Below are 138,149 nucleotides of genomic sequence, written 5' to 3'. Positions count from 1 at the left end.
TAGATCAGTTTCTTGAGATCTTGAGAACATTACTGAAAACAATCAGTTATTTAAATGGAAAAACAACCCAAATAGGCATGAATATGCCAAGATTTCAACAAGAAAAAAAATATGTTCTTAATCAAGGGAAAATTGATTAAAATTCAAAGTCTGACTGCATGTCTTCTTGAACTTAGAATGGCATTATATATCTTTAAGAGTGTGCTTGAGTTGTACTTGCAGCAGATTTCTAAGTTTACATTCTGTCACATTAGCAGTGGAGCATTGTTTTATAAATAACATTCACAAAAAAACATGAGTCTAGTTTACATCACAGCAGTTTAATTAAAACTTCTTCACATTCACTTTTCATTTTTTACACTCCACCCAAATTCCCATTTAGTTCAAATCACAATCGCACATGATTTCCAATCATTTTCTGTCCATCATGCTCATCATGTCAACACATTCACTCTGAACATAAAAAGCTAGAAACAAATCTGATGTTTTTTTCAGAGGTTACGTTAATTTTGCAGAACAATGTGAAACAAATAGTGTTAATAGTTTAATTTTTGAGGAATCTTACATTTAGAACAACCTACACAAAGTTGCCATCTTGTCATATTTACAGAGAACGTTTTGTGTTTTCTTATTATGCTGCAGCGATGGAGGCATCATCCAGCTGACGACCCTGAGGCTGAGAAGATAAGAGAAAATAAGAACCAGTTAATGAGAAAACGTTGAAAGCTGACTGTAGAGATGTGTATTTATGTGAGTTGGTTACCTTGACAAAGATGCGTTGTGGCAGGAAGCGTCTCAGTGAGTGTGTGTTGGTGGTCGGGCAGCGCGGCAGACTGATATTGAGCTGTGGTAGTGTTTGGTAACCGGCCATCAGCGGGTAATAGTTATACAGCATCTGCTGCTCAGAGCCAGGAAGGATACGCAGGCGAACCTGTACAAAGAAGAGAAAATATCACAACAAATTCATACATTTCTAAAGTATATATTCTTCCATCCAACAGTTAAGCAGCAAAGGGTTTTAAAATTGAAATTCAAATCAGAAATAAAATTTTGACCCAGTGTTAGGCTAATGTCAAAGTTTAAAGGATAGATTTTTGTTTTTAAGGAACTGGGAAGGGACTTTCTGAAGATCATAAATCACAATGGCTGCAGGCATTGCCTTTTTGTTTGCTCCAGAAATAACTCCAACTGTTTTATGATTGAAAAATTATTACGATAACAACCATGAAGTAAAAGCATTTGAGAAAATTCTAGAAGGCTTTAGACTGTAGTTTGGATCAGAAGCAACAACACACAGGTATCTTATTTGAATTGTATCATTTGATTGTGCAGAATTTGTAAAGCAACCATACCATCTTTTACCACCCAGTCTTTATTTTAAGTTATACCTGTTTGAGTCCAGAGAACATGAAGGCATCTGAAGGTTCGACAGCCATTTCCACCTCTTGTACCAGCGCCGTTCTGTTCTCTATGTGGTAACGAACTGAAAGAGACTCTCTGACTCGCCCAAATGACGGCAAATCTACTCAGAGACAAAGGTAAGAAAAAAACAACTTGAACATATAAAACACAGCTGGCTGTTACAGGCCTATGCATTCAGGAAGTAAATAAATAAATCTAAATGCATGAAATGTTTGCATATTATGTGTATGGTTACAGCTGAAAGGCCGGGTGTAGACTGTTCAATTGTAAAATGGTAATGGTGGAATGTTAACACTACGTGACTTGAACTGTTGACGCCACACAACCAATGCTCATGATTTGTGAGCTAAACAGGAATGACAAATATCAATAAAGTTTCAGTCAAAGGTTGAAGTCACATCTTTCAGTAAATGTCCCTTATGTATGGCTCAAACACGGACACAAATACTAACCCACAATTTGCGGCAGCATAATCAGGAATAAAAAGCCCTGAAGTTAGAGAATTAGCTCATGGCTCTGCTCTCCCTGTGTGAGTGACCAAAATTTCAAACATGCCAGAAAGTCATCTGACCAGTTGGAAGCAGCTGATCAGGCCGTGATTGGCCATTGTGTCCTGCCAAATTTAGCCTAACTTCAAAACCAGTCATACCACTCAAATGGGGCCAGAATTAACCTCAAATTATAAAGTGTACTCCCAACCTACAAGAAGATACTTGCACAAAGCACTGTGGGTCATAATGTGAATTGTGCATGTGCCGTGTGTGTTCACTAACCAGCGTGGATATAAAGAGGGACAGACTCAAGGATGATGTGAGGTAGAGTGACTGTAGTTTGGATCAGAGGGCTGTCTGCACTTGAAGATTTCCTGTACGATAGAGTTTTAAAAAGTGAATTATAGAATTTACAGGCAGCTATAAAAAAAAAACAACTTAATGACAAATCTGTGTATGTACATACCTCCTCCATGATATCAAGTACTGCCCTGTGGCAATGGTGCTGTTGCTGTTGGTCTGTGGTGGACAGCGGAGACAGAAACATTCGCTGGCACACTCACCTGTCTGCAGAACAACTGAGCACAAACACACATAACTGGTATTTACATCTCCTATTGTATTCAAAGGATGAAAAATTAAATAAGTCTTTTTATTCGGACCGTTAGAACTTTTCCAGTACCTTCCTGTATCTGCGACTGAAGCCGAGGTGTGTTGCTGGTCAGTGTGAGCAGCTGCAGAGAGGAAGAGGTCAGCAGCAGAGGCCAGGGAGACGATGACGAGATGTCCGTCATCAAGAGGAAGGGGATGTCCAGCGTCACTCGGTCCAACGGCTCAAACTGCAAACACAAAGACACACAAATAATGAAAACAAGAAAAAAGTAATGTCTACTGCTGCGCCATGCAAGATTTGAAAAATTCTGATACATGTTTTACACTAGCAGACACACTGTAAAGAATTTTGTCAATGAATGAGCAGAGGATCAGTTTCAGACCTTGGTGGACACAAACTTGACAGACACATCGAATGGGATCACCGTCTCGATGGACACAGTCTCATCCTGAAAGACAGATGAAGAAAAGAGGATTAAACCGCATAAAAACCGGAAACATCACTACACAACACAACCAACAGAAATGTTAACATCTGAGATGAATGACAGCACTGTCTGGATGTCAGGTGATCCTCTTCACCTTGTGACACTTGCACACAATCTTCCGTCCTTCCACTGTGGTGTCGATGCTGTAGGCCACATGGAACAGGAAGATCCTTGGTCCGCATGACTCACACTTTACATATACACACTTCTCCAACTGCAGAAAACGAAAAACACGAGCCATAATGACTGGGATTGTTACTTTCAAAGCAGGTAGGTGCAAAAAATCTTATAATTCTTGAATAACATTGTCAATTTTTTTAATGGTTCGATACTTCTCAGTACCTTGTGTTTTAAAACAGTACTATCTCTGCTATTCTAACAATAGTCAGAATCGGGAGGAATGACTCAACATCAGAAATGTAATACTTTAATTGTTTTGCCATGATACTGAATAGGGTGCCAATAAGGGATGGACAATGTTGGACTTTGGCCGATGTCTGATATGCAGATATTTACAAATTAATTTTAGCCAATACCAATATCAATAATGACATTTAAATGTTGTTCAGACCTAAAACTTTAGTCCTTAAAACACACAATTTATTGATTGAGGATGAACAAATAGACACATTTCAGTCCTGATGTAGGTCTGTTGGTCCAACCAAAAACTCTACTAACTTATCTGTCTGTGCAGCTAAAACTTACAGCTGATATAGGCAGATGTTTTGGCCAAAATATAAGTCGTCAAATATTGGCAGAAATTTCTGCTGATGCAAGTGTTTCATTTTTTAAGCTAATATCTGCAGATACCAATATCATGCTGGTAATAACATGCATCCCTAGTATTCATATTCTTTGATTTTTTTTTGCAAGAATCATACCAAAGTTTTCAAAAAGTACATTATTTTCTGTAGGCGTTCATATATACCTTTTGTCCAGGTTTAAGATCTCCTAGAGGAATGTCAGTGACCAGAGCGGGAGCAGAGTCATCACAAACCTTGGAGCCATCCAGAGACACATGTGTAGTCTGGCCCAGATTGGCATCCTGACCTGGACAGAACAATCCAGACAAATGTCAAATAAAACTATGGATACAATGAAAAACATTTGAAATAAAGAAATGATTCTAGTTCAGAATTCTTTTTGAAGTTTACACCAGTTTACTGCTATTTGAATCATTTCATTTGTTTCTGTTTTTGATTTATGTTGATATAGTCTGTTTGGATCCATCCCAGTATTTTGACAACAGACAATAAAATCATTAAACCAACCGATTAAGTCTGTGATAGCAAAAGAAATCGCATGTCTAGGAGCCTTTGATCAATGTTTTTATGAACGGAGTGTTGTGGCTTTGACCAATTAAAAAAAATAAAATAAAGGCATCTTACTCCCTGAAGGCTGAATATGCAACATCCCAAATATTTATGCAATTAAATTCGATACACTCTATTGAAATATTAATTGAAGCAGTAATGTCCCAAAAAGAGAGTATTTGTTGTTCTCAGCTCTGTGTTCACACTGGTGGGGCAGTGTTTCCTTCAGGTTGTTTAGGTTTTACTCAGAACCTGAAACATGTTTTTCAGACATGACTTTTCCACATGATCCTGTCCTCTGTAACTGCTAGTCCTGCCACCAAGTGGGGAAAGAGAGACTGCCGCCCTCATGCAGGATAGGGGGCATAATGTGAATCCACATTAGTACAACTGAAGGAGAACTGACAGGCATACAAACAGAAGAAATAAAGATGTTCTAAGGCCTCATATAGCCATGGACTTAACTTTGAGCTGCAGAAATTAAGCAATGACATTAATCGCAGTATCTTCATTTCAGATGTTTTATCAGAGCTTGTCTGAGCTGAACTCCCTGAACATGACGTCAAAGGAACATGGTTGCAGTGGATATACTGTTGATTTAACTTCTAATCTAGTTTGTTTTCTTATTAAAGAATATGAATAAGCCCAGTATTGGTGGTTGTGAAGGGTGTTTTGGCTGTTTATTGGTACATTTCCAGCGTACCTGGTTTGAGGCCAGCTGTCAGTTTGACATCCTTTGCCATGCCCTCCTCCTGTGACTGGATAGTGAGACTGATGCAGTACATCTCGTTGTGGAGGGCAGGGGGCTGGTGACTCAGCTGAACAGAGATTTTTGGAACCCTGGAGATGATCCTAAACAACGAGCAGACACAAACAAACGTTGACATTTCTGAGAACAAGAGTCTGAAAAATAATCGGATCACTAACACTCCAATTGTGTTGTGAAAACTCACATAGTGCTGTGCTGCATAGTCACGCTGTCCCAGTCTGGCTCCTGACGTGCCTCGGCACTCCGCCCCCATCGACGTGACGACCTGCTCACCTGCAAGGCTTCATGGGAAGAGGCTGCATCTCCACCAGCCCCTCTCCAGCTCACAAAAACACAGCGGCCCCGGTCACTGCCCAGCATCACCTCAATACCTGTCATCTAAATGTGCACACACACACAAACACACAGTAAAGTAAGAGGCACACAGGAACACAGTCACACACCTACAGTCAGACACTTTTTTCTCACCTCAATCTTCTTCCCCACATCTTCCGTCTTTGCTACAAAGCTGAAACTGAAGCATTTGGTTTTTCCTGGAAGCAGGCTCATACTCTCCTGACCTGAAGACTCCACCACACACCACTGGTTATACTCCTACACACACAAACAGAGCAACAGACCAATTATGAGTTAAAGAAATGGCCGAATATGAAACTTCTATGGTCTGTTTATGGGCGAGAATCTGGTGATACCAAAGGTATCTCAAAAGCTATCATACATTTTTTTTTCATGAAATACAGCTATACTTTTAGCATCATGCTAAATTGCATTTAAAATGATAGGCTTGTATTTGTATTTAGAATAGAAAATACTTGTTGAATGCAAAAGGCAGAAATATCATTTTTCTATTACTTTGTGTTGACCAATCAGAAAACATACAAAACACAATTGGTGCTTTGGAGTGCTTCTATGACTGCACATAGCCCTGTTGCACAGAATTTGCATATACAACAATGCATAGTGAAACTTAAAACTGGCTTAAGTGAAGAGAGGAGACGTGTTACCTGTTGTTGTTTTTTGTATTTTCATTTAATTACAGAAAAAAATAAAATCTGGCTACAGTCCTCACATGTGGGGCTTGTTACAATTTTATAAGTTTGTATAATATTCTGCCAATTAATGTTCAGCCTGTACAACTTTCACTTACTGAAGGAATTTTTAATGTCTTCTTCTAAACCATGTCTGGATTGTGTGGTGTGTACCTGGTTACTGAGGCTGACGGCCAGTTTGTTGAAAGAAACTGGATGAGGACAGTCGGCTCGGAGGAAAACTTGGAGCTGGATGGGCTGGTCTACATGGAAGCTGGGAGACTGAAACTTAGCCTTACACTGGACTGGAGTCAGAAAGAAGAAGACGGAGTTTAAATATGTTCATACAAAGAACAACCAACACTTTCAAACAAACTCATTTAGTATTTTATTTAGGAAATGTGTGGTGCAAAAAAAAATGCCTTGAAACTTTGAACGCCTTATAAGCCTTTAATTTTAATGGTAAAAGAGAAGAAATTAAATCAGAATACATTTACAATACAACACATTTTACTCTACTTGTATCTTCTTCATATCAGTACAACATAAGCCTGACCTTTGTTTTAATTTCCCTCTCATGATGAACAAAGACAAGGGTTAAAATGATATTATAAGGGGAAAACTGTCAAAGTTTAGTTGATTGTTGGATAACTTACTGAATGGAATGTAATCCTGCACTTCTACAGTCAGCTCATTTGATCCAGCCAAAGCCATGCGGTCGCTCCACAGGGACCTGGCTGCACTGACAGAGGACGGATCACAGTCTGGCTCAGGGTCAGGGACCTCGTTCTGAAGACAGAGAGATGATTAAAGACTGACACAGTTTAAGGTTTGCTCATAAAGGACAGCTATGTTTTTTCTTAAAGAAAGAGCTGATATTCCCAAATTAAATTATTTAGAGATATGGTCCAAGTCTCAGGTGATATGTGAAGAGTTACTTGGATGATTTAGACTATGCATGAACACAAATATTTATTTATATATGGGTATTTCGATACCCAGTGGTAATCCTTAATGTACAGATCATACAGAGATGGTCTGGGATGCCTAATCCAGACTGGTTAGGTAATGTAGATGCTACAAGAACTGGTACGCATTAATGACCATGCCCTCAATTGACATGAGCTGCGGTGGTCTGCCAGTAAATGACAAACTTTGCCTTAATATTAAGACTTCCTGTAGTTTGACACATTTATAGTAACAACAAAAGAGCAAAGAGGGATAAACTGGCGATATAATGAAGTAGTTTCATTACGTGGAAGGAGACTGCACCAGTGGTTTGCTATACAGTCCTGTACTGTGTGCCTGTAACTGGATATAAACGTAACTATCAGCTCAAGTTCACTCACTGCAAATTTTCCAGACTATTTCCTGCTGAGTTCTCATATCAGCTCATAACAACTTCATATGGAAAATTTACAAGCAGCATGGAAGTAAACACTGAAGGTAAAGTTGGAGAGGACTTTTAGCCATTTGCTTATAAACATGCAGCTCACTACAAAAAAAATTTGGCAGTTTTCAGGGGCTTTGTGCATCTGTAAAAGCACCACAAATATTTAAATCTCAGATGTTCTATGAAATCTATGAATGGATGTTGATTTAGTCAACTTGTGTAGAGAAAGATAAAGTTTCACTCACCATGAGGACTCTGAGGAGATTTTTTTCAATCCTTGACTTCTGTTCCTCCTTCAAAGTTGAGGCTAGAAAAAAAGAAACAAAGTTAAACCCTTCCTGTTTTATAACTTCATGTTTTCCAGTAAGCCCTCTGGTCCATGTCTTGGAAAATCTATCTTTTTTATTTTTTAAATCCCTAGCACAAACATCCACACAGATCAGTATCATCTTTAAAACAATAAATAAAGAGAAATATTTAGGGGGTTTTCTCTCTACTTATCCTAAATACATATACATACATACAAATCCTTATAGAACAGAAATTACCGATAATGGGATGCAGCTGTGCTTTACAAAACATAACCTTTATATGGATTTTACTTTTTTTGCTAGTAGTTAAACAGTTTGGGTTATGAAAAGCTCTTTGCATCGGACAACGCAAGCCTGAATAGATCAAAGCTGGACTAATGTGTGACGGCATGTTTCACCTTTTTTTCCATGCATTGATTTCCTGCACAATACTGAAGCCTGTTAAAACACAGGTGAGTGATCCTATGAGTAACACTAACAAAAAAACAAAACCTTTAAGATACCAAAGTTCTCTTCTCCCCTTACAGATTCTTTTTTTCCTGGAGGAATCTAGAGAAATGATAATTAAATACATCTTAATATTGTTGAAGGCCACATGAGTGAAATGCTATCACAATGCTGCAGGAATCTCCTGAATCGGAGTCAAAGCAATAATAGTAAACTGCATCCTCTTCAACCTATTAGTAGTGGACAGCGCTAAAATGGTCTAAAGTGAATGAATCCATAAAAATCACAGGAAAACTCTGAAACAGTGTCTTGATTGCACAACAATTTGAAAGTATTGAAACATTTCAGTTAGTGCAGTTTAGACAGTGAGTAGGAGGTTGCTTGCAATTTTTTGATGAAAGTAAGATACTGGTTGATTTTTACTAGTAACATATTTAAGCGTAAAAAAAGTGTCATGCTTAATGTAAGCCCTCAGTATCTCTTGTTGCTCACCTCTGCCCAGCAGCTCCATGCAGTAGATGATGTAGTCTTTAACACTGGCCATCAGAAAAGCACAGCGCAGAGCCGTAGTCAGTATGGCTGTGAGAAGGCCCCACCATCTCTCTGTGCGATAGTCACACATCACGTAGTCCAGCAGCCTGACAAAAAAACCATACAAGTACATACATTGAGATATTCAAATGAAACACAAGCTTAAATGAAACAATCTTCCTGTAATTTTCCTTTAAAGCTCTGTTCAGACCAAAAATTTCCCTGTAATTCAGTCTGTCAAGTCACCTACAGCCGATCTTAGACAACAAGACATATCGTGTTTCAACAGCTAATCAGTTCCTTTGAGCTCAGAGACGAATTTGTTTAGTCACACCAGCTCCAATGCAATATTTGAATATGTTATAATGTGACAGTTTCAATTTCTGAATTTGCCCTCTTCTTCTTGCAAAGCAAGAGCCCTCAGGTATTCAGCTGAATTACTCAAGAATGGCTCCAAGGTCTCCAGGTCATCTTATGTTTATGCTTCTTTTTGACAAAAGCAGAATAGCAGCTATAGCGAGTAACTCACTATTACCATCCACATTCAAATAAACACAAAAGGCGGTTTAGGGGGTGTGCTGCTGATTGTTAATCACTAAAATTATGATATCTGTTTAATGTAGGAACAAAAATAAGTCAAATAACCTTATATGGAGTAAGACAAAAGGTCAAAAAATGAGGACAAACGCGAGGGTTAACAGAGTGTTAAACTTTCTTTACATGCCCATCATTTGTGTGCGTGTGTTAGGGTGAACTCACTTCAGAGCTTTGGTGTAGTCTTTAGCGTGGTAATACTCCTCTCCCATTTGCACCACTATAAAGGAGAAGTAGAATAAGATGAAGTTTAAAAACAAGGAGTAGATTAAAAAATATTTATCACAAAATGGTTATTGTTGAAATATATATATATGAAAAAGCATGTTTTGGTATAGTTTGCTCAATATGTGATCAGGTAACACCATCAGAGTTAATACTGTCCTTATTCTTTCTGTGATAAAGGAGGAGCAGGAATGACTGAAGTGAGAATGCATTTACTGTAGATTATTAGGAAAATACAAGGCCATGAAAAATTTTAAATGTGCTGGGAGATGATGAGCAATTAGATCAACTCACTGAGATGACTCTTCATTCGAGGACACTTGTACTTCTTAAACTGGGCGACAGCATTACTGAGAAGAGCTATTATCAGCTCCTGTAGCAGCAGAGACAGAGAAGAGTGGGGTTTTATAGAGAAGTAATAGCTGACAGAAGCTACAGGGTGAAGACATGGTTAGTTTTCACACTGGTTATTTTTTTATTTGTGGCTTTAATGAGAAATTATCCATTTCTAATGGCATGAAGTTAAACAGTTAAGTTCATAAAGCATTTTGTTCATAAATTGTTTAGAACAATCCAAAGCATCACTACTGTGGTGCTCTCATTGTCCTGAACAACAATACAGGTTTTAATATAATGTCTACAATTTAAAAGATCAACCTATGATATGTTCGACAAACCTACAAAGCCTCATGACTTTTTTGGTGTTTTCTGTGCTGAGTTGGTGGAAAAAAATGAATTAATAATAAATGATATAGCTACAAGTTGAGCATTCGTGGTGCTCTTTAAAATCAGCCTTAATAGATGGTTATGCAAAGAAACAGAATCTGCAGAATTTTGCAGAGATTTTCAAATATTCCAGAGAAAAAAGATAACTTGAAGTTTGCCTCAAAGCAAACACTAAGAGCATGTTCATGTGTATTTTACGAAATCTTACAGAATGTGGTACGTCTCTCTCTTTCATCTGTAGGGCCAGAATCCCGTTCTTCTCCTTTTCTGCGTCTGGAGGATCAATGCCTGGAAAATAGTTACAGAAATCATGTTTTACTAGTAAGGTAATATTATGATGGAGTCGCTTAATGCTCTTCTAAACAGCGTGTCTTTTCTCACACTTTCAGATTGGACAACAAACAAGATTGTGTGCGCATACTCTGGTGTCCTTGTCTCCAGAGTCTCTGACCATAGAAGTCCAGCACTCCACTCTGAGTTTCTAGAGGTTCAGAAGACGGATGATTTGCTCCAGCCTAGAACAACAAACAAATTCAATCAAACGGTTAATTGGTGTTTTGAGGATACGTTTACAAAATAAACCAGATTTTAAAAAAGTGCAATTTATTAAATTTATAATTTAATATTTTTTAAAAAGAATGGAAAATAAGGAGCTGGCAGCATTATGTCAACTACTTCAAAAGAAACCTGCAGCCAGATGCAATACCCCTCCAAATAGTCATGTCTGACCCCCACAACCCAGGTCTTACAGACTGGCAGAAGACTATCTGTGTCAGATCACCTGACACAGCTGTTGTGCCTGCTGTTTCCTGTCCTGACTGTAACAAGCAGCCTGCTGGTAGTAAAAACCAGGATTCTGCGTCTGGATGGCTGTGAGGCCCAACTTTATCGCTTCATCAAACAGCTCACCAAACGACTGGAACCTGACAGAGAGCAAAGATAAAGAGATAATTAGAGACATCATAGTGTTTGTCACAACAATACATGTACATACAAATCAGCCTCCATGGAGGATGAAGATGAATGCAAGAGCAAACTGTTCACTGATAAACTTTAAAAGAAGACCAGACTGGACTAGAAAATCTTTATAAAGCTCAACAGTGACCACCCACTTATTCAGCAGTTAAACTAGAGCTGCTCATGGATTCAATTTAACTTTAATAATGATAGAAGTAAGGATGATGTTGATAGATGAAGCAGCTGTACACCGACAGATCGACAGCAGCAAGCCTTAGATGCTCATAAAAACAGGAGCAAAGTGTTGGGAATTTGCAGTAACAGCTATGTAAATGGATTATTGTAATACTAGCATTAGCAAAAAATTATGTCAATAAAGAGAAAAATGTATTAAAAGTGATTATAGCAATCCAAGTTGAGCAGTTCTTGAACAAAGCATTTGATTTGATGCAAAATTGGGATTAGAAAGGCAAAGGTAGAAGACTTTGCACAAATTTTTTCTAGTAGTGAAGAAACTACACATCCAACAATCCTAGAAATCCTTTAGAAAATAATTTAAGAAACAACTGTGAAATTCAATGGTAGCTGCCAACAGCAGGCTCCAACATCTTTGACATTCAAGGACTGTGGAGAGTGTAGCCTTTTCCCCAGGAGAAGAATGAATAAACCACATGTGATGAATGAATGGGATTCTTCCTTTTGAAACCACACTGTTAAAGCTCTGTTGTCCCCAAGGGGCGATCCAGTTTGCAACACAAGTTCACACAGGCAATAAATACCATTAAAATGGCACAAAAACCTAAATATTATCCATATCATACATTTACTTCAGTGGATGTCAGAGTTTCTGTGCAATGGAAACAATGTCTGTGGCCTGTTTCAAAGCCCATATGCTGATGGAACAACTGACCTCAGATATCGGTTTGATTTGGCCCTCCTAGACTAAGTAAACCTCCTCCTTGTTAACATTCAGTCTAAAATTGCGCAAGACCACATTAAAGGCAATGCTCACTACTGCTACTTGTCACTGCAGTGCCATTACAGTCATTCCATTATATATATATCTACAGCAAGGGCTGTAATTATTTGGACACTGACACAATGTTTATCATTTTGCTTCTTTCGACCACCACAATGGATCTGAAACCAAAACAATCAAAGTGTGACTGATGTGTAGGTATTCAGCTTTAATTTACAGGGTTTCTCAAAAAAACATTTTTTTGAAACCATTTCATTCCATCGATGGGAAGAGAAATGTCTGGAGAAGGAAAGGAACTGCTCATGATCTAAAGCGTACAACATCATCTGTCAAACATAATGGAGGAGATGTTAAGGCATGGCCATGTATGGCTGCCAATACAACAGGCTTACTGCTTTTTATTGATAATGCAGCTGCTGATGTAAGTCATAAGATAAATTCTTAATTGTAAAGAGCTACACTCTGCTCACATTTAGCCAAATGCTGCAAAACTGACACGACAGTGCTTTACAGTGCAGATATATGACGGCCAAAAACATACCGTGAAAGCAGCCCAAGAGTCTCTGAAGGCAATTAAATGGAATATTCTTCATGGCCAAGACAGTCACCTGATCTCAACCCAATAGGGCATACTTCTCAGTTACTGATCACGAAAGAAAAGGCAGGAAGACCCACAAAAAAGCAGCAGCATGAGGCAGGCTGACAAAGCATCTCCAGGAAGGTCAGTCAGAATTTGGTGATGTCTATGGGCTTCAGACCTTAGGCAGTCATTGACCGTGAATGATTTTTATCCAAACATTAAAGACTGTGGTTATATTTTCAATTGAGCTCCTGATAATAGAAGTACTCTGAATAAAATTGCTGCAATTCCTAAATGGTAAATAACATATTTATGTGAAATCTCTTTAATATAAGTCTAGACAAAGCCAACACTTCAGTCAAACCTTGACTGTTTAATTTAAAATCCACTTTGTTGGTAAAAAAAAAAAAAGAAAAAAAAAAAAAGCAAAGTGCTAAAAATTCTTTCACTGTCCAAATGATTACAGAGATAAGCATATGAATTGATATACAGTGTATGTCCAGTATATCTTACTGTTTAGACATCCATGCAGCGTGCTCAAAGGCCAGTTCAGCACTGCCAATCTTCTTCTTACACAGGTCGATGTGTTTCCTAAACTGAGCTATAGCATCAAGAGGAGTGTTGTGTTGGAAACATAGACGGCAGATCTGAGGAGACAAAATAAAGGAGAGACATCAGGGAGTGAGGAATAAAAGGTGGTTCCAGGGCAGTAACTGCAAACTTCAGACATTTTTCTGGTGTATGAAAGTTAAATTTACTTAGTTAGGCACCTTTCACAGAACTCAGACAAAAACTGCTTCAAAAAATTGAAATAACAAGAATTATAATAACACAATATCATAAGAATGAGGAACACAGAGGAATTACAAGTGTTCAAATTTCATAAAACGCCCCAAAGCCAATTTGAAAAGATGAATCTTACACTCCATATTAGAAGCTTTAATAAACCCTCCTTATTGTCATTGCAACAGAAGAGTCCCAATGTGTCAGAGCCAAAAATTCAATGCAGCAATAAGACTGTTGACAATTCAAATATCACTATGAAAACCTATGCAAAAAAAGTCTTTTTAATATTAACTTACAACTGTAATGGAAATAGTAGTCTGATCAAAATGAGATTAGTATAAGGAAGACAAAAGACTGCAGCTCATCTCTCACCGCTACCGCTGTCCTCTCAGATCTTGTGCTACATTCAGAGAATTCAGAAATCTACAGCAAGGTGTCAGTCTTCTGTATCAATACATAAAATGATAGAAATGTACCTTGTAGTTGATGAATCCAGCCATAGTTTTGATCTCCAACATGTTGGTCTCGTGAGCTCTGAGCTCATGAACAAGACTGTATGCAGTTCTGTAGTACCTATGGACACAAAAAGCTTCCTCAATAAAGCAAAGTTTAAAGTGAAACACTACATGAATCTATCATAACAGCAACATTAAAATGTAGGCTAAAAGGCTAAGTAGTCATTGCTTGATTTTAACACTTAAATCTCTGCAATACAAATGATCCATCAGAGTATTCCCTTGTAGTTTCATTTTTCTGTCAAGCCATCTCTCTGAGTATTTCAAAGTGTTAAACATCCCCTTATCCAAAAATTTATCAGAAGTACAATTCCTATTTTAATCTATTTTAATATTTTTGCTTTTTGTTATGTCATTGCTTTGTTTATCTCTATATGGTTTATATTCCTAAAATCTGTAAAACTATAGGTTATCTAGGCAATTTTCTAGCAGTAATGGCTTAAATTTCAAACCAAAATACACTGAATAATGAGAAATACAAATCTCAAGATTCTGACTGTCTCTGCCATGTATCTAGCATGTATGTTTCTTGTTTGTTTTAAACAAAATCTGACATAATGGGAAGGAGGAAAAATAAAAGAAATTTAACAAAATATGACGAGGAAGTCTTAACTGTCTGGGCAAAATTAAGAAGGCTCTAGCTACTTAAAGGTTGTTTTTAGAAAAAAATTAAATGTAATATTTAAACACAAATTAAAGCAGCCTCCTTGAGGAGGTCCATGTGCCTCAGATAAAAACGTAACTCAGATGTCTTAAAATGTTCTGTATAGATTCACTTTATGCAGAGAAGTTGGGGTTCTTTGATATTTCAAAATTTTTGCACATTAGTTTTACTTGTTATAATGAAATATTCAGAGGGCAATATCAACAACACACAACAGGTATTTTGCAAGACCTTCCAAATTACCTATGATAACACTTACTTTGAGTTTATAATAGCATTCATGGTGAACCACTTAGCAATCCTTTTAAATTTTGATTAAAATTGCAACATAGGCTACAGCAACTCTTAAATCCCAAACAGTGCTATATCTCTTTAATCTGAAATGTGTCAAAATACCAGTTTAATTGAAACGTTTTTCAGCACAGAGGTTATGCTCTTCACATCATCCAAACATTTAAGTATCAGTTTTTAGAACAGTTTGCAAAAGGAAAAATCCTACTTTCCTGATATTTGCCTATGCTTTTCTTAAATTGAGGATGGCATAAAAAAGATCATTCAATTCAATGACGGTCAAAACAAAGATATTTCATTTAAATTATTCAGCCCTAACACTTAGTGTAAAAACACTACACATGATTCTATGTCACATAACCAGGGGCTGATCACAAAAAACAGCTTACTTGAGGGCATTCTGGGTGTCCTGTTTAAGCTCACTGAAGAAGGCGATTTTAAACTGGTGTCTGACAAAAAGCAGCTGGAAAAAAGCAAAAGATAAAGGAGAGATAAAGAAAGAGGTGAAAAAAATAAGGTGAGTTTACTGTTCTGTATGTTTACAAGCACAATTAAGTTCAGCTCTAGTTATAGCTCAATTGGGATATTTAGTTAGATTACAATCATTTTCCCAGTACACAAGCATCAAGGGAAGTATGTCTAACTTCATAAAAGTAGGAGGTAATGTTAGCCCTGTAGTTGTCCTTAGCAGTGGTTCACAAAATCACAAAATATTTATGCTTTCCAAAAAGACAAAGATAAATGCAAGATAACTGGTTTATTTATTTTTTATCCATCACTGTAAAAAAATACCCTCAAATTGAGTTCAATGTAAAATAAAACCACTGATAACGTGAGATATTTGCTTAAATGTAAGTGATGTGTACAAAAACTCCTAGAAATCTAAATGTGTACATGAAGTTTTGTGTAACAAAGTATGCCTTAACCATCCCCAGGGATGGTGTGGTTCCCCAGTACCTAGGGCTGTCATTTTTTGGGTCACAGCCTGAAAAGTCTGGGAACTCCTGGTCCTTGGCAAGCAGTGAATCAGCTATATGAAACAATGAAAACATGTACAACTTCATTGGTTCATGTTATGGGAGAGTTGTACCTAGTCCACACCTTAATTTTGGTACAAATGCCATACATGGTAGTCCTTGTGGTGATATTCAAAGGAGGATACTAACCCAATGTCTGCCATGCTTGGTATTCACGCCATTCGACTTCAAAATCCCAGCCTAGCACAGATACTTTGAAGCATGCACAGAACACCCAGTCCAGTTTGGTTCCAATTGAGGTGTATGCATGCAAATGTAAATCTATCTCCATTATTAGGTGTGTTACCCCGACTTCAAGAATTTCAGGGTGTTTCAACCCAATTAACATGTTTACATGCATGTAAGGTCCCATTTTAGTCAGAATACTACTAATTCTAATTTTTTAACTGAATATAACTAACTGTCAGATATCCAAAGGTCTTTCTTTGACACCTTTGATTTGCAGGTTTTATGATTTAGTGGATTACAGGATATGCTGGCGTTCTTGTGCATCCTCCTCCTACCTGATGTGTGGTCTTGTTGAGGAACTCTTTATGTGACTTGACTCGACGGATCTCAGTGTAGTAGTATGTCTGAGCATGTTCATAGAAAGCGTTCTCCAACCTAATGAAGCAAAGGGAAAAAATAAACCTTCTTATGATATTAAGAAGAGGATTAAAAGTATGCAACTGTTGTAACTGTTTTAAAAGTCTTTGATTTGTTAAAGTTTGTAAAGCCTATATCAAGGGCCATCATGTCAGAACATGAACGCAAATGTGGATTTTTTTTCCCCCAAAACAAACAAAACATGAGTTTAATGTTCAAGACAGTTAATATTACTGATATGCATTAATAATACATAGCTTTTAAAATGCAAAGCACAAATTGATGGCTGTCATGTTGACCATTAACAGTTCATGAATCAAAATAATGTTCAAAATTATCGATCTAAATGGCTTTGGTCAAGATGCAACTACCTTATAATGTAGCCCACTAAGTGGTCGGTGTGTGGGAGCACAAAGAGACTCTTTCCAGACAAATCGCAGGTGTTACAAAGAGCAGCAGCTCTCTCTGATGCCACCAAGTCCTCTCCTGTATATAAAGAAAATAAGTGTGTGGTGATGAAGCATGGATAAAAGAGAGCCAGCTTTATGAGCTTAATTGCAAGGAAAAATTCTGGTCTTGGCTGTCCACAGTGTTCCTGCCACATGACAGCATTTCTGATCATAAATACTGATGAACATATTAATAATTACAATGTCAAATCAGAGCTGCCCTGACCATCTTCAGAGCAGATTGGGTGGGGCAGGATCACTCTCAACAAACCTCACACTACTAGAAAATGTATATTTTGTACAGAGGTGTCTCTTGAAGATGACTTTGTGAAGATGTTTACCTGGAGGTAGAGGAGTTTTCTTCTGGATCAGAACCACAGCCACCTTGGTGTTTCGACCCTGAAGGCTGGTCCTAAAGAGAAGTGAACAGAAAAGCAGGCCAGATTCACTGCCACTGTGGGAATGATAAAGTAAAGCTGATCTCTAAGCAAGAGTCACCTGAATGAAGTCCTATTCATTTACAGTTCTTAATTTCAAAAAGGGCTGAACAACATGTTGTTTAACCACCATATGTGTAATGTGCAACTGTGCAATAGTCAAATTGCAACTATGTCTTCCATAAAAAAACGGTCTGTTATCACCTTCTGTAGTCCTATAACTGGCAACTGTGCATTTAGAACCCGTCTGTGTTCTCTGCATGTAAAAGTGTGCAGGCTCCAGGTGACAATCGATCTCACAATATACTTGCATGCACAAATAAATGAAGCTACAGTTATTTAGGATATTTAAATGGATATATAACTGGAATACTGCCCTCGTCCCAATATACACTGGGAAAATTGACATGTACCTGACTATTTCCACTTTAGTTGCACATTCAGACTGTTTCTCTTTCCACTGTGGGTCATCCCAGTCCAGCTCATAAAAGAGGACAACCAGAGCTGGAACCAGGTTCAGATGTTTGTTCATCCAGCCTGTTTTCAGGATGCCTTTAGGAATGTACCATTCATATGAGGTTCTCTATATAAACAGAAAGTTTAAGACAAATGTTTAGAGACAATAACAATGCAGCACACCTCACATTAAGACAACAGTTCTCCTACCTCTTTTCTTTTTTTTTCTTAGCCTGTATATGAATAATCTGCAACTGAGCAGCAAATGCAAACTCTTAAACTTGCCTCTGCTAATAAACTTTGAGGCCTTTCTATTCACTGCTCACCTTAGTGCGACATTTGGGGTACTCATGATCTCCTGGAAGGACTTTGAAAGAGATAGGAACTCTGTCAGCTCGCCGGTTGGCACAAAAGGCGTCCCATATGGCCCTGTGCACAGCATTATAGACCACATCCAGGCCAGTCAAAGCCACAAAGGCCATGGGCCGACAGCAGAGCTCAGGAGGAAGCTCCCACTGGGAACCTGCCATCGTCTTGTTCTAACAGTAGACTCACCTGTACAAGAAAGAGTACAGGAGAATATTCTCTTAGTTTCTCATACTGTACAGTATGTTCTAGTACAATAAGAGCACAGTGTATTGTAAATGATCAATAGTGCTAAGCAATTTAACTCATTAATCCGTAGTACTTCTACAGGGCAGATCGAATGGAGGTTTGTACATCATTTAACCTCAGGATGACTTTTGTTTTTTCTCTTTATTTTCTTATACATTGAATTGTGTTTTACAGACTTTTTTAAAATAAAAGATTAGTTCATGTGCGTCTGTGTTTTTTTACAGTGTTTTATGTGCTTTTGATGTATTTGAGGTAATTAACAAGCCTCCTAAGAGCATTAAAAAAGTGATTTCTACTTAGTATGGGTTGTTCACATTTTGTACAGTATTGTGTGCTTTTCTGGATTTCTGCATAGATTCAATAGTGTTCTTTTGTGCTTTTTATGTGTATTTGAGTTTTAAACTTTAATATGACGGTGTTAAAAATTAAACAGTGCTGATAATTGTTTCAGTACCACAGATGTAAAACTAGGCAGACATCAAATCTTGGGTAATTTTAGTTTTCAACAATTAAAAATCTTGTGAAAGTTGCATAGGCTATATTGTCTAAATTAAGGTATTGTTGGGTTCTTCTGGAGTATTTTCATGTATTTCAGAGTTCATTTGCATTTCTGTATTTTTTTTGTTTGTTTGTTTTGTTTTTTAGCAACAATTGTGCTCTGGTATGGTTCTATGTATTTAACAGTGTACTTTGCTGATTAATATATATGGATTTACATGATTAACAATGTTCTTATGTTTGTTTTTGTTGAGTACATTACGTACTTTCTTCTTATCTAACAGCAGTCTCTTCACCCATCCGCCATCAGTGGCTCTCATTGTCTAATACAGCCACAGGTAAGATTTAGACTTCAAGGAAAGATTTCTTTAACCTGTCGTTTCTTTTTCCATAACATCCCAGAGAGTAGCCATTCACTTATTGATCCTCAGTTCAACAGCAGAAAGTAGCAATAACTTTACTTTTGGTCATTTTAGAGCCGAAAAGGAAAAGATCAAGGAGTGATTCATGTATTTACAATGTTCAGGTGGACATCATATGTATTAAAGTGCTGTGTGCCTTAATTATTTACATAGTGATGTTTTGTGTTTGCAGTTTTTTCTATCATACACTGTTCCCATTTTTCAATAGCAATTTTTTTCTCTGTGTATTTATGTAGTTATTCTTTTACAGTGTTATATACAGTGTTTTTACTCTTTACTGTGTAGTCCCGTGCTTTTTTGTATTTCAAAATATCTATATGTGAGATTTTTTACACTATTGCTGTGTGGTCTTTATGTCTTTCAATGCATTTTATATATTTTTGTGTGTGACTTGTCTGGGTGTTCTGAATATTTCTCTGTATCTGCTTATTTCAGTAAGTGTGCAACACTTTGGTTGTGGTTTTTCAAAACGTGTTAAAAAGGAGACTGGATTTGATTGGTATGTATTTACAACACAAAATCCTTCCTGACCCACCAAGCTAACAGAAAATGCATTTATAGAAAACAACTTGCAGGTCACAAGACTTGAGGTTTAGCATTAGCTTCACTCAGTTATTTCAGTAGCTGCAACCAGTGACAGTCAACTGTTTACATCCAAGCCGAATCCTTAATATGGAGACTTATCTTACTCATATAAACCGTGTTTTTATAATAACAAAGGATGATAAAAATGTCTTTTCCACCCAAACAAACACATGAATAGAAACCGTTAAGGCAAAAGCGGAAGTTAAATAAACTGACACGGCTAATGCTACTAGCAGTGCTGTCATCCTCTTAGCACCGTCAGAACACGTAATTCAAAAACACAATTAAATAAAAAACATGAAATTATGATAACATACCTCAGTCGCATCACTCAAAACAGAAGTATAGCGGTGTAAGGTACAGCTAGTCTGCCTTGCGTTAACCGGCTAGCTGCAGATGTCTATCAAGGTTAACAGTGAGCTAGTTGGGCGAGGTTTACTAATTTAACATCAAATAAACGTTACAGCCCGTCTTATAATACTACCCGGCTTCGTTTAAGCCAAGACCCAGCTCTGGTCACCATCTGAGAGACAGTCATCCACGTGTCAAAGTCGACAGAAGCAAAAACTAAAGCATAATCTTGCAGCAGTGACTGAAGCAAAAACAAACTAGCCTGCTAGCTACCTGTAGACCTGGCCACATACTCGTACATCCGGGTGACATTTCAAATTAAAAGCGGTACAAAATAGCTTACATATTTGTTGGTAGAAAGAAAGGCAGAAAAGAAAAACTATCTTAAATCTAATCATAACAATAATTATAAAGAATATTGGAACCGCCTCCTTCTTTGACCTTTTTATAGCATACTTTATTTTAGACTTTTTACCTGCCTGTATGGAAAGCTAAATAATAGCCTACTTGTACTACTACTACTACTACTACTAATAATAATAATAACAATAATAATCATGTTTATTTGGGATGGATGGAGCATTTAAAACTTAGCTTCGACTTAGACTCGAGACTAAGTTAACATATTATGGAACTATGGAATGTGTATTAGGCCTATTATCAGGAACAACCATGACAGCCTAATGGATTGATAATTCTAATACCACCGCTAACAACTTTAATGATAATGAAATAAGGAGATGTTTTTTGTAGTTGAAGTTGAGCAGCTCTTGAATTCACTTTACCATTAATGATAATAATAGACAAAGGTCCACAGAAGCAGGCTGTCCACACCAACAATCCAGGAGAAAATAGGAGAAATGGGAACAAACTCTCAAGAAGATGGATGGTCAGTTTTCAAAGGTCAGTGGTGGTGTGGTTATGGTAAATTCTCTGGGTTGACTGAAGCTGTGGTGGAGTGGCCGAATGTGAAATATTTTTATGGGGGCCAGAGAGCCTGGAGATCACTTATTTACTCCTCTTCCATACCCTTTGGGACATAAGGCTCCTGTGTCACAATTGTACGGTAGGGGGTTTTGGGCCTCCCAGGTTTTCTTCTGCTTGGTGGTGTCCATCTTAAGGCAGCTTTTGTGACTGGTCCTGCTCCATTTTCAGCACATGTCCTTGCCATCTCAGCCATCTGTGTATAATGTCCTTAATGATGCTCCAGCTACCTGTTTTCTTGTAGTTGATGGTTGGAGTTTTGTTAGTCAAAATGATCTGGCATATACATCTTAGGCATCCATTATGAAAATAAACTTCTCCTGTCTGTTACTCTCCAGTTCTCAGAACCATACAGGAAGACAGACTTCACACTGTTGTAATATATGAGCATCTTTGTTTGAGGGTCATTGTTTGGATCTCCAGATGGAATGGAGTAAGGAGAAGGCACCCTGGGTCTTCCAGCCATTCAAATACATCCCTCACGTTTGAAGGTGTTGATGCTGAGTCAAGATGTTGATTCTCACAGTTCTACAGTGGTTAGCTGAAAGGACACAGGGATCATCAGCAAAGTCAAGATCCTCTAGCTTGAAGAACATGGTCCACAGGTCTGTCTGCTATCATGTTTTTTACAATCCAGTCTATGGCAACAAGGAAGAGGAAAAGAGAGACAGGTCAGGTCTTACACCAATGTGCACAGAAAACCATTCAGACAGAGTGTTGCACTCAAACATTTCATAGAAAGCTATGAAGATGTTAATGATTTTGGATGTTATTCCACAGGAGAGTAGAATCCTCCAGAGGATCTTTCGATGGACACTGAAAGGCTTTCCTGAAGTCTACAGAGTTGGTGAAGAGGGGTGTTCCATTCTTGGCACTGCTCTATGATGTTTGCAGAATGATCTGGTCCATGTATCCTCTTCCTTTCCTGAAGACTGCTTGCTCCTCTCTAATCTTATAATCAATGGCTGTCTCCATACTATTGAGAGGGACTCTGCAGGACACCTTGCTTTAACCAGTTATCATAATTCTTGTGTCACCTTTCTTGGGTGTTTTGACAACAAGACCCTTGGACCAGTCTACAGGAACGGTGATGCTGTTCCAGATGTTTTCGTATAAGTCTGTCAGAACTTTGATGTGCTAATGTCCGCTTTCAGCCTCTCAGTACGAACAGCATTTATGCAACCTGCCTTGCCACGCTTTAGGCCTCTGATAGCGTTTCTGACCTAGACAGAGTCAGGGGCTGGTGTTGATTTTTAGTATATTGTCTTTTGTTGTGATGTTGGCTGGTAGTTCTTGCTCAGTGTGATTGAGCACATCCAGGAAGTGTTGAACCCATCTAGTTTAGTTTATTCATCAGGGGTGTTATGGGATTGATCATTCATACATAGTCAATGAAAACATGGCTGCACCAGATTTAGAAAGTCGCTGGTTTCCATCTGTAATCCCACATAAAAAACTGACACAAAGCATACATAAAACTCCCTCCTGACAAGACTACAACTGACAAGACAAGGTGAAAAGGAGTCTGGCTGCAGACTTCTAGGGTGGGGCTTTTTGGCTCATCTGCTGCACACCTCTACAATGGGGCGACCTCTTAACCTTGCAAAGCAGATGGATATGCCTGTTTCCGTGTTTCTCGCTGATGAATCCACTTTGCAAAGCTCCTATCTGAACCGTTTGGGCCCGGTTAGAAAGAAAGTAACAGGGCCAATCAGCGACAAGGGGCAGTACTTTCGGGTGTGGCAGAGTCGTGACGTAAGCAAGGAGCAACAAGAGGCTGGTGCCATTATGGTGGAAGACATTAGTGTGGATGCCAGTTTTATCAGAACTTGACAACATTTCTTCGTTAAAAGAGGAACAAAGAACAGCACTGAGTTGTTTTCTTTTCAAAAATGACAAAAGTCGTGCACTGACGTGTCTGCGGTTGCCATGGTTCGCATTATGCAGTTCTCTATGGAGTTTACTCCTTGGTAGTGGCGCAGCTCGGTAGCGGCTACGACATCACGTGTTTTGTTGCTCTGATTGGCCTGAAAAGATGTGACATACAGAACATTTATCCAATCACCCTCCAAGTTTTTTTTTCAAAGGATCTGCCCTTTTCCAAACACTGTCCAATGAGTAGTTTACCAGATGACTGTGTGAAACACGTCCATGTGGCATGCCAGGTTGGCGACCTCGCCCATGGGGCAGGAAATTACGTACTAACCCATGTTGAGGCTTTCCTTAGTTTGTGATGTGTTATTTTCAATTTCATCCCCCTCCCCCTTACCCTAACCTAACCTTTAGGGGTTGGGTGCCAAACCCTAAGCCCCTTTGGGTTTTCCTTAGTTTGTGGCATGTTATTTTTAATTTCATCCCCCCAGTCAATTTTTTTTATTATTCATAGAATTCTGCTGTTGTGAAAAATAGCCACATACGTAACCTCTGACAGCGAGTGTACATCACTTCTTGCCCCATGGCCGAGGTTGCCCAATTGTAGAGGTCTGCAGCCAGATCCTCTCGGGACAAGGTACATAAATTACATCTGGCTGCTTGCTCATGCTCTAATGTACAGAAACTGCCATCCTTGAGGGATACGTCTGTTTTTTTTCTTGCTTTCGTGTTTCAGTCCTGGCTAAATCCGAGCATGTACAATTCACCGATCCTACTCTATTTTACAGTGCAGAGGTATGGGGAAACACAAAACCTCACTTCAAACACTTTTCATACTACAAAAGAGAAATGAAAATAGTTCATAATGTTGGTTATCAGGTACACGCTAATAATTCATTCTTTAAGCCTAAAACTCAAAAAATTGACTTGTGAGAAGTTTCTGTCTCACCACTTGAGAAGTTAAACTGTGAAGCAGATGAAGTGCTGACATGAAACAAATTTCAAGCATTATTCTGTTAAAAAAAGGAATTAAGAAATAATTCTCAAGAAGTACCATGATCAATAATTATCACAAGGTGTTAGTTGCTATTTGGATTAAATTGTTGCTGTAAATATGTATTTAGCTGTAGTAAGCATGTAGCCTAGTTTGAATGGAAAAACACTTGTTTGTATTTTCTGTATAAGTAATATACTCACAGTATAAGGTTCAAAATTGATGGTAGAATTGAGATCATCTTATGATTGCATTTAGGAAGTATTGATAAAATTAAAGTAGAAATTAAAGGGGTAGAATAAGTTAATATTTCTTATACTCCTTAATAACCATGCTGAGAATGTTCAAGTATTTCACGTGAAAGTAACTTTTTTGTTTGTTTTTGATTTTTCTTTTCTTGCTGTTCACTTATATTTGTTCCTTTAAACTGTTTAAGCTGCCAGTAAAGATGATCGAAATAAAAATATCAGTTAATCAAATATCCGCGTACACCACTGCTTTATGGAGATTTCATATGAAATTTCAAGTTTTTTGACTTTTCAGGATATAAAATTCGTGGGTGCTCTTTCTTTTTATAACTAAAAGTTATTTTTGTTTTTGATTATTTAGAGATTTTCTTTTTTTTGATAGCCCACTCTGTATTCAGTTTCTTTGTATGGGTAAAGGGTGAAACCTATAAATAAAACAGATGTGCGCAGCATGTTTCAGTGAATGTGAAGCACGGTGGAGCTCTGCTGCCTCCCTCTAAAATAAACGAAGGTTAAACTCAATCTCGCAGCAGAGGCAGCAGCAGCCTATGGCGCAGAAAGACGGATGCCTCCCAGCTTCCTGTCATTCTGCCCTCCTCAGCAGACCGACGCATCCTCCAGCAACTCCGACCAGAGGACACGGAGGCACGGTGAGGAGTACAGCCATGGGACCGCAGCCCACTTTGAGGACCACCGAGCAGGACCTGCCTGACTCTCTGCCTGACTGAAGGTGAATATCCTGCATGGTTGAGTCAGAATCGCGGAAATGTTTCTGAGCCTCCGTGCATTTTTAGACTCATTAGACATTTAACCTTGAGGATGCTTATAGAGTTTAGGTGTGTTTGTGGGCTCGGTGAATGGACCCCCTCACTTTGGGTGGTCCCACCCACATGACGACGACTCTGATGTTTAGGTGTGATGTATGGGTGGGGGAGATGATGCAGTGATTCAGCGTTACTTTAGTTAATAACAAGTATAGCCGCGCATAAAAATGGTCGCCAGACTTCGTTGGAGAATCTCCCACTTTGATGCTTTGTGGCTTATCGAAATGTAACCTTACAGACTACTGTGAGAATAATAATATTTAAGGAAAAATAGTGTGGGCTGGTAAATTCGGCTCTGTTTAATATGTCGATGTATGTTACTGGTAGTGTAGAAAACTTGGAAAATGTTTCCTGTGAGCGTGAAGTCCCCTACCAAGATCAACCGAAGCTCGCTTGGCCCGCTGCTTACAGCACGCTAAAGGTAAGACAAGTTAAATTAGGATTTAAGGACTGGTGTTTTTTGTTTTAGCCGAATTGAAGAACATGTGAATATGTTCTAAGAGAAACAGTTGCATATTTCTGTAATTGTTTTCTGGCCTTTATCGAAATGACCAGGATAGGATTTGAGTTTTTTCGAATTGAATTTCGTGTGAATGATTGGCCGGATCACAGAGCTGGAGGCTGATATTCCTACGCACAACTAGAAATCATTAGCTCTGTGGAGGTTCCCATTGTAAAACGCTAAAAATAGATCTCTGTCGTGGATTTTCTTTTGGACTCCCTGGGGAGTAGAGCGCAGACTTTTGACTTCTTAGTGCGAATATGGTCTGGTCCGGAATGTAAACGAAGATCAGCAGCAGAGGAAAAAAGTTCACAACATTTCCTACAAAGTTATCAAATATTAATCAGAAGGCACTCATTTCGTTGCTAATGCAGGCTAGTACATGCTAAAAGTCATGCACAGAGGTGTTCTTTTATTTATGTTACTATGAGTGATAGGAAGAGGCAGGGGCGATGTTTGAAACTTGGAGGCCGCAGGCAAAGGCCAGTATGGGGCCCTTTCCAATTTTGCTGAAAGCAAACATATCAAGTGAACACATTATTTGACAGCATCTCTTAGTTAACTAAGCCACAGGACTACAGGACATCGCCCACCCAAATCTCAACTATTTAGTCTTTTTGAATTTTGAATATATGTAGACATATTTTTCTCAGGGTTTTGCCAATGAAACTATTGAAATTGATGTTGGTTTATCACAGCAATCATCTATGTTTATTACTGGAGAAGCAGTATTTCTCCCAAGTCCCCCATTTTTATTGTTGGCATACCAGTGTACCACATAGTTATCCCCCAACTTATTGTTTAAATATGTCTTGAGGGATCTAACGAGCTGCAAGTGGATGTTAAAACATTTTAGGGCTTTTTTAAAGGTCTTCGTCTTTTCTGTTTAAGCTGGGAGTTCTCGCCAGAGACTTTAACTCAAACTTAACTTTGATGCTGTTTATTCACTCTCAGTGGTTGAATTTGATAGAATACACATGAATCAATGCAAATTATTTTACTTTTACATTGTATTTGATGCACACATATATTTACAATATTTAAGGGTCCTTGGAGCTTAAGGCCCTAGGCAATTGCCTACTTTTACATAATGTTAAAACCACACATGGGAAGTGTTTTGCCTCTTGGGAGAATTTATATACAAGTAAATTATTCACTAAATGCCCTCTGCAAATAAAGAAATCAATTCAACCCTGTATAGCCAAAAAAATATATATTTGATGACCACTTTTGAGAGTGTTTTATTCAGTACATGGTCATTTGTTTCCTTACAAAAAAGATTACATTTATGCATTGCACAAACAATCCACCAGGGGACAGAAAGTTGCTCTTCAGAAACTGAAAATTAGTCAGTGACACAACCCTGATTTGTCATGTTTTTTTTCCTTCACAGTTAAGAGAAAGGATAAAGCTTCAGTTTGTTATTTATACTTTAATAGTAATATATCCTGCATGAGAACACATATACCCTTATAAACTATGTTCTGTGGCTTATTCTGCAGAAAAATTTTGCTGAAAATATGTACTGTATATTGAATTCAAATCAGCAGATTCGGAAAGTACTGAAAGATATAATTTTGACATTTTAAACATGTTTCATTCTGTAGCAATACTTTTAATTTTGCATATTAAAGTGAACTGATTTAAGGCTTCAATTGCACAATATCATATATTTGGAGTGGAAACTAGAATGTTTATGGCCATTGTTGTGGAAACTGTTTTCCAAGTCTGAAGTCTGAAACTTTGAATTTTTGAGTCTTAAATAAGTCAGCAGCACTCTTTGCCAAATGAGCTAAGATTAACTTCATTGTCATAGTTTTCAGCACTCCATTGTCATAGTTTACAGCCTTTAAACCAGCCAGCGAATAAGTTTACTTAAGCTAGCTGTTAAGGTGATGTTATTCAAAGCTCAACTTTGCAACAAATATTCCCCCCAGTTTTCCATTGTTTGAGCAACCACAGGAGTCAAACTAATTGATTCATGACAAGTTTTAAATCACAAGCACATCTTTAAATCTCAAGTATTTCAAGCTGTAAGTCCATCATAATATAGTTAGGTTCAGTACAAAGTCATTCAGTTTGTGACTAGAGTCTGGCTCGAGTCAAAGCCATCTTATTTTTAGATAACTAAGAAGTAAATACAGAGGATGTCATCAACAGCACAAGAGTCAATGAAGGCCAAAATGACAAGGAGAGCATCTCAGAGAGTCCAATAAGGTACTGTACAAGTTTCACGTTTAATTCGGGCCATATTTTACTAGATTTTTAGAATTTGCTGCAGGCCAACTAAAAATGGACTTTAGGTCCCATTTAGCCCTCAAACCTGTTTGGACACCCCCTAGTTTCAGCCTTATAGGGTAAAACATTTCTTTTTTCACACCAGAGGTGTCCCACCCATCTGTCGGATTCGCAGATTCCTTAATTTCTATCTTTTATGTTCCAGATGTATTGTTTAAAACTGGATATTGGCTAAACAAATTTCAGGTCACAGTCAAACTGTAGACATGTGATAAGTGACTGGCAGGTTGTTTTACGTACAACCTGCATCTTCTGCATGGTGTGGGATTGCATGTATTCTCTGATTGCTGGAGAATGAATCTGAAGGAATGAGTTGTCAACCTATTCATAACCTCAAAGCTAATCATAGGTCAACCTTTGCCTGGCTTAAAAATGTGACAGACAGGCTGAAGGATCACCCTGTGATTTAAAGTAACAAAAGCACTAACAATGACTTCATTGTGTATGCATGTGATGTAAAACTTGACTCATAATGACAGGACTGGTGCAATGGATGAGCCTTCACTGCATCATAACAATGTTCATACATATAAAATACAGTAGCCCCACCTTCTTTCCTCCTTGTCATGACGCAGGTAAACTATAATAGATCCCAGTGATGTCAGAGCTCTCTGATGTTATGACTGGTTCATCCAAACACAACCATCCTCTCTCTCTCTCTCTCTCTCTCTCTCTCTCTCTCTCAAACACACATCCAGCCTTCACCTTTCTGTATTTATAACTGCATTGAAAGAAACACTCTGCGGTCTGGACACACACTCGGTGAGGTGATTCAGTCGAGGTCATAAAGATGCTGAGTCATCTCTGCTTCGTTCAGCAGTGTGTCTGTGACTGTCCATGAGTTTGAAAGCATCAGCTACCTTTCCACCTTCCCATCAGACAAAGTACACAGCTACTTGAGTCAACATATAGATACTCCTGGTCGAATACTACCTCAATACAAGTGAAAGTTGCTTTGGCAAATTAGTACTTGACATAAAGTACAAGGGCCTATTTTAAAACTTTCTAAATCCAACAGTGCTTCTAGTGGCAAAATTCTTATAAAATTCATTGAACCATTTCTTTTTCTATCAATACCTCTTTCAGGTAAGGCGAAAACCTTGTAAAGAAAAACTTATTCACAGTACATCTTGGCCCCTAAGAGAGCTCTAAAGGAAAAAGATGACTAGGAGTAGTGAGGAGGGCTTTTAAGGCACTGAGTTTCTGTAATAGAGGAGAAAATGGCAGAAAGGTTGGGAGTTAGGTGATAACACACTATTGTATCTGTGTGACAGCCTCGCAATAAAATAATTTACATTTTCTACTAAAATTAGCAGCTGCAAATAAGTATGACGGTACAGCAAGGAGAGCAATTTGGAGTTCTGATTAAAAATATTGTCTATGAATTATAGATTCAGTCAAATTTCAGTTAGTCTTTGACTTTGTGAGGCATGCATGGTGATTGCTCTAAATGTGTTTTACTCCACAGGTGTATCCCGTCACTGATAGTTTAATCAGCATATGAGGAGAGTACTGTGTAGGTGCATCTGTTTAAAACCTCTCACTTACACAAGTGGACAAAATTGTTGGTACCCCTCTGTTAATGAAAGAAAAACCCACAATGGTCACATAAATAACTTGAATCTGACAAAAGTGCTAATAAATAAAAAATCAATGAAAATTAACCAATGAAAATCAAACATTACTTTTGAACTGTGGTTCAACAGAATTATTTTAAAAAACAAACTGATGAAACAGGCCTGGACAAAAATGATGGTACCCTTAACTTAATATTTTTTTGCACAACCTTTTGAGGCAATCACTGCAATCAAACTATTTTGTAACTTTCAATGAGACTTCTGCACCTCTCAGCAGGTATTTTGGCCCACTCCTCATGAGCAAACTGCTCCAGTTGTTTCAGGTTTGAAGGGTGCCCTCTCCAGACGCCATGTTTCAGCTCCTTCCACAGATGTTCAATAGGATTTAGATCAGGGCTCATAGAAGGCCACTTCAAAATAGTCCAGCGTTTTGCTCTTAGCCATTCTTGGGTGTTTTTAGCTGTGTGTTCTGGGTAATTATCCTGTTGCAAGACCCATGACCTGCGACTGAGACCAAGCTTTCTGACACTTGGCTGCACATTTCTCTCAAGAATACCTTGATAGTCTTGAGATTTCATTGTACCCTGCACAGATTCAAGACACCCTGTGCCAGATGCAGCAAAGCAGCCCCAGAACATAACAGAGCCTCCTCCATGTTTCACAGTAGGGACAGTGTTCTTTTCTTGGTATACTTCATTTTTGCGTCTGTGAACACAGAGCTGATGTGCCTCGCCAAAAAGTTCCAGTTTTGTCTCATCTGTCCATAGGACATTCTCCCAGAAGCTTTGTGGCTTGTCAACATGCAGTTTGGCAAATTCCAGTCTCGCTTTTTTATGATTTGTTTTCAACAGCGGTGTCCTTCTTGGTCGTTTACAATGAAGTCCACTTTGGCTCAAACAACGACGGATGGTGTGATCTGACACTTATGTACCTTGACCTTGGAGTTAACCTTTAATGTCTTTGGAGGTTGTTCTGGGTTCTTTTGTTACCATTCCTATTATCCGTCTCTTCGATTTGTGATTAATTTTCCTCCTGCGGCCACGTCCAGGGAGGTTGGCTACAGTCCCGTGGATCTTAAATTTCTGAATAATATGTGCAACTGTAGTCACAGGAACATCAAGCTGCTTGGAGATGGTCTTATAGCCTTTACCTTTAACAGGCTTGTCTATAATTTTCTTTCTAATCTCCTGAGACAACTCTCTCCTTCACTTCCTCTGGTCCATGTTTAGTGTGGTACACACCATGTCACTAAACACCAGAGTGACTACTTGTCACCCTTTAAATAGGCCGACTGACTGATTACAAGTTTGTAGACACATGTGATTCTAATTAGAGGACACACCTTGGTTGAACATGTCCCTATGGTCACCTTATTTTCAATCTTTTCTAGGGGTACCATCATTTTTGTCCAGGCCTGTTTCATCAGTTTGTTTTTTAAAATAATTCTGTCGAACCACAGTTCAAAAGTAATGTCTGATTTTCATTGGTTAATTTTCATTGATTTTTTATTTATTAGCACTTTTGTCAGATTCAAGTTATTCATGTGACCATTGTGGGTTTTTCTTTCATTAACAGAGGGTACCAACAATTTTGTCCACATGTGTAAATAAAAGTGTTGTCTGTCTTTACTCAGAGTTGCTCTGAGTGTTATTTAGTCTTGTTCATCTGAGATGCTGTATATCTCAGAAAAGAAGTGCCATAATTTGCCCGCACAACGTATTTCTAGTTTTACATATATACTTTTTTAATTTAACTCTGTTCATAAATAAAGTCTGGCAGTTACATTTATGAAGTAACCACATTACAAACATTGACTAAGGAACATTTCAGAAATAAAACAGAAAAAGATCAGAGGTCTAATCTTGGAATAAATTCTGTTCATTTTACGGTAGCCACGAATGTGGGTGGAACTTACGGTGCAGTAACCATATAAAAAAGCGGATTTAGCACCAGCGGTTATTCTGAAAGAGAGAAATATTTGCTGTAGTAAATACTGCTTCAGTTTTATTAAATCAAACATTTTGCTACAGTTATACTATGAAAGTTATAAATTATATTTTCTGTAATGCTCTGCTCCTGTTGCACCATTTGTGGTACTAATAAATATATCATTAACAACAGTGTTTTGAACATGCTGTTCACTGTCTAAATTCATCGGGGATGATTCTTTCAATATTCATTTATCATTAATTCTTCATACATAATTTGAGATTTACCAAGCTGAAGAGTTGTCAACTTGAGTCATATCAATGTAATTCCCACATTTTAAGCGGGATTAGTAGGTGAAATTACTTAAGCATCCCCACAAACTAGAGAAATGTTAACTGAAGGTGGTGTCCAAAGTCCTTTAACAAAACTTGATTTTCTATTACTATACTGATACAAAGCTAATAGTAAGCTAAATATGCTTGTCTAGGTTATCTGAGGTAACTAAGGACTGGAAGTTATTTCACACAAAGTAATTGGGGGGGGGGGGGCTAGGAATAAAGTGGATAAACTTGTTTTAGAAGTAGTTACACAGTTAACTTTGTTAGCTTTAGCTAAAGCTAACATAGCTATGCTAGTTATGCCAAAATAGGTAGATTTAGATGAAAGTATTAGCAAAAATAGCGAAAGCAACGTAGCTATGTAGATACTGTAGATGAGTTGCTCACAAAGCTGCCTTGTAAGCTTGGTTTTGCCACAGTAGCTAGTTGGCTAAGTTATAAGTTAGCTTTGGCAACATGAATTTTAGCAAACACAGCTATTGCTAATTCAGCTATATAGATAACATAGATGCATAGCTTTTGTAGCTGTTTTGTGAGCTTAGTTTTAGCTATGTTAGCTACGTGGCTAACACAGCTAACAGAGCTACGTAAGATACACCTGTTGTGTTTAAATTTTTTTGAGCTATTTTCTTGTTAGCAGACTGTTTACTTGGCTTTATTAAGTTTTGTAATCAGGTTTAGTTGGATTTTTATCTTTTTACTTTTCCTAACCCTTACCATAACCCGTCATGAAAGTTTAATCTGATTTTATTTCAAATGTTTCAGCGTGTATTTCCGTTCTGTGTCAGATAAAGCGGCCATCAGAGATGAACTGTCTAGGGGATTTTTTAAGATAGGAGCTCTGTGAATGTTTGTGAATACAAACCCTAGAATATTTTTAAAAACACTGAAGTATTCAACTTCTTTTTAAAAAGGTGTGACCACGGTATTCCTTCTCTGTCGTTGTTGTCACCCCTAAATGAAATCTCTGCTCTGAGAGGTGTTTGCTCTACATTCAGTGGAGACACGCAAGGAGCAGATGACCTGGCTTGACCATGCCCCATTTACTGCAGCTGTTGACCTTGAAGCCTTAGTATGAATTTGACCTGTGGCTCCTTTTCTGCATATTATTTGAGTTGGCCTTTAAACTGCTTGCTTAAAGCCACAATGTCTATCAGCTGTTTTAACTGTACTGCTCCAATTAGTAGAGCATCATTTTCTTTGCTTTCATTCTTAACCCACCTACAGAGTTAATTTAGTTGTAAAGGAAGGGGACATGTATATTGTTGTATACTCACTTTTTGGAGTTACTCCTGGCTGTTTCTGGACATGTCCTTCAGTGTTTCAAGTGCTTAAAGTGAAACTAAATAACAAAATGTCTTTTTCTTGCACTTGTAATCACAGTAAACCTTGCTGTGAGTTTCATAGGGATTTTGTGTGTTTGTGTGCAACTCCTTGCTCTCACAAAGAAAACAGGAAGTGGTTTCATTGTATCTGACAGTGACGACAGGATCTCTGAACACTGACTGACCTGAACAGTGATGTGGTAGAAGGTTTACACAGAGAGGAAAATGATGTGACAGCAGGCTGAAGGTGAAGGAGAAACTTCAGTGAGTGTGGTTAAAAATAGAGTGAAGAGGAGCTGAAGGTTTTTGTCAAGGCTAGAAAGAAGATGCAAACTGTGAAAAGCGTATTTTCATGAGTGTTACTGGTCCGACGATTTAATACATTCATGGAAGTTTTTGCTTTACCAGTACAATATCACACCACCACTCTATGTTCTCATGTGATATTTTCTGTTTTGTATAATCCCTCCAATGTTTATCAGTTACATTGATTGTTTCATTGAAAAAACATGGTATCATAAAAACATAAAGTATTCAAATTTGACAACCTTGCACAAACACGTTTATCGCCATTCAAAATTGGAATCTTTTACTCAAAAACAGTATAAATGATAAATTGTTAAATGGACTTGTTGGGGTTTTGATGCCAGTTTTTAGTTATTGTTGAAATTAATATTTGTTATGATTATTAATATAATTAATCATAAATATTAATCAAGATTGATAAGTAACATGGTGGGACCCTGAAAACAGGGAACCACAACCAAAGAGAAGCAATAAATAAGTCTTTGGGTAAAGACTGACATAATGATATTTATAGAAGAGTAATATTATTTAACAAATATTTCTATTTGAATGAATCGAAATTCTGAGAATGACTACTGACCCTCTATACTAGCAGAAAAATATCACAATGTAAATGAAACATAACCACAGACAAATTCTCTTTAAATCTACAATAGAGGTTATTTGAAAAAGCAGCATCAATCAGAATCAATTATACTAAATTTAAAAAAAAACAACCAATAGTAAACTACAATAAAAACTATTTATAAAGCAAAGAATGTTTTTTTTCAGAGTTTTTTAGGAATCTTATATAAGAAGATGTCCCCTCAGTCCTCTCATCAAGATCCAAAGAATTATAAACATTCCAGTCCGTACGTTTCTCTCTTACTCTTACTATCAGACAGCGTCCTGCTGTAAGGGCCACTGGGTCGATGAGTCTTACTGAGAAGATGGCCCATTGTTTAAAAGTTTCAACTACCAAAACAGTGGGTGGTGGGTTAAAAGTTAAATTGGGGTTCAATGTCTCAACTAAGGACACATCGACCTGTAACTGCAGGAGTTGGGGATTGAACCCCCAACTTTTTCACTTGAGAGATGACCAAATCTACCTTCTCTGCTAAAGTTGCCCTTAACAGGGGCGCTATTGGAAAAGAAGTCTGTCACAAATGTTAAATCTGTATGAATTTTGTGCCACTCAACAAATATTGATTCATGTTTTCAGTCGGACAGACTGAAAAAAACGGTTTTAGAACTGAGTAGTGTTGAGCACCAGTGATATGTACTATCAGTTTTCTGCCACCCAAAATGTTTAAGAGGGAACATCCCCTGATAAGTGTGTGTTTGCGTTTGTACGTGTGTGTATGTGTGTGCACGTTTGTGTGTCAATAGTGTTTAAAGACGCTGATAAACAGCAGGAGGTTCTCTCTGATAAGAAACTGAACGTTCACTAATACTGTGTGTGCCTTCTTATACTTTTTTATTGCGCTTTCACATTACATCACTTATTTCATTATTAAATTCATATGTAATCTACAGTGCTGAGAATTGGACTGAGATTGTTTTGCATCTTAAACTAGAGTTTAATGGCATAAACTTGCTCTGCTTTCATTCCTCTGTAGATAGAGAGTAGAAGGGTCTGAGGGAAATCTAAACTGTGCAGGAGGGGCACCCACTGTCCACTGGTGCAGCTTGTTTTCCAACACACGCTTTTAAACTGTCTACAAACCATATTTTTTTCTGCCAGTATTTTTTTTTAATACATTTATTTTTCTGGGACTATAATTTTTTGGATATATCTACTATTGACACACAGAAGAATGGTAAGAACTATCTGTTTATATGTAATCTATCACAAAAACATTTGAACATTGCATTTTAAGGAAAAAATTATATAACAAAAAAATGTATAGGACACAGGCCTACATCAAAATAAGCTATAGTGTATATGCATATTTGAGAAGTAACAAGAATTGTGAAAAAGAATTTAGTTCAAACATTTTTGATAAAAATTAGAAAAAAAAATGTAACCCTTATTTTGTTGGGATTCATGCAAATGTTATTTTGCAGGACAGAACACAAAAAGTGCAGAAATTGAAAGGAAATTGTTGCAATAAAGGCATTTTTCAGTTGTTGTGCCTGCCATGGCCCCATACATCTTTGTAAATGACAAATAACTTTCACTGCAATATCTCGAAATAAGAAAAGGTACACAGAAATGATAAAAACAAATACAAGTAGCACCAATAAGGGAGTCATTTTGGATTCTTCGATTGAAAAATAAATTTATAATAATAAAGCAATAAGTAATTCATAGTCAGTAAGAAAGGCACTGCACTAACGTTAGCCTCAAAACTGTGGCTTGTTAGCATTAGTTGTCCAAAATTATTTAGCAAACATTTTTTTGTTTTACATTAACACTTTTTTAACCTTTTTACCTTGTTTTAGCAGATGTTTCTCCCAGTGCTCACTAGCTGTTGTCGATGATGTAATGACGTGATATTATTGGATTATGAAACCTGCCTGGTCTTTCTCTTTTGTTCTGTGGACAACCAGAGAGATTTTAAAATATCAGTGAATTTGAGAAAGGAAAAAAATCCTATATTTATATACGTATGTATCTGGGAACTTTCTTTTTATCATGGCTGCTTGGTTAGAAACTTGTTTTTTCTTATATGGAAAAAAAAAACACCATGAAAAGGAGCTGCTTGCATGCACCTCTCCTTTACATGTCTCTATCTCTTGTTTTCTTCCTCTTTTAAGTTAATTTAATTTGAGAAGAGTTAACTGTTAGGATTAATTTGCTTCAGTTGATTAGGATCAAGATTCTGATTACCTCATTTGGATTGCTTTCTTCCTGTGTTTCCTACAGACTGATTATCGATGTTGACCAGCCTGCAGCAGAAGACTTAAAGATGATTTGAACCGTCAAGAAGGCTGGTAGGTCTCTTTATTAAAGTGTTTTCTTGAATTAAGGTTTGGCCATAGCAGTGGTTCCTAGTCTTTTTTCCTTGGAGCCCCCCTCTACCTGTATCTAGACCTGAGCCCCACAGGGACTCACACAAATAAGAATGTGATATGTCTCTGTGAAAAATCTGCACTGAGTTCAATAGTTTAATTGAAAAACCCTAAGAAAATAGGTCTACACAGCCTTTTCCTACCAAAGACTTTTGTGGAAACTGTTTGTGAGTATTTTATCATGATTTTAGTTAATATATGCCCATTTTATTTTGACAACCTCAGAGCAGACAAAGACTCAGTCTGCCCCTGAGATCTCTGGCAGCCCCTTGGGGGTCCCAGACCCTAGATTGGGAACCAGTGGGCTGTGGGATACTATGTTATATTTAGCCCTTGGTGTCTCTTAATAATAAACTTTATGTTTATTTTTATTCTAATAGCCATAAAATCATCCAGGTATTTTTTTCTGAGTTTTTTTTTTTTGTTTTATTAGAATGTTTTTAAGTTTATTGTGAATTTAAATACTAACCCATTCACATGCCAGTTTGTATCATTTACCACTAATTTGCACTGTGAAAGATAAACATATCCAACATTTTTGAAATATTAAGTGATACCCACAGCATTGATTTTTTGTTTCATTGTTTGGTTTCAATGGAAGTCAACCTGCCATATTTGTTGAGAAGTAGGAATGCACAGATGTTGGTTTAACATTGGTATTGGCCAGCATCAGCACTGCTGATGAAATCAGCCATTGGTGAATTATGTAGGCATCAAGTGATGTTTTTCTATGCAAAGCTGAACAACAAACAATACTTTTAAGTAAGAAATAGGAGTTTCTTTCTGTTGGTTTAAAAAGACTACAGACTTTAAGTCAAGTTTATTGATTGAAAGCCAATTTAAGGGTTTGATGTCCAGTTAATAATTCCCATATTACTATAGACTCACTTTAGTGGTTCAAAATCTAAACACTGAGGTATTGTCTCTCTGTGTTTCTCTCTTTGTCTGTGACTTAAGTTGAACCCACAGTATGACTGAGCTTGAAGTCTCAGGGCCGGGGGAACATCCCCCTTCCTATATGATCTTTGTGGTGGTCTTCCTCTTCTTCCTCACTGGTCTGCTGGGCTTCCTTATCTGCCACCTGCTGAAGAAGAAGGGCTACCGCTGTCGCGCTGGGGATATGGAAGATGATGATGAGGAGGAGGAGAAGCTGGGAGGGAATGCAGACGGTGAGTTGAAGAAGAAGGTGAAGAGGTTTTTAGTGTAATCTGTGCCCAGGCAAGTTAACATCATATTTATGTTTATGGATCCTTACAAAGTCACACAATATTTATAGCAAGTTCTGCTATGTTTGGTCGGTTCACAGAAACTTCCAGAAAACCTGCACCAATAAGAATGAAAGGAATGTAGAGTATTGACAGAAGGTTCTGTCTGCAATAATCTATGTATTAGATGAAAAGTATAAATCAGCCATTAATCAGATTTCAGACCACCCCATGGATTTGCCCGTGCCACCCAGTCAAAATTTCCTAAGCCCATCCAGCTCACTGTGCACACCACTATGCCTACAACATAGTGATACAAATACTGGACCCCTCACGCAGCTGCGTTAGCATTTTGAACAATTTAAGACAGGTATTTCCAAACACCTTAAGTAAAATATAAATGTCAAAATACAAGAAATAACTGTGCTGCCATTGATTCAGCAACACAGATGGTTTATAGAACTTATGCTAAAAGTAAAAATACCGATCCATTCCAGCCTTTCCATCCATTATATCCCATCTCTTTTCCTCTCGCTCTTTTTCCCCCGAAACACTTCTGCAGAAACTTACAAACACTCACAAATCTTTGTGATCATCTTTCAAGTCTGTGTACCTAAAACTCACACAAACACAAAGTAATACAAACATTCACCCCTTTACTCAGCATTAACATTTACAGATGAATACAGAGACTTACACATTGATAACTTACATCTAAACAACTACAGACAGATGATCATTAACTTGTCTAAAAGTAGAATTGAGCTTTACAAAAAATTTTTTTTAAAAGCAACCAAACCCAGAAGTTCATTTGCAGGATAACGCTTGTGTCAGTCTCAATAATCCTCAGGGGTGTGATTGTTTGAAAGTAATTAAAGAGGATCAGAACTGTTATGTACATATTATGAAATGTTATGAGTGTAATATGTTTGTTTTTTGTGTTTTAGATGAGGATGAGAACCAGGATACAGTGGAGCAGATCCTAAAATGCATCATTGAAAATGAAGGTGACACATAAACATATCAAACATTGTTTGGAAAGTGTTTGAACTTTTAGTTTGATTTTGGTGTCTTTAAGGTGGTCTGTTTTATGATTTCTTATTTTGGAGGTTAAAATAGATAATGGATACTTTAAAATGGAAGCTGCTGACACTGGATTTAAAGGAAATTCTAAGTATTTTTGCTTTCAGGCGGTGCAATGTACAGATTAATATTAATTCTATTAGGTACTGGAGACGAAATCTAAGAACACCTGTAACCTAAAAATCAGAGGATAGCAATACAATGAGGCCGAAGAGCACATAGCCTGTTTGTTGCTGGATAGTGTGCATTTAAGCCAACATTGATTTTTAAACCATTTTGTAATTCACTTGATTAAATGGAGCAGTGCTACCTGTCTGTAGCACTGTATACAGCTCTGATTATTCCCTTATTTTTTGCATGTCCGTCACACTTAAATTTTTAAGATCAGCGACCAAATTTTAATATAAGACAAAGACAACCCAAGTAAATTCAAAATGGCATTTTTAAATGGCTATTTCATTTATTAAGGGAATAGAGCCATCCAAACCTACCTGGCCCTATATGAAAAAGTAATTGCCCTCCCTTGTTAAATCATGAATTGACTGTGATTAAACACATTTTTAAATCCAGTTTACTGGCCACACCCAGGCCTGAATCACCTAAAAAGAACCTGTCTGTCAAAGTGAAGTAGGCCAAACGATCTCAAAAAGCAATACATCATGTTGTGATCTATAGAAATTCAAGAACAGATAAGAAACGAAGTCATTGACATTGTTCAGTCTGGAAATGGTTACAAAGCTATTTCTAGGGTTTTGGGACCCAAGTAAACCATGGTGAGAGCCATTATCCACAAATGTTTCAGTGACTCAGGTACAGTCAGTGATCCTGATTCGACAATAAGAAAGAGACTTGGCAAAAGTGGCATTAATGGGAGAGTTCCAAGGCCAAAACTACTGCTGACCACAAAGAACACAAAGGCTTGTCTCAGTTTGTGTCAGAAAAAAAATCCAAGACTTTTGGGTTTATATTCTGTGGACTGACGAGACAAAAGTTGAACTTTTTGAGTCTGGTAACATCTGGCGTTACAAACTAACACAGCATTTCATAAAAAGAGCCAATTATGTTGGTGGAGCATGATGGCCTGGGGCTGCTTTCCAGGATCTGGACGACTTGCCATAATTGATAGAACTATGAATTCTGCTCTCTACCAGAATGAGAATGTCTGGCCAACCATTCGTGACCTCAAGCTCACTTGCGTTACGCAGCAGGACAATGATCTGAACAACCAAGTCCACCTCTGAATGACCTAAAAAAAATCAAAATTAAGCTTTGGAGTAGCCTGGATTTAAATTTAATTGAGTTGCTCTAGCATGACCTTAAACAGACTGTTCATGCTCAGAACCTCTAATATGGCTGAATTAAAACAGTTCTGCAAAGAAGAGTGGGTAAAAAATCAAAACAATGTGAAAGACTCATTGCCAGTTCTTGCAAATACAGTACTTGCTTGCTGTTGTTGCCACCGAGGGTGGCACAACTAATTATGATGTTGAGGGGTTAGTGACTTTTCCACATAGGGCCAGGTAGGTTTGGATGGCTTTTTTACATAAGTGAATTAAATCATCATTTACAAACTATATTTTGTATTTACTTGGTTGTCCAATTAAAATTTGTTTGATGACCTGAAACACGTCGCGTGACAAACACCTTAAAAACAAGAAATATTTTTACTTTTTGAATACTTTTCACAGCGCTGTAGCAGAGTAAAGACTGAAATCTCTTTTATCAAATATAAAAATTATTACCAAGTAGCATATGCAACCCACCTCAAAAAAATACTTAAATATCCCTTCAGTATACCTAAATTTGACCTTTTTCATGCCAAAAGGACAAACAAATCCAGCAAGATGGAATTTAATTGTCATCTTTTAGAGTAGTAATTATCAGAAAATTAATCTAAGTATTCAATTTTTGAACTTTAATTTAAGTTCTTCTTGTTGTAATTTACAGCCAATATGGAAGCTTTCAATGAAATGATTGGAAACCATAACGTCTGTGTTCGTCACGACCCGAGGTAAGCTGGTACAATGTAGTTTTTCATTGTTTGCATACAAAAAAAACCTGTTAATTGCATGTTAATTTCAACCTAATTTAATTTGAGTTGCACACTTTTCTGAAATATGTTTTAAATGATCATTGAAAATACAGTATATTCCTTATTCTATTGGCAATTGCACACATCACACTTGGTCTCCCTGAGTGATTTGTAGACAGGATTTTAAAATTTATCTCTAGTTGGTTCGTTAAAAAAAATCCTGTGTATTGCGTTTTACCACTGTAAGGTGTAATCAAGTTACAGTTGCATGTATTCATTATAGACCAGGTACTTAAGCAAAGAAAACACTATGAATAGCATGAGCAGTCATCTTTTTTTGTCTATTTCTCCAAATCAGGTTGTTGTAAAGAATGTCCAGTATTTAAAATGTAAGGTTTCTTTATCAGAAGTTTTCTAAACCATCTATTCACAAAAAGACCACCACAAGATGGCAGTACTTACAAATCAGGCGATGGGTTTGTCTGTAAACAGATAACCGAATAGAAGCAGATAACAATTTAACAACCTCTTCATTGCCATGGTAGACAATCCTTTTTCTTTTGACAGAAGTTGATTGTTAGACTACAAACAATGTCTACAGGATAAAAGAGGAAGTGTTGATCCAACCATGTAGCTATCTGTTAGCATGGAAAGAACCATGAACTGGTAGAGATTATCACCAGGATAATAACTGTGATAATGTTGATGTCCAGGTTGCGTAAGGAGTCCATCGGTGGCATTCCTCCCCATCTCCACACAGTCCACTCAGGAACTGACCACAACACATGCCACCTCTGTGCCCAAGTCAAATCTAAAAAGGGACGAAGACACAGCCGAACTCCTCGTTTCAAACAACGGCCCGGGGAGCAGACAGTCTTCTCTGTTGGCAGGTAACAACACATGATTCAATGGAAATGGAAGAAGCGTTGGTACCAGAAACATTTGACCCAGAGTGTATCTTAATCATTTCAGGTTCCGGGTTATTCACACTGATAAGAAGCTCCAGGGAGCTCCAAATCCACTGGTCGGTTCAGGAGACCAGCTGAACCAATCTCAGGATAGTGAGGAGCGTAAGGAGGGTGGATACAATTTGAGAAACATGTTCAAGGATGTCCGACCGCCTTCAGAGAACACCAATGGCGTTGCTCCGGCTGTGGGGAAACGCAGAAAGAGTTTAACCATATTTGGGTTAAGGCGGGGCAGTGACCCGGTTCCTGCTAAAGCAGGAGAGGGGACTGAAAGGGAGACTGGAGGTGTAAGATTTGCTATTCAGCAGCAACCAGTGGTGATGGAAGAGCGGTCACTGGGAGAGAACACTGAAGTTATCTCTAGCAAACCTGGAATCAAACCTAAAACAGAGCCATCAAAAAATCCAATCCCTGCTTTTCCAAAACCTGAGGCGAAAACTTCAGATCCAGAAGGTGCTCCCTTGACCTGTGACTTGAGAAGTGCTCCTCAGGATGGCTCTCAACAAGGACGCTCTCCTGAACTTGGTATAAACCTTGGGATCAAGCCTCCAGCTGGGTCTACCCCAAACTCACTTCCTGTTTTACCTCCTGCTCCATCTGGACAGATAGTAAAGACAGCTGAGAGACCAACAGACCTCAAGAATAAAGTCTTAGAATATGAAGATGGATATGATCCTGGGCCTGTACAGACCTCCACACCCATTGCCCCAATGTACGGATCCTTGATTCCCACTAATCAGCCTCAATCCTACCCTAGCAATGACTATCCAGTCACCCAAACTCCTCCTGATCAAAGCTCCAGTCCAGATAATGATCAAGGTTTTGGTGCTAACCTAGCTTTAATAAGCCTAGGGTCATCCCCTCCATCTTCATACCCAATACAGTCTCAATCTTCAGCTTCTTCTCTGAAAACTCCTACCTCACCCCTGGCGATTACACCAAGCCCCAAATTAAGTACAAGAAATACACCACTGGAGGCCACAAAGACTGGCTTTTCACCAATACTTACTCCAAGTCCTAAACTCCCATCAGGCCGGGCTCCATCTTCATCCTTTGGATTAAGTGCTAGTCCACTACAAGTCAGAACTCCTTCCCCTGGTTTTACATCTGGTCTCAACTTAGAAACCACACCTGTATCACCAAGAACCCCCTCTTCCCCTGCAGATCAAAAACAATCCTCTGAACGTTCACCTCATCTGACACTGAAGTCAGAAGGTGTCACATCTAAAGGGGGTACAGATTCAAGCCCCTTACCTGTGAGGGAAGAAGAGCAAGAAGGAGCCAGTATCCCAAGGAGAGAGGAAAAGACAGAAGTGAAGAGGGCTGGGATCCTCAAAAAAGCCAAACTTTCACCGGTAGAGGGATATCAGTTCTATGAAGACAGACCCACCAATTTGCTTCTGTCGCCTTCCAGTCCATTGTCCCTGTCCTCGCCTACAGAGGGCAGGATTAGCGGTGTGACAATCGTGAAGGCAAGCCCTGACAGCAAGAGAGAGTTTTCTGTTGTCACCATGGTGGAAAACGAGGACTCATCAACTCCAACCAAAGAGCAGGAAAGAGAGACTTCTGAGCTTGGTGACAAATCTGGAACTAGTTCAGCAGTTGATAAAGAAAGGGAGGTTTTTGCTCCAGGTGTTGGAGAACCTAAGAGACAAAGTGGAGAGTCTTCTGGAGCAAAGGTTAGGCCCACTGTGAGTCAAGACAGGGATGATATGATGGAGATGGAAGATATAAGAGACTGCAAAGTCACTCAGGAAGAAGAAGTAGAGAGTAGAGAGGAAAAGGCATCAAGTGTATCAAAACAAGACTAAGGTTTAGAGTCTCACATAAAAAATGGTGAATGTTTGATTCAAAATGAGGCACCACTCAGCGGACTAGATGAAAGGACACTTAGGAATAAAAAAAAATTAGGCAATTATAAACCTGCCTATATTCTTTTACCCTCGGCACTAGGTATGTCACAGCAGGACAGGACCGGCTGGTTGATTTATGTAAAATTGGACAATGCTCTTCTACTTCTAGATTTAAAAGAAGATCCGTTGCAAGTTCAGCCCTTTTCCAAAACTTTACTCATGCTTTATGTCATCAGCTATAAATTTACAAACGATGCTTGCAAATTTATAAAAATATATATTGTTGGCTCCAGTTTATTCTAAGTGTGAAAGGAATATGCAGCCATATTGCAAATCTGTGAGGTTGCACAGTGGAGATGAGGTTTCAACATAATGCTTTACCTATTGTCAGTACATAAAATGTTAACATACTTTAAACTAATATTGATCACTTTTATTATGCTTAACCATCCCAGTATTTGCACTGAAAAACTTTTTGAGAAAATATTTGATTCATGCTGATAAAAAATTGAAAAGCAGTTGGCTATGGTCACAAGCACGGTAACAAACTTGTGGTTGCACCAAGAGACCGCTAATTTGTTTCTGGATTCCATCCCATCTCTTTCAACATTGTATAAGAAATATCAAGTTTCTTGAGATATTTACAAGATCTGCCAAAAATAAACATGAACAGTGTCTGCAATGTTGAGCATGAGCACGGGATTAGGTAGCGTCTTCTTGGGACGCCCAGTTCGCGGCTTGCCTCTGACATCCCCCCCGTCAGGTGGAACTTTGCCATCTCAGTTTGGAGATGGTACTCTGGCTCACTGAAATAATGACACAACTTGGTTTTGCTGAACATCAGCTTGAAGTTTCTATGTTGCACAGGTCCTATCCAGATCAGTCAAACGTGATTATGGAACAGACACCTACGGACAACTGTAGCAGGGCCCATGCTCACAGGTGCTGACAATCAGCACCTTGGAGTGCCTGAAGCTCAAAACAAGAGTCAGTAGCAACAGCAGCGTAAGCTGTTTGGCATTGGCAGAGAAGATTTGGCAAATTTTTCAAGGCCACAACCCACATACAGTACTCATCTCTGCTGCTCGTCCCAAAAATGCATGTCCCTTACAAATGTGCCACCATCTAAATGGGAAATAAAGAGGCTTTCCAGCCAAAAGGATTCTCATGTGTTTGCAAAGCTAGCTTGCTTTTTTTTTTTTAACTTTACATACTATTTGCCCATGACCCAAAGATCAGGGTACAGATGAAGTGATTTCAGGCCATTATGCTACAGATCCATGAGGATGTCTGAGCCTCATAGTTAAGGTGTAGAACTATATTAGTTCTGTCTCCATCATAGACTCATGTAACTTGTAAAACTTGATTCTCCTTTTCTGCTTGCTTCTGGAAGCAGGGAAACAGGCATAATTGATCTGGTCACATTGTGTGAACATTTGATTTTGAACAGATCTTGGAGGCAACTTGCAAAACTACATTTCTTCTGGCAATCTAGATGTGGACAGGATGTAATCTGAGCACCTATTTGTCAGCTCTTGGTGCAACTGGAAGTTCATCCCCACACTTGTACATTTAGAATATTAAGTAAAATAAAAATACTATTTTTTATATTGTGCCAATTTGAAGTGCTATCACTATCGGTATATCTAAAAACATATTTCAAGTTCTTAAAGTATCTTATTTGGACAAACTTAACAATCCTTTATGATATAAATCAACTTTTATGTTTGAGTTGCATCTCTCAGTAACTGCTTTTTTCTTCAATTCAATTCCCACTCACTCTGGATTTACATGATAAAATGGCTCACCTTTCTGTGAATGCTTCAACTTTCAGCCAAGCCAATGATTTTGAAAAACCAACTGGGGCAAAAATAATTTGCATAAAGTATAACTTGTGCTCATAGCGCTGTTAGTTTGCATCAGTAGAGCAATTTGATTATCATGATTATGTCAAACAGTGGAGCTTTTAATTATTAACATTGTTTTAATACAAATTGAATAATTATCAGATCATTTACAAGTGGTAACACTACCCCAGTCGTACATGGTCAGTTCTCCATCAGTATGTTTGACTTGTTTATGACATTCTTGTATCACTATTTTTACATGTTTGCTGCAGGCCTAGCAAAACGTCAGTCTAGCTTTGGTTATTTTGTTTGATCGTCGGTCTGCTGAGCCAACATTAAGGACATCTCATGAAACCTCAGCCCATTACTAACAGTTAAGTAAACATTGTAAGACAACTCGTATTCTGCTGAAAAAAAAACAATCATAATCATAATAATGATAATGAAAATTGGAGAGGCATCCAAATGGTCAAGCCCTTGTTATTTTGGTGAATGCAAGCTATTGCTTAATAACTATCTGCCACTAGTTGGGCTGTGCCCACAAAACACACCATCACTGTGTACAAATACAAAAACTGGCCTATTTGGCATCATTTTATCTCCTACCCAGTTTGGGAATCTGGATTAACAGCAAAAACACAGTTTCTCTGCAGGCAGTTTAAACAGTGGGGTTTGTACGGTATCACAAAGTAAATTTGAGATAACATCATTCTTTGCACTAGGAATTGGTTGGTCTAAGAAAAGGTAGTTGTTTGCTGTGTAAAAAATCATCATCTTGATTAATGTTGAGTGAACAAATTATGAATTATTGGGTGCACTCTAAAATAGCTACTTGATACAACACATTATATAGAGTTTCTTAAACTATACATATCAAGTGAACATAAAGATTTATGTCGAGCCAGCATTTTCTGGGGCTCAACTTTAATAGTTGCCCCAACTACTTTAGTTGAGCCAACCGAAATGTGTACACTATTTTGCCAAAAGTATTCAGTCACCCATCCAAATAATTGAAATCAGGTGTTCCAATCACTTCCATGGCCACAGGTGTATAAAATCAAGCACCTAGGCATGCAGACTGTTTCTACAAACATTTGTGAAAGAATGGGTCGCTCTTAGGAGCCCCAGTGAATTCCAGTGTTGTACTGTGATAGGATGCCACCTGTGCAACAAGTCCAGTGGTGAAATATCCCCACTCCTAAATATTCCACAGTCAACTGTCAGTGGTGTTAGAACAAAGTGGAAGTGATCAGAAATGACAGCAACTCAGCCATGAAGTGGTAGGCCCCATAAAATGACGTAGCGGGGTCAGTGGATGCTGAGGCGCATAGTGCGCAGAGGTCACCAACTCTCTGCAGAGCCAAACGCTACAGACCTCCAAACTTCATGTGGTCTTCAGATTAGCTCAAGAACAGTGTGTAGAGAGCTTCATGGAATGGGTTTCCATGGCCGAGCAGCTGCATCCAAGCCATACATCACCAAATGCATTGCAAAGTGTCGGATGCAGTGGTGTAAAGCACGCTGCCACTTGACTCTAGAGCAGTGGAGACGCATTCTCTGGAGAGACGACTCGCGCTTCTCCATCTAGCAATCTGATGGATGAGTCTGGGTTTGGCGGTTGCCAGGAGAGCGGCACTTGTCTGACTGCATTGTGTCAAGTGTAACGTTTGGTGGAGGGGGGATTATGGTGTGGGGTTGTTTTTCAGGAGCTGGGCTTGGCCCCTTAGTTCCAGTGAAAGGAACTCTGAATGCTTCAGCATACCAAGAGATTTTGGACGATTCCATGCTCCCAACTTAGTGGGAACAATTTGTTGATGGCCCCTTCCTGTTCCAACATGACTGTGCACCAGTGCGCAAAGCAAGGTCCAAAAGACATGGATGAGAGAGTTTGGAGTGGATGAACTCAACTGGCCTGCATAGAGTCCTGACCTCAACCTGACAGAACACCTTTGGAATGAATTAGAGTGGAGACTGAGAGTCAGGCCTTCTCGTCCAACATCAGTGTGTGACCTCACAGATGTGCTTCTGGAAGAATGGTCAAAAATTCCCATAAACACACTCCTAAACCTTGTGGAAAGCCTTCCCAGGAGAGTTGAAGCTGCAAAGGGTGGACTGATGTCATGTTAAACCCTATGGATTAAGAATGGGATGTCACTTAAGCTCACATGTGAGTCAAGGCAGGTAAGCGAAAACTTTTGGCAATATAGTGATATAGCATTGTGCAATGCTGGGCTTTTAACATCAAAGTTATTACATTTATTTAATGCTAAACTTCTGCTCTGTGTTTGGTTGATCCATTTTTGATCCTGGCTACCACTCTAAAAACACTATTACTCTATACTCTATTCTGTCTAATTTCTCTTCTTTTCATACCTTCTATAGCTATATGTACTAAAATAATCACTTCATCTGCTAAATGTCATGATCTATCTGAAGAGTAACATATTTAAGGCAGTGCTAGTGTCATCTTGAGTTCAGAAAAGAGAAGAGTGTATTTCTGAAGGCTCTGAGGCCGTGCAGACTCCCTCATAGAGCTCTTCAGGGAGTTAACCAGACACAGATCAGAGGTCAGCAGTGTTTCCTGGTCTTTATGGGAAACAAACCAGGAGGCCTCTAGTATGATGACCCAGTTGCACTCTAAGTACATGTTTTCTTTGGCTCCAGAATTTCCATTTCATCCATCTTCTTAATTCTGTGACATTTAATGCCGTGACAGAATGTCATCTTTGTCTTAAACACTGTTTTGCTGTTTCTCATGCCAGACTTACCCAATGTGTTTAATTTGTTTGATTCAGTAGTGATGCTTATGTTCAAAGTTTAATGTCTCAAGATCTATATAGACCTTGTGCTGCTCTCTGCTGGTAAACAATTGTGTTACATTTACTCATGTTTAAGCTCCTATGCTGAAAAACAACAACAGTGGCAGTCATTCACAAAAGTTTAGCTCTGAAGTCAAGGGTTGAGTTACCAGATGAAGGGTGGGCATAATGACCACCACTGTGATGTCACAAAGAGACTAGATTTTGATTGGACCATTCGATGCTGTGTTTTCACACATAGACTGACAAAAGACTAGCTTGTCTTTCATGACAGTGTCTATTCAAAAGTGAGTTATCAAATTCAGCTTCATCACGTTAATTTGTGATTTGCAAAAAAAAAAAAAAAATGTGCATAAAGGATTTTTTTAAACTTGTTTTACATAATTAAATGTATCATTTTTAAAAATCATGTTATGATTTTGTAAATCATGTGAATATATTTAATCCATGGTGTGTGTTCGTTTCTTTTCAAGAACAGAAAGATTGGTGTTTTTAGAGTGAAATTAACAGAACCCACATTATTCAACACAGAATTTAGAACCTTGTTTGTTTATTACTTGATCCACTGTTTGATGTAAATATTATTTTCTTCTTCTTCTAAGAATTTTTAGCTGTTTAATGTCTGATTTGGAGTGAATTATCCATTTAAATCAGCAGTGATTTTAGCTTTTAAAGCTAACTTTGTTGCCTTTTTAGTTTTTAGCAACATATATTTAAGAATCAAGAATGATGGATAATGGCCTTTCACTCAAGGAAATATTTCACACTTCTCACTAGCATAGGATTTTTTTTGGAAAATAGCAACATGATTTTAAGACTGAATTCTAATCCTGTATGTTTGGAAGTCTACAACCATTCAACATTCTTACTATCCTGCTGTAAATGGAGCAACAAATGAAGTTTAAGAGAAAAAGTTAATGACTTGCATTTGAAGGCCTTCCTCTTAAGATGTGAAGTCTGTGATCTCTATAAATTATGAGGTGATGGAAATATAGAGGCATTTTTTGTACCAGCTATGTTTTTAAAATCTTTAATCATGTATGCTATCAGATTGACAATCTGAAAGCATAATACCTTCAGCCGTGGATCACTGACACAGGGGTGATAATAATAATTTTAATATTTAGGAAAATAATCCTTAAGATTCAAACTGTATCCACCTACCAGCATCAGTATAAATGTATGACAATCTATGAATACACCTCATTGTTTCTTATCATTCTAGTTGACTGCTTAATCACTTTAGTTTTTATTTCTGCTTTATTTTTTCATGTCACAGCGCTGACACAGCACATGAAAACATGATGATGTCTATTTTGTGATGATGGGACAAATGATAAATACATCTGGGTAAGCTTGCCATAACAGTGAAGAAGTAATGTTTCATTTAAAAAATCGAGTGCTTCCAAAATGGCAATATGTAAAACATAACACAGACCAACAGAATATACACAATAACAAATTCATAAAGAGCCATCATTAAAAAAATGCTAAAACACTTCAGAGGCTCTATATTTGAGTGTCTCAAAATAACTTTATATCTCCATTTTAGTCAGATGGGTTGATCAAATCATGTAAAATGTATTTAACCTGCTGGGTCCTGAACCTTCAGTGTTTCCAGTTGATGTGAGAAAATAAATGTAAACATATTGATGTATCAAACTTGACTTTAATGAAATAAATGATCAAATATATGATTTTTAAACCTGTGTGAGAGTGTTTGTCCACATATATGACATGAGTCAGTGATCCTGTTAGCACACGCATGCACACTTTTTAAAAATTCATAAATAAGCTCACCTAAAATAAATCATAAACTTCAGTAATACATCAGATTTAATCCATTATGATATGGAATATACATAAAAACACAAGATGCATGGCACAGACACATCAAGCACAGAAATCCAAAATTGGAAAGGTTTGTGCAAAATATGAATTTCAGTAAGGGTAACCCTGAATATTCAACACTTAATGGACAGACAATCTGCTAACAGCTGCTTATTAAAAGGGATTTGAGAGGATGTAATTTTTCACATGCATGCCTGTTTTCTCCACATAACTCATGACAAATTCTAAACAAGTTAAAGATAATGCCAAAAAAGTGAAAAGCAAGTTGTGTCAACAGATTTTGTGACTTTTGAGGCTTTTTTGACCAGGATTAGAACCAGGAACCTTCTTGTGGACAACAGCGCTAACCCCTACACATGCGATGCACATGAATAATTAGTGATCTGCTGAACATTTGAAAATTACAAATATAAGTCACAAAGCCAGTGTTTCTTTTGTCCAAACATAGAGTCCTTGTGTTAGGGCTGAAGAGGAGGCTCCTGTGTTGGAGGAGGAGGAGGAGGTCGACACTAAAACATTGCAAAGAGGAAAGAGACGTTACAATCACTGATCAGTGAGTTCAGTATTCATTTGTACTTTTTTTTCTCAATTAAGTATGCATCATTTCTTTTGTTTCCATTTACTTATACCACATCGGCCAGAATATGAAACTGTTTTTCTTTGAATTTTCCCTGAATCACCTGGAAATATGTGCTGTCTTACATCTGGGCTCTGAACTTTTGGATATGGTGAATATCACCAGTGAAACTTTACAACAGGAGTTGTGTTTTTGGGCAACTTGATGAAACAATGCTGATGAAAGTTGTCAAAGGACCAATGAAAAGAGAGAGGCAGGGCTATATGTTGTGTGTATTATGTAAGAGACAAAAGGGGTGTGTTTGTGTATGAATTGCAACTTAAAGTAATTGATGTTACTTTGTAGAAATCTGTTTTCACTTTCACATTTAGGTGATTTTTTTTTTTTTTTGTGGTGGAAAAAACCTGATTATATTGACCACGACTCTACATCTCTTTGTAGAATCTGTAGAGATGAACGTTTCAGCCAACATTTCATTGACGCATATGTTGGCTAGCCAGAAATACAACATTTACTTGACTCTGTAGAAGGCAGCAATCTTACCCCTCAATACTGAGATAAAGCCACAGTTCAGTTAATGCATTCTTTTATCCCTCTTAGGGTACTGGTAAATTCATCAAACCACCTCATGATGGGAAAAATGGGCCCTGAAGTGTTTTAATAACACAGTAACATAAAAATGACAGTGGAGCTCGATGTGGCTACCTTTGTATTGCAAAAAGAAATACATCCAGTGAGTTTTACCCATGTTTAAAGTGACTGTATGTATGTTTGATTGATAAACACCTTTATGATGATCAGACTTAATTGATCATTCAGAAGTGGCTGCTATCTGATTGCATCTAATGGGTTATGAAATACAGTTGTCACAATTTCAGTGTTTTTCTGACAAAAGACCTGATGTTACAGTCAACATTTTAGGTTCCTACTATAAGCGCAACAACACAGAACATAGCTGCCTTAGGAATATGATCTTTAGTCCAGTGGTTCTCAAGTGGTGGGTCTGGACTCAAAAGTGGGTTGCGACGCTCTTCCCGATGGATTGCGAATGTGTGCCAGGAAAAATGAGGCAGAAATTCTACATACAGAAGCCTCAAGTAGACATAGGGTAAATTTATACATGTACTCTTTAGGTTTTCCTTGGGTTTTATGTATGTTTTTCTTAATCAAAATGAGTGACATAAATGTAATAATGCCCTTAAAGTAAATGATATCATATTTGCAATATGAGCAAAAATATTTCGCTCATTCCATCTAAAACCGATGAAGCCGAGCGTTACTTCACAGAAGTCATACCCCAGCTGCAATCAGCTGGTAGCCAGCCTCACCTCCCCCACCCTAGCCACCTCCTTTATAACTTAAAGCTTGTTTCACCCCCATATTCAGATTAATGGATTAAATGCTTTGAAAATAGTTACATTGTTTTCAACACACATGGTCTTATTTATGGAATTACTTATTGCTTGAATTTGTTGAAAAAATACATAAGATTAACCCAAGAATAATTGCATATTAAATCACAAATCACAATATTTAGGGAAAAAAATTGCAATTAGATTACTTTTCGCAAATCGTTCAGCCCTAGTTTTGGGCGAATTTCAGTATTTCTTTCAAGCTTTCTACTCATTTATTGCCTTTTCTTAGGATAGCATTTCTGGTTTTCCCAAGATAATAAGGAACTTCCTCAGGAAGTTACAACATTTCTATGCTGTCTTGGAAAAATTTAGTAAAATAAGATGTATGCATGTGTTTTCTTCTGTAATGAAGTGCTTTTAAACACGTGTATTTTGTCTTGTCTCTTTTTTCAGAATGTGTTTATTTCTCATTTAGGGTCCAAAAATGTATTAAATAAATTTGAGTGGTTAAAAATTTTCAAAAACATGGGTCGTGATTTCTCTTAAGGTGGTTGAAGTGGGTCCTGATGCCCAACCACTTGAGAACCACTGCTTTAGACGACCCCCTAGTCTGCATAGCTTGACTGATTCTGTAAGGATTATTTTCTTTGTAAATGTTCTCATGTACTCAAACTTAATTAAAAATGGGGATTTTTTATAATCAGCATCATCCTACATTCAGAAATATGGTGAATGATGTCTGAGATGAGAGAAAACCTGACATACTGGTCTAAGCCGACCCCTGAAGAGATCTGGAGAGTTGCAGCCACTGCCCTCAGTCTCTGCTGGGTTAAAAACATCAATAAATATTTGAACAAATCCATGAAGCTATAAAAGTGAACAAAAAAATGCTCAGACTGAAAGTTTTACACCACTCACTCACCTACTGTGTCCTCTGTAGGTCTTGGAGGAAAGGCCTGCTGTTTGTCCTCTACACCGCTAGGGGGAGTGGTACTAACAGCTGAACTACAAGTGAGGTCAGACGTGATGGGGATGGGGGGAGAGAAGAGAGGCATGGTTGGGGTTGGGAGGGACTGGAAAAAAGAGGAATCTTTCAAACATTTTAACCTAACAAAAAAAGAAAATTAGTGTTTACAGAATAATTGAGAAAAAAACAGAATGAATACCTCCCCTTCGTCTTCCTCCTCCTCCCCTTCGTTATGGACCAGCTCTACCACTAGTGAGGGGAAGACACCAATCCGCCCATTTAGTTCTCCCTCCCAAAACCCATCATCCACCTGCAAAACAAAAAATGCATAAAATTTACCATGAAGATTATTTATTTATTGATGATTTTTTGATCAAATGGCTAGTTGTTTTGTTTTTTGGTGATGATATTCAGTGTTTAGTGGTTTGAAAATTTTAGATGTTTATCTCTAATTAATGTATATCTTTAGAATATTTAGTCATCACAATGGTAATTTTGACAGCTATTTTGTCTCAGTATCCAATTTTCATGAAAATTCTTATTTGTTTAAGTCTTAAAGGTGACATATTTTACCCTTTTAAGACAAGTTAATATTGTTCTCAGAGGTCCCCAAAACATGCCTGTGAAGTTTATTGCTGAAAAAATACTACAGTATTGGATTTTCGCATGTCTAAAAACCCCTCTGTTTCAGGCCTTCTCCGAACGAGCTGTTTCTGTGGCTTTAAATGGTAATTAGCTGTCTGACTCCGCCCCTGACCATACCCCTCTCAGGAAATGGACGCAGCACTCATGAAATTACAAACACTTCTTTTTTTGCAAAGTTTAGACTGGGAGTGGAACCATCAATCTCCCTACCCAGCATCTCAGCTGGGTAAGCCAGTGGGCAAGGGGCTAGAGCAGAAAATTCGGCTCGGGTAATATACGTCATTGCCCCAGCGTAGAGGTCCGCCCTAGCATACAGGTCTGCAGCTGAACGCCCCGGCGTAGAGGTTTGCTCGAGGTCTGCAGCCAGACACATCTCGAGAGGATCAGTAGAGGAGGGTGGAACTTTCTTCTAAGTGGGGGAGGGCCAACCTGGGGGTGGGTGCTTAGACCCCTGGTGAGGTCACTAGATGTAAAATCTGAGAATGGCTTGTTTCAGCACACATTTTCTGAAAGGTGGAGAAAGAGAGGGGGAGAGGGAATGGATTTTTCTGGTACTTGAGGGGATTGTGGACAGACCAGGGACACATATTTATGTTAGAAAAGCCTGAAAAAGTGATTTTTGCATAATATGTCCCCTTTAACATCTTAATAATTTTTACCCCTTATAGCTGGGGTGTCCAAACTATGGTCCGGGGGCCAAATGAGGCCCGCAGTCCAATTTTTGATTGGCCCGCAGCAAAGTCTAGAAATAAAATGAAATATGCCCACATCAGATGATGAAGCTTGTGCTCAACTGTATTGCACTTTTTAGTTCCAGCACTAGGCAGTGCTACCATGTTGATTTTGTAAACAAACATTTTGACAAGGAGATATCTTGATTAATAACATCCTGATGGATTATCCCACCAACTAGCAGCACTAATAGCATTTCAGGGGTGGAGCCAGTGGTAGCCAGGGCCAAACAGAGCCCCCTGAAATTTGATTGCCTCCCCCAAGCCCTGAAAATGATTGTCTATTTGCCTTGTCAGCCACTAACAAGCCATTTAGGTGTATTCAACTGCTAAGCATGTATTAACTTACATTGTATTAGTATTACTTATTTAAATATCCTCAAGGCGAGGAATTTGAAAGTGGTCCCACTACTATTATATATTTCTGTATGTGGCCCTCACTGGAAAAAGTTTGGACACCCCTGCCTTATAGTCTTAGTCTAGTCCTAGATAACACACACCTCTCCATGTCGACAGCGTCTCAGTCGGATGAGGGCCCCCTCCTGGAAGGAAAGCTCCTCTGCACTCTGAGCCTGGTAGGAGTACAGAGCTCTGGCTACACCTGATAGAGATTCAGTATTCACGGTTAAAAACTGTAGTTATGTGGGTAATCATCTGTGGAGAAGAACACACACACTGACCTCTACCCCTGTCTTTGTTCCCACTGGAGGACGTGGAACTAAAAGAGCTGTCCAGCTGAGTGATGTCCTCTGCTGGCAGACACAAGAACTGCACGTAACGCTCAGGAACATAACCCACCTGACCACACGAGTTACACACCTAGATAGAAACATGGAAAGGCAAAATAACTGTAGTAAGCGTCCTTAATTAAGGTAAGGCAGATGCTGTATCCCAGGGTATTCAAATATAGTCACAGTATTGTATCTAACTAGTATATTTTAAGGAATTTGTGTGTTTGTATGTCTGTGAGGATTTGCATATGACATCGTTGCTGTCCTTGATACCTCTCAGAAGACTTCTTTGGTGTTCTGGTTTGAAACTGGCCATAAAAAAATCATGAATATACAAATTTTCAATAAAAACTGAAAATGTTGCAACTTATTTTTCCAAGACCCCCTTCCTCTTTCCTGAGAAAATGATGGTTCACAGCCAAGTGATAGAAGTGAATATTGCCAGCTACTGTACAGGACTGTGCAACCTCAGGTGAGATAAACTCCTTTTTAAACTAATCTAGGTGTTGCAAATATTTTTACCGTCAAGAGATTAGGCCATCCTGCTTCTTGTATAATGTGATTTTTTTTTTTATCACCGTAAACATCAGTAAAATTTGGTGAATGTTCAGCAATATCAAAAATGGGAAACAGTCCAGTCCTATCTTACACTGAAGATCAAACAGCAATTACCTTCAGCCAGTCCTCCATGTCTCCATCCTCAACCACTTGAAGCTCCTCCCCTTCATTGATTGACAGCTCATCTGATTGGCTTGCCTTCAAGAGGTAGTTAAAATTAACATTATTGGACAGCAGTTAAAAATGGCTAAAATTAAAGAACAAAATAATAAATGGATATAGCCTCAGTTTCTGCTGCAGAAGTGCTTTGAATCTATTTCTTATGGCCAGGAGAAAGTCAGATTTTACAGTAAATGTTATTACTTTTTAGTTATATGGCTGCTGATGGGCATCTGGATTTTATTTACCCTTTCCGAAGGGTATGATCTTCAGTTCTGACGCCAGCCCTCAGTTTTCAGTGGGATCAGATGGACAACTGTCAGCAATCCCACAAAATGTCTGGCCTCCTGGAGAAGGCCATTGAAGAAGTAGATCTTCAGACACAGCAAGGTGGGTTCTACTCAGTTTGTTTTTCAATTATGTTAAAGGAGGGCATGTTTCGCCCCATATTGATCAAAGAGGGCTAAACAATTTTCCGAGAGCATAAACCTTTCCACATGCTGTGTACAGCAGATGTGCTTCATGACGTGACACAGCAGAGTTGGATCACGGCTACTGACTGAAAGGCTGTTTACTTTCTGGTTCCAGTGACACCAGTTGCAATTTTTCAGTTAAGGAAGCTCCATCCTGCCCTCATGGGTCTTCATATGGCACATGCAGGCAGCAGTGGCCCAAATGCAGGCTGCTGGTATAAAAATTCAACTGTAGGCTACTTGGATGAGTGACCAACCCAGGAGCAAGCAGTCAGAGACCCTGCAGCACTTCTTGGTCATGTGTCACAGCTGGGCCTCATAATCAGTTGTGCCAAGAGCTGCCATTCCCAGGCCGAGAGCAGTGTTTACAGGTTTTACCCTGGATTCATGCTGCATGCTGACACCATGGCAAGTGGAGGCAATACAGCCTTGAATGAATAGGGAGTTTCTGTCCAGAGACATCTTGTTGGGCTCACTACCCTCATGCTGCGAGATGCCCACCATCATAATGGAAAGCCTCCCCATTGGGATGGGGAGACAGCTCAATCATCCAATCCACCAAACAACACCAAAGAAGAGGCAATGACGATAGACTGTTTTGCATTGGCAGAGAAGATTTGGCAAATTTATGGGTGCAACCCACATACTCAGCTCTGCTGCTCATCCCACAAAGGCCTGATCCTAACAAATGTGGCCCCATTTAAAAGAGAAATAAAGAGATTTTCTAACAGTATAAGATTTATTGCCAAGAGGCATTATTAAAAAAAAGAAATAATCTACCAAACACAAATTTCCTTACTTGTTGTGCAGAGTGTATTATGTCTAATTTCCACTAAATGCTAGGCCAATATTATACACAACACCTTTAAAATCTAGGAGTGGTGGAAATTCTGACACTAACTTGTCAACAACAATGACAAAAGAGAAACCAATCTGGCTCTTCTTTTTGAAGGGAAAGCTGCTGCCAATGTCAGAATACAGTTCTTTTACATTGTTATCACTTTTTCTTAATGTTTTTTTCTCAAATAAAAATGAAAATATCAAGAACAGAGATATATCTAAAAATGTTCTTACAAATAATGTTGAAGTAGAAAGTCAGCTTTCATAACCTTTGGAGACAGGCTCAGAGTTTATCAGTAATGCAATTTGTCTTCAAATTTTGTTGAATTGTCATTTGGTCTTAAGCTTTCTTTGGATAGAAAAAAAAAGTTAAGATATTCAAAACTGCATTTCAAAGCTTATTTCAGTTTTTTCTTCTTCCCTCTTGTTATTTGTTGCTGTCAACACACAGTTGCTCAACTTTTCCGGCCACGTTATTTCATTTACTTCCTAAAACTGAAGAGCTATAACCTCATAACCACAGCACTCTGAGATGTGACATGTTGACATACATAACTGTGGAGAGCATGTCTGGGTTTTTAAATTTTACGGCATGCCAGAAATTCTTCATGAAACATATTATCATGAAATGGAAAGTAGCCATAAGGCTGTATTATCTGCTGTTGTTGCCCTATTATGTCTGTTATTCATCCCACACTAGAAAAAAAAAGCTGTGTTAATGTAATTATCCAAAGCTGTTTCAGCTCTATTTTTCCGAGCTAATTGAAAACATTTTTAGTTTTCAGTAAACAGTACTTAAAACTTCAGTAAACAGTTTCTAACACCTGTTGCAGTAAACCCAGTGATTACAGACTTTGCAGTGTTATTTTTATATTCATTATTTTTTATTCACCTATTTGACACTTTTTTATATACTGTTTGTAAAAATGTTTACACCTCCTATCTACTTAATTTGTAATTTAAGGTCAAGTCATTAATGTTTATTTATTTTATTATACTCGTTTAGAAGTGTTTTTTAAATTGTTCTCAGAATGCCTTTGGGCGTTAGGCACTTTTGCACCCTGAGTGAAGTTGTCGATTCAGTTGAAGAAGTCCTGCCTGTAGGTAGAAACTACAGTAGATGGTATACTGAACATGATGGGAGATAATTCTCTGATTCAGTGTACTGTTTTTATTTGTTGTCATTAATATCCTCTTAAATTGGACCACCTTGGGTGCCGTAAATATTCAAGATAAAATTCTGTAAGAAATAAGGCTAAACTGCAGTGGAGGAAACCACAAAAAGTATTTCAACACCTTGTTTTGTGTTGGTTTTAAATAGAATTTTTAAGTATTTGTTTAGTCAGCACAGTCTCCGCAGATAGCTGATCAGCATGAGTCTGGCTCTGCTTTAGGTCCATGCATTCTTGAATGAAAATTTTCTCGATAAGTTTTGGCATGATTCAATGGAAAGTGATGATTGATTAAGTGAATACTACCTCATAGCTGTAGATGACTTTGCAGGCTGCAGGGTAAACACAAACTCCAGATGCCGACACTGGATCTGCAAAGATATCTTCGTTCTCGTCATCATAGTCCTCAAAGTCTGTCAGCTCAAACTCATCCTCCTAAAAACACGCAGTAAATGCCAGATATTAAAAAAAAAAAAAGACTAAACAGAAGATATATTTTTTTAAAAATCTAATGTAGTTTACAGAGAGTTCAGTTTTACATACTACTGAAAGCAACAAATATGGATTAATTTAGTTAGTTAATTAATAATAGAATTACCAGCAGCTAACTTGAAAGTAGCTCTAGTCTAAAAAAAATCTTTCTTTTATAGCTAGATCCAAGAGTCTAAGAAAAAGCTCACAATGGAGCTAGTTATTGCTGTGTGATAGGAAGTCATGCTCAAGACTGCCGCACTGCAGTTCTTGATATATCCTAAAATATTTCTCAGACTTACTTTCAAAGGTCAGATTTTCTTCAAACTTGAAGTCAACTGTCTTTGGGGGTACAAATGGAGCAAAAATTGTGGGTATTTATTTGGGTTTAAATATCAGTAAAGGAAAGTGAAACCTGAACTGAAAGTCTCAGTTGAGGTTTTAACTGACAAAAGTTACTTGTCTGTACTTCCTGCAAAGTGAGGGATGTTGTGTCTGAGCTTCAAACACAATTTGACATTATGACATAACATTTATTATTAGAAATGTTATGGATATTCATTCTTTCCCCATTACGTTTTTTTGTCATTGTACTGAAATTATTTGACAATCACCCCTTTATATGCAAAGTTTTCCCAGAATGCATTTGGGCATTAGACACTTTTGCCACATGAATGAAGTTACTGACTCAGTTAGAGAAGTCCCACCTGTCGGGAGCAAACCACAGTACACTATAGAAGGGTTACTGAACATGATGGTAGAGAACTTCCTGGCGCAGTGTGCATTTTCAGTTATTGTCACTTGTAGTCCCTTAAGTTGGTGGTGGTGGTGGGGGTGGGGGTGTAATCTGCATACTGAAAAGTCCTCTGTAGACTTCCTCTGCTCACTGAGGCGTCTCTCTCTCTCCAGCTCCACCTCGGCCTGGTTCATGGCGTTGCAAAGCCACGTTTCAATTCCTGTGATGCTCTCTGACAACAGAGCGAGACGAGCCTCAGCCTTTACCCTGCTGAGCTGAGACGGGAAGGAAAAAAGTGAGACATCAAACATTTTGTAGTGTCAGGCTGACAACAAAAATGTCCATGCCTTGCATAAACTCTTTACTTTCCTCAAACTCTACCAAAACTTCTTAAAGGAATATTTCACCTATTATAGCAAGATGCTCTTTAAAGCGTCTGATTTCTGAATGAAGTTTGAGGTGTTAGAAGGGACTGAACTAAAATGTCACCAGCGGTTTAATAATGAAAAGAACATACAACTGTGCAATAATGTTATGAAAGTCTATGTGGTTAGTGGTCAACCTCATTCCTTCATGCTGGATTGAATTATATACATTTTTACCAAGTAGGATTCGTTCATGCAGGTTTTATTTTTCCTTTGCCGGTTGTTCATTTAAGATGATTTCTTCATAGAAACAGAAATTGGAGGCTTAGAGCATAATGACAATAGATAATTAAAAATATTTCCAAAAAGGGTAAATCCCTCTTGTTGAAGTGAAAAAGTGACAACTTGAAATCATTTAAAGAAGAAGCACCTTTGCTTTCCTGACGCTGTCCTGCACCTCTGCTATCTTCTGCTCCACGTTGAGCACCGTCTCCCCTGACAGGAGCTTAAGACGACTCTCTAACATCTGCAGAGCCTGACAGAAGGAACCACAAAGAGATGTGTTTTAAAGCAGATTTGAAGCACACAGCAAAGAAATCAAACACTTCAAACAATATCAACCTTTGCTGCATGGTTAAAGGAAACTCAAAACAAGCTATCCATTGCAACTCATCCTTTCAAAAGCTTTGGCACCCAAAAAATAGCAATGTCTTTGTAAAAATATATTGATGATCAACCTCTGCTCCCAAAATTGATGCTCATGTCTCACCCTCTCTCCATGTGTTATGATCTTGTAGTCTTTCGCCACCTTTGTAGCCCATTTCTTGGCCTCTTTAACCAGACAGCCCTCTGCCTCAGGAGCATGAACCTCCTGCAGAGCAGAAAACTGCAAAAAGATAACAGACCATAATCCCTCTACATGTTTCATCATTCATCTAAGTCAAATGAAAACAGTGAAGCAGATGTTTGGGGAGAATAATGTCAAATCAGAACTTTTATGTATATCTGTCTTGTCATCTCACAGATCTGTTTAGTCCTTAAAGTGAAGAATGGTCTATTTTTAGGTTACAGAATCCAGTCAAAATAAGGATTATTCTCAGCCAGCCAATGCAGTATTTCTTTAATAACATGCACTTAAATACTATTGTTTTTTCTCTTGGGAGCTTTCAGTGCAGCAGAATTTTTTGTAGCCTTCTCCAGATCTGTGCCTTGCAGCAATCCTGTCTCTGAGCTCTGCAGGCAGTTCCTTTGACCTCATGGCTTGGTTTTTCTCTGATATGCATTGTCAGCAGTGAGGCCTTCCAAAGAGAGGTGTGGCTTTCCAAATCATGTCAAATCAATTTATTTTACTGCAGGTGGACGTCAATCAAGGCGAAGAAACATCTCAGCAAAGACTGAGAGAAATGAGAAGCACCTGAGCTAAATTTGAGGTGTTGCTTCAAAGTTCTGAATACTTATGTCAATGTGATTTTTCTGATTTTTGTTTTTGATAATGTCTAAAATATTGTTTCACTTTGTCATGATGGGGTACTAAGAATAGATTAATGAAAATAAAATATTTTTAGACTGTAGCATCAGGCTGCAACATAACGCAAGGGGTCTGAATACTTTCTGAGTTCAATGTACATAAATCCTGTGTGTTTATTGGTTTAGGGGATATACTACATGGATACACTACAGCTTACACTATATCTTAAATATGTCATCTTTAAGGACAATTTTAAAAAACACACACCTTGTCACACGGAGCTGGCTGGAAGGTGAACTCAGGTACTTTACTGAAGGAGACGGACTCTTGAAGAAACTGCAGAATGTTTCTCTCTCTGGTCACCTGAAAATGTGACGACCAAGTGTTAGCTAGAGACAATACAGAAAAAAATTCAATGCTTCCATGTTCAGTTTCTCATAAAGGGTTGGAAACCTAAGCTCTCTTCATGTGAGAAAGGTCAGTGGGTGCAGGTTGGAGCACCAAAGGAGCTCAGAGAAACAGTTGAACAAATGCAGAGTGTTTTTACCTCCCGCCTACACAAATATGAAAACCAAGGTGTGATAACCATTTCTACCCACTCACAGTTTTTAATGGAACAACTTCTGTCATGTCCTCCCTCAGATTTCACTCCGTTGTGACATCAGTTCAAATATTTCATGTATCTGTTGAATTTTCTTCAGTAAACTTCTGTTCCTCCTTTCACCAGCACATCTCGAAACTACTGACACCATTATTTCCCCAGTAAAAAACATCTCTCATCTTTTATTACTTATTTGATTTCCATTTAAAGAGGCCAGTTTTCCTACAGCTCGGTCAGACCTTTGTGTGTGTTTTGTAAATTAGACAGTGTCTTCTTGACCTACTTACAGAGGTGAAGCAGGTGCAAGAGCTGCCTATACATTCTATTATAACATCCCAGTCAGCAGTATGAACAACAGAAGCAAAAACACTGGATCAAAGTACGTCTGAAAAACAGACATTTCCACAATTTATGGTTAATTAACCCTGTATGCAGCAGAGGGTTGGCAACACACATACTCTCACCTTAGTAATGCTTTCCCATATGTGGCTATACTGTTTGTGTGTGTTCAGACAGGAGTCCATCTCTATCCCACACAGCAGAGTAAAATGGCTCCTCAGGTCATCATAAACATCACCATCCATAAGCTGAAGAGGGATTAAGAGTAAAACAGAGTGAGAGTGCAGAGTTTATAATAAAAATACATCAGACTAGCAAGTCATTTTGTACATGCACTCCTGCATGAACGTTTTACCCTTTAATTGATTTCATAAATCAATCATGGACAATAAAATTTGAATTTCTGACAAAAAAAAAATACAAAAGTCAAAACAGAAAACTCAATTAAATATTTTTTTTTGTAAAGTAAAGTAAGTGATTGCATAAATATTCACCTCCTTTAAAGTGACTGATCTAATTCAACAGAGGCCAAGCCAACTGGTGTTAGAAGTCTCACAATCAGTGAAATGGGGATCACCTGAGAGCAGTGCATGTGTCTTGAGTCATTGTAGTATAAAGATGCATGTGTCTGGAAGGTCAGTCACTGGTTAACCTGTTTTCCTGGCAACCATTACACCATGAAGACAAAAGAACACTCCAATCAATTTGCAGAAAAGATTGCTGAAAAGTATAAGTCAGGTGATGGACACAAAAAAGTTTCCAAGCTACTGAACATCTCCCAGAGCTCAGTTAAATCCATCATCAAGAAATGGAAGGAATATGGCGCATCTGTAAATCTGCCTACATCAGGCCGTCCTCACAAACTGAGTGACCATGCAAGAAGGAGACTAGTGAGAGAGGCCACCAAGACACCTATGACTACTATGAAGGAGTTACAAACTTTAGCAGCTGAGACAGGAGAGACTCTGTTGCCTGGGTTCTTCACCAGTCAAAGCTTTATGGGAGAGGGGCAAAGAGAAAGCCATTATTGAATGAAAAAGGCACGTGGGAGCCTCCATGGTCAATTGGAAGAACATTCTTTGATCTGATGAGACCAAAATGGTGCTTTTTGGGTATCAAACAAGACGCTATGCTTGGAAGACATCAAATATGGCAAATCCACACAAACACACCATCCCCACAGTGAAGCACAGTGGTGGCAGCATCATGCTGTGGGGATGCTTCTCAGCAGGAATGAATTTAAATAGGAAAATCCTGGAGGACAATTTTATTCAGTTTGCAAGTCACTTATTTTACAGTATATATTTTTTAGTCATTTGTCAGTACTTTGTAGAAATCTGTTTTCACTTTGACATTAAAAACTTTTTTTTCAGTATTATTTGTCAAAAAGACAAATTTCATTGACCATGACTAATTCATAAAATCAATAAGAGGGTAAAACAACCAAGGGGGTGAGAACGTTTGATATGCACTGTACAATGTTACAGTAAATAAATGTTGAAAAAAGATGGTTATTCCTTGCATTTTCTGATAGAAGTCACTTTGAAGGGTTTAGAGTTAGAGTAGAGTAACATACTCCAGTGAGTGGCGATAGCATTTCATTTTGTTTTTGTTTTTGAATAATTGTAGAATCAAGTTGAATGTGATGACAATCAAACTTACAGAGAACAGGAAGGCAGAAATATTCAACACAACAAGTCAGGAAGCTTGTGGTTGCTTTCTTTATAACAGATACACAACTCAGCGCTGCTTCCTTTCCTCAGGTTTGTGTGAGTGTGTGTATGTGCCTGTTACCTCCATGATACGTGGCAGGTCGTTAGAATAGTAGTGTTGATGATGGGCGTTGACTGCTGCTAACGCCAGCAGATACTCATTGCGAACTTCAGTCAAACGGTTGTCACACTCTCTCAGTCTGGCGCTGAGCTGCATGGACACAGACGTACATGAACATGTCACACACAACCCCAGTACGTTCTAACTTTTACTTAAAATGAAACATGCAAAAACCATAACATTAATAAGATTAATAAAAGTTATACTTACAGTATGGGGCAGTTTTTTAAAACTCTTACTTGACATTTTACTTTGAAAGTTTGGATCAGATTACCAAACTAAACATTAAGCCCCCACTGCCAGTCCTGTGTGTCTGTCACTTTATGGACACTAGACTCTTAAAAAAAATTCTGTACCATTTTTTACATTACACCATTACAGCTACTGTTAATTAATGTTTGTGTGTGTGTGGGATGGATTCATACCTTTGCAGTCATCTTTTGGAGTCCTGCTTTGGAATGAAAAATCCCATGTTCACTCTTTCTGGCTCTGAAAGAACAAAGGTAAAAAGCTTTGATTGTATTTGTATTACTGATGAAAAAAAGCAGCACAGAGTGCTGAAAATAGAACCTCAATCATGACAAAAAGGAAATGAACCCTTTAGCATGTGATGCAAGCCACAGGTGTTATTAGTGTCTACAAGAAACTTGAAATTGATCTGACAGAAATATACTGGGCTTTTCAAAGTTTATTCCTAATTGGTGAAGAGATATTTAGCAAGATGAATCAAGAAGAAAGAGCAGAGAGAATTATGAAGTGCCACTAAGAGTTTCTCACACCTGTTCTTTGCATCTGCAGCTTTCTCCCTGGCGACATTGGCAATGTGACTGAGTTGAAAGTAGCTCTTCTTGATCCTGTGCAGCTCCCGTAGGGCATCCACCATCTCACCTTGTACCCTCTGAAGATGGTCCAGGCCCTAAAACACACATATATGCACAGAAATACATAAATCCAGGTCTCTTTTAATATTTAGTCCATTTGAAATGTGCTGCATTGATGAAAACAGCACAAAAAAGATTTCATTCAAGTTGTCAGCATCACTGCATGTTTATTTCTGTGTGCCCCAGGCTTATGTTTACGGTTATTATTTTACATTTAGTCTTAAACCTGGTTTATACTTTTGCGTCAAATCAAAGATGTAGCTACACAGTAGTAGCCTACACAGTTAGCACTACATACTAGATGTGCATTGGTGTGTGCATGTTTCTCATTAACACTCCATCAAAACAACAGTTGACAGTGCCAAGAGGTTCAGCCAATTGGTGCTAGAAGTCATAATTAGATAAATGGGGATTACCCGAGTGCAGTGAATGTGTCTCAAGTTATTGTAGTATCAAGAAATCTGTGTCTCTGGACAGTCCAGTCACTGGTTTATCAGTACTCCTGGCAACCATTACACCATGAAGACAAATGAACAATCCATGCAACTCAGAGAAAAGGTTACTGAAAAGTTTGAGTCAGGGGATTGATAAAACAAATTTCCAAGGTACTGAACTTCCTCTTGAGTTCAGTTAAATCATCATAAAGAAAAAGAAGGTTAGTGTGATTGCAGCCAAAGGTGCATCTACTAAATACTGACTTGAAGGAGGTGAATATTTATGCAATTACTTATTTTGCATTACATATTTTTGCTTGATTGACATTGATTTGTTAAAATCTGTTTTCATTTTGACCTTAAAGAGGGTTTTCTGTATTTTTTTTTGTCAAAAAATTCCAAGATGATTGATTTATAAAATCAATTAAGGGGTAAAAATCCAAGGGGGTAAATAATTTTTAAAGGCACTGTCATTTCATCTCAATCAATTAACAAATACTGACAGACCTAAGTCATACTCTTCTCTTTTTTGGCAGTAATATGAATAACATTGTTTTGAAAGACAGTGTATATGTGTTTTACATTGACAGGACAGTGGGAATATTTCTCCTCCGAACAAATTTTAAAACTATTTTTTTCCAAGTTTCTCACCAAAACTAATTTACCTTAAATTTATGTTCCATTTGAACACATTGTGAAGACTTTTATTTACCATCAGTCTCATCTTAAACAGTGAAAAGGGTTATTGATTTTTTTGTCATCATTTTCATTCACATTATGAATACTGCAGGGCTCTTACTCTCTTGGTTCGTATGTCCTTTGCATTGCGGAGACTTCTGGAAGCTTGTTCAATCAGTCGTCTGTATTCCTCTGCAGCAGCGAGTCGAGACGCAGCAGAAAAAGCTGTAGCATCAACCACTGATCGCCATACACCAAACACACTCCTGAAAATATACACCATTAATCATTAAGTAAACATGCACTTTATCTTAAAACCAGCACTGAATGTGCATCAAATTGACCTCAAATAATCTATTTCTTCAAATATAACCATCGTTCTTAGCAGACCTGTTAAATAAAGTGTTGGCTTTGGAAAATCTAAGTCATAAATTGAAACAGAAGTTGGCTTTTCTGTGTACTGTGCGTGTTTGTGTGTGTCAGTTACCCAGAAGTGACAGCATCTGCATTTCCTCTCTGCCAGTCTCTTTTCTGGTACTGGACAGCTAACCTCTGGAGAGCCTAAAAATAAAAATTTTCAACTTAGAAAATAAAATGATGTACAGCGTTCTCTTACTTACATCCAGCAGGTCTATTTATGTCCCATATTTCACAACTAACAGTTGCTTGTTATGATTCAGCACTGACAACAGCCAGGGCAGTGTGAACTTTATTTTCAAGGTGCCCATCCATCCATCTGCCCATCATTGTTGGGAATATAGTATCTCAAAAACTGAATTGTTTCAGTTTTTTCACAAATGTCCACTCTGACTCAAGAATGAAATGGTAAGATATTGGAGTTAAAGGTCAAGGTCACTTGGCCTCATGTTCATGACTCGCTTGTGAACATAATGGCTGTATTATATCTGTATTATAAATCCTTTTTTTGATTGGAGATTTGTGATATTCCAATTTGTTGAGAGCTTTTTCAAACTGGAGACTCCAAAAATGATCAAGGTTGGCAGACCTTTATCTTCACAGTATTGCTAATTGTTGCCTGGAAAAATCACGAAAAATATGAAAACCTAAAATTACAGCAAATACATTTGAAACTATACAACACCAGTCCATGGATCTTTATGGATGTTATCAGGTTTTTGGACTAAAGATTTTTCTGGATTTAGATTGTGGGGATTTTTTCTGGTGCAGAAAATGACGAGAGTACATGGAGAGCATCTAATGGTGAGCTATGCCACTTTTATCATTGTTTGGTTATAGCCTAGACAAATGCATTAATCGTGGCTGCTTAATTGGTTTAATCCTGGAATGCTTTACATAGTAAGACTCTTGAGAATCAGAGTGTTCTGGTGGTGTATAACATGTTAAATTTACATTTCGTAAATATCTAAATAGTTTTTAAAAATCTGGTATCTTGCCTGTGGGCCCTCAGATTTTTAAGGGGTTAAAAATTATTCAAGTTTGTCAGATCACAGTATTATTATTAGCCCAGTGACAACAGATTTTGTCTCATCTATTAACAGTAACCAAGGTGGATTGTGCTTCACAAAGAGTTTATTGTCAACTTTTGTATGCACACACACCTAGCCTATGTTTACTTGCACATACATGACAAATTCTCTACCACAGTGCAATAAAACATATAACTCCCTCTGCAGCTCTGAAAAGGTTCCAGCTTGAACAATGTTGTGAGAGCGTTAAACTATAAGAACACATAAAGCATGCAGACACACATGCTGTACACACACAGTCACAACAGAGAACAACACATCACTGATGCACCGATACGGGACCTGAAATCAATAAATTCTGAGCTTTTCCAGTAAAAATGTTACAGTAATTGAACTAACAGTGGACCAGAATAGCTGATGTGTTCCCACCTGACCATACTCCTTCTCGATGGCTGCTCGCTGCTTACTGAAGCACCTTTGGGAGCACACATTAAGCACACACATCAGCAGACATGTAGGTAACATGCTTTCCTTGCGTGTTTCTTTATTGATTTGATCATTGAATCTAAATGCGGGGTTTGGTGCAGATGTACCTGATTTCCTCAAGCAGTTCAGTGTCCTGATGTTGTTTTGCTTGCAGTCTGCTGAGCTGCTCGGAGAACACAAGTTTCACCTGTTGGCTCTCCTTTACCTGCAAACACACAAAAACACACAGATAATATATTTCACTAGCAGTGGCCATTTCTATTTGTCAGTGACTAGGAAGCTCAAATATTGCTTACATAAAATCAAGTATTTTGGCAATATTGGATTTAATTAAAGCCCTTTGATTGACTGGCGACCAGTCCAAGGTGTACCCTGCCTCTTGCCCAATGACAGCTGGGATAGGCCCCACGAAACGAAATGGGGTAATGGATGGATGGCTTGAATTTTAGTGCTATTGTTGGACACGTGAAAAAGAAAAATAATCATACACCCCAAACAAGATACAAAGAGGGGTGCCAGTTGCAGTTATGTCTGCATGCCCCACTAGCCTATCCCCTAACCCTAACCCAAGCCGACATCCTTCATAAAACTGCCCTCCCCTAATCTGATAGCATCAGACAGGGTGAAACACGGCATGGCCCTTCAGAAGTCACCATAACATGGTTAGGATTAGGGTTGAGAGAGCTTTGTGAATCAGTCCCTGCACTGGAGTTTAACAATCTGGGCTCTTTCTAACAAAATGCCTTCGAAAAAGCAGTATCCTGGGCTAAAACCAGGTACAAGAGAAAATTGACTCTTACCTCCATTGAAAGCTGCAAAGTCATGGTCCTAAGACAGTCTGCGGGTCACTTTGAAAATAATCCATCACAAGTTAATGAGAGGGACTTCCCACCCCTCAATTTTCAGTGCTCAACCAGAAAATTTACAGATTGCCTTTATAACTACTGCAAGGCTGCAATGGGAACCCTCACAGGGAGGCAACAAGGAGGAAGTCAAGACTCAAGTCCCTCTGGCCCCCTCTGCTGCGGTGTTTAACTCTGCTCTGGCTTCTGCTGCTGCCGCTCCACCTACCCAAGCCCAAGCTCCACCTCTTACTCAGGCTGCCCTCCATCCCCAGCTATGGCTGCCCCATCTTTGACCCAAGCTGCTCCCCTTGTGGCCCAGGTAGATGCTCCACCTCCAGTTCCTGTGATGACTTGTCATCCTGTTCAGGTGGATGTTCAGCCTGCATGAAGAGCTTCTCCATCCCTGGCCCAGGCTGCTACAACCACTGCTGGTGCCCTACCTCCTTGCCCTACCCTCCATGAGGACCCACAAGCAGTACCCGATGCCCATGATGGCCTTGTAGTGGTCCAGGTAGAAGTTCACACCACGGTCAGTGACACTATACAATTACTGGACTCACAAGTGAGCATAGTTGAGGACTATCCTCATACCGGGGCTCATAATGGATCAAATAGGACAACTCTTAACCCTTTGTCAATTTCAAACTCATGATGGATGATGAAGCTTCCCAGCTCAGGTTCATAACGATGTTTTCTATGTGGCATGATCGGGAAATGGTGGTCTTCTCTTCCACAGGAGTTCCCAGTGGGAACCGAGTTGAGGCACTGGACACAGATCCCAGGCAAAGTAAAACTGGCATAACCTCCCTGTAATTACAGCAAAGTGGAAAGCTTTTTGAGTTTGAAGAGTTTGTGGCTGTATTGAATGGCCATTATCAGCAACACTGAGTTGAAACAACACGCTAAACCTAACCCTTACCCTCAGGAACCTTTGGCTTAAAATGACCCCCTCTTGACAGACTTAATAGTAATCCTTTCAGACATTAATGTGGATGTCTGTGAATTTCTTCAAACATTTCATCTGTGTCAAAAGAAAAAACAACACTAGCATGTACCATCTATTATCCTGACAATCTCGCAGGTCACAAAGTTTTAAGGTAGTAAAAAATTTTTCTATGTTTACAATGTGTGATATCTACACACCTCGAAAGTTTTCAGGTACATGATGTCTTTGTTTTCATGATTTAGGAAAAAAATCGCACTAAAAATTATTCACTTTGATACATCCAGGACTGACCTCGGATTAAGACTGAGACTAACATCTGGAGTCTTTAGTACCATGTTTAAGCCCTTATTGCATGATTTCATTTTTTGAGTACACAACTTTAAGTTATTAACCATGCATGACTGAAGGTGAAAACCTGCATATTCTCAGGTTATAAGTTGATGTATTGCATGATTCAGATATAAAAACTATATTACTTTATGATTTAAAGCTAAAATAAATAAATAAATGCATGATTGAGGGTCAACCTGCTCACCTACCTTTAGAGCATGCCCTTCAGGAGCTGTCCTGTATCCAAACTGTCTTGCAGTAAACCTGTTTAATATAAGTCCAAATTGGTCATAGGAGAAGGACTATTGATTTACTGAGGAATTGTTGATTATTTTCATCAATTACGAATTTTAATAGGGTAGATAATGCAGAGTTGAGGTTGGTATAACTCTGGTGAAAGCCTGTAAAGGCGATCTTACCTCATGCCTCTGAAGGCCTTTGACACTGTTTATTGTTCAAGGCCTGCCGACTTGTGGGGATTTGTAAGAACTACAATCGCCATACATCATCCATTTGACAGTGTTCTTCCATACTAAATGAGTGTCTAAATCGTTTAATGTCTTGAGTGACTGACAGGCACTCATCTTCATTTTCATATCACATATAATTTCATTAATTTTAAGCTACTTGTAATTTAAGTTGCATTTGGCCCTTTTTTTTAGTGTGAAATCACCCCTTCTAGAGTAATGATGATTTCCCCTAGGCTAACCAAGCCTGACCCTACCCTAACCTATAATTTATAAAGGATTAAATCCCAGCCCCTGAACACCCACACCCCCAGTGTTCCAATTAGAGCACTGCACTTAACCCCCCATGTTTAAAATGATCTGCCACCCGACTGATATCCATATTTATTCCTTAACCTAACCTTAACCCAAGGTTGTAAGGGAGAATCTTTTAGTTATTTTTCAATACTTGCCCCCCAAGAGTCAACACCCTCTCTAACCTAACCTTACCCTCATGGTTAAAAGGATCTGCTCCTCGAATGAAATCCATTTTTATCCCTTAACCCTAAACCCTCCACCCACAGCCTTACCTTATCAGTCTACTAACCTGAACCCTGTTCCGCTTCTGCCTTCCAAGACCTGACCATCTCCCCCATCCCTCCTATTCCTCTCCTACTGTTTGCCCCCACCCATTTCCTACACCTAACCATCTCTTTCCTCCCCCCATCCACCCCATTTTACCATGGAAGTCAGACGTTGGAAATGGGAATGACGTCATATTATTATGTATCATTTGCACATTTTTGTGCATTTCTACAGTCTTACTCTTAAATGTTGATGTTTTTTTTTTTTTTTTCATTTTATCCATAGTGCCGTTAACAGAGTTTTAGCCCATTACCTCCATCAACAGTGGTAAAATGATACAAGTCTAGGTTCAGGCCTGACAGCGAAAGTCTGCAGTCAGACCCCCTCAACAAACTAAGATATGGTTCAAAGTTTGGAGAGGAGAAATAAAATGCTGGAAGAGAAAACTGACTCAAGATCTCAAATGAACAACATAAGTTACTGATTCTCCCTGAGGAGCCGAGGGCCAGGAGCTCTACTCAAATTAGGAAAAATGGGTACTGGGGACATTTGTCACGGCTCCTTTGCAGCATCCAAGAATGATAGAACGAGATGAGATGCCTGAACTGGCAAAGAACTTGAACAATAATGTTGTTGAGTTGTAAAAAAACAAACAAACAAACAAAAAAAAAAGGTTGCCAGGTCAAAAAATGGACATTATACAAGATCAACCATCCAGTTTTATGGCCATCTCTAAAGCTGCTTAAACATAAAAATCATCTATCAAGACTCTAAAGCTTATCTAAGGATTCACTGTTTTCTTGTTAACTTTACAGAAAAAATGTTTATGAAAACCTGATCATAAAACTCAAATAATCTGTTTGTATAAATGATACAAGAGACAAAAGAGAAGAATGAGAATCCAGACTATTGATCTCAGGAGGACTAAATTAAAATTTAGTTTATTATTTAGATTTTTCAGGATCAAACACCATCTGGAACAGGAAGTAAAACATCATTAGCTCTGACATCGTCACAGAAAGACCACAACCCCCCACCCCCCACACACCTTGACACCCTCACCACACCTTCAAAGAAGACAAACGCTGAGCTTGCTTTGATACTACCAGTGGTGGCTTTGTGCCCATCAGTTATTGTTTTGTTAGCATAGCGCTCAACGAGAACACAGAGAAGACATGCTAACATCAGTCTTTCAGTTTCAAATGAGCAGCTCCATGCTAAGCAAGCTGTGTTGCTAACATCAGTCCTTCACTTTCCACTGAGCAGCTCCATGCTAAGCTAGCTGTGATACTAACATCTGTCCTTCAGTTTGTTTGGCTTAGCAGCTCAATGCTAAGCTAGCTATGACACAGATATTGGTCCTTCAGTTTGTTCAGCTCAGCTGCCCAATACTGGGCTAGCTGTGTTGCCAACATCAGTCCTTCAGTCTGTTTAGCTTAGCAGCTTTATGCTAGGCTAGCTGTGATGCTAGCAGTTGAGATTCAGTTCTCTGAGTGTTCAGTCAAGCTGCTTGCGGCCACACCCTGCAGTCTCTTCTTGTAGCTCGGCCAGCGGCATACGGGGCAGCAGTGCCGCCCTGATGCTAACCAGACCATGATGCATTGCTGGTGGAAGGCGTGGCCACAGGGCAGTGCCATCAGCAGCTCATCACTCGAAAAGTTTTCCAGACAGACAACGCACTCTGAGCACCTCAGCACGCCACATGGCCACACTGACCAATCACAGGGCCTGTCAGCTAGTAAGTCTGTGTTACCATGACGACAGCAGGCTGCTGCAGGGTGGGGGCGCTGTCTGCTGTCACCGGCTGAGGATGGGTGTTGGTCATGTGACTCATCTGTCTGCAAGCTGTCGTTTTCTTTATCCGTCTCTTCATCGCTTTCCCCTGTCTCTGTCCCCTCTGCTGTATCCACCCCTTCCCCCGTCTCTGCTGTCCCTGACCCGTCCTCGGGCTCTGCCGCCTTTGCTCTGCTCTCCTCTCCTCTGAACCTCCAGGTGGGCAGGGCTTTAATGTAGTCCATGTTTACTAGTGGGCGAAGCCAGAGATCAGGGAAGGCTAGGCGCTCCAGTAAGAAGTTTGGGTCGTCATCCCATTCTGATTGGTCCGAAGGAACTTGCTGCAGCGATGCAATTGGATGGAGGAGGTAGGAGGTGTACCAGTCCCATAGACTGGCAAGCCACTCCAGGTTGGTGCTGCTGTCCTCTTGGTTTCTGATGCCACAACGCCGTTTCTTCTCAAAGTAATCAACCAGCAGGCCGTGAGCAAGGTATGTGGACAGGAAGAGGGCTGGGTGTGACGAATAAAATGTCCAGTCAGCTCGCACCAAACTGGCCAGTGAGGTGGTGTCAGCATACCGAAGCAGCTTCAGACTGTAGCCGTAAAGAGCGTCCAGGTATGGCAGCTGCAGGAGAGCCTGGAAGGTGACCAATCAGAATATTACAAGGGAACAAATCAGTGATCAGTATGTACTATTACTGTGTAATCAATCAGTGTTAATTTACTGTTAAACAGACATGTAAGCTGAAAATACATTTTTTTACTTAAAAATAAAAAACCTTTACAATAATCATTGATTATCTCCCAGTTACATCATTGTCACTTATTCTTTAATGTGGAGCCGGTTAGCTAACCTTAAATAGCAAACTTCATATTTTATTTCTTACACATTTTATTAGTATTACTTTTTCCTGTGAAGCTTGCAGAAACCTAACCTGCAAAGTTTAATCTTGTCACAGAAAAACAAGAGCTTCTCTTCACAGTGCATCAATGAAACACATCAAAATATTAATGGTTATTAACCATGATATCTTTGATATATCCTGACAATAACGCCAGGATTAATGTAGAGAAAAGAGTGTCATCATGACGAAGAAGTTTAATTACTTAAACATACTAAAAAGATAATCAGTGAAAAATAAAGTATTAATGATAGCTCACCAGAACAGGAAGCCAGGAAACAAGCAGGATGGAGTTGTATGTTCCCAAAGTCCGAATCAAGACCACAAAACGTTTCACTGTTGCTCCCTGTAGACCAAGTTAAGACAAGGTTTTAATAAAGAAACAGAACACAAAATAATACTTTGTCAGAATATAAGTACTAGGGATGTCCTGATCAACATTTTTGGCCACCAATCCCTTCCGTTGTTTTTATATTTACTACAACAACATCTACTGATCTGAACTAAAAAAATGAATTCAAAACATCCCAACTCCCCTTTAAAGTGGTGTAAACATTTTGACTTGAATAGGCTGCTTGTGTTACTATTGATGCTCTGTTGTCTTACTTGCCCATTTACGGCCTGCCGCAGACTGTGCTCTGTATACAACAGCTGATGTAAATGATTGGTTGGGTTGATCAGATCAAATCTCTTATCAGTTTAAAAAACGCTTATATCAGCTCCAATAAACACCATTAGGATCAGGACATCCCTGATAATTACTAAATAATCACCTGTGTAATGAACAGGTCCATCCAGGCCAGCAGGTTGATCAGAACCAAACTGAGAACAAAAAGATCGTTGACCTCAGGCTGCACAGACCGCAGGAACGTATCCATAGCAACCAAGGAAAGGAACTCCCCTGTGCTAGGGTGTGGGATTGATAGTTAAAACCTTTGCTTTATTTCATTAGATTTTTTTTTTTAAACTATTGATAACGATTTCCACTATCCTCACCTGTTACCATAGCGGTAAATGCCTTCAGGCATCTTGAGAATGTAGGCGGGGCTCTGTGTCACGCCAATCTCTGATAGGCTGCTATGGTTGTCCCAATGACGGATGTCGACAAAGATGAAGTCGATCCTGCCAGTGAACTTGACTGACAGCGAGGAGAAGAAGGCGGGGGGCTGTGACAGACGAGCAAACAGAAACATCTTCACAGGGTGGGCGGGGTCGAAGCGCCACTCTTCCTTCAGCTGCTCGGACCGACGTAAAGTTTTGATCCGCTGAGAAATATGCGATGTCATCCAGCGGAAGATGTGTTCGGTCTCAATGCGCCGACCATCGTATTCTCTGAGCATGACCTTTCCTTTTGAAGCTGATGTCTGAGGAACCGCCATGATGAGAGTGGAGCGTTGCCAGCCACGCCTGACACATGACCTGAGGGGTGAAGCAAAACCAACCATTAATCAGGCCAGGATCACACAGACATGCTCTGAAGAACCAATTATCTTAAAGAAACTAGTCTTTACCAGTGCCAAAGGAGCAGCAGCAAACTGTATATATAAAAATAACACTACACCACAGTACATCTACCTCTCTACATGTGGACACAGACATAAACTGTACATCTAATGTGAAGGTGATAGTGGTAAAGGTTTCCCACCTGTAGTCGTTGGAGCAGTTAAAGGTTCCAGTTCTGATCCCAAATTGGGAAACTTTCTGAACCATCTTCACCCAGTTAGAACGACTAAGCAGAGCATCACGATCACGGGCAATGACCTGCAAAGGCACACAGAAGTCACACAAGTCCAACAGGGGAATGAGTCAGAGCTTAAGACAAGTCCAAGTTAGATTCAAGTCAGAGTTAAGGTAAGTTCAAGTTACAGACAAGTCTGAGTCGGAGACAGCTGTTGCAAAGATGCTACACATCCCCCACAGGTCAAAGAGCATGAAACACAGCATGGATGTTATCATCCTTGCTTATATTAACAGAGTTAATCCAAATCATGGATCGACTCTAGACTGTAGATACAGTGAACTGTGTTTCAGTTTGTGTAGTGATCAACAGTGAAATGTCAAAAAAAGGGCAGGTCCTTTTCACAAACTAACCTTTGTTTAGATGTTCAGGAGCCTGTGCTCTTCATAGATTCGTTCCACTGAGACACCATATTACCCACAATATCACAAGTTATCCATAAAACCCACCGTGCACACACATACTTGTGCCCTCTTCCACCTGGAGGACCCAACATTAGTCATTAGCCAACACATGATTAGAGAATTAGGTAACAGCAAATACACATCCAGCAGACAAAGGGGGCTCAAATAATCATACAGGACAGACATAATTACACAGACAGCTAGATAACAGCACATATTACAAACCATTACCAAATTCATCACAGTACAGACAGTAGTTATGCAGATTACATGTACAAGATAAAACAGATTTCTACAGAGTAATATCAATCAAATAAAAATATGTAATGCAAAATGAGTGACTGCATAAATGTTCACCCCCTTCCAGTCAGTATTTAATAGATTCACCTTTGGCTACAATCACAGCACTGAGTCTGTGTAGACAGGCCTCAGTTAGGCTTGCACATCTGGGCACTACAATTTTACACCATTCTTCTTTGCAAAACTGCTCAACCTCTCTCAGATTGCATGGGGACTGAGCGTGAACAGCCATTTTCAAGTCAAGCCACTAATTCTCTCTTGGACTTAGGTCTGGGCATTGGTGCTGCCAGTTCAGCACCGACCTTGTCTTTAAACCATTTCTAAGTGGCTTTTGCTGTATGCTTCGTGTCATTGGCTTGCTGGACAATAAATCTTCTCCCAAGCTGTAGTTCTCTTGCAGACTCAATAAGATTGTCCCCCAAGGTTTAGGGTTAGGGGTTTCCTATATTTTGCTGCATTCATTGTACCCTCTACTTTTACAAGCCTTCTAGGGCTGGCTGCCGAGAATCAACCCCACAGCATGATGCTGCCACCACAGTGCTTCACAGTTTGGACGGTGTGTTTGTGGTGATGTGCAGTATTTGGTGTCTGCCAATCATGCTGTCTTGTCTGATGGCCAAAAAGTAATATTTTAATCCCATCAGACCAAAGAATTTTCTTCCACTTGGTCATGGAGTCTCCCAAAGGCCTTTTGGCGAACTCTAGTCCAAAGAGCCCAAGCCCCTTAAAGCGCTATTCTGTGAGCACTTTGCTTTTACTCTAACCTAACCTTGGTACAGGTTTTTTTCTACCTGAACGAGCCAGATCCCGTCCTTAGTGTCCTCCACTAACTCATAGAAGTGCATCTCTCCGCTAAAGTTGGTGCTGCTCGAGTCTCCACCCTCTGTCTGCTCTGTCTCCTTCTTCATTGCTGAGTACAACTCGCCATGAGTCAGCTCACCTGAGAGGGCGGAGCCAGAGAGTCAATGAGAACAGGTCAAGACAACCACATAAAGACTGAGAAAAACACATTTTATGAAAAATTTTTTCATAAATAGACTGATCAAAACGTTTTAGCTGTTTCAGGCCGTGTATACGTGACAACAATCCAACGCAAATAATGAGCATGTGTGTAAACAATTCAAATAGCTCATGGTTTTAATGAATTATTTTTCTGAATAATTGTTCCCTCTCTTTCATACCTGACTGCTGGACGAGGCGGCTGGCATCGGTCTTCTCTTTGAGGCCGGAGTCTCCGAGTCCTCGTGTCTCCAGAATGGTCTTAAGTTTGGTGTAGCTCAGCGTGACAGGGTCAACAAGCTGAGTGGAGAAGGAGCCCGTCTCGTACCAAACCACCGCCTCAAAGATCCTTGCCAACACGAACAGCAGCACCAGGTAAAGGAGGAGGAAGAGGAGGCGGAGCCACATCCTAATTCAATCACAGGACACCTCACACACACCTGAGACTGGGGTTGAGCAAGTAATTAAGTTTAAATAGGAATTTTAGTTTCTCTCTGTCACGAAAACTAGAGAGATGGACATTACACCATTAACAAAAAAATGTTAAATTACTAGTGTTTATTTAGTTATTATTGTATATTATAATTTATAAATGTGTATATTTTTCACTTTGTGTTTTTCATGTAGTGCTTGTTTTCTTAAATGTATGTGAGATCGATATGAACTGAGATGCTGATCTTGAACATCAGCGAGTGTTTAATGATCATTATCAATCAAAATAATCGTGAAATGAATTTTGATATGATCGAGCAGCCCCACCTCACTCACACCTGGAGCCCACACACCCTCTGAGAAATGAACTCTGACCTCTGACAGGAAACACCAGCTACCCGAACATAACACAACGAAGAGTGTGTGCGAGTGTGTTTTTGCGTGTTCGTGTAGCTCACACTCACAGTGGAGTCACAACTACACACAGCTACTCGGTTACGGTCTGTCTGCCTACATGCTAAAATGCTAACTTAAACAGCCCACACATACACACACGCACTCCTCCTCAGCTGTTAGCTTAGCTTAGCCTCCTGGAGCTTAGCCTCCTGGAGCTGTGTTTTCCGCCTCCCTCCATGGTCCCTGAATGTAGCACGTCATGCTAACGCTGACAGCTAGCTCGTTAGCTTAGCATCACAGCAGGCCATGATGATGTCACAGCCCAAACGGACAGGTAACGGCTCCCGTGACGTATCTCAGGTGTGAGCTGCACGCGCAACAGAACCCCGCCGAAAGTCCGCGGCGCGTCCTGTCGTTGGCTCCAGGTGTTCTCATCAAAAACAACAACAAAATGACGGAGACCCAACCGAACGATCAGCTGGACACGGCCGAGCTGACGTCACATCCGGCTCCACCTCACATATGTAAACAAGAAACAAAATAAAAGCCTTAGAAACCTAAGTTGAACAAAATAAAAGCCGTTTATTTGTACTTTATGCTTTATGATATACTTTAAATGCTCAGTGCATTTAGAAAGTATTTAGACCCCCCTCACATTTTCAGTTTTGTGATGATGAGGCCTGATGCTAAAATAGTAACATCAGGCAATTTATTTTTTTCTCAATCTAGAGAAAAACCGAATTTTAGATATTCCTGCAAAATCATGAAAGATAAAAAACGGAAATATCACATTGGCAAAGATATTGAGACCCTTTGCAAAAACACTTGAACTTATTTTTGGACAACTCTGTGTATGTTGCAGAGTGGCCCATCCAGAATACTGACTTGAACCCTATGGAACATCTCTGAAGAGACCCGAAGTTGGCTGTCCACCCATGGTCTCTATCCAACCTGACAGAGCTTGAGAGGATTTGCAAAGAATGGCAATTCCCCAGTCAAGATGTGCAAAGCTTGTTGCATTATATTCAAGAAGACTTGAGGCTGTAATTCCTGCCAGAGCTGCTTCAAATAAATACTGAGTAAAGGGCATGAATACTTAGGTCATTGTGATATTTCCGTTTTGTCTTTTAATACATTTTCAGAAAAAAAGGAAAAAGTTTTACATTGTAATTATGGGGTACTGAGTGCAGATCAATGAGAAATACTACAGAATTTAAACTATTGTAGGATCATGCTGCGACATAATAAAACTAAATAAGGGGGTCTGAATGCACTGTATCTAAGTACATTCATCAATGGTTTAGAATATAAACAATGTTTAAAAACAATTCAACAAGTGTTTTCCAAGATCAGTAATATCCATGATGTGTGTTCAGATCAATAACCCACAGAAATGTTTCCCATTGATCCTTTATTAGTTTTTATATGGCACACAGGAAAAGGATTTCACATTATTCTGTTCAGAACAAACCATACAAAAAACGATTTGATCGTTTTTCCTTCTCCATGTGTTGTCATGGTTAATAAACACTTAACAAGTGTGTTTCTATATAAAAATCAGAGTTCCTCGTTCATAAAAACACATTTAATTATTAAACCAACTGTTGACAGATTGGAATCAGGTTGATCAGGAAAAACTGAATCAGATGTTTATTTTAAAAATTGTACAAATGTAATTTTTCTTAAAAAGAAATCAAGTAGTTACGTGTGGACACAAACATTAGGAAATGGTGTTAGTGGAAATAACAAAAATCCCACATTGAAACACACAAAAAAGAAAAAAAATAATAGAATGGCACATTTATGATCACATCAGAGCACTTCTTAAACACAAAAACAAAAATCAAACAAGTAAATACTTCTAAATTTAAATTAATTTGTCATTAATCTTACGTGAATATCAATATTTGTGTATTGACTTGCAGCTGAGCTCAGTTTTACCTTGTCATGTGACACAAACATTTTGATATGAAGTTTTATTTTTTTAAAAATCTGTTTTTTTGACATGACATTTTAAGAAAGTCAGAAACACTGAGTTTTTCATAGTTTAAAGGCTTTTTACAGTGAGTCTTCAGAACGTTTACATGTTAAAGTCAGTTGGACAACTCGGCGACAGCTGATGTGTGAAGACACCTTTGAGACACTTCATAGATACTTTCCAGATTCTTTGTTAATCCAGAGAGAAATTCAGCAGGTGAAATCTCGAACATTCAGAGTGGATTGCAGATTATAGTGATAAAGATAAATAAGTATCTTTGGAAAAATTGAACCAGACACATTTATTATTTTTATCCACTACATTGAATAAAACTAAGATTTTGTATTTAAATGTGTCTCTGTCTTCTTTATACATTACTGTTACTGAGCAGACTCAGACCTAAGGTTGAAATCATTAATTATAACCCTGGTTGATTTCTCACTTAAAGACAAAAACTTATCTCAACCACAAACAAAGCACAATTTAGCAATGCCATCATGTGAAAGCAAAAGATAGAAACATCGTGTGACCTTTATGATGTCACATGATCTCAGTTTCATCACTGGTCATTGGTCGGCTGTTAACTGAAAGTTTATAGCTTGGACTGTCACCACCTCTGACTCTTTCTTCTCCTCCTCTCTTATTGGCTGTTTCTGCTCCAATCAGGATGTCCAGATTTAAATAAAATTGTTTGACTGAATCATACATATTGGGCCTTTATATCATGGAGGGAGTAACGCGCCAACATGAATGACTTATCAAATAAATCAAAGCTGTTTTAGTAACATAAAGGGTAATTACACAAAAAATGGATTTAAAAACAGGTGTTACATGTGGAAAACATTGGAATTATTAAATTTTTATATAAAATTATTATTTCATTTTTCAGAAGTTAAATCTCTTTCTTTATATTTATCAAACTGCAGAAACCACCCGAAGGTTGAACACAACAGCATCTGGATTTATTTCATAGCAAACTTTAAGTACTGATCACATGACCAGGCCAACAATGACGCTAACAAAAAACACACTCACACGCTGTCCCTTTATAGAAGTCATACTGATCATTTACAGACTTTAAGATCTCAACTGTCTACTTGTCATGACCACCATTCAGCTCAAGGTCCAGGATCAGAATCAGGCCCAGGTCCAGGTGGATGTTGAAATGTAGGTTCAGGATTAGGATCAGGATCAGGTCACTACTCAGGTCAAAGTTTAGTGCAGGTTTGGATATTTGACACAGAATCTGTTGAAAGCGTCGTATATGGCCTGTCTGAAAATACAACAACACCAGCAATAAACAACCAGAGGAACACGTAAAACAACATGCATGGCGTAGGCTGTGTTATTAACCTGAAGATATTATGCTTAACACACATGCAGGGCAGTAGGGGGACAACTTTAGTAGCAGTAGTGTGTAGTAGTGCATAGTGTAGTAGTAGACAAGTGAGTGTTGTTTACCTGAAGACGTTCTGCTTGAACAGGTAGGCGCTGATGTGCCCTCCGTTCAGGTATCTGACCTCGCACTGCGGCCAGATCTCCTGCAGGCTAAGGACGCCGGTCCGAGGGATGTAAGCATCTTCTTTGGCCTGAACCACGATGATCAGGGACGTGTCCACAGGTACTGAGAAGGTACAGCATGGGACGCACAATAAACATGACCATGATATAGACCACTGTGTGTGTGATCAGAAACCAGAGAAGAGGAAATTCTGATTGGGTATTCTTTTGTTCAAAGCCGGTAAGAAACCTGTATTGTTGTTTTTTTGTTAAATTTCAAAAAGTCAAAAATCAAAAGGTCCCAGTTTTATCAGTGTTCATTAAACACATCTCTGCTTTCATTATCCCAAAGTATAACTTTATTAATCTATCCCCTGGTAACAGGGATCAGATAATTTTTTTCATAAAATGGTAATTTATAACTGTGGTTAATAATTATTATTATTGCTTCTCTTCTGAGATCGAGATTATTATTCACTGATTATTATTATTTCTGTTATGAAATAATAGACAGGTTACCAGAGAAGTTGGCCATGTGGGTACACTCATCCATCACTCCTTTCATGAAGCTGATGGACTCTTTGTGCAAAGATGGCCGAGAGTCTGAAGCCGTCTTCCTCCCTTGCAGCATGCTGGAGTTCAAACTTCTTGAAGAAAAATAAAGATTTTACATTAAAACTTCATAAAGTCATTACAAGACATTGCATTTTTCATTGTTTGTTTGACGAGCCTTTTTGTCAGATAAACTTAACATGGCAGACATGAATGTGTTTATGCTTGTCCCTGGTAAATGTGTTATAACTAATCAGCAATCTGTGGTTGACAAATGAGAACAATGTTGAACTGCAAAAATCTGCAGTTCCTTGAGTATCTACTAGAGGTTGTCTGCGGAAGCAGAAGAAGTCGGATACAAACCCAATCTAAAAATACCAATATTTACAACAGAAATAAATATGTCTCCAATCTTTGTTTGCAATCTCAACGTTTCTTTGTAAAGCCTGGTTCAAAAAAGGTCTCTAGTTTAAATAAATAATGTCTTTATGGGGACAAACCATTTGGGGCTTGATTTTGTTTTATGAGGGACAGGAGTGGTTGATATTACTACAAGCTTGTGTGTTGAAGCTGTTTGTCTGGAGGCTGAAGAACGGCCTCAGCTCCACCTCTGTCAGTTTCTAGGTTGATTGAAAATTTGGGGAAGTGTTTTCAATATGGCAATTGCCATGGACTGGACTCAAAAGACAGCTTCAGTCATTAAATGGCTGAAGTCACTTAGATTTCGTCCAGTACTTACCAAAGGCAGTGGTAAAAACAAGGGCATTGGTGTACTGGTCATGTTGGAAAGGACAAAGTGTATCCTGGGACCCACGTGAGTTTTTCTAAGAGCAATCTTGCAAAGGGTTACCCTTGACTCTTGTTGTCTACCTGTGATTTGATCCTGAATATTATTACTACTATTATTATTCAAATATTATTTGAAGCTTCTTTTGAGCTGAGTTCACTATGTTTCTTTAAAAAAAAAAAAAAAAACAATAAATTGTATTGATTACCTCCGTACGGTGTCATGTGTGGTCCCGCTGCTGCTGACTGAAGATAACAAATGGTCCACATGGTCTCCACCAATCATAAACCCCCGTCCTGATTTCTGTCCTGATGAAGACCTGTCCTCAGACAGAGTGAGCAGATCATCCAGGGATCCGTGATTCTTTATCAAGTCTTGACATGTCTTAAAAGAGTCCGCCTAAATGACACAGATATACTCTTAGAGACAAAATTCATGTCATATTTGTCAGCAGAAAATATATGTAGTTTTTGATTGACAAATTCACATTTTAAATTAGGTATAAGATTTTTTTTGCAATACAGACTGTGTGTAGAAGTTTACCTGCAATTTCATAAAATGAGAAATTGCCCAATACTTGGTGTTAGGACTTGTATTTTTGTTGCAGAGGTATCTGCAACAAGTTGATATTTTCCAGAATCACAGTAAAGTATATCCTTCTGGTATTGGAATAACCATTACTTATTCATTTATCTTAAAAGAATACCAAGATATATATTTTTTTCATATACACCCACAGCTGGATCTGGATTATAAAATGTCTTGTTTCGAATATTTACCTGACACAGTCAGAGTGATGAAGATGATGAACAAAATAATGGACATGGTTAGTGATGCAGGACATTATCAGCATGATATCGGTATTGGCAGAAATTAGATTGAAAAGGTTTATAATCAGTATCAGCAGATATGAAAAATTCAGTCAATATTAACAACCAATATATCAACTCCAAATACTGGCCTTGTAAATAATAGCAGTATCTATGAACACGTAAGTTTTAGGCTGGGCCAACATACCTACATCAACTGATGCCATTCTCATTCTCTGAATTTTGAAGTATGTTCTCTTAGGAATCAAGTTTGTTACTTTAAATTGTTAAGTGTGTTTTATGACTGAAGTTTCAGGAACTACATTTATATATCTGTGTTCATACTGGTATTGGCTAAAATTGAATCAGCAAATATTGGCATATTGGATACTGGCAAAAATACAATATCATGCATTGCATCCCTAGAAATGGTAATAATGATCAGGGAAATAATGATGTTAAAGGTAAGAATGGTGTTTAAGCTCAAGACAATAAAAGTGATTATGATGAAGAAGAAGATGTACATGATGAAAATAATGATTACAATGTTAAAGATGACGATGAAGATGAGGATGATGATTAAGATGATAAGAATGATGAAGATTATGAAATTGATGGCAATGATTCAGATGAAGATGTAGATTATGGTGGTAATGATGATGAAGATGACTGAAATGATTATGAAGAATATAAAGATGAGGATGACGATGTGTTGATACAGATGATGAACGAGGTTGTGATGAAGATGATGAATATGATAATAAAGATGATGATGATGTTGAAGATAAAGTTGATGAAGAAGAAGATGATAATAATAATGATGAGACTGATAATGGTAGAGATGATCAAGTAGAGGCGATGATGACGAAGATGAAACTAATGATGGTGACTGTCATGAAGACGAAGAATATAACGATGATAAAGTTGATGATGATGATCACAATCACAACTAGAAAAGCACTCAGAGAGCGCTGACCTCCGTCATTAGCCCTATCCAAATAGTACAGAATCCTTTTAAAAAATTCCTGTATCCAGACAGTGATCTGAATCACTCCCAAAATCTAATCAATTCTTCCTTATGACATTCCTGACAGTCCTTGAAAATTCCATTGAAATCCGTTCATGACTTTATGAGTTATGTTGCTAACAAACAAACTAACAAACCCTGTCGATCGCATAGCGTCCTTGGCGGAGGTAATGATGTAGAGTATGAACTCACCCCGCAGTACTCGAGCAGGTTAATGATCTCCTCTTCATACACCGAGTTAACAGCATACTGTTTCTCCAGCTCGGACCAGTTCACTGCTCTGCTGAGCACGCCCTGTGCACATACACGCACACAGTAGCACAGAATAAAAAATGATTAGTACTGAACTTAATGAGTGTTTTCAATTCACCATATGGCAAATTTCTAATTTTTCCATGTTTTGATCAAATTCTGCTTTATAATCCAACCAATGAGGTTGAAATTACAGATCCATCAGCCAGTGAGAATAGACCAGAGATAAACAGCAGATGCAAGGTGAATAACTCAGCTGTTGCAATGCATTAATCACAGGAAGTGACCTCACTGATCATGTAACATGTTACCGTGGTGAAGACGCTAGAGGCTGTGGACCAGGACAGACAGGGAACCAGTGGGATTGGCTTTGGCCAGTTCGTCACCGCCAAGGACGCCATCTACACACACAGGGTCAATACATGATTGTTTACCATCATGACACCATCTACTAACAAGGGGTCAGTGTACAATGTCTTAATCATCATGACTGCATCTTTCTGATTGTGATCATTATGATTTAATATACTAAACATACATATACTCTCATGGAGATGCCAGACATCCCAATAAATGTTATTATAAGAAAAATATGATAAATATCATTTTTTAAAAAGTACAATTCTTCCGATGGAGATAATGGTCTTTATCATGAATCTGATTACTAAGAGAACAAGATAAAGTATTATCAATTAACATACGTAGCCTCCCATTGAGATGCCAGTCATGCCCAGGGGCCAGTAACCTTCTCTCTGCAGCCATCGCAGCAGCACAGTGGACTCCAGGATCAGAGCACCGCCCATCACAAACAGATCTGAGACATTCTTCAAACAGGACCTCCTGGATTCATACAGAAAGTTAGTTGTTAAAGTTATAACTATGTGAGATTTACAGTGTGAGGGGAAGAAAATAAACCCTTATTAATTTAAACATTTAATGAAGGGGAGTGGACTTACAGCTGGTCTTTGGGTTTACGGTATCCATGTGGTCAAAGGTTAAGAAACAAACAGACCGCAAAGGAATCAGAGAGTTTCATTTTAAAAAGGTTAAAATTTCTTTTTTTGTGATAGACTGTGAAAATCTCTTTGGTTCTGTTGTTATATTTTTTGTCTTAAGATTTATTTATTATTATATCATTACCAATGTTATCATAAATTTTTGTACTGTGTAAGACATGTATGAAAGTTTAATCAAAAAATGGTTTCAAGTGCAGGCTGATGGGTGATTGCTTTATTAATATGAAAATAAACACACTGCACACATAGTCCATATATAGATTAAAGGTAGTTCATTTTTAGTAATGTAATGAATAATCATCACCCAGCAGCAAATTAGAATCCAGTACAGAGCTTAAAAGGATATAGTAGGGATTCTCTAAGAGCAGAGACGCCATGGCTGCTTCTTTAACCATCGGACGAGCCATCAGAGTCCTCCGACGCCAGAAATACTAAACACACACAATGAGAGAGAACGAGGATCAGATCACATTAGGATGAGAGATCAGTGAACTCACATGTGTATCAAGCAGCAGGCGGGATGTCCCGTGCATGACAACACACACATATCTGATTTCACATACATGTATGTGCACACGTGTGTATGTAAGTTGTGTAGAGACGTACAAACGGGTTTGTAATTTTTCTTTAACCTTGTTATGTCGTTTTTTAAAAATTTTGTGAATTTTCTGTGTTTCAGTAATAGTTGCACCTTGAGACAAATGTTACAGAAGCCATAACAAAAACTTTGTTAAAGGTGTGCAAGAAGCAGGACTTTACTTTGGGAACAGACAGCAAAGTAAATTATATGACTGAGTCACAGAGCAAAAACTGAAGCTTCCAGAACTTGTCACATGAATAAAATCCCACGAGTATGATGGAAGTTGATTTAGAAAAGCCTTATGGATAAGGATATGGCAATGATTTAGCCTACTTGTGGTCAATAAAGGCCAATTAACTCAATCATACAGAATACAATGAGTTAAGGACTCAAGATTTGATATAAACCTCAGTGGTTTACAGTATCCAAGGATTTAAGGCATTGAGAAGATGCATGCATGTACAGAACGTCCTCATAATCAAGCAGAGGCATAAAAGTGGCAGAAACAAGTCTTTACTTTGCATCAAAATAAAAACAAGAAAAAAGACTTATTTCTGAAATAAAGACTTATTTCCTAAAAAAAACCAGTCACAGCTTTAACTTCTTTACAAGTTGTTTGATATGAAGCTTAAAAGACAGTGACTCATCAATCAAGAATCAAAGTTATTGATAAGATGATACAGACTTGATCACATCACCCCGTGATGTAATGATAGAGGGCAGGTTCACCTATTTTCTCTATGAGTTTGAAAACACTGAGTTTGGTTTCACCAGGATTTAGAAACAATTTTAACTCACAGAGAGTGTTCTGTACAATATCAAAGGCTTCTTAAGCAACAGAGAGCCTGATTTTTTGTAGGAGCAGAGCAGTAAATGACAGTGTTATCTGCATAGAAATTAGAATTTGCATTGGGAACATAATGACTGATACTGTTGATAAAAACTGTGTCAAAGGCCTTACACAAATCATAAAAACAGCAGCACAGTGTTCCTTACTGTTGACTTTAAAGCAGCTGTGCGTTTTTTCCTAAAACCTGACTGATACCAGATGAAATATTGTTCGATGACTCACTCACAAGGGATTTCAAACATCTTAGCCAAGACAGTTTTGAAACTGGCCTACAATTGCTTTAAAGTGTAGGGTCTCCTTCTTTTAACAGAGGGAGAATGAAGGCAGATTTCCAAACAAGTGGAATTTTGTTAGTGACCAAAAACAAATTAAAAAGACACGTTAATGTTCATGGGAACAACATTGTGGATGCCATGTGCTGTCTGCCTGTGTTTGTGTGTCTTACATGGTCGCCGGTCCCGGCCAGTTGTATACACACAGGTCTGTTGTTCTTCCATCTCTTTGGAACAATGAACTGGAACCTGAAAAACACACAGTATAATGTACAACTTATCTTAAGATAAGGGCTGGGAAATACAGACCAAAAATCTTATTTTTTTAAGCTGAATGACTGTTCATGATATCTATGTAAAGACACAAAAACAAAGTCAGTTCAAAAACAAGTCTAAATGGAACAAACGCCAAATGTCACTCAGACCTTTTTTTTTTAAACATCCATCTGCACAACGTAAACACATAACATGAAAGATGAAAGCACAACTGGACTAGCTCTAATTCCTGGTGGTAATACGCCTTGACAAGGATTACAATCATTAAAAGTACAGCAGTGGATCCAGAATATGAGCTGGGCTGGTTTCCATTATAATGTGACTGAATTATTATACAGCCCAATGACCTTTGACCTCCAAAATCCTATCAGTTCATCCTTAAGTTGGAGTGGACATCTGTGCAAAGTATGAAGAAAATCCCTCCTAGTGTTCCAGATATTGCATTCAAAAAATATCTCTGACAGAAGACATACAGTATGAAGGAATAGATAAACAACCCTAAAACATGATGCTACAACTGGCGTGAAGGCATGACTGCACACTTGTGAATATAATAATGATAATAGATATTACAAATTCTCCTCAAATAATTAAAATGCTAATTCCCATTCAGCATTATCATCACAAATGGATTATCTTGTGATCAATAAGAGGAATATTACTGTTAGAGGCTCTTACTGTGAAATCTTTTAACTGAACCTTAGATCTAACAGATATTTGAATCAACTACATAAATATGACCAATATTTTCTTGTCCTACACTGTTTAAATACAAATCCATGTACCTTTCTACATGTTTTCTGTGTGAATGTTTTTTTTCACCACCTCTGACGGTTTCATCACCATGACCTGTGAGCAGGTCATAAAACCATGAGCTGTCAGCAGGTCATGTGACCATGAGCAGGATGCTCACCTGGCTTTGACAGACTCAGGTGGGAGGATTCCAGGAACCAGGTGTTCAAGAGGGGAGATCAGGAAGCCATCGTGGATCAGACAGTCTGAGTGCTCCTCTGTCTGTACACACAACAGAAACAATATAAAACTTTGATTTAATCTACTTCATGATGTAACTGTGAAGATAAAAGAAATAGATTATAAAACGAAAAAGATTTAACACGGAAACTACGCTAACGTGGAAACAATCAGAATTAATCCAAATTAGAATAAGAATATTTCAAATGTAGGAGTAGTTTATATTTTTCCAATCAGAGGGGTGGTTTATGCTGATCATTATTTTAATTAGAATTATGCTGATAATTATTCTTACTAGCAGGGTGCTTTAAGTCAATCCCTATTTTAATCAGAGGTGTAGGTTATGCTAATTGTTTTTCCAATCAGAGGAATGATAGTGCTATTATATAAACAATTTAAAGCAGTCATAAAACATCAATATCTAAATGTATATAAAAAACATGTTTATATATAAATGAATATTAATTAATCTAACACAAGTGGGGTGAAACTTTTCTACTTTTTATTTCACTTTCATGATTAAAAACATCATAACTGCTGTTTGAAAACTTGATAGACATTGGTGAACTGCATTGTTTGTTTGAAAAGAAGAATAAAATCAAAAGAGGAAACAACTCATAACAATGAATTCATGTCAATAAAAACATATAATATTATGTTGTACAGTGAAACCTGACAGTAAACCTTGTTAATACCAGAAAAGCACTCGGAGGGTGCAGACCTCCACCATTAGCCCTATCTCCCAATAGTACAGAATCCTTAAAAGAATTCCTGGATCCAGATGGTGATCCAGATCAAAATCTAATCACTTCTTCCTTGTGCCATTTGTGACATTTTCTTAAAATTTCATCAAAATCCGTCCATAACTTTTTAAGTTATGCTGCTAACAAACGAACTAACTAACAAACTAACAAACCCTGCCGATAACATAACCTCCTTGGCGGAGGTAATAAATGAGATAATTAAAGTCAATAAATCAATGTATATTTGTAAAAACGATAGGAATTAGGAATTATGGTGAACCTTGTTGATATAAACGGGATAATCCTCAGGAACCAGAAACTGACACTTCTCTCTGTCTCCGATGATCTTACGAAACTCAAAGATTCTGAAAGACAAAAAAACACCAAGGTGACAGATTAAAATTGGATCAAATTCATATTAAAATGATTAAACATGTCATCGATATCAATTTAACATCAGATTGAAACCATAACAAAATGAGATAAACAGCCATTTAGTATCAATGGAATGTATACAGTGTATTAGGTGTGTGTGTGTAACATGTAGTAGTAACTGGCTCCAAATTGAGAGAGAGAGTTCCATTAATCCATTTTTGTATTTGTTTAAAAGAATTAAGAATTAAAAGAAAAAAGTAAAATGGTACCAGGTGAAGAGCTATTTGGGAGCCCAAAGATGGCTCTTATTACTGAGCTGAGACATATAATCCCGATCTCTGAAAATAGTCAAATAAAGAAAAGTCAAGCATTTTTCTTACTAAATTTAGCACAAAAAGTAAGAAAATTTATGTTTGTTAGATAATTTCTTTGTTGTATCAAGGCATCTTGGCAATAAATCTTATACCCTTGGAAAGCCTGTTTATTACCCTTTTAAATGGTGCCACATTTGAAAGGAAAATGCATTTATGGGCAGCAGAGCTGAGTATGTGGGTTGCACCTATGAAAAATTTGCCAAATCTTCTCTGCCAATGCCAAACAGCTTATTCTGCCATTGACTCTAGTTTGGTGGATTGGATGACTGAAGTTTGAAGAAACATGACCTAGTGGCATTTAATGTATTTAACAAACCGAAGCCTCAGTAGTGTGTGGATGAACCATACACAGCCACAACAGCCTGGCACCTCCTCCTCATGCTGTTTACCAGTCTGGTCACACACTGCTGTGGGATGGCATTCTTCATTCTTCATTCTTCATTCTTCAACCAGCATTTGTCACAAGTCAGACAACGTGGTTGGGTTGGTCACTCTGGCACAAACAGCACGCCCAAGCTTTTGTCTACCAGTGTTCAATGAGGTTGAGGTAAGGACTGCTGGCAGGCCATTCCATCCTCTCCACTCACAAATTCTGCAGGTAGTCTCTGATTTACCCCGCTCTGTGGGGGTGAGTGTTGTCATCTTGGAGGATAGAGTTTGGTCCTAGACTGTGGAGATATGGGACTGCCACTGGTTGCAGAATCTCATCTCGATATCTCTCTGCATTGAGATCGCCTCCAATGATGACAAGCCTTGTTTTTCCAGTGAGGGAGATGCCGCCCCACACCATCACACTGCCTCCACCAAAAGATGTTACTTTAACGGTGCAGTAATCAGCATAGCATTCTCCGCGTCTTCTCCACACTTTGACACTATGATTCAACTGAACATAATGTTCCTCCACATGTTCAGGCTCCAGTGCACATTTTGCTGACACCAGCGCAAACGGGCCTGATGTCAAAGGGCAGTCATGGCAGGCCTCCTGGCAGCCCTATAAGACCGTAGATTGGCTGCATGCAGTCTGTTCTGGATTGTCTGGGCAGAGAGCTGTCGGTCATATCATCCTGCAAACCTTGACTGTAAATCTGTAAAAGACGGCCTACGGTACCCAAGTCCTGACAGGGTGAGGAAATGGTCTTCTTGGGGTGTCATCTTCTTGGGACGCCCACTTCACAGCCTGTCTCTGACATCCCCTGTTACATGGAACTTGGCCTTCAGTTTGGAGATGGTACTAGGGTTCACTTCAAACAATGCTGCAACTTGGTTTTGCAGAACACCAGCTTGAAGTTGCCCTATCGCTCTATCTGGACCCTATCCAGATCAGCCAAACATGGCATGCCGATTCTTGAAGCAGACATTTACTGACCACTGTAGCACGACCCATGCTCACAGGTGCTGCCAATCAGGCACCTGATTGGCTGCACCTGGGGCTACCAGAAGCTCAACACAAGAATCAATAGCAACAGCAAAATAAGCTGTTTGGCATTGGCAGAGAAGATTTGGCAAATTTTTCATGGATGCAACCCACATACTCAGCTCTGCTGCCCACAAATGCATGTCCCTTACAAATGTGGCACCATTTAAAAGGGTAATAAACAGGCTTTCCAAGGGTATAATATTTATTGCCAAGAAGCATTGTTACAACAAAGAAATAATCTAACAAACATAAATTTCCTTACTTTTTGTGCTAAGTTTAGAAGAATACTAGCACAGATCACATCAGCTGTTGGGGTGGTCTTTAATACATGCCAGTATTTGTGTGGTGTCTACCAATCGAAACACAGCATCTCACCTCAATATGTAGTTTAAGCAATCTGAGCTCAAACTGTTTTCACTACGTATTGAGACATAACCATGAATGGTAAAAACAGTTATAAATCCCTGTTAATGCATTGTATAAACCGGGTATGAGTGTTGTATTTCTTAAACAGTAGTTGTTATTGTGTAGTAGCTGTGTAGTAGCTCATGTGTAGTTATTGTGTGTGTGTAATAATCAAAAAAGGTAAACACCTTTTTAAGTCCTCAGGCTTGCCCCATCCCCCAATGAAGAGTTTGGTGAGGAGCAGCCGTCTGTAGAATATATCCAATCTGCTCACACCCATGGACCAACACCATCTACGCAATACACACAAAATACACACGTCTCACACACACACATAATATTAACATAATTCAAACACAACACACACACCAATCAACCAACAGTTGCATCTACATACATACAGCAAAACACACACACAGAAATGCCAACTGACTTAGTAATCTTTACAGAAAAAAATCACATATAGATATATCATGCATCACCATTCAAAAACTGGCTAGATCGGATGTGGTTTTATTGTCTCTAACAAAGACACCATGTCAGACTATGCAACAAAGATAATGTCTCCTCTTGTCAGGCAGACTAGCAACACTATAAGTGTGATCAAGACCAGTCATTGTATGCTGACATCATGAAATGATCTGCTGACCTACATGTGACTTCATAGGCTCATTGGGGAGGCGGGCCAAAAAGTGTCAATCACAGATACAAGAGATGTGGTGTGTGTGATAGTAGCAGTCTTTTGCTTTGAAAAGAAGAAAACACAGAAGAAATGACTGTGACCCATCCCTGTGTATCAAGAAGAGGACAATATGGACTGGCTGTGCCTCAAACAGAACTTGAGCGATGAATGTAGTCAACATTAGTGTGGAAATGTGGAAAATTAGCCCGGTTAGCTAGCTAAATACCATCATGGGTTGCTATTAACTAGGGGTGCACCGATCGATCAGCACAGATTTCCTTAATTTTAGGAGATCAGCAATCAGCCGATCCTTATAAATAAGATCGGTTGATAAGATCAGTTTCATATGCCTCTACCTACTAAAATGTGAAAAATAAAAGACTAAAGGAACTGATATAATTTAGTAGTTTGGACAGCAATGGTCTAAACTTTTCATTTATATTTGAGAGAACTACCTCATGTGCAGTTAAAACAAGTTTGTATTGTTTCACGGGTATTGTTCAATGTTTTTCAGTAAAATAAGATTGGAACATTGAAGGTACAAGGTATATGCTGTCAGTTATAAAAAAAAAAAATTGGTATCGGCCAAAATCGGAATCAGCAGGTCAGACTTTTTAAAGATCGGTGTTCAGTGATCGGCCAGAAAATTGCAGTCAGTGCACCCCTACTATTAACCTAATTACTAGCCCCTGTGATAATTCACTTAAATTCTGGGTGGGACTTTGGGTGTGTTTTTTCAATGTGATACATGTGATAATTACTCTGTTTTTTTCTTCTTTGCTTGAATAGCGTCAATTCATAACTGATGTTATCTTAAGACACCTTAAAAAGAGGGCAGGTTTAGACCTTACTTGCTGTTGTGGCCTATAAAAATAGACCAGTGTTAATATTATAAATTTATAATAATAATAATAATATAATTAGAATACTATAATAATACTTTAAAAAAGACTCTCCCTCTGCCTCCTACTAACCCTCAAAAAGAGAACAATATGAATTTAAAAAAAAACACAGATAAAGTATACAAGTATTTAGCCATTTTTAATAGCTCCATACCTGTATTTGCATTGCAACTAGGACAGTCGGGTTATGGTAAGGGTACACAACCTTATATAAGGGATGCACGATATTGGAATTTTGCTGTTATCCAATATGCCGATATTTCCAAACTCATCTTAGCTGATACAGATACTGATACTGATATAATGCATACCTTTTTTTTAAGTAAACAGTCAGGTAGTTATTTTAAGTTTGGGCTTCATTCAAAATGTTCAAGGCTCATGATGGGCTTCCTTGAGTATGTGGTGCCCTAGCCAACCACCTACACCTGATGGTATAGTTTTACATTTTGAAGATATTTAAGGCCGATGTTTGATTTATACTGCTGATATTAAGGCTGGTGTATTGACTGAAAATGTTGGAAGAAAACATTAAATCTGCCAGTACCAATATCAAACTTTTTAAGATAATGCCTGCTGATACCGATGTACCAATGTCATGCCGTTGATATTGTGCGTCCTCTTCTTATATACTTGAAAAGCCCTAGCATTTCTCTTTTTAGTATATAGATGTTCTCAAAGTCTTATTATTTCACAAACTACTCCCTATTTTAATGTGCTTTTTATATCTATGGCTCTCATGGCCACCTCTTCAGGTCAGTAAATCTGAAATTCTGTATTTATGAATCATCTCATCCCTGATACATTCAGACAGTGAAAAGCATGTGTAAAATACAACAGCTGTTAAAGATATGAATTTAACTTTGTCTTAAATATTAGTACAACCTCAAAGATATCAAGAGGTGCCAGAACAAAGCCATTTACGAAAATATAACTGAGAACTTTTAACGAATTATTTTGAAATTTGATTTAAAAACATATAGCTTGTTTTGCTAAATTGAGGATGAATTCCTTTAAAACAACCGCCGTTTGTGGTTAGCAACTACAGGTGGCCACTGAGAGAAACTCAGCTTTTCAGTTTGCTGTATCACTGGAGGTTCCACCCAAAATAGACTCTACACTAGAGAGCCCTCATGAATAAGGTGGACTGATCAGATTCATGAAAATCATTGTTCATGTCAGGTCAAGGTGTCAAATTAAAAGAATAACTCTGCCATGCAAGTGGAGCATCCTTAATGCATTGTGGAACTTCAAGAGTGTTAGTTGTTCCCAGTGTTCATATACTGACCCAACATTTAATGGGTTATGATGACACAATCAAGTCAACATCTGGCTTCATTTGTGTGGTCTGATCTAGTCTGAAAAATATCCAGGCATTATTTTTGGTCCATATCGTTTGGCCCCAGACATGCACAATGAACAGCTTGGGATGTTTGCCCTAAGACAACATGCTTCTGTTTAGTCACACTGCACTATTCACATACCATTCAAAGACACACTGTCCACCTGCTGTCGTCATGTGTTTGTTCATACTGTCCTGCACACCCTAAAGCTTCTGATTAACATGACTACATACTTCAACAAACATTCTAATATTGATCATGACATCCTGTTCTTTAAAAATGGATTACAATAATGACAATAACCAGTTTAAAGGATAAACACATGTGCCATATTGACAGAGAAACAGTAAAGGTCCCTGCAGAGTTCAGTTCTCTGATCACAAATCAATCAATCAATCATCATTAGCACATCATCAACACGTCACACAGAGCTCATACTCTCACGGTCAGTGATGTACATGTGACGTCACAGATATCTAAACGACTGAGAGGAAATTAAAGAAATGTGTCCAAAGTTCAACTCTGCTAACTTAGCATGGTTAGCATGCTAGCATTTTTATTCCTTATCAAACCACACACATAGAAATATACACATGCACACACAAACGCGCGTGCACACACATGCAGACACACGCGCACACATGCACACGGTGTTACCTCAGTCTGGTCTCCTTGTGGACTTCTTCACCCTGCTGGCTAACAGCTAAATGCTAACAGCTAACTGTCCTCCTCAGAGGGCGAATGACTGAACTGTACATCACTGTGTTCTTCTTCGTTGGTGGAAGTTGATCTCTTCTTCGTTGGTGTTTAAATAGAGCGTTAGGTTCTGGCTCTACCTGGGTTCCACTTATTTACACGCAGGTCGTGCCTAGGCCGCCACAGAGGCCGATATTCTTATTTTATAATGATTGTAAATATAGATAGATACGTCGATGAATGTCAGTCTGCTTTTATAAAAGTGATAAATATACATAATCATACCAGTCTAATACTTGATGTGTTAGAAGCACAGTGACAGAATATCTGGATTCTTACATCAGACATCCCGTTTTCTTCACTGGGGTTTGGTGATAAGCTATTTTGTGACCAGCAGTGTCTTCCTGAACCCTACTTGGAATAACCCCGAGAGGTGTCATCTTTCAAAGCTCTTCTTTTGGCAACTCAATTAGTCAATATTCTCTTCAACTCTTCCACAGAAATACAATTTATTAGAATATTCTACAAATAATCCAAAATAAGTCAATTTGCGGACGTTACATATGTTTCTAAAAAGATAAATCCATGGCGATATCAAGGTTTGAATTATTATTTTTTATTTACCTACCACCGTGGCTGGCGGATTGATCTACCAACCACAAACAAGCAGAATTATTTAATGAGCTAACGTAAAAATCAAGGCTAATAGTATTCAGGTTATAGGCTTTTTAATAAGTGGAAGTTGCTGCACAAAAAATTCAAACTGTTCATTTTAAACCACGTTTTTGACCAATTTGTCTTGTACTCGATCATGCAAACTTTTGCTTTTGCTTCCTACAGGGACAATGTAAATCCATAGGCATTTTCCTGCATCGTATGCTTTAGACTCGCTACGTCATATTTTTGTGCATTTTTCTGCAATCACAAGCAAAAATTGAGGCTTTGCTTAACTTCCTTCGACTTGCGAAAAGCAAGACATTGGTTCGAACACAGATGTAGTCTTTGCATGAGAACTACTCGCAAATGGTACTTAAGAAAACATCCCAAGGACACAACATTACAGTAAACATTTACAACAACTCTGATAGAGAGGGGAGGAGGCCGTTTTTTGGCCTGAGGTGTGTAGGTCCGCTTGTCTTTGCTTCTTAAGTAAGTAGGAAAAAGCAAATAAAGGCATTTAATTTATGCAGTTAACTCCAAAAAAAAAACCACTCTTTTAGCTTAGGCTACTTTTATTTACCTGCTCCAGTGGCTGGTAAGTTGATCATTTTCACCTGATAAAGCTAAGAAAAACAACTGTATCTGGCTGGGGGGGTTGCTACTTTGCCATTCTAGAAGAAGATATGACTCTCAATACAATCTCATCCTTTTTAAGTACTTCAGGATTATCCCTTGATTACAATAATTCTCCCAATTCATACAATCGATGATCAAAATATTTAAGTTTTTATTAACAATATCCAAAAACCTTCTTAGAAGAGATGATGTTATCAGTTTCAGTTGTATAACTGATAAGGAGAAATCTCCTATTGGGTAACTATAGACCTTAATATATTTGGTAGAGTTATTTCAAAATGAATGTACCTATTTCAAACTATGTAAGCTATACTATTCTGCTTTATATGGATAACTAAAATTAATCTGCCACTGTAGTAAATGGAGAAATAGTATGAATAGTATGCCCTTTTTGGACTGTTTCATAAATGAAAGTACATTGTATTTTTTGTCCCCAAAACATTCAAACCAACAGCTTGTTATAAGTCTTTGGCTCAATCCTATTATTAAAATGTCTTGATTTGATAAATTAATCTAACAAATCCCAGACTTTTTAATATAGCAATTGATCAAATCACAAATAATATCCTAAATTATCAGATGAAGTGTAAGGCGGAGAAATAAATAAATTGCAGTTATTTTTATTGGTGTTCACTCAGAAACAGCACAGAGGACAGGAAATGGCATCACCATGTTTTAACAGTAAATCATCTGCCGGTAGAGCAATAATCACGTGAAATGACCTCATCATTCGAACAGTTCAAAGGTCAGGTCGTGGGTTCTTATTGTAAAAGGATCAGCCCATGTTCTGGCGGTTTCCGTATCCTCTACGGTGATTGTCCTTCCAATCATCCCAGTCTCTCGCCTTCCTCAGGGCCTCCTCATCTTCGTTTTCAGCCTTCCTCTCTTTTTCTTCTTCTTCTCTTTCAGCTGAGTCACAGTCCTCTTCTACTGCCACCCGCCTTGGGATCCCCTGATCGGGCAGAGCGCCACGTTTCCTGTGCTGCTCGTACCAATCATCCACTGTCATGGTGGGGAGGCTGGGATAGCCGGCACCAAACACCCGAGCCTGAAGGTTAAGAAACGATGATAAAATCAAACATTAAAAACTACAGATTTGATCCATAACAGCCAAAATATATTTATTATTATTATTATTATCAAAAATACAATCAAACATGTGCAGAGGTATTTCTGTGCAAAAGCCCATACAACAGAACAAGGTTCATTCTGCTGCAAGGGTTAACATATAGAGGTTGTTTACACAGCTTGCATTAACATGCTGGGTAATCACATACTAACTGGTATAATTCTTAATTCTTTGTGTGGATGCACCTTAATGTGAACTGAGAAGTGTTTCATATCCAGTAGCTCAGACTGCATGGAGGTGGTCTGGGATGCCTCCATCAGGACTGGATTGGTTGTATACATGCAATATGTCCTGGAATGCATTAAAGACCACCCCGCAACTTACTTGTTCTATGATTATGCTACTAAGCTAAAAGCATGGGTTTATTTTTGTCCACCTAGCCTTGCTTGAAGTAATGGGAATCACAGCTCTTTTAAGAGATCTGAATTGTTTGCCTTTTAAAAAAATATCTTTAAAACATCAACAAAACGTGGGGTGCAGGTGGCCAAGTGGTTAAGGTGCGCGCCCTATGTACGCGGACGGCCCGGGTTCGAATCCGGCCTGAGGCCCTTCACCGCATGTCTCTCCCCCGCTCTCATCCCTGTTTCCAACTTTATCCACTATCCTCCTCTATCAAAATAAAGGCACAAAAATGCCCAAAATAAACCTTTAAAAAAAAAACAACAACAACTAAACGGAAAAAAGAAGAAATCATCTATCAAACTGGAGCCAGCTCCTATCATTGACAAAAAACCAGCTCATCTGGGACTGACAGATCAAGACCAGTAGATTTTCTTTGCTAAATAGTATATCATAATGTCCTTTAAAAGAATGTTCATGGCAGTATGAGCCAGTTCTAGCCTTTTAGCTCAGGGTTAATTCACCTTCATTCATTATAATCATCAGCTGCTTCCATGCACACAGCATTTATGGATACCAAGCCACCATAAGACAGATAGTTCTAATATCCGCCTGTAATCGAAGACATATTGTTAATCAACAGTGTGGACGCACATACTGAAGTGCAGTCACTTGGTACCTGAATGCACAAAACAGATATTGATACAAAGTATGGATGACCCCACATACTACTGGTAATATCCACTGCCCCCACTCTGTCTCACCTGCATGGCGTCCTTGGTGAGAATGAAGGGTTTCATGGGGGCTCTGGGGGGCTGTTTTGGGGCGGTGTTATGCTTCATTTGGTCGAAGTTCTTCAGGATGTCCTCTTCCTGATCGATGCTCTCGATCTCATCCAGACTCACACTGATCCACCTTTTCACCTGGAGCAGGTAAAATTCTCTGCTAACCTCATCATCCGCCTGTCCACTCTTCACCGTCCGCCGCACCTCTGACAATCGAGCCTCAAGATCCTTCTTCTGACGGAAACGCTCGATCTTTGCCTGTCGCTGTGCTGCCATGGCAACCAGGTCAGTCGAACCAGGAGTGGGCTGAAAGGGGACAATCACATAATTATAGGTGAGAGTTGCATGATATATTTTCAGAATAAAGCTTGGGTACTTTCACCACACATATAGTTTATCTACAAACTATCACAGCTTCATGCAGACACATCAAGATCATGTTTTTCTGTATTTACATTTATCATAAATTTTAATATCATTACTTTTACCATGGATTATCCTTAAGTTCAAATGAATTGGGCCTGAGATCACCTCTTCCAGCAGACTCAGAAACAGTTGCCAAGTGTGGTGTACTTGCTGTCACACTGACCAAATGGAAAGTGACTTTGGGGTCAAGTGTATTTGGATCTAGGCCCCAGGTCCCTGATGTGAGACCACTCTTATTTAATTTTGTGACACTCTTAACTTGAGGAAATGATAAAATGAAATCCATCACTATTATATTTACTTGATCAGTGGGCAGAAACAGATCACTGATATATCAAAATGATTGAGTTTTTTTTTTTTAATTTTTATCACCAGCACATTTCAATATTAAATGTACAATTAAAATATTTACCCGTGAAGTAGGAAGCTCTCGCTCAGACTCTTCATCCGTGCTCTCTCTTCTCCTTGGCATGGTGAAGGTGGTCACATGGTAGTCTGTACACCTGGACAGGTAGTCCATGAAGTGTGAGCGGGCAGTGCGGACAGTGTTCAGTCTTTGCTCCCGGCTTGTTAGCTTTAAGGTGAGAGCTCCAAGCAGAGCAGGGAGCAGCAGATATTTGAGGTCGGCAGTGCTCACCTCCTCCAGCTCCTCATTCCTGCTGAACACCTGGAGCTGCTCCACCCGCCTCTGAGCTTCTGTCAGCAAAGTCAGCCCACGGAGTACACGCTGCTGCACGGGTGAGGAGGTGGGAGGCTCTGAGGACTCCTCCAGCTCCTCATAAATCTTCCAGCCTCCATCCAAAAGGTCACTCAGTTTACCTGGAGTTGTTTTTAATGTGACAACACAGAATAAAATGAAAAGGACAACTGAAATGAGGCAAAACAAGACAAAGCAACCCAACTATATCCAATGATGTATGCAAATATATATCGCCAAATTTCTGACAATTAACTTAATCAATTGAATAAAACTCAATCTAGAGCCTTTTTTCTCCAATTGAATCCTGATTCATACTAGGACTGTGTTAAAAATTGATTCTTCAACTCAGATCTATTCTCATTTCTCAATTAAGATAATGATTCCTATAATCCAGAGATGAATCATTAAATATAGGCAGCTCGCTTATAAGCCACTTGAGACTTGACCTGCACTTGCCTCTCAAAGCCTTTAGACACAGATTCAAGATATGAAACTTGTGTCCACTCATTTTATTTTGAATATGTTACACTTTTTGATGTGCTGAATATCTCTCCTTCACACCATGTGTAAACCTCTACATCTGTAGAGTGAGCAGCCACACTCCACAGGTGACTTGATGGAGAGTGAGTGTGTAAACTGCAACTGCTACAGACCAGACTGACTCCGACACACAATACAGGTGCTCGCCTAGGGTGCTGTGTGCAAGAGGAGTGCTACTGCAAACCCAGAGTGTTTTGTAAAAACCTTGTACGCCCCATACAGTACATTGTATTTTACTTCCTGTATTCCTTGGCTTTACAGCCCCCCCCCCCCATCATTATGCATGGCCTGTTGCTGTAAACAGCGGTGGAAATTACATAGTGCTTAGATAGAGGAGGACCTAACTATCTAGAAAGGGATGAGTAATAGATTAGCATCTCACATAGATTTTTCTATAAACTTAAATGTAATATAACATCAATAAAAACATACAGCATACATAACAATACATAACTTGATGTGCATTAATTTTTTTATCAGTGCTGTGGATTCTGCCATTTATTTAATGAGCATACACGTCTGCCTATTGCACACATGTCCCACATGTTACAGACATGCAGACAAGAAGCAGTGTATGATGAAGATATAGATAAAGTAGAAACAGTTATAGTTTATAACAGATGATCACTGCAGCACCACAATGCATAAACTGTACCTTAAAATTAGAATCTATTAATTAAAAGCCTAACCATTACTGTTACTACTACTACTACTACTACTACTATATTATAAACATTAGTCAGGCCCCAGTGGTATTATATGTTTTATAGATGTAGTCAAAATAAGTTAAATCATTTATTTATCTAATTAAGGCATTTTTATTTTTATTCATTTAACTGTAAGAAATGTAATGTGAATTTGCAATACAATAATAAGTAACTGTGAGTGACTTGTCTCTAGTAAATTCAAAAAGAATGTTTTTCAAAATGTGTTCCATTCTTATGATAAAAATAAGATATGCCATCTCAGAAACATGTAGATTCTGTTTTTTTTAAATGATTTAATCCATTTTTCAGGCATGTGTTGGTGTAAATATATATATTTACATCATTATTACTTTGTGATTGTAGATGTTGGTCTAATTCATAAATAACTGGCTGTTTTACACTGAATTTGTCTTTATATTTCTATGAGGGATGGGTCATGTTGATGACCAGAAACGAAAAGAAATGGTTCATTCATTCATTAGTTAATACATTTGGTCATTCATTCATAAACATTTTAAAACAGTAGGGCACTTAAACCAACTAATGGATTAAAGAAAGGCCTGACATCAGAGGAAACATGCGGCCAAAAAATGCTCTCGTTCATTACCACAAAGAGATTTTATGCAGGTCCATAGTTAGAATTACGGGGAGCTAAGAGGAGGTTAGCTCCCCTGAAAGCTTCACATGAAACGTTAAGTGGGAGCTCTAAAAAGCTGCCAAAATGCAGGTTATTATTTCACTTCATGAAAATAGTTTCCTGAAATCTAAAACCAATAGCATAAATGTTGTTTGTTTACTAGTGCATTACATAATAATAAGATGCTGAATTTGTTCCTGCTATGATTATCATGCTTGGCAGGGCTGACCTGAAATAATAAAGCCCAGAATCACATAGGTACCTGAACTTACCAGTGAGTTAGCGGTTTTTTTCACGGTTGTTGAGGGTATAACAATATATTTTTGCTTTGATTTTCTCTGATTAAATTTGTTGAGCGATACTTCAGTTGTTATTGTGCCTACCGACAGCATTGACTCCCTGCTGCAGATGTGGCAGAAAGACCGTTAACCCTGATGTTGACCACTGCTCTTATACAGTATACTGTGTACGTGCGGTGCATGTGATATCGCACATAGGAATGGGCTGCCCCGAAAGCCACTGTATAATTCAAACACTGTGCACATCCTTGCTTGTTAGCAGGGCAAATTATATGTTTGGTTTCTAAGGACACATTCTAGTTGATGAGTGGATATTTTGGACTGAAATTCAGACTGGCTAATGATCAATGTTTCTGTTTTAGAGATCCAAAATTATCTAAAACGAAGACATGTGGTTTCTATAGTGATTATTGTTTTAAAAAAGGAAAATAACGTTTAAAGCCCGCTAGATGTGTCGAATACACGTTTTGTGAATTAAATATTCATGCTTAAAACGTTAAACAGACGTTACTCCCCATTTTTCGCATCCAGCACGCACGTTTTGTGTGTTAGACACACATTTTTTTTATGTAAAACACGTATGAAAGTTACATGATCTAGGTTACACCCACAGCAGCCCCGTTAGCTCTGATTTAAAGTCCACATTCTTCTCCCCATCCGTCCGTGGTAAAACCATAGATCCTGACCACAGAGAACATCTCCTTGTCAAAAACGTAGCCTTTAACTTGTCTGCAATATCTACATTGCCATAGTTATTTCTATTATCACCTGTATTAGCAAAGATAAGTCTGTTTACCTGGATCCGCTCCACCAACGATCTCACATTGCGCCATCTTTACACCATGAAGCTTCCGGATTCTTCTTCTTCTTCTGTTATCTATTGTGTTTTTGTGTGTCACTGCCCTCTGTGGTCAAACGGAGACATGACACCCAGAGGACCTAAAATAGCTTTAAAGAAGACTGAAATACTTCCGTCTCTCACACAATATATATATATTTTTAAATTTCGAATATCATATATAGCATTTGAATATATTTGTTTAGAAAATGTATATTCAGAACAGACAGACAGATAGTATGGGAAATATAAGCACCCATTCTAATCTTGTAAACGTGTGGAATTTAACCACTACCATTGCCCCATACATAAGTGTCACTGTGTGTGTGTGTGTGTGTGTGTGTGTGTGTGTGTATATATATATATACACACACAGCCCATGACGAAAATTGTGTACTCTAAATAAAATTGAAATAAAGAGAGGGGGATTAAAATTGAAGTCTGAAGGCACTTTAATATCAGAAACAATCATATAAGTGAAAAACATTTAAAGCACTTAGAGAGAAATATTCTTCTGAATTTTTTCTTATGAACAAACAACTCAAGTTTCTGCTTCACCATTTATACATTATCAAGAAAGCACACTATTAATTCTGATTGTAATCATTTTTGATCAAAATTATGAAATTTAACCAGAAACAAAGATTTAAGATATAAAACGTCATGAAGAAAAATCCAAAAGATAATCTGATACAGAAAAAGTTACCTTATTTAACAGTCTTTAGGGAAACATTATTCTGGTTTGTTTTAACATTAATTCTTCCATCACAGTGATTCTTATGCCAATTATTTTTTAACCATTTATTACTTAATCATGTTAGACATGTAATGAAGTTTAAAACCGCTATTAAGAATATGAAACAATTTTGGAAATAAACCCTGAGACTCTGATCGTATGCTGTTTTATCATTTCCGCATAAACCAATTGACAACTTTTGTGTGGGAAAAAAGGTACACTGAGGGGCAGGACTTTATGGGTCTGTGTCCAAAGCTGTCACTTTTGCTCTCATTTTCTACACTTAGTCCAGTGTTTTCAGCACTCAGTGACCTGAACCAACAATGCCATCAGCATCAGCTGTTTTTTTCTTTTTACTGCTGCGCTTTCTGATTAAAAGTTTTGGAGCGGTGCCACAGTTGGTGAAAAAGGTTGATAAAGTAAAATAAATACAAATGTCACTTCACCTTCATTGACCAATCAGACAAGAAGAAATAGGACTTCTAATTCCAGCTCAAGAACAATGGGGGTTGATAAACTGATCTGTTTTTTTTTTTTAGGGTAGTTTCCAGGCCAATAGCAAATGCTAATGCCTGGATAGGACTCCTTTACATCACATTACCAAATTAATCACACAGAGCAATTTGGAGAAGGCCTCATGGGAAAAATAGAAGCAAATCTTTGTAACAATAACACTAGTGAAAGGCACTCTGAGGTTGTGAGCACTGCCGGTTAAAAAAAATGCCTCAGGTCTTTAGACACTGATGGTAAATTTTGCAAAAAGTAGTCATGTTTACTTTTTGGATTTCTGTTTTCAGTTTAAAAAACAATCAAATCTTTTATATTCAAATGGAGTTCTGTTTGGCTATCAGAGTTTTACACTGAACTGCTGCTAATGTTTTAATCTTTATAAACTTTTTCAGTGTTCACACATCTAATCTCTTCAAATATTGTTTAATATTCTTATTCAAAATATTCATATTTGATACTTGAACATAAACATCTAATTTCTTCATAGAATATCTAAACCTTTTTCATCTGTAATATCATTTTATAACATTTAACCTCTGAGAGATTGCGTTGTTTTTTTAAAATCTTATTCTAAATTAAAAGTTCATCAATCTTTACTGTTTGTGAGCAGGGGCATCAAGTTTTTGTTTTATTTCAGTTGTTCAAACACTGTACCACCCTGTTAGGCCGGAGATATACTTTCTGTTAACTACACGCACATGTATGCATGATGGCTGCCACACGTCCCCTGCATTCATCTGACGCGTCGACTGTGCACATCCTCAAAAGTTTACGTGACATTTATGCAAGATGCAGTATGTTCATGAGAGATAGAGGTGCTGTGAAGGTGGAGGAGGTGTGAAGGTCAACAGCGGCAACAAGGGCTGAGAGTTTTTAAGACAGACTGATAAACCAAGTCCAATATTCTCAACATCTAACCAATGTGCTATTGTTACTGCTCAGACAAACATGTCTGTCTGTAGCCATTTGCATTATTTTTTTAAAATTAAAAACATAACTGATGAGATTTTGACATACAGTAATAATAATAAACCAAACAAATAAACATTCATAAGGAATCTCTGTTATTAGCAGCTGCTGCAACAACATCAATGAGGAGTTGGCTGAAAGTCACCAGTAAACATGGTCACTAATTAAAGCAATACACTGGGAATGTTACATCAGTGTGCAGAGGAAAATGTTGCATATGGCGTGTTCTGACTAAGTCATCAATCTGAGCTGATTTTATATTACTATTGGTTATTAGTGCTAATGTTACATGAGCTCTTACCTCATAATTAACATTAAAGTAACCTCCTTGAGTATCTCCATGTTCGTAATTTACATCCCTTACATCAGGTAGTTGTATACCAGGGGTGTCCAAACTATGGCCCAGGGGGCCGAATACAGCCCAAAGTCCACTTTTGATTGGCCCACAGCAGATTTTAAAAATAAAATGAAATATGGACCACATTAGAACATGAAGCTTTTTTTTCCTGACTCTATTGCATTTCTTAGTTTCCGCACAAGGCCATGCTAATTTTGTAAATAAACATTTTGACAAGAATTGAAAATTCAAAAAAAAAAAAAAAATTTGCTACTAAATTAAGACAACACTGTAAATTGCAAACATATTGGCAACCAAAATTACTGTGATTTCTTAATCTATAACTTCCTAATTATTATTGTAGCAAATAGCAGCACCAGTAGCATTCCAGGTGCATAGCCAGTGGTAGCCAGGGCCCCCTGAAATCTGACTGGCCTCCCCAAAATCCTTAAATTGATTGGCTATTTGCCTTGTCAACCAATAACTAGCCATATGAGCACATTCAATCACTAAGAATATCTTAACCTACATGTGATTGCTTTGACTAACTTTAATATCCTCACGGTGTGCTGTATGAAAGTGGCCCCACCATTCTTATATATTTCTGTATGTGGCCCTCGGTGGAAAAAGTTTGGACACCCCTGTTGTATATGGCCTGAACTCTCTTGTGTGCCCCATGAAGGCATTTTCAAATGATATGAGTTGCGTGTAGGCGGGTATTTTTAAAGGACACTCATGATGCAGCCGGGTGCAAAGTAAGGTGGAACAGCAAGTTTATCTACGGCCTAAAGGCTGGAACACACAGGCACACCGTTTCATACGTCTGTGAACAGAGTGGCACTCAATTAATCAATCAAAGAGTCTGATCAATAAATCAGATTTTGGCACAAACAGTCAAGTCAATGAACGTCTTTATGAAGGCACAGAGAGCTCACACACACTCGCACGCACAGGTCAGACATGTCATGGAAACCCTGCCTGGTGACAGGGACTTCCTGTCCTGAGGTTGAAGCTCTGAGGACACAGTCTCTTTAAGACAACAGGAAGCTGAGTTGACAGAGAGAGAATGAGAGAGAGAATCAGAGAGAGTCAGCCAATAGGAAACCAGGATTTATTTGTCAGCTTGTAGGGAGCAGGTTGAGAAAGGACCAAACACTCACCTGTATGGATACCCATGATACTTTGCTCTGAAGATCGACAACAACCAGCTGAAGAAGAGCATCACCAGACCCACACCTGCCACACACATGACTGACATGCACAAAAAGATGAACACACATGAACATGCAGACAGAAAAAAAAAAAAAATAGTGGATGGAAGGATTTCAAGCACTTGTATGAACCCTGCACTCTACTGAAAACACGACAAGTCACCATATTCATTTAATGGGAATTAGATGTATGATCATGTTTAAACGCAAAGCTGCAAAATGCAATAACCCAAGTCTTGTTTTCCTTACGTCTTATTTTTTATGCAACATCTAACAACATTTTCTATGGAATTTGTTAGTTGTTGCAGTTTTACAGGGAATAAAAAATGTAATTCTTGGATAAATGTCAAAAAAATTTACGTCTCATTCTTCTTGGAGGACTTACATGTGTTAACTAACTGACACGTGTCAGTTGAAGACAGAACGGGTAAATCATGATTGTTCTGTTGGGTTTGATCATTAATTTTTTAAATCATGTTCTACGCACTTAGCTAGACTATTCTTCACTGTTGTCCCCGGTGGTAGAAGTCTCCTAACAACTGTCGGCTGGCACTGTCCCGCTCTACTTCTGGGGTGTTTGCTCTTTGTTAGTAACAAGCTTCTTATACATCCTAACTGGAATTTGGACCACTCTTCTTTTGCAAACTGCTCCAGGTCTCTCTGATTTGAAGGGTGCCTTCTTGCAACAGCATTTTGAGATCTCTCCACAGGCGTTCAATGGGATTTAGATCCGGACTCACTACTGGCCCTATATTGCAGCCCAAAATCTTTTGATAGTCTCCAGATTTCATGATTCCTTGCACACAGTCAAGGCACCCAGTGCCAGAGGAAGCAAAAGAACCCCAAAACATCTTTTAACCTCCACCATGTTTGGCTGTAGGTACTGTGTTCTTTTCTTTGTAGGCCTCATTCTGTTTTCTGTAAACAGTAGAATGACGTGCTTTTCCAAAAAGCTCTACCTTAGTCTCATCTATCCACAAAATGTTCTCCCAGAAGGATTGAGGCTTACTCAGGTACATTTTTGCAAACTCCAGTCTGGCTTTTTATGTCTCCTTGTCAGCAGTGGGGTTCTCTTCAGTCTCCTGCCATAGTGCTTCATCTCATTCAGATGACAACGTATGGTCCAAGCTGACACTTTTGCACCCTGAGTCTGCAGGACAGCCTGAATTTGTGTGGAAGTTGACTGAGGATGTTTATCCACCATTCCAACTATCCTACGTTGCATTCTTTAGTCAATTTTTCTCCTCCGTCTACATCCAGGGAGATTAGCCACAGCTCCATGGGTTATAAACTTCTTGATCATATTATGCACAACGGACAAAGGAATTTCAGGATCTCTGGAGATGGTCTTGTAACCTTGAAATTGTTCAAATTTTTCCACAATTTTGTCCTCAGACAATTCTCAGCCCTTCTTTCTCTTCTCCATGCTTGGTGTGACACACCCAGGCACACAACACAAAGGCTGAGTCAACTTTTATACACTCTAACTGGCTTCAGGTGTGATTTCTGTTTTCTGTAAAATTTCCAGGGGTGCCAATACTTTTGTCCATGATGTTAGTATTGTAACATGATTAAGTGCATGCTTTATTGTCCCTTCAGTTCACTATGGCTAAACCAGTGCAATGTCTCCCTGCAGCCAAAGTGATGTAAGATAAGTCCACCACTGCTCCTTAATGTCTCATTTCACTTTAATAAAGTCAGACAGCTCAGTGGACGAGCCAAAGTCATCTGCACCTTGTGTTATTAAAAATACACCTTTTCACTGTTCGTTTTTTCAAGGTGAAATCCATGCATTAATCTTTGATCTACCCAAAGTTCCTCTTTTTCTTTCAATACAAAAGCATGACGGTATTCAGACAGAAAGTTAATTAACCTTAGACTAAGGCAGTGCAAAAAATCCAGCTGAAATCAAAAGTTTTAAATGCAAAATAGTGCAATTTCAAAATCCAACAAAAAAGTGAGATTAAACACGATTGACAACAGATTAAAAATTCAAATCACTGGACTGCCCTAATCATAATACAACATTACTGAGCATTCTTCATTTAGTGATTGGTAATCCTGGTATAATGGTTGTGTGTTCTTACTCTTTCTCTTTCCGATGTCGAGGTCAGAGGTCGCAGCCTCACACAGCAGCACCATTCCCCCGGTAACAGCAGCATCCACACAAGTAAAGGTTCACAACATATGGGGGGAAATAAATATGTAAATGTTTGTAAACATAAATCTGGGGAAAACCGGGAAGTAACAAGCAGCCTTTATTGAGGTGCTGTCTCACATGAGAGCTGAATGAAGAAGTGAAGATTTTTCTTCTGTAAGATGATTTTCTATGTAACTGCATTTTGACATCTATGAAAAATACATAGTGAAGTTTTGACTTCACAAAGGGTTATATTAAACAGCACTTTCTTACTCATAGGTGGCATATGTTTCACTTTTTACTGTACGATTAACATGTAAAATCTAATGGAAGTTAGAATGTTTTGATTAAAGCTTTTTTTCTTTATCAGCCCCATCTAATGTTTTTAATCCAAACATCCATGCTGCTGTCAGTCAGCAGACACTGCAGTTATGGCAGCCACCACAAGATGGCAGTGCCCACTGATCTGCCATCCTTATAGGCATTTGTGCGTGTTTGTGTTAAACGGGGGCTTAGTAATGAAGGATACTGAAGAGGAGGACGATGTGAGTCTCCGCCACAAACTGAGCCTGGCTGCTGCCATGGATGTAACTCTGAAGAACAGAACACACACACAGCAAGTTGGATTACCTCTCATTAATAATGGCATACAATGACAAATACTAAGAGTAAGTATTAGAATAAACTGTGCATGTGTGTTACCACTTGTCCAGTGCTCGGGTTCTTGTGAGCATATGGCGGACCTCTGATATGATTCCACATCTGACCTGAAGTCATGATCAGCACGAAACACTGACACAAACAAACACATTAAAAAAATAAAGGAACACATAAAAACATATTTTCATATAAACTATTAAAAGGTGTTTAAAGTGACTTTGAACGTGCCCTGACATTGTATCATATCTTATGGTATATTTTTGTGTAAAGGTGTGCTACCAGAGCAGAGAAGGCCCAGACGTTCCGGTTGAACAGGAACTCCAGATTGTGTCTGCGCAGGTAAGCCAGTCCTCCAATCACAGCCAGCAGGAAGCCGAGCAGCAGAGGACCGGCATAGTTAGGAGGACGAATCACTCTGATCTGAGAAACAAAAGGATCACAATCACTACTATTGGTATCATCATCATCATCACCTACATCATTGTCTCATAAAGACCATCATTATTACTACCTTCATTATCGATCAATCAATTGTTATTTGTATAGCACTTTTTATACAAAACAATGTAGCACTTATAACTAGTTATAACTAATGGATTCTTTAAGAGCAAGAACTTCTGTAAATAACCACCATGATAATCTTTATCACTGAAGATACATCACTGTTGTCTTAATGTGGCAGCTCAGAATCAGAATCCTCACCCTGTTAGCTTTGCTCTCAATGTAAAGAAATCAAATAAATTTAAGACATAAAAATTTTTTTAAAATGCAAGAAATTAAGATTTGAATATGTACAAGTGAAAATGTTAAATTAGAGTTCTATTTTCTAATTTTCTATTTTCTGAGACTATGAGTTTTGGGTGGTCATCAGAGTAACTCTGTGACTGTTGAGTCTGTTAGGTAAGTCGTACCTGCACATCCGTCCTGTCAGCCACCCAGCGAGCGAGCTGCTCAGCAGCAAAGCCTCGGACCTGCAGCTCGTACGTGTCTGAGCGCCGAGGTTTCCCTTTAGATGGGAAGTGAAGGAAGGTTGGAGCAGAGTTCATGTTCAGCTGAAAAACAAACACAAATATAGATACAAACAGAAAAAGGGTTCAGTTATTAGAAATAAAATGATTAAAATTTAAAAAACCTAAAGGTAGAATAAATCTTATATCACATATATTTTACATTTATTTATATGTATAAAATTAGATAAACTAAATAACAAATGTGTCACATTGTTTCTGTCATTGTAAATAAAGGTCAGCATTTTTCCACATGATTTCATCAGACTATTGGGGTGGGGAAGTTGGAGGGGGGATGTTTCATTCAGCCATTGTTTAAAATCATTGTTGAGCCTAAATGCCTCTTTCTCACTGCCTCAATGAATGGAATTTTCTGTTGCAAAGTATTTTTTATCATGTTTCGTATCCAGTAATTAGCATGCCCATACATAGACACAGATTCTACATAGGCAGATGGAACATAGACAGGTGGAGAGGAAGAAGTGCAGGGAAAGGTCTGTGTTTTTCCTGAAATGTTTCAAAGCTTTGTCTCTGCTGGAGAGCACCTTGCTTGTGTGTGTGTGTGTGGGTGTGTGTGTGTGTGTGTGTGAGCCTGTAGCCCACATACATGCACATACAGCCGGTGCAAAGTGCTTGCTTGAACTGTGTACTCAATTTGCTTCGTGCGCAGCATGAAACGGCTGGCATTCTTGTATCTGTGATGACTGTCAAACAGGTCTTATTAAAATGTAACATCAGTGTAGGTAAAAGAAAATAAAACACTGAAGCTCTCAATAATCAATCAATCCCTCTGCCATCATTGATCATTAATATGTCAGTGTGATTATGACCTTTCAGAGCACCTCTTCCTTATTTTGATGATTTATACAAGACTGAACACAGTGACTCATGTTTTAAATCAATCATGATTAAACAATAATAAAAAGACTTCTACTGGTCTTTCCTTCATGAATTGAACAAAATTATTTAAAAAAAACAACAACAAAAAAACCAAAACGGTGTTAAATAAAAGAAGTAGTCTGACCATCTGGAAGACATCTGATCCTTCGTCAAAGTCGACAGAAGCAAAGAAGACTTTGTTGGTGAAAGCAGATGAATATCTCCAGGAATTAGCCAGTACCTGGAACTCCTCATCTGCTTGTCTGAGAATTAAAAAAACACAAATAAACACATAATTTAAAAAAATATATGATTTATGTAAGGGCCAGGCAAAATATCAAGTGTTTAGGAAATATGTATAAATTTTCAAGTGCCATTTAGGGTAATTCAGTATCATTTATACCCGTATAGTTTTGTGATTTATGCATGCTAAGTGTTACCTGCAGACTCCACACTGTCGGTGCGGCTGCAGTGCCGTGAACATGATGACGACAGAGTAGTTTCTAGGCGGAGCCTTAACAAAGCGTCTGAACTTGTCACCATTCATCCTGATGACTGAACGCTTCGATGTCCACTCCATCATCTGAGAGACTTTCTCTGACAGCAAGGTCTGCACACAATCAAATGAACAAAGAAAGAACTGGTTACAGTGACGTTTAACGCACAGGTGAACTTTCTCCAGGTGTAAACAAACACCTGAACGGTTGGCTGACTGTTAGCTAGCAATGGGCTTACGCTGCATTTTATACTTTATTGCCAAAGTTACAATAACATATCCTACAGTCAGTATTAAATATTGTTAATTATTATTTTTTTCAATCTGTACACATCATCATCCTCGTGCAGTGCTCACTTCCATGGTAACCATTGAAGTGGTCATCAACCTGAAGAATATTTGTTAACTCAAATGACAACACATATAAGATAACAATATCATTAAAACATACACGAAATAACACACAAGCAGATTAAATACCAGGGGTGAGAGAAAAAAAATTGATGCAGCACAGTATTGCGATATTTTGTCTGGTGATATATTGTATCCTCTCGTCCACAAAGTATCTATTTTTTCAAATTAATCCAAGAGGAGCTGGTGCCCCAGCATAGAGGTTTGCTCGAGGTCTGCAGCCAGATGCCTCTCAAGTATTTGCTATTATGAACTGAACTCTATGATAATGGAAAAATAAAATCAATTGTTTGGACATTTATTTGTCCAGTGAGTTTAGCAGAGGTGATGGTCATAGAGGAGGAGAAAGTTAGTTTTTGGTCAAAAAACTCTAGTCCTTAAAACAAACAATTTTAAGTTTGAGGGTGAATAAATTATCCAATTCCAGTCCTTAAAATACACCTTAAGGTGTTGTAACCCCAATAACAGCTTATACTATTCAGGTAATAGTACTTTATAAAGTTTAATGTCTCAGCTATTACAGAGAGCACTGACATGCTCTCTGTCACGGAAATTAGGAGCAAATTTTGATCAAAGGGGGTTCAGCTAGTTTCCTATAATCCTTTTTTATAAAGATATTTTAATTCTAATTCGTTCGGAATCAAAACTTCCATAGAAAATCACACATCACTATGATGGCTGGAGCATAATCACATAGACCACGGACCGCAAGTTGAACCACATCACATCATTGAAAGACAGACATGACATGACAAGTCTGTCATCATTTAACTTTGTAAACGATGTTATCAGCTGTGGATATTTTTAGTAAAAACCAGTGACATGAGGACGTTAGCAGATAGCTCTGGTGTCTCTGTTTAACTGATCTATACAATGGTGAATATATGAATGATTAAATAATTTTCATAAAACCTCACAGCGACAGTCGCGTGAGCGCCTCGCTTGGCTAACCTTGAAAAGCAGATGGATACGCCCGTTTCCTTGTTTCTCGTGTGAAACAAATCTATCTGGCGTGTCAGGTTACTGGTTGGTAGCAGTTTGATTGAACTTTTCAATGGTAAAGAAATTAGTGATTGATGCTGGTTATTATTCCTCACAGTGACACGGACACGGTAGCAGTTAGCTGTCGGCGTCTTGTCTCGATCAGTTTAACTTTATCATGTTTGATAAATAACTGATTAAATGTAAGAAATAATTCCTTATAATGACACAGGTACGTTAGCACTTAGCGGTTAGCACTCGGTGCCTGGTCTCGGTTTGACTGAACTTTACAATGATGAATAATCGTGATTAAATTGTGATAAATTTGTGTCTAACAATGCAATAAAGCATTCCTGGCTCTTTGACAAGTCAAACTCTTGTACCTCTTTCTTCTTCTGCGCTTCAGCCACTTCATACTGCAAAATAAAGAAAATAAACACACTCACACAAACTTTTACAAACATTCTGCTAAGGATGCTAACACGCACACTCCTGTCACTCTATCATTGGTCAGCTCTCAGCCAATCACAAAGCCAAAACACCAGCTACGTCAGCTCCGTTCAGCCAATCACACAGCTCTTTCTTCTTCTTCTTTAACGGCGACCGCTTCCATGAGGAATATTGTCGCCACCTACTGTTTAATAAGTCCCTCGTTATTATATCCTTATTAAGAGTCCATTTGATTGTGAATAGGTGAAAATAGGTCAGGGCACTAAGGTATAATTTATTTTTAAAGGGCATTTGATCAATGTACACTCGTCAACCAAGACTTTACAAAATGGGACAAACATCAGATTGAACCTCTGCATGCAGATTTATGTAAATCCATCCTCGATGTCCAATGGAAAACACCAAATAATGCATGCAGAGCAGAAGTAGGACAATATCTTTACTCATCAAAATACACAAGAGAGCATTTAAAATTTATGCTCATCTAAAAGAAAGCAAGCCCAGTATGTTCCATAACAAAGCCCTGACTGCCAGAGAGACTGCCGAGAGCTTGCCCCTCAGACAACTGGTGCAGTGACTTTGTTCACCTGCAGAGTCCTTAGACACAAAATCAACCAGCTTATACAAAATTATTCAACAAAAGGAAAACTATTTAAGTCATTTGCAACTTAGTTGCTTACTAAAGCACTGATCCACAGCTGAGGAAATCTTTGACTATCAATAAATCAATCAATCAAACTTAAGCCCAAAGTGCTTTATAAACCGACAGATAAATTAAAGGAGATAAAAAGGAAATATGACCCTAACGCACTCCACCCAACCCTCTACCCTCCCATCCAGAAGTCCATACTTATTATTGGCAAAATACATTAGAAAAAGACACTATAAGAACAGGAACTTATGTACCGAGTATGTACCAAATTCCCTAGTCAGGTGCAGAGAGGGCAGCCCTCAGTGCCAGTGCACATGGGCTCTTGAGGAGTCCTTAGCTGAGCTCACAGCACACTGTAACATCTCCATTAGCAGTTGAGTCATCGTATGCAAGAATGAAAGACAACCCATATATACTTAAAACTCAACAAAGTAAACTGGAATACAAATTGTCCATGTTTTATTGGTTCTGATTGGAGCACCCAGGGTGAAAGGCATATATTAGACCGGTGCCAGCTTTAAGAATTCAATTCATGGTCCTTCATGCCGTATTGCTCATTTCACCCTGGTAACATGGATCCAAACCAGCCAAGGTAAGCCATTGCAGTTCCAGACAGCACCAATCCAGATGTGAGGAGACGCCAACTCCCACCTCATGTTTTGCCCTAATGATGTCACATTACCACAATCCTTACTGCCACCAGTTAGCCCCCTTGGGATCCTCCACAGAGTCCAGGGAGAAGGTAAGATAGCCGATGCAGCCACACATCTATGTGATGGAGGTATGGCTGAGCCTTCTTCTCTATCAGTGCAGCCCACCAGTCCTCAGGCTATCACCCAAGCAGCATGGAGCTGAGGTCATTGTTCATGGGGCTCAGGGATATGACAGTATGATTGACAAACCTGGCACTTACCTGGAGGATGTTAAGTGGCTTTTCTGTCATCCAAGACCCCCAACGGGCGGAACAAAGCTGTGAGGAGGAGCCGATCAGAGATGAACAATCAGATGAGGATTCTCAGGCCTCCGTACATGCACAGTATAGTAGCATCAGTCACTCAGTCACTCAGCCAGACACAGACAGACCCATCTGTAGGGCTGACCATAGCTATGGGGCTGGCCTCAGCGGTCAGCCAAAATAAGACACAAAAATGGTCAGAAGCCCACATCCAAGGGGGAGAATACTTTTTAGCAGCACTGTAGAGAATTCTGATGGTTCTAGTGTTAAGCATATAATAACATTTAGCAAGATCTTTCATTTAACAAAAATAAAGCATTACTTGCTACATTGGCTTAGATTTATTCCTTCCAAACAATTGCAGCTGTAAATCACATTTGTAATTCACTGCAAGAATCGCGATTTTGCTATTATTGTAACTGTACAGGATGTTCCGCACACAGTCGTAGCTACAGTAGACCCCCCAGGAATAAGGCGGATAACAGAAAAATAGAGGAACAGATTAAAAGAGAGAAGAGCTGCAAAACACGTAAAATCATAATAGAAAAATAAGTAAGTCATAGACGGAGTAGAAAACTACATTTCTAAATAAGGAGAAGCTGAACTACACGATTAACGATGTCACAGGTTCGTTTAACATAAAGAAACCTTTAGGAATAGGAAATAAACTTTCATCGCCTCCAGTCCAATGGAGGGCGACGACGCAGCTTTAAGCGTGAGTCAGCGACCATTAAAGGCCCAGAAGAAGAAGTTGAGGCTGAGAATCCGACGAAGAAGAATCCACAGTGTTATTGGCTGGTGTAGTTGTTGGTTGTTGGTAGTTTGTTGTTTAATGTTCATATTTCAGAGGATGTTGCCACAGACTCACCTGTCGAGCGGAACCATTCAGGTATGTTAGCAACATGTTAACTGTTTCATACTTAGCAAGCAGCTTTGTTCTCTTCTGTCTTTGTGAACTGTGTTAGCTCAGGCTATGCTAACAGCTGAGCTAGCTGACAAAGAACTGGTTATAGTGACGTTTAACGCACAGGTGAACTTTCTCCAGGTGTAAACAAACACCTGAACGGTTGGCTGACTGTTAGCTAGCAATGGGCTTACCCTGCGTTTTATACTTTATTGCCAAAGTTACAATAAAATATCCCACAGTCAGTATTAAATATTGTTAATTATAAATTTTTCTAATCCGTACACATCATCATCCTCGTGCCGGGCTCGTTTCCATGGTAACCATCGAAGTGATCATCAACCTGAACAATATTTGTTGACTAATGAAGCAATTACTTCAACCAGAGTCTGTTAATGAGCCAGAGGTAGGGGTGGGAAACATACCGACTTTTTTAAGATTTATAGAAGAAGTACTGACAGTTACAAATAAGTATAGGATTGGAATTGGTGAGAAGCAAGGATTAACTCTTCGCCATAGCCACCCACTTTTCCAAATATTGCTAACGAATTTGTGCTCTTTTCCAATTGTAGCCAACATACAGTGCCTATAAAAGTATTCTCCCCTTGGATGTTTTACCCTTTTATTGATTGAAGAAATTACTCATGATCAATGTAATTTGGCTTTTTTGACCCAAAAACACTCAAAACCACCTCTTCAGTTTTGATGTGAAAACAAATATCTTCATAGCAATGACAATTAAATAAAAATATGTCATGTAAAACAAGGAATTATGCTGACTGATACTCAAAAACACTCAGGGGTTGTTTAAGGCAGTGCTCTTCTGGCTCTGCGATGCCTGCCTGTTTAGTGTATCCCTTGAACCAACCCTGTCTATCACCTGCTGCAGGTGACATCCTCTCCATCGTGTCAGCACTCAGTAGTGGCTCCTCACGCTCTGCATGCAGAGGGTTATGCATATTGTGAGGGACTGACGTTCAGCTTGAATTTGCATTGTGCAACAAATACAAGATAAAAGAGTGGGTATGAGCACAAATCTCGAGTCCAAGTGGAGCCTGAAGCCATTGGGAGGCAAATTAAAGTTAAGTTTAAAGTCACGAAAGCATGAATGGTATAGACACACATACCTCCCTGTCTCTCCAGATCAATTATTGCACTAGTGTCATAAGAGATGCTTGTTAACACAAATAGATAATCAGCCAATTACATGGCAGCAACTCAATGCATTTAGGCATGTAGACATGGTCAAGAGGACATGCTGAAGTTCAAACCAAGCATCAGAATGGGGACGAAAGGGGATTTAAGTGACTTTGAATGTGGCGTGGTTGTTGGTGTCAGACAGGCTGGTCTGAGTATTTCAGAAACTGCTCATCTACTGGGATTTTCACGCACAACCATCTCTAGGGTTTACAGAGAATGGTCCAAAGAAAGGAAAATATCCAGTGAGCAACAGTTGTGTTGATGTCAGAGGAGAATGGGCAGACTGGTTGGAGATGTTAGAAAGGCAACAGTAACTCAAATAACCACTTGTTAACTAAGTGCAGAATACCATACCAGAATACCTTATGCAGAATACCATCTCTAAATGCACAACATGTGGAACCTTAAACAAATGGGCTACAGCAGCAGAAGACCATACTAGGTGCCATTCCTGTCAGCTAAATGGTAAACTGAGGATACAATTCTCATGGGCTCACCAAAATTGGACGATAGAAGATTGGAAAAACTTTGCCTGGTCTGATGAGTCTTGATTTCACCTGTGACATTCAAATGGAAGGGTCAGAATTTGGCAATCCTGCCAATCCTGCCTTGTATCAACGTATCAGACTGGTGGTGTTGTAATGGTGTGGGGGGATATTTTCTTGGCACACTTTGGGCCATGTAGTACCAACTGAGCATGTTTTAAATGCCACAGCCTACCTGAGTATTGTTGATGACCATGTCCATCCCTTTATGACTAGAGCCATCCCTGATGGCCACTTCCAGCAGGATAATGCACCACTGTACAATTTAGACAGTGAAAAAACTTGATCTAGTTTCTTTATTTAGGCCTCATTAGATGTCTAGAAGCCATTTAGATTAAGGTCCAAAACATTTACTGATATACTTTTCTTTAAATAAAATGGACAATCATATAAATGGATTCTACAGAAATTTCCTGTCCAGTCAGAACACTAAAAATTAAAAAATATAAATGAATTCAGCCAGATGATGAAAATCACCTTTAACATGAATCTGTGTGTGTGTGTGCAGTGATGGGTCCCAGGAGGAAGGCGTCCAAACTCCAGTCACCTATTGGTGGCACTGTTGGAGGGGAGGTGTCTCTGAGAGCAAGCGAGCTCAAAGATTACATCAATGAGCTGTCACATGAAGTCCTTTGCCACATCTTCAGGTATGTTGTCTTCATGTGTGTTTAATGTCATGTGTTACATTAATGAACAGCTCTGTTTGGCAGCAGCTCTGTTAAGCTGCGTGCCCACAGAGTGGTCTGGTTTAGTTCAATTCAGCACAGTATGCAATTAGGCTATTTGCCTTTCCAAAGTCAGAAGTTTGTAGCGATCCCAAAATAACTTATCTGTACTGTCCTTCATTGTTGACATTTTTTGTTTGGGACCAGGCATACCCGTTTGACCCTGACAGTTGGAGTTAGACTGACTGCAGTCTGTTGATTGGTCAAGGCAACAGCAATAGTAATGTTCAATTACTAAGCATGCCATGTTTTGTGTTGAGGTAAACAGCTTTTCTTCCTCATGTTGTCATTGTCATGTTTTTAAAGTACGGATGATATTCAGTGTAGCAAATCAATCTTGTGACACATTTGTTATATTGGAATGATAACTTAATTCAAGACAGTGAGTTACAAAAGAGTCATGATGCGTAATTTGAGGGTGAGCTGGCTCTTTCATGTGGATGACACAAATGAGCTCCTGTTCAAGAAACAGTTTCTTTTTCCATTATTTTTTTTTGTTATTTTAAAGATATAAGAAAGGCAAAATAGTACGAAATGAAGAGCTGTTAGGTAACTGAAAGACCGGCCCCAGCTGTGACAAATAAGCTGAGCCTGCTATTTCTATCACTCCTAGCAAGGCTGGATGAACGTTGGCTGAGAAAACACAAGCAGTGTCAGGGTTTACTGTTCTGAACTGTAATAATTTCTTATTTAGGATGAGGTGCGATATCATGGAAACAAAAATAGAAGTCCAAGGTACCAAATATTGGGCAGGTTATTGTTTTTAATAATTTAACATTACAGACAAACTCCTGCACACTGTTTAAATTGCACAAATACGTTGGTAACATTTGGAAAAGTGGGGGCAGATGGAGAGAAAAGCCTCACTCTTCTCCATTTGCACCAACTTTTACAAATGTTGCCTTTATATTTATGCAATCTAGGCTGAGCTTTCTCCCTCTTGGTCAAAATATGACGGATGATATATACGGATGATTTTTTTCACCTTTAATAGTTTTGATTCTATCAATTATTCAAATAAAGGAGATTGGATTGTTCAAAAAAATTGGGATAAAAAAGAAGTGAATATTTTGACAGCCTTTGAATTGTAGCTCTACTAAAATATAGATTGGTTGATTGATTAATTCAATCATAGAGAAGAAATTGGATTTTAATAGCAGCGTGTTAAATTTAGCAGGGCATAAATTTAGCAGTATGTGTGTGCACAATACATGCAGTATTATGTAACTTATAAGGTATTAGTACATATATTAACAAACTTGTTTGATAAAGGATCCAGAGCAACGATTCCCAAATGGTGAGCCTTGAGGCAGGGCTAGGTGTGCCTCGGGACTGTGTACAACCATACATTATTATTACAATTGTATAACAAGTAGCAAAAACCAACAGTACTGTAATATGTGTTAAAGAGTTTTTATTGTATGTTAATATGGTGTTCCTTTACATTTTGGCTTGATTTCAGGTGTGCCTTGGGCCAAAAAAGTTTGAAAACCACTTAAGTATAAATGTCTTAGTCACACTGCTCAGACACAGGGCTTAGGTCTGAATAATACCGGCATGTAATTGGGGCATGAAGATGCCACTTCTTTGGTTTAACATAAATGGTCCTCCATTTGTCTATGATTGACTAAAGTATACAAAATTCTTGGACCAATGGTTAACTTACTCTAACTATGGTCCAAACTGCTGTTGTCATAGTAAAGGTGTTTGAGGGGCATCCTGTGTGTATAGTATTTTTATTTTAAAGGTGTGCACGTCTATTTTTAAGTTACGTGCCCCTGAAGGATATCCTGTAAGCATAGTGTTTTTATTATAAAGTTATGTGTGCTCTTATTATGAAGGTACCTGCCCCTGAAGGACATCCTGTGTATGGAGAGTTTGTCCAGGAAGCTGAGGGAGGCAGTCACTCTTTACCTGAGAGTGCTGAAGGTGGTCGACCTGTGTGCAGGACGATGGTGGGAGTACATGCCCGCAGGTAAACACAGAAAGGTCACAGTGTTTTCAAACACAAATTGCATCATATCAGACCAGAATATCTGATGTGATGTAATGTAGTCTGTTAAAATATATGATGAGCTGAGATACAAATGATATCATCTGATATAACAAGCACTGTAAGTGTGCTCCTGTGTTTTTCATGTGTGAGGTTTCACAGATAGCAGCTTCCTACTCCTCCTGAGGAAGATGCCAGACTTGGAGCAGCTGTACGGACTCCACCCTCGATACCTGGAGAGGAGGCGGGTGCGGGGATATGAGGCCTTCAGCATCCCCGGAGTGCTTGAGGCTTTGCAGACCTGTCCTAACCTCCTGGTTAGTCAGAGAGATACTCTCAATTAAAACATTAAACTTCAATAGCATTAGCAGTGTTAACCTGCTGGTTAGAGATTTGTATATATACATGGCATCAGACACCATACATGAGCTGTCACATCTTGCTGGTCAGTCAAGAGGGATACCCTCTATTAACTTTATAACGCCTTAAACATCACATGACCAGGGATGCACCCATGCATCAGTTTAACAACAACATTGGCCAATATCTGCTCCGATGACAAACATCAGCCATTGGAAAACAATGTGGCATGAACAGACAGCACTAGCCTATTTTTATCTTTTGTGTCCAGTGTGTAAAGATGTCATGGTTACGTGTTTTCAGGGTGTGGAGACGTCTCACTTGGAGCTGGTGGAGGCCATATGGAACTACATGCCTCAGGTCCACATCCTGGGAAAGTTCCGGAATCGAAATGGAGCATTTCCAATTCCTGCTGAGAACAAACTGACCATCCCCACCACGGCCAAAATACAGACTCTGCATCTAGTGGGTAAGATTTAGATAGATACTGTAGATAGATTGATAATGAAGATAGATAGATAGATAGATAGATAGATAGATAGATAGATAGATAGATAGATAGATAGATAGATAGATAGATACTACCCTGCTGGTCCTGATGGCAGGATTTGACATGAATTGAATCCACATTTTCTGCCTGTTTTGCTCTGACGTTATTAGCAGAGCCTGGGGGTTCTACACACTCATTGGCCAAATAGCCTCGCCTCCTCAAATATTTACAGTTGGCCTCATGCTCAAATGGTTCGACCTTATGTTGCTTTGGTGTCACTCAAAATGAGTCTATCTGTTGATGAAGTGTTTAAACAGACCATTATTTACTTAAATTATTTTAATTACCCGGTATTACTTTACAATGATTGATTTGCCATAGAAGTACTTTGATTTTGTAACAGCAGTGGAACAATAGGAGCCAGCTCCAATTTGAAAAATTGATTTAAAGCTTTGCTGGGTTCCTAGCAAGCAAGGTAGCTATATAATCAAGTGATGTGTGCATGTAGATGATAGGTAAATTTAAGAGTAGGTGTTTGAGCCGAGGCTGCAAATAGATAGGAGCTTTGCAGTGAAGTGCTTGCATAGTGTGATACTAGCACAGAGTCTGTTAATATTAGCACTACAAGTATCCCAAAGAAAGCTTGACTTGCATACTACAAAAACAAATACTATCTGCATTTTCTTGTCTATGCTGTCACATTTTCATCTTACAATCTGCACAAAACATACACAATAACGGTGTTCCTAATGTAACCGGCTAGAATTTAAAGATGCGATGTCTTAAATATTTTGAGAGGGTCTTGTAAAAGGTCTTAAAAAGTATTAAATTTAACTTTTGATTTTCTGTACATACCCTGTCATAACCTGTTACTAGTTTACTATAAAACTTGATTATGTTATAAATTATAACAGCATGCAGCCGATTAAAATAGAGAATATGGTGAAAAATAAAGAAAGGTGTGGCTGGTGAATTTAAAGTTGGTAAGAGATTAGTCTTAACCTAGTCTGAACATAATTTATAATTCACGACCGAGTTCGTTACGATGGCAACAAAATAGACATCTCACACACCCAATATTGGACTATTTATTATCATCAGTTTTCAACAGTAGCAGACAAATGTTGGACACTGTCTAAAGGCATAAATACATCAATAGTATTTGGAAAAGTGGGGGGAATAGGTGAGGAGTAAGGGTTTGTCTCACTCCTCACAACCTTTACCACCTTTTCCAAACGTCCTGCTGGTAACTCAGGGTCCTGTTCTCACAATCCTGTGTGTTGTGTACTGGTAATGTGATTGTAATTTGAGGATTGATGAGCTTGTAATGCAAAACAAAATTCCAAGCAATCAGACATTGGAGTGTTACCTTTTCTTATCTTAAATATGAAAGGTGTGTTTTTTAAGCTTTAACAGTTTTTGATATCATCCATCAATAAAATAAAACAGATAGCATTGTTTAAAAAACACACAGTATCAAAAGGAATTGAAGTATTAAACAACTTTAAACTGTACTCAACTGTGCATGCGTCTATGTTTGTGTTGTAGGAGTGAATGTGCCGGAGATCCCTTGTGTGTCCATGCTGCGTCACCTCTACCTGAAATGGGTGCGTCTGACGAAGCCTCAGCCATTTAAGGACTTCCTGTGCGTGAGCCTGAGGACATTTGTGATGAGGAACTGTGCAGGGCCCACCAATTCTCTGAAGTACGTCCCGCTGGTCACTGGCCTCGCCTCTGCACGCAACCTGGAGCAGCTGGAGCTGGTGAGGGTGCCGTTCCTGGGCGGTCTGATCCAACACGTTGTGGAGGACAGCTGGAGATCAGGTGAGCTGTTCGTCAAATCATTAACTGAGAGATACTCTGATTTTTACCAATGAATCCATTTAATCAATCTTTTAATCTTGCTTGTAGGAGGGTTCAGGAACCTGCACACCATCGTGTTTGGAGCCTGTAAGAACGCCCTGGAAGTGGACCTGGGATACCTCATCATCACAGCTGCTCGCAGGTTCTGCACCAGTCACAAACTTTAAATCAATACAAGATGCCCCCCCACTTGTCCATTATCATGATGATAAAATTTATATCAACTCATTGATTGCGGTGATAAAATATATATTAGCTAATTGTGTATGATTTTTTTAAAGTTAACATAAAATATATCTCTTTAACATATTCTCACCCCTTTTTCTCTCCCTCTTTCTCTGCATGTGATTTTCAGGCTTCATGAGCTGAGGATTCAGCCTTCACTCACTAAAGACGGAGTCTTCTCTGCTCTCAAGATGGCTGAACTTGAGTTTCCTCAGTTTGAGACTCTTCATCTGGGATACGTGGATGAGTTCCTGCTACAGTGTGAGCACACCCGCCAACACTTAGGGTTCAAAATGCTGGAGGTTTTGGGAAGGGAGGTTGATGTTGATGGGGTGCCTCAATGCCACACTTGTTCCAGCTAATATGTTGAGAACTGGCACTGAGCCCTGCCAGTCTTGAAGGCCTATCAATCAGTGCCTGAGTTACTGTACTCTTCTGTTCACATTGCTCAAATGAACCTGACTTTGAGGTCAGATATACTTAAATCAGGACCCGGGTCTAATATGAAACCATCCTGATGTAATGAATTATAATAAAGCCCTAACAGACTAAAGTTGACCAGCTTTACTGATATATTAACCCTGCCTGTGGAGACTGATGATGTTTGATTTATCTCTGACTGCAGGTAAGATGAGCCATTCTGAGCTTGTAAAGTATGGTCTGGCTGATGTCATTGAAAACCCGGGGATCATCACCGACATCGGCATCAAGGTGGTGAATGAGGTGTTCACCAATATCAAATACCTGCACATCTACAACTGCCCTCATCTGCACAACCCTCACCACTGGATCACAGGTAACATGCTAAGACCCTGCCTCTATACTATTAACCCTTACCCTTTACTGTTAACCCCTCCCTTGAATTTTACATCCCTTTGACACACTTCTCTACCACTTAACTCCACCCCTCTGACGTTTATTATCAGCCACATCCTGTATAACATTGCCCATTTATTGTTTTGTTCCAACCCTTTCCTGATTAACACCCACCTCATACTCCCTGCTTAGTTTGATGTTTTATGTGTCTCCCTTCTCTCAGATCAGTCAAGGTGGAGTCGACTTGTTGACCTCACACTGGTTCGCTGTCATGCCATCAAACTGGAATCTTTCTCACAGTTCATTGAGTTACTGCCCAGCCTGGAGTTCATCTGTCTTGATCAGATGTTCAGAGAACCACCAAAGGTACACACACGTGCACTCCTGCATTCATACACTACTCACATATAAAATAAATGTAGATGTGCTTCCTGTATAAAAATATATGTGTGTCAGGGGTAGGGCTGGGCGATTATGGCGAAAATCAAAATCACGATTAATTGAACTCTTTACCTCAATTATGATTAATGAATGATTATTCCACCCCAAACCTCCTACTCTGTTTGTTCTAAAAATCTTTTTTGTAAAAAGTCAAATTTTCGGGGTGTAAAGGTGCGTGTATTTGTACTGTATCTGCTCGGTACGGGCCTCTTGGTACGGTACAGATGTGTACCGAACGGATACATGTTGAACGAAGCTTACACACAGACAGAAAGCCAGAGAACAACTTACTGTCTTACTGTCCTGGCAACCACACAACCACAGCAAACGACAGCAACAGCCTCAGATAAAGTGTCCTGTTTAGGAACACTTTGTTTCCGAGTAAAATACAACAGTGGACAAAGACAACAACAGTACTGCTGACATTATTCAGCAGGTATTTCGCTGACAGCATGTCGTCCAGTGGATCAATCAAAGCATTTGAAGAGGCACCACTCAAACAAGAACGTCACTGTTATGAGGAGGAATGACAAAAAGTCTCACCAGCTGGTTATGAATTTCCCATGATTTAAGATCTTTTTATTATAACAATGGTGCTCTGGTTTTGTGAATCAAACTAATTCTAAACGCAGTACCTTCAAATATCAGCCTCGGAGAAGGGGGGAGGAATTTCCATCATGTCTGCAGCTGCGTCATAGGTAAAGTTATCCTCAGATTTCACACGGCTCTAACATCTTTATCCGCCAAGATGGGCTGGAAAAAGTTCTCCCAACCTTTGTAGTAGATCCCATTGGTTAAAAAAGTAATCCAGTGCTAAAGTCTGTGTTGAAATCGACAGGATTCACGGTAATTATCATACTTGACAAGCTAACTTACAGTTGTATGATGATGTGTTCAAGTTGGCTGGGAAATTTTAGTGTTTAAAGAATGGTTATTAATATGTCAATATATCAATAAATAACCTATTAATTCAAAAATGTATGTATTTATTAACATTTTTATCAATCCAAGACCTTTTGGTAGGAGGTTGCAGCATTATTTATAATTTAAATGTAATTTATTCAGCCTATTTATTTTAATACAATTTAAAAAATAAGAATGAATTCTGTTATTTATTAGCTTTAATTACCTCACCGAAAATGTACCAAACCGTGACTTCAAAACCGAGGTACGTACTGAACCGAAAGTTTTCTGTACTGTTACACCCCTGGTATCTATGTATATATATACTGTTGTATAAAAAATAGAAAATAACTTTGCTGCTCACGTTCACAGTCAGCCCGGTGTTTGATTTTTAGTGGACCAGATGAGGATGAGCGCATGACTAGTACTTCTTGTCTTAGGTCTACAGTGGGCTACATGTCTTGCAACACCTGGCTAACTATCATGTGACTAGTATTCAGTAGCCAGTAGTTTGTTTTTAAGGGGGTGGTGCATTAGGAGAGAGAATTACAAGGGATAAAAATTGAAATAATAGACACAGCAGGTTTATGTCAGTTATAGGCTGTAAATGTCGGTTTTGCTTATTTTTCGATTAATTGCCCAGCTCTAGTCAGGGGGTTAGATTCTCTGCTTGTGACCAGAGGTTCATTTTAGGGTTAACAGACTCAAATTTGCTTTATGAAATGGGCCCTAGGCCAGGTCAGGCATAGAACATGCATAGGGCTGTGCTTCTTTTTTTGGTTCTGATCTTAGCTTGTGTCTGTTTATGTCTCAGGGCTGTGCTAGAGTTGGTCTGAGTGCAGGTACAGGCATCGGTGTATCCTCAGCTCTGGTTAGCAATCAAAACTCTAACAATGACAACGACAACAACAACAACAACCATCATCACAATGAAGCCAACCTCCCTCCTGCTGCTCCGCCTGTCGTCAACAACAACAACGTCAACAATAACAACCAGAGACAGCAGCAGCATGGTAAGTTATAACAGAGCAGCTCATTACCATGCCGACCAATGAGCTACTATTATTATTATTATTATTATTATTATTATTATTATTATTGGTAGTAATAGTAACAGTAGTAGTAGTTGTAGTAGTAGTAGAAGTAATGTTTGTTACAGCTCAACAGTGACCACCCACTTTTTTTGTGCCCCTGGTCCTTAAGTAACTCTCCCCAATCAAATCCTCCATTGGCATCTCATAAAATCCTTCTAAAAATACTTTTAAACCTGGAACCAAGCCAACCAGCTACCCAAATACTGGTGATTGTAAACCATTTGATTGAGCACAAAAAACAGGATTAAAACAGAGAAAAAGCCAAAGGGACAAGACTATGTACATAATTTTTCTCCTGGAGTGAAAGAATGACACATCCCATGATCCATTGGGATTCCCTTCATTTATTCCAAGTTGATAGTTTTTCAGACTCTTAAATTGCATGCTGGGCACATAATACACTATTTTAGCGCCCAATTTAAGTCCAAGTTTGCCTCCCCCGACAATCGTGGGGGCATATCCTAAATGGAGGCTTGTCGCAAACAGTTATTAATTTGAATAATCCTCAAGACAGAATACCGATAACAACCAATGAGGGCAAGCAGACAGGGGAGTGTCACTGTTTAGATGTTGCATGCTTTCACTGCTCAACTTTACCTTCATTCGATCCAGTATTTCAATCATTGCTTTCCTTTTTTTATGATTTTTGGTGCAAATGACCAGCCTCTGGTGAAGGGACTGCAAGCCAAGAATGTTGATAGTCATCCATGTTTATTTTTATTCTGAAGTCATGTTTGATCATGCAAGATTCTGGGAAATCCTGTGTTTGGAGAATCTTTAATGTGAGGCACCAGGTGTGTGGCCTCTAGCAGTCTGATGGTCAGGCTGAGTCATATAAGATGAAAAATTGTTTGAAATGGTCCTTGTGTCTGTGATCTCTCACATTTTTAAAATCATCTAGTGTGTGGCCAGCCTTGGATAGCTTGTGGTCAGTGTAACATGGGTTGTAACGACATCATGGCAAATAAGCAAATCCACTACAGAGAAAATTAAACTGATCTTTACTGCAAGAAACACTGTTGAGCCTTACTTGCAGCAGTGTGAGGAGCATAAGCACTGTCCCCTTAGTGACTGACTTTTTGCTTGTTTTTAGCAGCAGTGGAAGTGAATGGGATGGAGGAGGACGAGGAGGAGGAAGAGGAGGAGGAGGTGATGTTGGAGGAGGAGAACATGGAAGTGGAGCCTCAGAGAGGAGCTGACCAGGAGGAGAGACAGGGCACATCTGACGAGTCTCCAGGTCCGAGTCGCCCAGTTGAAACACCACGACCTGTAGACGAAGAGCGAGCAGGTCAAACATGCACACCAACACACACACAAAATGCTGCAGTCTGAGGCTCAGTCCCATTTCTTCCTTTTACCCCTACCCATTGATTTCAAGTGCCAGTATTTGTATTTGTAGACAGCATTTAAGTAAACAGAGGCTTAATGCTTGTTTGAAATCAAAAGAACCATAATGTACTGAAACAACATTAAACTAGTTTATTAGATTCTCATAAATACCAAATCTTGCAAATTATTTGCAAGACGTTCTGGAAGATCTCCCTTAACACTCAGTTCAGTGTGCCTCTGGAAAATCTATGTCATGCATCCGTGGCACTTCACCTTACCCAACCCCAACGTGAACCTGCAAAACGGTTCAGAGTGGGCCAAAGGGTAGGCTGGGATTGAGCCTGAGTCTCTGATTGGCTAAAAGGTTTCCTACTGTTTTTCTCCCTCAGGTCCAAGTGGTCTGGTCCAGCAGAGCAGACCGCCTCCTGACTCTGCCCACAAACCACCTCTCGCTATCTCAGACTCAGACAGTGAGGAGGAGGAGGGGCTTGTTTCACGGCTGATGCCAACTTCATGTTTGCAGCAGCCCACCTGCACAGAAGGTGAATCAGAATCATCAGGGCACACACACAATCATAGATATTGAGGTGGAACATCCTATCTGTAGCGGAAGGTTCTAAGAGATGGAAATGATGAGAGGAATTTGAATTCTCCAAAAGAAGCAAGGAGGCTTCCTTTATCACCACCTTTCAGAAACACCGTAGCATCCTTTGGGAAAAGAAAGGACACAGTATTGACCCACAATTCATTGCAGTGACGACATGTAAAGTTGCTCACCTCTCAGCCTGTCAAGACTGCTATGACCATAAAAATTAGCATGCTTGATTGCAGTTGTGTTCATCAAAAAAACTTAATTCACGTGCATGTCTTTCTCCTGCTGTAATGTCCTCACACCTTTGCTCTACCAGCTGGTGTTTAGTAAAGATGTCAAAAAATAGCAGGTGCAGAGGAGTTTTGGAAGAGACATTATGAAGGGGGAGGGGTTTGTTGGGAGAAGTGGTAATATGGTTTTAAAGAAATTTTTCATAAGCAGCCAAACACCTGACATGCGTGAGCCTTTACCACATGGTAACTTTCACATCACCATCTAATGTGTAGGCCCCTCCCAACAAACCTAACCCCTCACCTGTCTGTGTATTTTCATTAATATTAGAGTGTGTGTTTGTGCTGCAGGTAAAGGAAAGACCCCCCTGCGGCGGAGCACCACTGTATCAACACCGGAACCTGAACCGGGGACTCAGGCAGCTGTGACGGCTCAGGGTGGGACCCACGCAGTGGTACCGGTTCAGGGCGGTGCTCAGGTCGCGGCATTGACTCAGGGTGGGGATCGTGTTGGATCTCAGGTATGCAGCAGCTGTGAGAAGAGCTGCCAGGTGAGCAGTGAGCAAATCAAAGCAGACCTAAAGGCTGCAGGTGAGACCAGCAGGAGGTCCAGCAGTAAGGGGGTCAGTACTGAGCCTGCAGAGCCCCCCAACAGGCCTGGGGCTGACCCTGGGCCAGCTCGGGGAACTGGGAGTTCAGGGACAGCAGCTAGGACTGCACTGAGACCCAGTTATGGGTCTGTGGGGGGATCAGGGAGGGCGGGGACTACTACAGACCGGTATACAGGAACTAGGACTACAGAGGGATCAGAGCGCCGCCCTGCTGCTGCAGCAGGAACTCCTGAACCCAGAGGGGTGCCCCGGAGACCCAGTGAAAGACCTGGTGCTGGACCAGGACTACAGCAGGGACCACACAGAGATCAGGACTTTGTTCCCAGAAGACCCCTTACCCGATCCTGCAGCAGAATGTCGTCTGTGAGTCTGCTGCCTGACACAGGTGAGACGTGAATATGTAGCCTGTTAAATGTCTTATGTCAGTGACTAGCATCCGTCTGTGTGTCAGCTCTGTCCTCAGTATAGTGAAATGTTGACCCTAAATCCTTTGTGTGTTTTTGTGTATAGTTAGAGTGTGACTTTACTCATGTAATGAGGTACTAAAAGCCATTGATTAAGAAAATAAGAAAAAATGTTCAGTGACACAACTGATTTATACATCTGTGTGAAATCTACACTGTAAGTTTGACTATATTCCAAGATGATGCAGATCACACACCCCTGTGATTGGTCAGCTCGGTAACCCTGGTCGACTGCCAGTCTCTGAATAATGTCTAAAGGCACACTGTGCGTGCATTAATCCAATATTAATGGCTGCAGATGGACATACAACTGGTGAAATATACTGACCGACATCTGAAAGTATCAGATGTTCAGTCAGTGGCTTAACAACTGCAAAAAATTCCTCCCAACCTCTGCCTCAGCTGATCCAGTGACCATACTTTCCATCCCCTCTTATGTCTCCTTTCTTTTCCTCTTTGCAATAATGGTATAATCAGCTGCTGATCAATACCAACTCCAGCTCCAACATGATACACTCATGCTCAAACTTGGTATTTTAGCAGAGTATTGCAATGCGCAAGTAGCACTTATAAGGGTGTAGACAACTACAGCATAGCTACAGCGTAGATTTCTTGCCGACGTTAAAACCATGCTGATAAAACAAACTTCCCTTCCCCTAACCTAAGATACGATGTATTTTCCTGAACAGTTTATGTAAATGATAAATGTAACAATGTATTTACTGTAGTAATAACAGGAGAAATCAATTATTTCTTAAGTTAAAAGTAACCCAAAGCAATGTTGAATCTGTTGGCCCTCTAATAGCAATTTCCATTATGTGTTTGTATCAAGCTAATGAATGCAGAAGTGCATCCAGGTCCATCTGTTAGAAGTTAACGTTTTCTTAGATAGTCGCTGATGACTTTTGGATTTTTTTGGACTTTGGAGAGTAATTTTCCCTTAAATGCACATCTCTAGTGGAAGAGAAAGGAATCTATTAAAAATTGCAGGTAAAGGACAGAGCTCACTGTCAAAATAAGACAAAGCCCTACCCACTTACTGGTATCTATGTGTGAGATTTAAGGTGTAACTTGTGCCTATATTGAAACCATCTCAATTAGTGAGAAAAATAGGGATCAACAGATCATTGAAAAATATTTCCAGATAAAATTAACGAAAAGATTTGCTATTTTGGCTCCACTGTGATGTGTGTCCCCCCTCTGGCTCTGTTTTCATTCTTCACAGTTTCCCCTATTTCCCCCCCATTAGGGTATCTGACTAGATCTGAATATATGTTATATGAGTAATAGCCTTGTTCATCTTTATCAGTCAATCTTTATTTGTATAGCACCAATTCATAGCCAATGATATCAGCAGACATTTAAAAGAAGGGCAGGTCAGACCGTACACTTTATCTTATTTATGAAGACTCAGCATTAGTCCACCCTGAGCGTAGCACTGAGAAACATTAAGATAAGCTTCAGTGGCATGGGAAAACTTCCTTTAACAAGCAGAAACCTGAAGCAGAACCATACTCATGTTGCAAAGCCATCTTCCTAAACTGTTGGGGTTAAGAAGGGATAGAGAAAAGCACAACAAGAGAAGGGGGTTGTAAAAAATAGGAAATCTTATATTGGAGTTGTCAATTTCTTTTTGTTTTTTCAATGACTGTTTTTTTACTATTACATTGAAATTACCAGCACTTATGACTTGACCATTGACCAATAGTGTAAATGCATATATTTTCCAAATACTGGTTATCTATCTCAAACTATTAATAATCACTATTAGTATCAGCCGTGAAAAATTGATAGTGGTAGACCCTGCCTTAAATGTAATTGCAGCATAATCCCCATAATAAACAATTGCAGCAAGTTAGGATTGACAAGAAGATGACAATGGGAGATAGTCATGGACATGTCTGGGAAACTGCATGCTGCTTCTTTCACTGTTTTTCTTAAGATGACTTCTTTTTTCTCCTCCTGGTACGTAGATGTGTGCAGGTCCAGGCCTCGAGTGTCAGTGAGGAGGAAACGAATGTCTGACAAATCGACAAGCACGTCAGACCCCGTTACTGAGGATGACCATGTACAGGTAAACTCTACAGTCTAATTCTGAGGAGCTGATGGCCTAGCGGTAAAGTCATGCTCCAAGTGTGGGGGCTTTTATCCTCAAAGTGGGCGTGGGTACTAAAACGGCCTGTGGCTCTTTTCCTTAATGTCGTCCCTCGCTGTCTCTCATCCTTTTGTGACTCTATCCACTTCCTCATCAATGATAAAGGCCTAAAAAAGCCTGAAAGCAAAACAGCTTGATTTTGTTTGCGTGTGTCTATATCTGCTCATTCAAACCATAAAACCCCTAACATAAGTCACTTTCTTATATAAGTCACAGCCTGCTGAAGGGAAAAATAGATGAATTTCCATTAGGTTCAGCAGAGTGCATAACCTGCAGTTTCTGTGCAGCTGTGTTGCTCTTTTAATACCGTGTTTTCACCTTATGGAGTTTGCTTTCAACCTGCAATGATTGTTATGAGACACTAACATCAATTGTCTTGAACAGAGGAGTGTTTTCAGTCAAACCAGTACTCCACAAGCTCTGTTTTCTTAATGGTAAACTCTTCAGTTTCTTGAGATGCTGTAAGCAGTTAAAAAAGTGGCACCAACTCCCTCTGGTCTGGTCTGTGTTGTAATGTAATTCAGCTTGTTCTGAGCAGTGAATGGAGTGAATTTTCAATCACATTGGGTCTTGTGCAGTGTGCAACAGGGTTAGCTGCACATTTGCAGTAATGACGTGGCATATCTCTGCACTTTATACCAATATATTGGATGCATCGGCTATAGGCTGCAGAACACCATCTAGGAGAAAAATGAGATATTAAAAGCGTTTCTTATACACTGGATTTATGGTTATACACTCATGATAAAGGTTCTTACATACATACAATTTTTTCTTATCGAATAAGAACCCACAGGTTCAACAAGTCGACCCATATGTCCCTCTTCCCACCAGGGTTTTCCAGCTCCTTCTTTGGGATATATATCTAGTATGTATCACATGTATAACACATTGTGTGTATGCTACAGGTTCTGTCCTTGAAGAGCAAGAACCTGGTGGGCATCACGCTGACCAACTGTGGGATCACTGACCTCGTCCTCAGAGACTGTCCCAAGATGATGTTCATCCATGGTAACACACCTTTCTATGTGCACATTACAAAGGAATGCATTACAAAGTACTCCATTAGAGTACTCAGATTACTTTCTGTCACAGTGAGTAGCATAACACATCTGTTCTGTAAAGGCTTTTCTATTCTCAAGTTTAATATAGACAGTCTAAATATTGCAATACCACCAGTAATCATGGGGGCAGTGTTAAGCAATGTGGATGGCAGTTCAAACTAGAGTTGGCAAAGACAAATGATTTGGAAAAGCGTAGGACTTTTTTGAGGAAATATTGTGGCATATTTTGGAGTTGTTATAAAGTGCAAACAACAACAGTCAGTTTGTGTTTATCTCATTTTGACAACTTCTGAGAAGACAAAGCCGTACTGGCATCTGAGGATGAACAAATTAACTAATGTCAGTCCTAAAAACACCCTTCAAGGTGCAAGGAATGATAATGAATAAAGAAAAGGTCTTCAGCTGACATTGGTCCTCTGAATGAGACTAAAACTACACTAATTTTGTTAGTGGGGCTGATATTAACAGCTTAAATAGGCAGATTTTTATATACAAAATATCAGCGGAAATTTTCATATGCACAAAAACCTCAATTTAAAAATAGAGGTAGGCCTAAGTTTTAATGGTGTTTATGTGTGTAGCCACCAGGTGTCGTGTGTTAAAGCAGCTGAAGGTAGACTCCGCCCCCATCGTGAATAGGTTCGACTATGCTCAGTGTAAGAAGCTGGACATGGAGCAGGTCCTGGATCAGATCCTGAGGATGCCTCCAGAGAGGAACCGCATCATCTACATGCGCCCAATGCACCAGGTGGTTCACCTGGCCTCTCTTATGTGGCCATGGAAACTGATTTTAGGAGAGCATCTTACTAATTATTTATTAATGCTTTTCTTGTCAGCGTTTCTCACATACGCACCTGTTTAACATAGTCTAAGTTTGTCCCCCTTCATAGGTGGACTCGGTCGCTCTGGAGCGTCAGCTGTTTCAGGGTCCATATCCATACCACATCGCTTTGGTTCATGAGTTCAGTAATCCTCCAAACATCAGGAACAAAGTCCGAATCCGCAGCTGGATGGACACCATAGCCAACATCAGCCAGTGAGTGATGCTACACAGTTGGCTTTTACCATGGTGATGGCAGATGTGATGGTGATTGGACAATTAATGATCTGTTCAGATCTCCACTTGGCTTGACTATTAATATTGATTATTTCTGGTCTTAGATTTTTGATATTGTTACTGTGTTGATTTCTTTAATTATATTGAACAACATTAAGCATCATGCTGAGTGTGATTTGCTCTCTGATTGACCAGAAGTGATCAGTAATTATTCCTGTCTCCCTAGGGAGCTGATCAAATACGAGTTTTTCCCAGAAGCCACCAGGACCGAGGAAGATATCAAACAGTATCCGCGATACCCCTGGGGCAGGGACATCTACACACTGGAGGGTAAAACCTAATTCATACATCTGCATCAAATCTGTGCTGTAGCAGACACTGTAGGGCTGCATGGCTCTGAACCCCACGCAGAGCCTACACATATAATCAATGTGCTACTGCTCAAAAATATGGCTTTGTAACAAAACAATGCAGATAGCAAATCCTATGACTGGCTCACTGGTTAGCATCATAGGTCCTGCATTAACAACATCAAAAAATTTGCTCAAGCTTCTACATAATGTGCTCATTTTCAGTGTACTCAAACAAGCAAAATATTTGGTGGCAGGGCCAGGAACTGGCATAAAAATCACACTGCTGAATAGTGTTTAGGCAGGGGATTGTAGGGCAATGCAGACACCAATGCAAAAGTATGCAGTGCTCATGACTGCGTAGGTCATGATTGAGTAGCTACGGCGTCAATTCAAGGCAGAAGTGTAAACCTAGCTGAACAGTTAGACTCTGAAACACAACAACACAAAGCACAGCGAAGTTAGCATGCAGCCATAGTCTACCATTACCTTACCGAGCTTCCCTAGTAGTCACTGTAATCAAGACGTCTCTTTTGGGGTTTAGGAGTGGTGGACGGGGCCCCATACAGCATGATCACAGATTTCCCCTGGCTGAGGACTCTGAGAGCTGCTGAGCCCAACAGCTACGCCCGCTACGACTTTGAGGATGATGAAAGCAGTGAGTCGAGTCCACACCGCCATCAGTACATTAACAATAAATTAATCCATACATTGATACAGCTATCAGATTACCAGTGCATCAAGTAAATTCTGCCATCTTTCTGATCAATTAAACTCTAAGTTTGTAATGATTGTCCCTCAACAGCCACCATCTATGCTCCGCGACGTAAAGGTCAGCTGTCAGCTGATATCTGTATGGAGACAATTGGCGAGGAGATCTCAGAGCGCCGGCAGAGTAAGAGAGGAGTCTTTCAGAGGGTAGTGGTGCTCTTCCTCCATCACTGTGACACACCAGGAGAGCCTGTGGATGATGACTACATCTAATTTAATCAATACATACATCAATCAATACATCGGTACATTCATACTAGTCCTTTATGTGATGCCAGGTGAGGCTGTGGACAGCGACTATGTTTAACAGTAGTCACATATAGGATAAAGAATGGGAAAGGATAGCAGTTTACGACAGCCACAGTGTTTCAAGTGTCCTTCATGAAGAAGGGAGGAGCTAAACTGTGACATTATCACCATAGCTACTTTTGAGTATGGACGTTGTGATGAATCAATGGACAGTCAGCTGATCATTTATTGAGGTGACCACTCGCTTTGTCCTTAAGTTTCTCTGAATGTTTTTCTGATTGGATTATTGATTTCTGATTATTGAGTTCATGTAGGAGCATTTCCATATGTGGCACCAGCTTGACTAGGCTTGGTACTGGCATTTTCCCTCCCAGCATAACTTAGATAGAACCTCCACAATGTAGGCAATGTCATGGTGCAACTGCGTGAAACTGCCATGGTGTCCAACACAACATCAATGGAGGACATGAAGGTGATAGTTTACCTGGTTCTCAGTCTGTGCCTTTTAGTAAAAGCAAGGACACAAGTTCTGTTCCTAACAGCGAGAAGAAGTACTTGAAAAGTACAGCAGAGTTTGGGAAATCATACAGCTGTATGACGAGAGAGGTTTGATTCCCATGTCAGACATCCGACTTGTGAGGCTCCTGGTGGTAATACTTTCTGACCAATTGGCAGTCAGTGGTGTCATGCAGCTCAGCTCACTTGGATCCTCCCATAGGTGGTACCAGGTGCAAGCCAGGTACGATCCCTGATTGGAAATAAAAAACAGCGAGTTGTGTCTTGATGAGTCAAGCCAGTACCACACAGTGGAAAAGCACCAAAAGTTTCTGATTCACAGCGAGATTACTGAAGACCTGGACTGGATTATTTACCTGAGATCAGATGATTGATGCAGATTGATCAATCAGTGAATGTTGAGTTGAGGCTAAGTAAACTGATGTATTTTTGAGAGGATGTGATGGATGGTTGAACCCTTCCTGTTTATATGTTTATAAAAAAATATTTCACAAACTGAAAATAAAAAAAAAAACTGAAATCACATCCGTCTGTATTCTTTATTCCTTGGACCTCTCAACCAATCAGGACAGTTTCCTATGTTGAGAGTCTGTGTCTATATTAGGGATGTCATGATTACAGAATGTCTTTGTACGATTATTGTCAGAGAAACAATTACGATTTTACGATAATCCCGATTATTTTTGCATTAATTGATTTCACACTACCATGAATAAGTAAAATCACATGAACACTCCTTATAGGTCTTGAATTCAATTTATTTCCATCTTTGGATGCTCTCATAACAAAATAATACGTATATCAACAATGTAAAGTAACCAAAAAGTACAAGAAAATGATAATAATCCCATTTGGA

The 138,149-nt window shown here is 38.9% G+C and overlaps 8 protein-coding genes and 2 long non-coding RNA genes across 17 annotated transcripts; 4 read left to right on the top strand and 6 right to left on the bottom strand.

Annotated features, from left to right (window-relative positions):
- Nucleotides 1-304: 304 nt before the first annotated feature.
- trappc11 (trafficking protein particle complex subunit 11) lies at nucleotides 305-36,185 on the bottom strand. 2 transcript variants are annotated; one of them, XM_041797180.1, is made up of 30 exons: nucleotides 36,169-36,185; nucleotides 18,413-18,641; nucleotides 18,044-18,213; nucleotides 17,535-17,605; nucleotides 17,116-17,230; nucleotides 16,663-16,762; nucleotides 15,512-15,585; nucleotides 14,129-14,225; nucleotides 13,380-13,513; nucleotides 11,132-11,273; nucleotides 10,772-10,865; nucleotides 10,559-10,638; nucleotides 9,919-9,997; nucleotides 9,565-9,619; nucleotides 8,767-8,912; nucleotides 7,762-7,823; nucleotides 6,780-6,912; nucleotides 6,298-6,428; nucleotides 5,564-5,689; nucleotides 5,280-5,473; nucleotides 5,030-5,178; nucleotides 3,942-4,063; nucleotides 3,108-3,227; nucleotides 2,909-2,974; nucleotides 2,596-2,752; nucleotides 2,380-2,491; nucleotides 2,196-2,287; nucleotides 1,389-1,522; nucleotides 764-931; nucleotides 305-676 (listed from the first exon to the last, which is right to left on the bottom strand). In XM_041797180.1, the coding sequence occupies exons 2-30, from the start codon at nucleotides 18,614-18,616 to the stop codon at nucleotides 632-634; spliced, it is 3,372 nt and encodes a 1,123-aa protein (XP_041653114.1). In that variant the 5' UTR covers nucleotides 18,617-18,641; nucleotides 36,169-36,185; the 3' UTR covers nucleotides 305-631. The 2 variants fall into 2 exon arrangements, with proteins under 2 accessions (XP_041653114.1, XP_041653113.1); XM_041797179.1 differs by lacking the exon at nucleotides 36,169-36,185 and adding an exon at nucleotides 20,524-20,978.
- rell2 (RELT like 2) lies at nucleotides 25,204-46,838 on the top strand. Of its 3 annotated transcripts, none has more exons than XM_041797182.1 (7): nucleotides 25,204-25,385; nucleotides 36,603-36,670; nucleotides 37,706-37,917; nucleotides 38,901-38,960; nucleotides 40,984-41,047; nucleotides 41,782-41,958; nucleotides 42,041-46,838. In XM_041797182.1, the coding sequence occupies exons 3-7, from the start codon at nucleotides 37,719-37,721 to the stop codon at nucleotides 43,845-43,847; spliced, it is 2,307 nt and encodes a 768-aa protein (XP_041653116.1). In that variant the 5' UTR covers nucleotides 25,204-25,385; nucleotides 36,603-36,670; nucleotides 37,706-37,718; the 3' UTR covers nucleotides 43,848-46,838. The 3 variants fall into 3 exon arrangements, with proteins under 3 accessions (XP_041653116.1, XP_041653117.1, XP_041653115.1); XM_041797183.1 differs by lacking the exon at nucleotides 25,204-25,385 and adding an exon at nucleotides 25,750-25,900; XM_041797181.1 differs by lacking the exon at nucleotides 25,204-25,385 and adding an exon at nucleotides 35,231-35,553.
- A 1,024-nt stretch (nucleotides 46,839-47,862) lies between these two features.
- LOC121516706 lies at nucleotides 47,863-53,299 on the top strand. The gene is made up of 3 exons (XR_005992507.1): nucleotides 47,863-47,917; nucleotides 50,855-50,959; nucleotides 53,279-53,299. It is a non-coding gene; the product is annotated as an uncharacterized LOC121516706 (long non-coding RNA).
- On the bottom strand, nucleotides 49,308-69,358 carry LOC121516704 (F-BAR and double SH3 domains protein 1-like). Of its 3 annotated transcripts, none has more exons than XM_041798103.1 (21): nucleotides 69,155-69,358; nucleotides 68,462-68,559; nucleotides 68,298-68,343; nucleotides 66,908-66,981; nucleotides 66,542-66,686; nucleotides 65,207-65,343; nucleotides 64,853-64,916; nucleotides 64,389-64,517; nucleotides 62,720-62,842; nucleotides 61,922-62,017; nucleotides 60,956-61,072; nucleotides 60,617-60,721; nucleotides 59,941-60,096; nucleotides 58,921-59,049; nucleotides 56,085-56,168; nucleotides 55,362-55,500; nucleotides 55,182-55,282; nucleotides 53,505-53,615; nucleotides 53,261-53,411; nucleotides 53,104-53,162; nucleotides 49,308-50,915 (listed from the first exon to the last, which is right to left on the bottom strand). In XM_041798103.1, the coding sequence occupies exons 1-21, from the start codon at nucleotides 69,176-69,178 to the stop codon at nucleotides 50,865-50,867; spliced, it is 2,139 nt and encodes a 712-aa protein (XP_041654037.1). In that variant the 5' UTR covers nucleotides 69,179-69,358; the 3' UTR covers nucleotides 49,308-50,864. The 3 variants fall into 3 exon arrangements, 2 of the variants coding, with proteins under 2 accessions (XP_041654037.1, XP_041654038.1); XM_041798104.1 differs by having other exon boundaries at nucleotides 53,104-53,159; XR_005992505.1 differs by lacking the exon at nucleotides 49,308-50,915 and having other exon boundaries at nucleotides 53,105-53,159; nucleotides 53,261-53,343.
- Nucleotides 56,063-60,119, top strand: LOC121516705. Its single transcript, XR_005992506.1, has 3 exons — nucleotides 56,063-56,177; nucleotides 56,341-56,519; nucleotides 59,995-60,119. It is a non-coding gene; the product is annotated as an uncharacterized LOC121516705 (long non-coding RNA).
- A 3,057-nt stretch (nucleotides 69,359-72,415) lies between the features above and the next one.
- rnf103 (ring finger protein 103) lies at nucleotides 72,416-78,946 on the bottom strand. Its single transcript, XM_041797594.1, has 7 exons — nucleotides 77,806-78,946; nucleotides 77,416-77,564; nucleotides 75,828-75,943; nucleotides 75,179-75,601; nucleotides 74,956-75,088; nucleotides 74,442-74,528; nucleotides 72,416-73,917 (listed from the first exon to the last, which is right to left on the bottom strand). The coding sequence occupies exons 1-7, from the start codon at nucleotides 78,029-78,031 to the stop codon at nucleotides 72,988-72,990; spliced, it is 2,064 nt and encodes a 687-aa protein (XP_041653528.1). The 5' UTR covers nucleotides 78,032-78,946; the 3' UTR covers nucleotides 72,416-72,987.
- Nucleotides 78,947-81,368: 2,422 nt separating this feature from the next.
- abhd18 (abhydrolase domain containing 18) lies at nucleotides 81,369-96,348 on the bottom strand. 2 transcript variants are annotated; one of them, XM_041798051.1, is made up of 14 exons: nucleotides 96,218-96,348; nucleotides 92,825-92,929; nucleotides 90,346-90,430; nucleotides 89,264-89,364; nucleotides 88,248-88,323; nucleotides 86,719-86,803; nucleotides 86,313-86,340; nucleotides 86,058-86,196; nucleotides 85,668-85,757; nucleotides 85,297-85,398; nucleotides 83,477-83,667; nucleotides 82,449-82,576; nucleotides 81,891-82,053; nucleotides 81,369-81,702 (listed from the first exon to the last, which is right to left on the bottom strand). In XM_041798051.1, the coding sequence occupies exons 2-14, from the start codon at nucleotides 92,914-92,916 to the stop codon at nucleotides 81,645-81,647; spliced, it is 1,338 nt and encodes a 445-aa protein (XP_041653985.1). In that variant the 5' UTR covers nucleotides 92,917-92,929; nucleotides 96,218-96,348; the 3' UTR covers nucleotides 81,369-81,644. The 2 variants fall into 2 exon arrangements, with proteins under 2 accessions (XP_041653985.1, XP_041653986.1); XM_041798052.1 differs by having other exon boundaries at nucleotides 82,449-82,573.
- Nucleotides 96,349-98,156: 1,808 nt separating this feature from the next.
- On the bottom strand, nucleotides 98,157-103,970 carry igbp1 (immunoglobulin (CD79A) binding protein 1). The gene is made up of 4 exons (XM_041797005.1): nucleotides 103,911-103,970; nucleotides 100,644-101,050; nucleotides 99,785-100,111; nucleotides 98,157-98,600 (listed from the first exon to the last, which is right to left on the bottom strand). Exons 1-4 carry the CDS (start codon nucleotides 103,945-103,947, stop codon nucleotides 98,328-98,330), a joined length of 1,044 nt encoding a protein of 347 aa, XP_041652939.1. The 5' UTR covers nucleotides 103,948-103,970; the 3' UTR covers nucleotides 98,157-98,327.
- Nucleotides 103,971-104,386: 416 nt separating this feature from the next.
- Nucleotides 104,387-114,806, bottom strand: LOC121516386 (magnesium transporter protein 1-like). Its single transcript, XM_041797663.1, has 10 exons — nucleotides 114,673-114,806; nucleotides 112,842-113,011; nucleotides 112,547-112,664; nucleotides 111,427-111,567; nucleotides 110,795-110,935; nucleotides 110,558-110,647; nucleotides 110,385-110,448; nucleotides 109,803-109,877; nucleotides 107,665-107,755; nucleotides 104,387-107,551 (listed from the first exon to the last, which is right to left on the bottom strand). The coding sequence occupies exons 1-10, from the start codon at nucleotides 114,751-114,753 to the stop codon at nucleotides 107,536-107,538; spliced, it is 987 nt and encodes a 328-aa protein (XP_041653597.1). The 5' UTR covers nucleotides 114,754-114,806; the 3' UTR covers nucleotides 104,387-107,535.
- Nucleotides 114,807-117,096: 2,290 nt separating this feature from the next.
- Nucleotides 117,097-137,816, top strand: fbxo38 (F-box protein 38). Of its 2 annotated transcripts, none has more exons than XM_041797827.1 (21): nucleotides 117,097-117,235; nucleotides 119,504-119,642; nucleotides 121,562-121,695; nucleotides 121,867-122,030; nucleotides 122,377-122,542; nucleotides 124,112-124,387; nucleotides 124,475-124,568; nucleotides 124,782-124,912; nucleotides 125,277-125,447; nucleotides 125,691-125,833; nucleotides 127,626-127,824; nucleotides 129,002-129,193; nucleotides 129,624-129,776; nucleotides 130,408-131,052; nucleotides 133,105-133,205; nucleotides 134,195-134,297; nucleotides 134,932-135,098; nucleotides 135,241-135,386; nucleotides 135,634-135,737; nucleotides 136,302-136,415; nucleotides 136,563-137,816. In XM_041797827.1, the coding sequence occupies exons 2-21, from the start codon at nucleotides 119,506-119,508 to the stop codon at nucleotides 136,739-136,741; spliced, it is 3,519 nt and encodes a 1,172-aa protein (XP_041653761.1). In that variant the 5' UTR covers nucleotides 117,097-117,235; nucleotides 119,504-119,505; the 3' UTR covers nucleotides 136,742-137,816. The 2 variants fall into 2 exon arrangements, with proteins under 2 accessions (XP_041653761.1, XP_041653760.1); XM_041797826.1 differs by having other exon boundaries at nucleotides 128,999-129,193.
- Nucleotides 137,817-138,149: the final 333 nt, after the last annotated feature.

This window comes from Cheilinus undulatus, linkage group 10, assembly GCF_018320785.1.
Source record: "Cheilinus undulatus linkage group 10, ASM1832078v1, whole genome shotgun sequence".
Classification (NCBI taxonomy): domain Eukaryota; kingdom Metazoa; phylum Chordata; class Actinopteri; order Labriformes; family Labridae; genus Cheilinus; species Cheilinus undulatus.
The sequence above is the reverse complement of the archived record's forward strand: the minus strand, read 5'-3'. Positions and strand labels throughout refer to the sequence as shown.

Coding starts and splice junctions, on each gene's coding strand:
- trappc11 (XM_041797180.1), bottom strand. CDS start 18,616: ATGGCAGGTTCCCAGTGGGAGCTTCCTCCTGAGCTCTGCTGTCGGCCC. Junction 9,620..9,918: donor TCGAATGAAGAGTCATCTCA/GTGAGTTGATCT, acceptor TCTCCTTTATAG/TGGTGCAAATGGGAGAGGAG. Junction 6,429..6,779: donor GCAGGATTACATTCCATTCA/GTAAGTTATCCA, acceptor TTCTGACTCCAG/TCCAGTGTAAGGCTAAGTTT.
- rell2 (XM_041797182.1), top strand. CDS start 37,719: ATGACTGAGCTTGAAGTCTCAGGGCCGGGGGAACATCCCCCTTCCTAT. Junction 37,918..38,900: donor GCTGGGAGGGAATGCAGACG/GTGAGTTGAAGA, acceptor TTTGTGTTTTAG/ATGAGGATGAGAACCAGGAT. Junction 41,959..42,040: donor ACAGTCTTCTCTGTTGGCAG/GTAACAACACAT, acceptor TAATCATTTCAG/GTTCCGGGTTATTCACACTG.
- LOC121516704 (XM_041798103.1), bottom strand. CDS start 69,178: ATGACTTTGCAGCTTTCAATGGAG. Junction 62,843..64,388: donor ACCTGCCACGTATCATGGAG/GTAACAGGCACA, acceptor ATCCCTCTTCAG/CTTATGGATGGTGATGTTTA. Junction 55,501..56,084: donor ACATGGAGGACTGGCTGAAG/GTAATTGCTGTT, acceptor GTTTCTATCTAG/GTGTGTAACTCGTGTGGTCA.
- rnf103 (XM_041797594.1), bottom strand. CDS start 78,031: ATGTGGCTCCGCCTCCTCTTCCTCCTCCTTTACCTGGTGCTGCTGTTC. Junction 75,089..75,178: donor ATTTACCGCTATGGTAACAG/GTGAGGATAGTG, acceptor CCCACACCCTAG/CACAGGGGAGTTCCTTTCCT. Junction 73,918..74,441: donor TTTCCTGGCTTCCTGTTCTG/GTGAGCTATCAT, acceptor GTCACCTTCCAG/GCTCTCCTGCAGCTGCCATA.
- abhd18 (XM_041798051.1), bottom strand. CDS start 92,916: ATGGGTGTGAGCAGATTGGATATATTCTACAGACGGCTGCTCCTCACC. Junction 88,324..89,263: donor CCTGAGTCTGTCAAAGCCAG/GTGAGCATCCTG, acceptor TGTGTTTTTCAG/GTTCCAGTTCATTGTTCCAA. Junction 86,341..86,718: donor GCTCTTAGAGAATCCCTACT/ATATCCTTTTAA, acceptor ACCTTTGACCAC/ATGGATACCGTAAACCCAAA.
- igbp1 (XM_041797005.1), bottom strand. CDS start 103,947: ATGGCGCAATGTGAGATCGTTGGTGGAGCGGATCCAG. Junction 101,051..103,910: donor CGTTGGTGGAGCGGATCCAG/GTAAACAGACTT, acceptor AAACAACTCCAG/GTAAACTGAGTGACCTTTTG. Junction 98,601..99,784: donor TCACCAAGGACGCCATGCAG/GTGAGACAGAGT, acceptor CTTAACCTTCAG/GCTCGGGTGTTTGGTGCCGG.
- LOC121516386 (XM_041797663.1), bottom strand. CDS start 114,753: ATGTTTGTAAAAGTTTGTGTGAGTGTGTTTATTTTCTTTATTTTGCAG. Junction 110,936..111,426: donor CTGACAGGACGGATGTGCAG/GTACGACTTACC, acceptor TTTGTTTCTCAG/ATCAGAGTGATTCGTCCTCC. Junction 110,449..110,557: donor ACCCGAGCACTGGACAAGTG/GTAACACACATG, acceptor TCTGTTCTTCAG/AGTTACATCCATGGCAGCAG.
- fbxo38 (XM_041797826.1), top strand. CDS start 119,506: ATGGGTCCCAGGAGGAAGGCGTCCAAACTCCAGTCACCTATTGGTGGC. Junction 122,031..122,376: donor AGACCTGTCCTAACCTCCTG/GTTAGTCAGAGA, acceptor ACGTGTTTTCAG/GGTGTGGAGACGTCTCACTT. Junction 129,777..130,407: donor GCAGCCCACCTGCACAGAAG/GTGAATCAGAAT, acceptor TTTGTGCTGCAG/GTAAAGGAAAGACCCCCCTG.